Genomic DNA, 144,068 nt, shown 5'->3' with positions numbered 1-144,068 from the left:
TGCACTTTCAAAATCAGGCCAGCTGTTCTGTTGCCTCCCTCCTCCTTCCCTCCTCCTCTCCCTGCCCACGCTACACTGTGTTCGTGGCCCGGGTTCAAAGTGCTGTAACTAGGCAGCAGCAGGATTTTAGGAAAGGAGTAAAGACAATGCTGTATTCTTCAGACATTAGTGGTTCTCAGTAGGGGACCACGCCTGTGTTTCCCCCTAAGGAATGCATCGTGACTCAGCACTGCTTTACAGTACACTGACTATGCATCGTTCGCATCCCAAATGACACCCTATTTTATTTTTTGGTGCATTAGTTTTGACCAGAGCTCTATGGGCCCTGGTCAAAACTAATAGTTAGTGCACTACATAGGGAGTAGGATTCCATTTGGGACGCACACATTGTCACACAATTTCGTTGAACTATTCCTCCTACCAACAACCCGTCTATGCAAAAGGACATAACTGCCATAACCGCCACAATGTCACTCCAAACCACTCAGGGCTAAATGGCTAAAACAGTCCCACGCAGCACATACCATAAAATCCATAGGTAAATGTGTACATTTTCCTGTTTCAGAATACATTGTTTAAAACAAGATGTTCAGTTACTTACTGCTGTGCCCCTCAGTGACATCCAGCCGCAGCTCCACCTCCACGGGCACATAGACCGTGCGAACATTGCTTGGATTGTTTTTCCAGCTATTTGCTATGAGGGGGGAACTGTCTGACTGTCCTGGGGCACTCAAATGTGCGTGCAGTCAGAACTTCTGGGCCTGCTCTAGTCTCCCCCCAAATATGTCTCTCGTGCCAGATGGCTTACTTCTGCACATGAGACTAAATCTGCTCTATCAGGTACAGCAAAAAGCAAAAAGAGAATTGTAATTAACTTGTAAATAAATAATCATAACAGTCATGGGAGCCTGGGACCTGATAAACCAGACATCTACATCTAACAAGAGTCAAAGTAAAGAGGGATACACTAGCTAGAACCTTCTCATGGCTGATCTGATAGGACAAAAAAGCATGACGGTGAATTATTGTTTCCCCCCATGTTGTCCATCAGGTTATACTGTAGGTGACAGGGTGACATGTTGTGTGGACTAAAACAGCATTAAACCGGGTGTATCACAATTTTGAGAAACATTGAGAAATGAACCAGTTATCTACCTTTGATAAGAAGCTCGCTAGCTATAGATAGCTGGTAGCTTGCTAGCTAGTTAGCTCCCATGCTAATTTCAAGTCTTTCAAAACTAATATCTGACTAACTCAGAATTATTAGGTTATTTCAAAATGAAAGTTAACTGGCTAGCGCATCATGCTTTGTGACATGTTAGTTAGCTATCCCCAGTGCGATAATGTGTTTTCACTTATTGCATCTGCATGCTTGTTGAGTTCTCCCTGGAGCATGTGTTCGTGCGTGAGCTGGCTGCTCATTCTAAATAGTATAATCTAATCTGTTCATAACACCGGTAGTTCGAAAACTTGGCATCATATTTCTGTCTTGCTGCTTTGTAGACAACTCCAACCACTTCGCGCCACTGACACACACACACACACACACACACACACACACACACACACACACACACACACACACACACACACACACACACACACACACACACACACACACACACACACACACACACGCACACACTTGCATAGTACGGATTCCTCCCTCTGATCACTCTCCCCAGCTGTACTGTTAGATGTACAGTATGAGGTGAAGTCGACAGTGGAAAGTTCCATGGGGTATACTGTTGGTGTCCAGGGCAATGTTTTGGTCAGTTCAGGACAGGGCTGGGCTGCAACAGTCAGCACAGCACACCACACTGACAAGGCACAGGGTATATATATACTGTAGCCAGCCCAACTGTACCTCGCATGCTGCTGACCAGATCTCTTGGGTCCTGAATCCTCGCTAAGACATGCCAGTGAGCCTCTTAAAGATACACAACTTTGATTCAAGAGATTCTAAAAATACATGAATAATTCTAAGAATACAAATATCAGTAGTACAGTATAATGAATTGTAGTATAGCTGAAAAGCAATTGAACATTACTGGGGGGAAATTACCCTCTAGATTCCAAAATTATTCTAGAATGTTCTTTTTAAAATGATTTTTAAATTAATTTTAAATTTTACCCCCTTTTCGTGGTATCCAATTGTGTTAGTAATTACTATCTTGTCTCATCGCTACAACTCCCGTACGGGCTCAGGAGAGATGAAGGTCGAAAGCCATGCGACCTCCGAAACACAACCCAACCCAACCAAGCCGCACTGCTTCTTAATATAGCCAAACCCTCCCTAACCCGGACGACGCTAGGCCAATTGTGCGTTGCCCCACGGACCTCCCGGTCGCGGCCGGCGCGAACCCAGAATCTCTGGTGGCACAGCTAGCGCTGCGATGCAGTGCCCTAGACCACTGCGCCACCCGGGAGGCCCCCTTCTAGAATGTTCTTTAACTAATGTGATTCTGAAAATCTCACCAAAGCAAATGAGCCGTCTGTCCTGTTGTGACTTGTGATGACATTCATGTGTTTTTATAGATACGCTACTTCCATGTACTGTTCCGTATGTGTGAAACGTGTCTGGATAAGTGTGTCTGCTAAATGACTGCAATAATGTAAATATAGATGTGAAATGCATTGTACTGTAGATCGGAAGAGAGATTGCCAGGATACGTATTTTTGAGTCACGCTGCTTACAAGGCGAAGGAGGTTTTACATTGGTGACATGCAAAAATATTTAACCCTCACTAAGTCATTCTTCACACATGCGCACGCGCACTCCTCACGCACGCACACACACACACACATGCATGCATACACAATCATTTGGTCTTGCTTGACTTGTCCTTGGCTGAAGGGTAAAGGAGGGAAAAAGGTGTTTTTCTGTCAACTAATCACACTGTTGCAAAACATGTCAGACAAGGTTATTTTAGTGCTATGTGCAAATGAGCTCTAACAAATGAAGGCCAACATGACACATTCATTCTTGGAGGTATAGGTTGAATCAGCATTTGCATTACTTACTGTAACCCGTTGTTTTAATGACATAATTATGAACATCCCTCATAGTTACCAGTGCTGGATTAGGTAGGTTTCCGATTCATTGAATTCTGTGGACCCTGTAGGTCTATCCCATTGCATTCTACATGAACTGTAGCCTACTAGCTTTGCTGTTTCACACAGCCCTCCTCATCGAGGTTAACTGTTGACTGTGTGTAGACATAACAGCTATATTATGACTTGAACTTCGGTTTCTGACACTTTAAGAGATCTCAACTTCACCACTTTTCCTGGAGGAGCAATCCCATTTCCGTATCGATCTATGTGATCTGTGATCCCTCTCCTTCATTCCTTCTTTCTCTCTTTCTGTCCGGTCGGTGGTTTTGTGAGCGACACATCAAAGGTATGATGACGTCAACAACACCTGTTCATATAACTACAGAGGCATTATGAAATAAGGATAAGAGGATAGGCAGAGAAGACATTGAATGGAGTCAGTTCTATATTGGTGAAACAGTAACTTTAATTATTATAGCTAGGGCATTCATCAATGCCTTTCTCCGCACTGCTGAGCCTGACACAGACTGAAGCTTTCTCTGTAGCCCACATCTAGACACCATTTGGAGCATTTAAAGACCCACTCCAGTAAACAGTGAAAATATTTCCTAGAGAAACTTTAACTACTTAATCCTTATCTCCAGGAATCTAGGAATAAGTGAGAAACCTCTGGACTCATTTGACCCTACCATGTCACCAGTAGAGTGTCCGCAGGTCATAGATTTACTATTGCCTTGTATTACCACATCTGCCCTACTTCACGTTTCACCCCTCAACAATCTCCATAGCGAGCAGGGAACTCTGACCCTGTGCATGTGAACGCTATGCCTGCCTGCCCCAGGACCAGAGGCACCAGTCAGAGAAAAGTTTTAGAGTATTTATCTGCATTGCCACACGGAGGTAAGGCCAAGGCCTACTTACAGATATGATTAGCCTTGTACATGTAAAGGGAATACACTATCCTTGGACACTCTCTCTCTCTCTCTCTCTCTCTCTCACTCTCTATCTCTGTGTGTGTCTCTTCCTCCCATCTCCCTCTCTCTCTCTCTTTGTCTGTCTCTGTCTCTCAGTGTTTCAAATACCCTTATTTGTCTGCTTGTGGCTTGAACCAACAAGCCATCAATCAACTGTTTTGCAATGAAGGTCTCTAGTAGCCTCAACAGCACCCTATAGGGTAGCACCATGGTGTAGCCGGAGGACATCTATTTTCCATCCTCCTCTGGGTACATTGACTTAAATATAAAACCTAAGCGGCTCATGGAGCTCACCCCCTTCAATAGTTTTACACAGTAATTATGACGAATTCCGGAGGATGTCCTCCAACCTATCAGAGCTCTTGCAGTATGAACGGACATGTTGTCATCCAAAGGATCATAGAATGAATCTAGAACTGAAAGCATAAGCTACAGCTAGCTAGCACAGCAGTGTGGTGAGTAGTTTACTCAAGGAGAGAGAGAGACAATAGTTTAACTGTTTTGAACAAATGTATTTCTTCATAAATTAAGGAGAAGCAGCAGAGTAAGAGAGAAGAATTTCGTTATGTTTTTTTTCGTCTTACTAATCTTAGTTTACCGTTCACTTACTTAGCTAAAGCAGCTCATTTAGCCTACTCAACAACCGGATACAAACAAAGAGGAATGCAATTTATGTTAGCTATCTGGCTAACTCTTCCAAGTCAAGGTAAGCTTTAGTTTTTATGAATTTATTGCCACCGGGGCCCGCCGATGTAACTGCTAAACTGCTTGCTGTACACAGTACTGCGTGATTGTACACATGGATTGGATTGTGGGTTTACTTACACGTTAGTTCTAGTTTGTCGATTAGCTTTAACTTTAATATGGTGACAACGATGTAGGATGTGTAGCGGTAAGCGGTTATGGTACAAAGGATTGGCTTCTTGGAGAGGTTTTTGTACCTGGTCACAGACAGCTGTTGTGTTGTGCACTGAAGTCCACAAGCGAAGTGAAAAGTTGAGCACGTGTAGTTGGGAGAAGGAATTCTACAACAAGAAAAGTGACGATGCTGTATGTGGCTGTTATGAAATTGAACTGCGTGTGCAGGTGATCATGGGTGTATTCATTCCGCCGATTCTGTTGTAAAACGTTTCTTAAACAGAAGCAAACAAAACAAAACGGGGAGAGACCTACCTGAATTTGTCCAATAGGAACTCTCTGTTTGGACTAATGACTACACCCCAGATCAGCTAGATGCAGGCAAGTGTGCAAGGCGGTATTGAATGTCACTGTCTGTCACCTTGATTACTCCAGTTTGTCTCTCGACCTGTGCGCCTACGTTATAAACTTTCATTTGTAGGTTGTAGCAACCTCATGATGGGTATAGATAGGGCAAATTCGAGCATCATGTAGCAGCCTAAACCTATCGATGTTACATTGAGCTGGGTGAATGGAATATGAATGGCAGTCCTTCAATATGATGTAATAGAAATAAGGTCATGCTCATAAAAACTATTTTCCTCCCTAATATTAAACTGCACTGACCGCCACTGCTGTGGGTGGAGCAGCAGAATTGCATGGCTGCTGAAAACTATGACATCCCAAATTGGAGACTTTGGGAGTCGACGTGTCACTGACCTGAATATGCCCTATCTAGAATGACAGCTTACTCTCATGCACTCAGTGTTAACTCAGCGTTACTAGCGAGTCAGCCCTGTATTTTCAATCCATTAAGTTCACTGGAGATCTCTTCACCATTCAGAGTAATCATTGATTTTATCCTCCTAAAAATCGGCCTACTGTAGCACCCAGTGCGAATATTGATTGACCCTCATTTAAGAGAGTGATCAACCCTAAAGTAGATAGATTTCCCCAAAAAGATCAGGTGTATTATATAGGCCTCTTGGCCTTATAGCATTTTAATAACACGAATGGCTGAACAAACCAGTGCTAGCTGCTATCAGAATGCACCATTAGCACAGCACTTCTCAATCATAGGGCAGGCTGCTTTATATTTTGGACCCTGAGTCATAGTGACATATTGTGACACCTCTGCAGCAGCCAAATCACTGAACCACCCTCCACCCTCCCTCCGTCCATCAGTCCCTGTTCCCAGTCCCGGTGGTGTTTTTTTGTGTGCAGTACACTCTCTCTGATGGATCAATAACCGCTTATATAACGTGCCTCATTGGTGCCGGTTTGAGCTGGAGATGGGATTCCAGCTGACTGGGACACGTGATACAGATTTTGGGTGTGGATGATGACCCACATTCTCTCCCCCTTCCCCCCTCCAACATCACCCATTCCTCCCCCCAGTAACCACAACTCTCAACCCCCAGGAAAGCAAGCAGAGAGAGAGAGAGAGAGAGAGAGAGAGAGAGAGAGAGAGAGAGAGAGAGAGAGAGAGGCAGCTCCAAGCAGGGCAGTACTGTGAGAAGCCTGGTCAGGCTGCTGATATATCGATTTTTTTTGGCAGTTGCTCATGACATAACTGTTGGGACGTTCATGGAAAGAGCCAGGCTGGGCTGTCACCAGCCAGACAAGGCCCTAGCTGCCACAGACACGCACACAGCCACACACACACACTTAGCAATAGGTGAAAGGGCATATAATAGGAAACCACTAAGAGGCATCTATCCTTTTCTTAGGGTCTCTGGGTTTTGAATGGAGGGGAACTTTATTGAAAAAGGAGTCAGCCATGCAGCTGTACTATACTACTGAGAGGTGAGATGACCTTGGATAATGATGTCACCAAGCCAAATAACTAGTGTTTCTACTTTGTGCCTGCGGTGTATACACCTTCGTTTTGCCCTGCCCTGTGTGTCACACTGTTCCATTGGTGTTATAGAAACAGTCAGCCTTATCTTGAATAACTTCACACACCCCTGTTCAGCACCACCCAAATATTTTCAGAAAAATATGTTTTTCAAAACATAAAGACATTTCTCTGTCTTCCACTAACTCTAAGGACTCAAAACCTGCCAATGCAATCCAGAAAAAAATATGTTTCGCAATAGATAATAAAATGCTATTCTTGCATTACTGCTCTATTCCATAAATGTTTGTGCAGGAATAAAGCACGGGAGCATACTTTGTACAGACTTTTCCTTCTTTTAGAAAAACATGAACCAACCATCTACTCTTTGTGACGGTGACAGCATCATTGACGTGTCAGGGTTTTCCCTTGTGCTGTGACAATCCCCTGAGGTGAAGCTTATCTTGCGAGAATGTCACCTCGACCAGTCTGACCTGCAATTACTATAAGCTGATTTGGACCAGCAGCGCCACCCCATTATTATCCTGGGTGGCGCAGTGGTCTAGGGCACTGCATCGCAGTGCTAGCTGCGCCACCAGAGTCTCTGGGTTCACGCCCAGGCTCTGTCGCAGCCGGCCGCAACCGGGAGGTCCGTGGGGCGATGCACAATTGGCATAGCGTTGTCCGGGTTAGGGAGGATTTGGCCGGTAGGGATATCCTTGTCTCAGTATATAAAATGTATGCACTCTACTGTAAGTCGCTCTGGATAAGAGCGTCTGCTAAATGACTAAAATGTAAATTTAAAACATTCTTATTTTAACTAGGCAAGTCAGTTAAGAACACATTTTTATTTACAATGACAGCCTACCGGGGAACAGTGGGTTAACTGCCTTGTTCAGGGGTAGAATGACAGATTTTTACTTTGTCACCTCTGGGATTCGATCCAGCAACATTTCAGTTACTGGCCCAATGCTCTTACCACTAGGCTACCTGCTGCCCCATTAATTATAAGCCTTCATGAACGCTTTACAAAGCCAATAGATGTTTCTGAAATTGTTCATAAGTACTCTGCTCTTTCTGCAGCACCCCATTGAAATACATTGTGAAGAAAAGTCATCTTTAATCAAGGTCCTGTGGAAACTGAAGCACAAAGCCAGAAGACCTTATAGACAGCCATTTTGTTTTTAAGAGTGTTGTTTTTAAGAGTGAGTCCACAGCCAAGATAATACCGAACATGGAAAGTAACTAACCACCTCAGAAACCAGACAAGTACTCATTGGGTAATAATTATGACTCAACCTGAGAGGAACCCTGACGTGTTCAGAGGTGAGACAAATCCTGACTTGTGTCCTGTCCAGGTTCAGAGGTGAGACAAATCCTGACTTGTGTCCTGTCCAGGTTCAGAGGTGAAACGATTCCTGACTTGTGTCCTGTCTGGGTTCAAAGGTGAGAGGAGATAGGGAATCAAAGAAAGGGAATGGTTCTGTCATGACTACAACACAAAGCATATATATTTGAGGGAGATTTTTTGGTAACCACCTTTTCAAAGATGGGATGTTACCAAGAGCCAGACCCGTCGTCAGGCCGCTTGCTTGCCTCTGATACAGACTGTGGGCATGGCTTTTGTCGGATACTGTCTATAGCAGTGATCTTCAAGGCATTCCTAGTCGATCACCAAATATTTCTGTAGAAAAGCCAACGAACGATAAAGGCTTGCGCTCCTTTTTAAAAATTGTGTTGAGCTGTTGCCGGTAGGTGCACTTGATTCAAAAGTCCTGCGCACCGGGTAAGCAAAGTGTTCCCATGAGACAAACTCTGCCTACCCGGCGGACCGGCAAATCTGTGACTAAATCGAGTGCACCTACTTCGCTGCCCAATCGGATAGCTCAAATCACCGTGATTACAGAGCTTCCATGACCCTGGCCACATCCAAGTTTAATAGGCTAGTAGCCTACTTAAGATTTAATCACTTTTAAAACCATGACCACAGAGAGACTGTCAATGAATACAGCAAAGAGCTGCTGTTTTTATGAGTGAGTTCATGTTTAAGTTTATATTCAGCACTGTCACTGTTTTTATTCAACACTATTACAAAACACATTTGCAATGAATGAGTAGCCAAGTATCGATAGCCCTGCGTTTTATTATTATTAGCAGCTCGCCGTGTCGATTTTAATATGAAGGAATATTTAACTTTCTCTGGTCAACATGAATTTGTGCATGAGGCAGATGCGGTGCGACTCGAGTTTCGCCATCAGGTGGAAGACGGTGTCCCCTCTCTCTGGTCAGTCTCACAGGAGCAAAGGAAGGAGAGGGCAGGGACCGTGAGAGGCGGTTGGGATTTTTTTTGTTGAAAGGTCATCCAACTCGGAATTCCAAGTCGGAAATTCGGGCATCTTTCTAGAGCACCGACTTTTTGACGTGGTGATTTGACCTCGTTGACCATCAGATGCAGGTACCATCAGTCCAGTTAAATAAAAAAGCTAATTATTTCAATTCATCATAGAGCTCCACAGTGCCTCACAAGTGCTAAACCAACTGATATATTTTGTTATCAAAGCTCGAGTTTTGAAATATAATATGATCTGATTAACAATATTGGCAGGCCAATCATATAGCCAATATGCTGTGATAATGTATTAGGCCTACTGCCCAAACCTCATTCCTACTAAACTGTTTGCGTGGGTTAATGTAAAGAAAATGATCTGAGCAGTAGATCTCAGCTTGCTTTTTGACTGCGAAAGTGATCTTGACTCAGAAAAGGTTGGTGACCACTAGTCTATAGCATATAGAGGAACTGTATATGACTCAGTTCAACTGTGAGACTGTGGGGCTGGTCCTGCTGCTGCGTCAGTCAGCCGCCCACTAGCGACTAGCATAGCGGAACAGTATGACTCATCAGCATCTTGTGTTTCCTGCTGCTATAAATAGACAATCATTCATTCCTGGAACATACTGACGATAGGAACCCCTCATCCTATGTCTCACTGGGACCTCATTCAACTCTATGGCTTTCTAGGTACACTGCGATACCTTTTAAAGCCAACAGCTATGTTTGAAAAGTCACGTTATTGCACTATAATCCACTTTTGACTTTTTTGTTTGTTTCATATGCCCTCTATGCTACATGGTTGGTGTTACATTGAGCTATGTGCTCCATAGTAAGTGTTTCATTTAACTATGCACTTCTCCTCCACGGTTTTCAGCCAGTGAACTCTCCCCTGCCTACCTTGTCTGAAGGTCTGTCTGGTCTCTTTATCAATCTCTCTCTGATGCCCACAGCTGGAATCAACAGGCTGGAGGATAGAAGCAGACAGGAGGGAGAGATGGAATGAGAAAGAGGGGGAGAGGAGTACGACACGGAGGAGGGGACGGGGGGGACGGGCGGAATTGGATGTTGATGAGACACAACATATCCTAGGTTGGGGAGATAAGAGACACACACACAAACGCACACAAACGCACACAGCGACTCACATACCCTTGTGCCACCAATCCAGCCTGCTCTGCCCTGCCCTCTGCATTATTTTGGAAAGATGAGAGTGTAAATGTGAAGGCCTTTGAAGGTTGCGTTGGGACAAAGAGAAAGGCAGATGTCTGTCTGGATTCAAGGCATATTTCCCTCTCTCTTTCTTGCCCTCTATCTCTCATCCTCTCTTCCCTTCTATCTCCCTTTCTCTCTTTCTCACTCTCCCTTCCTCTCCCTGTATCGCTCCCCCCGCTTTCTCTCTTTCTCTGTCTCTGTCTATCTCCCTCTCTCTCTCTGCCCTCCCTTCCCTTCCAGCCTCCAGCTGAGAGTGAACACAGATCCAGGACAGCTCAGGACAGTTCAGGACAGGCAGGGAGACGGGGAGACAGGCGGGGAGGCAGGGAGACAGGGAGTCAGATGGGGAGGCAGGGAGACAGGTGGGGAGACAGGCGGGGAGGCAGGCGGGGAGACAGGCGGGGAGGCAGGCGGGGAGGCAGGCGGGGAGGCAGGGAGACAGGCGGGGAGGCGGGGAGGACAGGGAGACAGGCGGGGAGACAGAGAGACAGGCGGGGAAGCAGGGAGACAGGCAGGGAGGCAGGCGGGGAGGCGGGGAGGCAGGGAGACAGGCGGGGAGGCAGGGAGACAGGGAGTCAGATGGGGAGGCAGGGAGACAGGTGGGGAGACAGGCGGGGAGGCAGGCGGGGAGACAGGCGGGGAGGCAGGCGGGGAGGCAGGCGGGGAGGCAGGGAGACAGGCGGGGAGGCGGGGAGGACAGGGAGACAGGCGGGGAGACAGAGAGACAGGCGGGGAAGCAGGGAGACAGGCAGGGAGGCAGGCGGGGAGGCGGGGAGGCAGGGAGACAGGCGGGGAGGCAGGGAGACAGGTGGGGAGACAGGGAGACAGGCAGGGAGACAGGCGGGGAGGCAGGCGTGGAGGCAGGGAGACAGACGGGGAGACAGGGAGACAGGTGGGGAGGAAGGGAGACAGGGAGACAGGGAGACAGGGAGACAGGCGGGGAGACAGGGAGACAGGTGGGGAGGCAGGGAGACAGGCGGGGAGACAGGGAGGCAGGCGGAGAGACAGGGAGACAGGCGGGGAGGCAGGCGTGGAGACAGACAGACAGGCGGGGAGACAGACAGACAGACAGACAGGCGGGGAGACAGACAGACAGGCGGGGAGACAGACAGACAGGCGGGGAGGGCACTGTACCATCCTCTGGAGGTGACTGAGGATCCCACTGATACAGTATGACAGCCTGACTTGGCAACACTGTCTGGGGTGGTCGGGCATTTGAGTGTGAGTGTGAGTGTGAGTGAGTGAGTGAGTGAGTGAGTGAGTGAGTGAGTGAGTGAGTGAGTGAGTGAGTGAGTGAGTGAGTGAGTGAGTGAGTGAGTGAGTGAGAGAGTGAGAGAGTGAGAGAGTGAGAGAGTGAGAGAGTGAGTGAGTGAGTGAGTGAGTGAGTGAGTGAGTGAGTGAGTGAGTGAGTGAGTGAGTGAGTGAGTGAGTGAGTGAGTGAGTGAGACAGCTCCAAGCAGGGCAGTACTGTGAGAAGCCTGGTCGGGCTGCTGATATATCGATTTTTTTTGGCAGTTGCTCATGACATAACTGTTGGGACGTTCATGGAAAGAGCCAGGCTGGGCTGTCACCAGCCAGACAAGGCCCTAGCTGCCACAGACACGCACACAGCCACACACACACACTTAGCAATAGGTGAAAGGGCATATAATAGGAAACCACTAAGAGGCATCTATCCTTTTCTTAGGGTCTCTGGGTTTTGAATGGAGGGGAACTTTATTGAAAAAGGAGTCAGCCATGCAGCTGTACTATACTACTGAGAGGTGAGATGACCTTGGATAATGATGTCACCAAGCCAAATAACTAGTGTTTCTACTTTGTGCCTGCGGTGTATACACCTTCGTTTTGCCCTGCCCTGTGTGTCACACTGTTCCATTGGTGTTATAGAAACAGTCAGCCTTATCTTGAATAACTTCACACACCCCTGTTCAGCACCACCCAAATATTTTCAGAAAAATATGTTTTTCAAAACATAAAGACATTTCTCTGTCTTCCACTAACTCTAAGGACTCAAAACCTGCCAATGCAATCCAGAAAAAAATATGTTTCGCAATAGATAATAAAATGCTATTCTTGCATTACTGCTCTATTCCATAAATGTTTGTGCAGGAATAAAGCACGGGAGCATACTTTGTACAGACTTTTCCTTCTTTTAGAAAAACATGAACCAACCATCTACTCTTTGTGACGGTGACAGCATCATTGACGTGTCAGGGTTTTCCCTTGTGCTGTGACAATCCCCTGAGGTGAAGCTTATCTTGCGAGAATGTCACCTCGACCAGTCTGACCTGCAATTACTATAAGCTGATTTGGACCAGCAGCGCCACCCCATTATTATCCTGGGTGGCGCAGTGGTCTAGGGCACTGCATCGCAGTGCTAGCTGCGCCACCAGAGTCTCTGGGTTCACGCCCAGGCTCTGTCGCAGCCGGCCGCAACCGGGAGGTCCGTGGGGCGATGCACAATTGGCATAGCGTTGTCCGGGTTAGGGAGGATTTGGCCGGTAGGGATATCCTTGTCTCAGTATATAAAATGTATGCACTCTACTGTAAGTCGCTCTGGATAAGAGCGTCTGCTAAATGACTAAAATTTAAAACATTCTTATTTTAACTAGGCAAGTCAGTTAAGAACACATTTTTATTTACAATGACAGCCTACCGGGGAACAGTGGGTTAACTGCCTTGTTCAGGGGTAGAATGACAGATTTTTACTTTGTCACCTCTGGGATTCGATCCAGCAACATTTCAGTTACTGGCCCAATGCTCTTACCACTAGGCTACCTGCTGCCCCATTAATTATAAGCCTTCATGAACGCTTTACAAAGCCAATAGATGTTTCTGAAATTGTTCATAAGTACTCTGCTCTTTCTGCAGCACCCCATTGAAATACATTGTGAAGAAAAGTCATCTTTAATCAAGGTCCTGTGGAAACTGAAGCACAAAGCCAGAAGACCTTATAGACAGCCATTTTGTTTTTAAGAGTGTTGTTTTTAAGAGTGAGTCCACAGCCAAGATATATATACCACCTGTTTTCAAGTCCATTCGCTCATTTTTCATGTGGCTGACATTCGGTCATGATAAATAATGTTGTAAAAGTCTACAGTTTTCTTGACATTTTGTTTTAATTATTGTGATAGTCTCATGTTTTACCGGTACGGCATACCCCCACTATTTATTTTTCTGGGATGCCGTACCGTGCCGTACTGGACCGTACAGGCTTACTTTCACCCCTGGAGCTAAGAAACATATGGTTCTCAGAACATTATGTGCTAGCTGGGTACCTAGCTGTCACATGGCATTAGCTCTCTCCCATAGTGTCTGGGTACCCTCCCTTAGCTTCAGGCACGGGCGTTAACACACAAGTCCTTAAACCTTAGCTACACATGATACTACAAACAGGAATTCATGTACTAGCTAGCATAGAGAATAACAACGCTTTTCCTTGCAGATATCCCCACACCACACCCAATATGCACCATAGCCATTTAACCCTTTACACTCGTGGGAATTGGCCTATATGGATAGGGCTATGTTGAAATGTTTCTTACAGAAGAATTATGGAAAGCATTTACATAACCATGGTAGCAATTAAAAGGGAACAGTTTGGAGATTATGGTGAAATGATTAGACTAAAGGTGAGGACACAACAGTTCACCTGACACAAGGCTGAATCCAAACATTAAACTGTAGATACATTCAACAATATGATGAGAATATTCTTGGAAGATATGGGGTAGGTACAACATAAGACAAAAAAAATACAAGGGTTTGAGTGAGAGGTCAAACTGGTGTCTCCAAGTGGCCACACACCTCTCCAATTGTGCACAATTTAAACATTAGACAGTGTAACAGTTCCTAAGTAATTTTAATGCACTTTCATGACTCAAAGAAGAGCTTTTTGAGCTCTCCTAGCTGTGACGTTGAGGAACTAGAGAAAGCACATTTGTAGTTGTTTTGTTTGGAACACAGCCCTGCATCACACAATTGTTTACACAATCCAAAAGCGTTACATTATAAATCGCAGTCTGGGTCGGGGGGGATAATTTGAAAGCTTGTTCTATTGCCAACATGATTAGCTAAATGATGAAATATGATCTAAAGGTGTGAGGATTTCACAAGGTAATGCAGAGAAGCAGATCATTTTGGTGCGCATAGAACGGGGTCATGAGTGAATTCAGATGTGTGGTCCATGGCAAATTTTCTTCAAAATACAACAAACATAGGCTCATTCTGTTCAGGACAACCCAGGGTTTAATGCCATGTCATCTTCTAAGTGTACATCAAACATCGTGATAATAAACGTTGACACTGTATACTACATTAGGAGACCCAGCCTACAAAGGGAAACCCAGCCTCGAGCTGCCCAGTGACGCGAGCCTACCAGACGGGCTAAATATCTTTTGTGCTCGCTTCGAGGCAAGCAACACTGAAGCATGCATGAGAGCACCAGCTGTTCCATACGATTGTGTGATCACACTCTTTGTAGCCGATGTGAGCAAGAAGTTTAAACATGTCAACATTCACAAGGCTGCGGGGCCAGACGGATTACCAGGACGTGTACTCAGAGCATGCTCTGACCAACTGGCAAGTGTCTTCACTGACATTTTCAACCTCTCCCTGACCAAGTCTGTAATACCTACATGTTTCAAGCAGACCACCATAGTCCCGGTGCCATAGTCCCGCCTAAATGACTATCGCCCTATAGCACTCACGTCGGCACCTATGTGAGAATGCTGTTCATTGACTACAGCGCAGCGTTCAACACCATAGTGCCGACAAAGCTCATCACTAAGCTAAGTACCCTGGGAGTAAACACCTCCCTCTGCAAATGGATCCTGTACTTCATGACGGGCCCTCCACAGGTGGTAAGGGTAGGCAACAACACATCTGCCACGCTGATCCTCAACACAGGGGCCCCTCAGGGGTGCTTGCTAAGTCCCCACCTGTACTCCCTGTTCACCCATGACTGCATGGCAAAGCACAACTCCAACACCATCATTAAGTTTACTGACGACACAACGGGGGTAGGCCTGATCACCGACAACGATGAGTTAGATTATAGGGAGGAGGTCAGAGACCTGGCAGTGTGGTGCCAGGACAACAACTTCTCCCTCAACGTGAGCAAGACAAAGGAGCTGATCGTGGACTACAGGAAAAGGAGGCCCGAACTAGCCCCCATCGACGGGGCTGTAGTGGAGCGGGTCGAGAGTTTCAAGTTCCTTGGTGTCCACATCACCAACAATCTATCATGGTCCAAACACACCAAGAAAGTTGTGAAGAGGGCACGACCACGCCTTTTCCCCCTCAGGAGACTGAAAAGATTTGGCATGGGTCCCCAGATCCTCAAAAAGTTCTACAGCTGCACCTTCGAGAGCATCCTGACCAGTTGCATCACCGCCTGGTATGGCAACTGGTCGGCATCTGACTGTAGGGCGCTACAGAGAGTAGTGCGTACAGCCCAATACATCATTGGGGCCAAGCTTCCTGCCGTACAGGACCTACAGTTGAAGTCGGAAGTTTACATACACCTTAGCCAAATACATTTTAACTCAGTTTTTCACAATTTCTGACATTTAATCCTAGTAAAAATTCCCTGTCTTAGGTCAATTAGGATCACCACTATTTTAAGAATGTGAAATGTCAGAATAATAGTAGAAAGAATGACTTATTTCAACTTATTTCACATTCCCAGTGGGTCAGAAGTTTACATACACTCAATTAGTATTTGGTAGAATTGCCTTTAAATTGTTTAACTTGGGTCAAATGTTTTGGGTAGCCTTCCACAAGCTTCCCACAATACGTTGGGTGAATTTTGGCCCATTCCTCCTGACAGAGCTGGTGTAACTGAGTCAGGTTTGTAGGCCTCCTTGCTCACACATGCTTTTTCAGCACTGCCCACAAATTTTCTATAGGATTAAGGTCAGGGCTTTGTGATGGCCATTCCAATACCTTGACTTTGTTGTACTTAAGCCATTTTGCCACAACTTTGGAAGTATGCTTGGGGTCATTGTCAATTTGGAAGACCCATTTGCGACCAAGCTTTAACTTCCTGACTGATGTCTTGAGATGTTGCTTCAATATATCCACATCATTTTCCTCCCTCATGATGCCATCTATTTTGTGAAGTGCACCAGTCCCTCCTGCAGCAAAGCACCCCCACAACATGATGCTGCCACTCCCGTGCTTCACGGTTGGAATGGTGTTCTTCAGTTTGCAAGCCTCCCCCTTTTTCCTCCAAACATATCAATGATCATTATGGCCAACAGTTCTATTTTTGTTTCATCAGAACAGAGGACATTTCTCCAAAAAGTATGATCTTTGTCCCCATGTGCAGTTGCAAACTGTAGGCTTTTTTATGGCGGCTTTGGAGCAGAGGCTAAAGAGGGTCTTTAACACACACACAGGGCCTTTCAACCAGACTGCGCCTGTACAGATTAATTTTGTATCGCTCAGAAAGATGGCATGAATATGAGCATTTGTGATTTCAGACTTTTTTGTTATGATACTTACTGAGCGGCGTTTCGGGTTATGTCGATATAGGACTCGTTTTACTGTGGATATAGATACTTTTGTACCCGTTTCCTCCAACATCTTCACAAGGTCCTTTGCTATTGTTCTGGGATTGATTTGCACATTTCAAACCAAAGTACGTTCATCTCTAGGAGACAGAACGCGTCTCCTTCCTGAGCGGTATGACGGCTGCGTGGTCCCATGGTGTTTATACTTGCGTACTATTGTTTGTACAGATGAACGTGGTACCTTCAGGCATGTGGAAATTGCTCCCAAAGATGAACCAGACTTGTGGAGATCTACAATTTTTTTCTGAGATCTTGGCTGATTTCTTTTGATTTTCCCATGATGTCAAGCAAAGAGGCACTGAGTTTGAAGGTAGGCCTTGAAATACATCCACAGGTACACCTCCAATTGACTCAAATGATGTCAATTAGCCTATCAGAAGCTTCTAAAGCCATGATGGAATTTTCTGGAATTTTCCAAGTTGTTTAAAGGCACAATCAACTTAGTGTATGTAAACCTCTGACCCACTGGAATTGTAATACAGTTAATTATAAGTGAAATAATCTGTCTGTAAACAATTGTTGGAAAGATTACTTGTGTCATGCACAAAGTAGATGTCCTAACCGACTTGCCAAAACTATAGTTTGTTAACAAGAAATTTGTGAAGTGGTTGAAACACTAGTTTTAATAACTCCAACCAAAGTGTATGTAAACTTCCGACTTGAACTGTATATACTAGGCGGTGTCAGAGGAAGGCCCAAAAGACTCCAGCCACCCTAGTCATAGACTGTTCTCTCTGCTACCGCACGGCAAGCGGTACCGGAGCACCAAGTCTAGGTCCAAAAGGCTCCTTAACAGCTTCTACCCCAAAGCCATAAGACTCCTGAACAGTTAATCAATTGGACAACCGGACTATTACATTGACCCCCTTTGTTTTTACACTGCTGCTACTCGCTGTTTATTATCTATGCATAGTCACTTTACCACTACCTACTTGTACAAATTACCTCGACTAACCTGTACCCCCGCACATTGACTCGGTACCGTTACCCAATATATATGTTACTCTTTTATTTTTTATTTTTTTTATTTAGTAAATATTTTCTTAACTCTATTTTCTTCAAACTGCATTGTTGGTTAAGGGGCTTGTAAGTCATTATTTGACAGTAAGGTCTACACCCGCTGTATTCGGCGCATGTAACAAATAAAATTTGATTTACATGAGTTTTATGATATGGAAATGTGAAGTGCACATTTTGACTCATGGTTGTTTGGCTTTCTTGTATGACATCAAAGTGGTATTTATTATAATCCTCAACATCTTATCTTTCAAAATACATTGAGGACTCTTCATTTACAACTTTTCCCTTACTCAGACAACAAAACATTTGCTAAAGTTTCCCAATTAACAGGAGTTATGGGGCAACTTGTCATGCGCTGGGCAGTTCAGACCGTTTGTCAGTCAAAACCCATACAGAGCAGTGAATCGGAGACCCTGAGCTCTGATGTCATGTATAGCATGTTACTAGCTAGCAGTGAGGTATTTTCCTAGCAGATAACACTAAACCCACATTGAACCACAGAGGCTATACATACAGGATTTGATGTGTTAGCTAGCTATAAAGAATAATAGTGAGCCTTTCCTTAAGCAGATATCACCACTGACCCAGTATGAACCACAGTGCATAACATATAGGATTGAGGATTTGATGTTCTATCTACAGTACATAGAGAAGGCTTTCCTTAGCAGATATCACCACTGACCCAGTATGAACCACAGTGCATAACATATAGGATTGAGGATTTGATGTTCTATCTACAGTACATAGAGAAGGCTTTCCTTAGCAGATATCACAACACCCAAATCTAACACAGAACCATATAGAATTTGATGTAATAGCTAGCTAGGCCTTTCCTAGCAGATATCCCCACACCACACCCAATATGCCTATGGCATGTGTCTGCAGAGGAATGTGCTAAAGGCACCACAAATATTCTGCTTGAGATGGAGCTACTCACACATCACCATCACCAACCCAACTGAGGGTGAGGAGAGGAGGGGAGGAGAGGATTGGGTGGGGGGAGAGATAGGAGGAGGAGAGGAGGGAGGAAGGAGGTGGAAGAAGGTGAGAGGGGAGGGTGGAGAGAAGGAGTGGGGGGTGAGGGTGTTGGAGGAGAAGAGGAAGAGAGAAGAGGGGGAGTAGAAGGAGAGAGGAGGTGCAACAGGGTTGAAAAAGCTCCAGATGAGCAGATGTTTTTCCTGACGATCTGACATGTGAGATTCTTGTGTTTATTTATGTTTTTCAGAAATACTGCCTGGGCTGGAAGTCACAGATTCTTAGAAGTTTATGCAGCTGTACATATTAGCATGGAAGGGCAACATATTGAATAAGAGAAGAGACTTGGAATCCGAGCTACATCGGCTAGGCTAAGCTATACTTCATCACTGCAAATGAGAACAGTAAGACAGCGACCCAACGTGACTGGTGTCAAATTCACTGGTCCATGTGAAATAGCACACATTACACGCATTATTGATATATGACCTGAGGGTGGACATAGACTGAATACTGGATATACTGTAACTACAAGTCCATAATGTCTGCTCTGCACACATATTGTATGCATACTTGCATTTAAAAGTACAGTATATGAATTCATGACTTTATTGATTTGATTTAATACACATAATTCTGTGCATTTTTGGCACAAAATAAATGTATCACTTCCCTGATTAGATTTATTTGTGACTTGGCAGATATCTTTTTAAACCAAGGCTATATCTGGCCTCCATGTGCTGTGCTCCAGTTTCCCAGCCAAAAGCAGCAGATATAGCTGTGTCATTGTGTCTTTTAGGCAGTCTCTCAGAGAGAGAGAAACCATTCAGAAACCTAGCCAGTGCTGCCACCTTCTGGACACTAGAGGTTATTGGGATGTGGTCTTAATGACATCATTGTGATGGGTAAATAGATCAGACGATAACGCCAAAGTAAGAGTATCATTAGAAATGTAGGTCATCCATACAGTTCTTAGTAGAGCCATAAAGACTTTATATGGCTCTGCTCTGGTTGTTAGGCGATATACCCTTCACACAATATAACCTGTTCTCCTGTGCATAGGGTTGGAAACGTATGCTCTATTAATATTGCTGTTGTTTTATGTTCGTTATTTAGACTATTTTCTGTGAATTATATCACGGGTAGTCCTTGAATCATTACAATAATGTATGTTTTCATTGAGTGCATTATAAAATGTGTAAAAAGTGACTGCCGGCATTTTGCAACATTTCTTAAAACGGTCTCATGAAAATCAAGATAGATTCATCTGTAGCTGTGTTGAGTCCAGTATCCATTCGTCATAACGTTGTTTAAATTCAATGCTGTATTAGCGGCTGTGATTAGATACTAATGCTATCTATACCAGAGGCTTCAGCTTTTCAAAAACTTGTGGAATGTCACTTGCACCCAAACCACTAGATGGCCCTCCTTACTTTAGGGAAATATTACAGTACATCAACACAGAACTAGCCTACTTCACTTAGTCATCAAACAAATCCCATTATAATATCCTCTCTATTCCAAAGCAGGTTTTCTCACTGATCCATGCATATATCTTGATTATATCAATGGACTAGGTTATTATAAGCTATGTAAGCTAATGAAATATCAATCAATGCAAATTCAATTGGACAGACACAGACGTTGGGGCTGGAATTAAATAAGCAAAGTGTTAAAGGTCAATCCAATGTTAACAACTTAATTGGGCCGGGAGGCTGAGAGGCCTGGTGGTTAATGTTTCTGTCGCCCCTATGTCTATCTGCTCTAGTTGACATTTCACTAAATGAAAATGAACAACAAAAGAATGAGCATTCTGGGCAGGCTGCTTCGGCTCATAGTCATTTGTAGAATCAGAAAAACTGTTGTAACAAATAACAGTGGCTATGTTCTGTGCTGAAGTTGTCTGGGCACTGGGATCATATGTAATACCTGTATTTACATGGTAGTTACAGTGGCATTACAATGTAGGTGCACATTGTTACATTACAACCATAAGGCCTGTTTGCATACTGTGATGCAGAGGTTTGCAAAAGGGGAGAGAAAGTAGACTACATATACAGTTGAAGTTGGAAGTTTACATAAACCTTAGCCAAATATATTTAAACTCAGTTTTTCACAATTTCTGACATTTAATCCTAGTAAAAATTCCCTTTCTTAGGTCAGTTAGGATCACCACTTTATTTTATGAATGTGAAATGTCAGAATAATAGTAGAGAGAATTATTTATTTCAGCTTTTATTTATTTCATCACATTCCCAGTGGGTCAGAAGTTTACATACACTCAATTAGTATTTGGTAGCATTTCCTTTAAATTGTTTAACCTGGGTCAAACGTTTCGGGTAGCCTTCCACAAGCTTCCCACAATATTTGGGTGAATTTTGGCCAATTCCTCCTGACAGAGCTGGTGTAACTGAGTCAGGTTTGTAGGCCTCCTTGCTCTCACAAGCATTTTCAGCACTGCCCACAAATATTCTACAGGATTAAGGTCAGGGCTTTGTGATGGCCACTCTAATACCTTGACTTTGTTGTCCTTAAGCCATTTTGCCACAACTTTGGAGGTATGCTTGGGGTCATTGTCAATTTGGAAGACCCATTTGCGACCAAGCTTTAACTTCCTGACTGATGTCTTGAGATGTTGCTTCAATATATCCACATCATTTTCCTCCCTCATGATGCCATCTATTTTGTGAAGTGCACCAGTCCCTCCTGCAGCAAAGCACCCCCACAACATGATGCTGCCACCCCCGTGCTTCACGGTTGGAATGGTGTTCTTCAGTTTGCAAGCCTCCCCCTTTTTCCTCCAAACATAACAATGATCATTATGGCCAAACAGTTCTATTTTTGTTTCATCAGAACAGAGGACATTTCTCCAAAAAGTATGATCTTTGTCCCCATGTGCAGTTGCAAACCGTAGGCTTTTTTATGGCGGTTTTGGAGCAGTGGCATCTTCCTTACTGAGCGGCCTTTCAGGTTATGTCGATATAGGACTCGTTTTACTGTGGATATAGATACTTTTGTACCCGTTTCCTCCAACATCTTCACAAGGTCCTTTGCTATTGTTCTGGGATTGATTTGCACATTTCAAACCAAAGTACGTTCATCTCTAGGAGACAGAACGCGTTTCCTTCCTGAGCGGTATGACGGCTGCGTGGTCCCATGGTGTTGTACTTGCGTACTATTGTTTGTACAGATGAACGTGGTACCTTCAGGCATTTGGAAATTGCTCTCAAAGATGAACCAGACTTGTGGAGATCTACAATTTTTTTCTGAGGTCTTGGCTGATTTCTTTTGATTTTCCCATGATGTCAAGCAAAGAGGCACTGAGTTTGAAGGTAGGCCTTGAAATACATCCACAGGTACACCTCCAATTGACTCAAATGATGTCAATTAGCCTATCAGAAGCTTCTAAAGCCATGATGTAATTTTCTGGAATTTTCCAAGTTGTTTAAAGGCACAATCAACTTAGTGTATGTAAACTTCTGACCCACTGGAATTGTAATACAGTGAATTATTGTAACGGCAGATTTCCTCCTCTTCGTCTGAAGAGGAGGTGTAGCAGGGATCGGACCTGTCACGTTCCTGACCTTATTTCCTTTGTTTAGTCTTTGTTTAGTGGGTATATTCTATGTTTTGTGTCTCATTGGTTTAGGTGTGTCTGATTGGCCTGATATGGTTCTCAATCAGAGGCAGGTGTTTTACGTTGTCTCTGATTGGGAACCATATTTAGGTAGGCTGTGTTCACTGTTTGTTTGTGGGTGATTGTTCCTGTTCATTGCGTTCTTTGTTTTCACTAGGTTCACATGTTCAGGTCTGTAGTGTCGTTGGTTTCATTTCTGTTTATTGTTTTGTTCGTGTTTAATAAGTGTTCCAATAAATATGGAAACGTACCACGCTGCGATTTGGTCCTCCTCTCTTCCACCTAACGACGAGCGTTACAAGACCAAGACGCAGCGTAGTTAGTGTTCATCATGTTTAATAACGACAAAACCGTGAACACTACAAAATAACAAATGTGGCAAAACCGAAACAGTCCTATCTGGTGCATAGAACACAAAGACAGAAGACAACCACCCACAAACCCCAACACAAAACAGGGTACCTAAATATGGTTCCCAATCAGAGACAATGACTAACACCTGCCTCTGATTGAGAACCATATCAGGCCAAACATAGAAACGTGAAAACTAGACACACAACATAGAATGCCCACTCAGCTTACGTCCTGACCAACACTAAAACAAAGAAAACACAAAAGAACTATGGTCAGAACGTGACAATTATAAGTGAAATAATCTGTCTGTAAACAATTGTTGGAAAGATTACTTGTGTCATGCACAAAGTAGATGTCCTAACCGACTTGCCAAAACTATAGTTTGTTAACAAGAAATTTGTGAAGTGGTTGAAACACTAGTTTTAATAACTCCAACCAAAGTGTATGTAAACTTCCGACTTGAACTGTATATACTAGGCGGTGTCAGAGGAAGGCCCAAAAATTGTCAAAGACTCCAGTCACCCAATTCATAGACTGTTCTCTCTGCTACCGCATGGCAAGCGGTACCGGAGCGCCTAGTCTATGTCCAAAAGGCTCCTTAACAGCTTCTACCCCCAAGCCATAAGACTGCTGAACAATTAATCAAGTGGACAACCGGACTATTTGCATTGACCCCCTTTGTTTTTACATGAGGATTTGGATGAGGATCTGTAGGGACACACTGCGGAGAGATGTCTAATTAGACCACACAGACACACACGCTCACGCAGACCCCCACACACACACACACACACACACACACACACACACACACACACACACACACACACACACACACAAAGACACACACACACACAAAGACACACACACACACACACAAAGACACACACACACACACACACACACACACACACACACACACACACACACACACACACACACACACACACACACACACACACACACACACACACACACACACACACAAAGACACACACACACACACACACACACACACACAAAGACACACACACACAAAGACACACACACACACACACACACAAAGACACACACACACACACACACACACAGAGGCATCGCTCTGGGCACACAGCTATTTTAGGAGAGGTCTAAATGGAAAACTCTCCATGCGTTTTATGAATCCTCAGACAAACAGAACTCTGCTTTACATAGTCACAAAGTTCAAAGTATGACACGTACAGTATTGTACAGTACATAAAGTTCCACATACAGTAACTGAAGACTATTTAATTCATACAATGTTACTGTAATTATTTCTGGACAAAAAATAACATTATGTGACCAAAATGAAATGATTGCATGATACATGTTCCCTCATAGTTTTGTTTTTATTACATTGTTCCTTACCAATCATTCACATCATTTAACACATTTAACAGAAGTTTAACATTGTTGAGAAAACTACAGGAAAATCAACATGTCACTAACAGTGCCAATTCAAAGTCGCAGATTCCAGCTACATTCAACAAACCTCAGTCAGAGTTTGAATTACAACATGTGGGAAAACCCCAGTGGTGGGCCGTCAGGGCCAGCAAGGCCTTCTCTGCTGGCCTAAACATCATCAGAATATATATATTTTTTAAATATATTTTCCCACAAATATGTATTCAATTATTCCCCAGAGTAAGAATTATACTCTTCATTTCATAGCTTTCCTCTTGGTTGCACTGCTTCCAGCCCCAGGTTGAGATTTGGAGGGCTGGTCTTTATGTTAGATCTTTTATCCAATCATATTCAGCCATCATGTGTTGCCAGGGGTCTAAAATCTGCCCTCAGGCCTTCAGAATCAACAGTGCGGGCGCTTGTAGCTTAAAGTGAATGGAAATGAAAATTTAGTGTCAACCAATCAGCTTTAGAGTTGGCTATTGTACGCCTGCTGGCTGGCTCCAGTGTTACACAGGAGCCAGCTAGCAGGCGTAGTGCGTGCACGTCTTTTGATTGGATTACCAATATTGAGAAGCAGGTCCTATGGGCAGGTCTATGCAGATCCTCAGAACTAGGAAACTGAATTTGATAAACAAATTAATTTGCGTACGACTAAGCTGTTTTTTCAACCCACAATGGCGGAAGGAGGAGAAGATATCGATTTGGTCGAGGATATAATTATAACGCCATTCTCAAGACGAACTTTTCAAGAAAAGTTAGACATTGTAAGGAGAGGTCGCCCGACGCCGACGCTACAAAGCCTGTCACAGGCGGGAAAGGGGTTCGTTCGCCACTTTCAAAGTTCCAACTACGAGCGCTATCAATGGCTCACAGGCTCCGAGAAGCACTGCAAACTGTACTGCTGGGAATGCCTATTATTTGCAAGTGATCGATTTGGTGTTTGGAGCCACACTGGCTTTGCAAACTTGAGTTGTCTAACCAAGGCAGCAACGAGACACCAAAGTACGGCTGGGCACTTACAAGCAATGGTGCTTTTGAAAACTTTTGGGGACACCCGAGTGGATCTACAGCTCAATGAACAATCGCGCAGGGCAACGGAGCTGCACAATGAAAAGGTGAAGAAAAATAGGGAAATATTGAAAAGACTCATTGATTGTGTCATGTTTTTGGGTAAACAGGAACTTTCATTTAGGGGACACGATGAAAGTGCTGACTCCACAAACAAAGGGAACTACGTGGAGCTTCTTTCTTTTCTTCCTGAAAGCAACACAGATTTACAATACCACCTGTCCACTAACAAAGTGTTCATTGGGACGTCAGGCAAAATACAAAATGACCTAATTTATGCTATTGCTGAAGTGATGGGAGAAGAGATCAAAATGGAGATTTAAAAAAGCTCCCTTTGTTGCTGTTATGGTGGACGAGACAACAGATGTGGGAAATGCAGCACAGCTCTCACTCGTCCTGCGTTATGTGACGGACACAGGAGTCAAGGAGCGATTTATCCGATTTGAAGATGTGACAAGCGGCAAGCGAGCTGATGACATTGCCGCTCTTATTTTCCGTTTCTTGGAGGAAAATGAATGTAGTCTGGATAAAGTTGTGGCACAGTGTTTTGATGGCGCAGCAGTCATGGCATCTGGACTCAATGGGGTGCAGGCTAAAGTTAAGGAGAGGGCACCGATGGCCTTATTCATTCACTGCTATGCACATCGACTAAATTTAGTACTGACTCAAGGAGCCTCAAAGCTTAAAGAATGCAAGGTCTTCTTTGCCAACCTCAATGACCTTGCAGCATTTTTCTCACGATCCCCTAAGCGCACGCAACTGCTGGATGACATCTGCAAGCGTCGTCTTCCTAAGGTTGCACCAACGAGGTGGCAATATACATCTAGATTGGTCAATGCAGTCTTTGAAAAGAGAGTTGCCCTAAAGGAGCTGTTTAACCACTTACTGGAACATCATGATGACCATGACGGGGATACTGTGCTTATGGCTGATGGATTTAATGCACGTTTGGATGATTTTGAGTTTTGTTTTTTGCTTGAAACATTCAATGGGATTTTTAATTATTCGGATGTGCTTTTTGGAATTCTAAAGAAACAAACTTTGGATGTACAATTCTGCCTGACAAGGGTGAACGAGTTTTGTGACACAATTGAGCGAGAGAGGTGCAGGTTCAGTCAAATCTACGATGACACAGCGCGCATCTCAAGTTCACCCAGCGCACGCAGAGGCCCAGCACAAGGAGACCCTCGCACATACTATCAACAACTCCACAGCAATATTCTGGACAACATTCTTTGCCAGATACGAAACAGGTTTCAAGACCACGAAAAATTAATGTTTCTCTCCCTCCTGGACCCCCGGCACTTTCAGACCTACCGGAAAAAATTCCCGCAAACAGCCTTCTCCAGCTTAACAGAGAGTCACGGAACACTGTTCGACCTATCCAAGCTAAAAACAGAACTGACTGTAATGTATGCTCTGACTGATTTTGAAGGGAAAAGTCCCTCTGATCTCCTTGATTTCCTTAAGCAGAAAAATCTGAATGAGGACATGGGGCAACTTTACACATTGGCATGTGTGACAGTGACTATCCCTGTGTCCACGGCTTCTGTCGAGCGGTCATTCTCGGCCTTAAAGCGAATCAAAACGTATTCCAGAAATGCTACTGGACAGACTCGGCTTTCAGCATTAGCCTCCATGTCGATAGAAAAGGACTTATTGGTGGAACTAAAACGCACAGATAGACTGTACAACAGAGTCATTGAATTCTTCTTGAGGAAAGAAAGGGGGAAGGATTTTGTGTTCAAATAATCAGTCTTTGGTGAGTAGGCATACAATGCATGTTATTTTTTATTAAATGTGTATGTATGTTTCGCATTTTATTTCGTTAATATTAAATACCCTATATATTAACAAAATAAAATGGCAAATAGCCTATGTTGCAAATTATTTGTTTTCTTTCTTTTATTTTCAGTGAATAGTTATGTGTCTTTATCATCACGGTGAAACTGCTTTGGGTGCGACAATGCGCTGTTTAGTGAACACAGTGTATTTATTTTTTTGGGGACTTAAAGCTCAAAGTTTGTGGACCAGAAATGGATAGAAGAAGAATATTAATATAACTCTGTTGCACTCGACTATGTTCTTGCCTATTAGTTGAACTGTACTGTATTGTACTCTTCCCCTGCAATTCTCTGAATAAAAATGTCAATTTCAAGGTGACGCAACGCCTGGTTATACTGCGTTTCTGTCTAAATGTATAGTGTCTAGAGCCATGGCATCATAATGATGGTAATAAGAGGTGGATTAATTCGGGTGGGACTGTGTAGGACCTCACTGAAGGCCCAGGCCCCAGGCCCACGGCACGCTACTGGAAAACCCACAAACCCAACAGGTTCCACCCAGTTCAGCAAAACATCACAATATCATTACACAAATTTTCCTCTTGAATCTGATTGGCTCGTCAGAGAAATACTGGCAGTCCAGTGTCCAGACGGGCATTTTTGGACAGTCACCGGGCGGGGGCACACGCACACAAACACACACAAACAGGCTTTTCTGGTTACCCCTAGTGTGTTTTGAAGTGTTCATCCTCAATTTCTGAGAGTGTGTGTGTGTTGATGAAACCCTGTTCCATCAATTATCCAGGTGGCTGGTGCACACAGATTAATTTTCAGCCCCTAAATGCAAAGCTCTCTTGTTCTACAGATACAATCCCTTATCATCCATAATATCAATCCCTTATCATCCATAATATCAATCCCTTATCATCCATAATATCAATCCCTTATCATCCATAATATCCAATATCATCACCCCAGCTCATCGTGTATAAGACCTCTGCCAGTTGTAGATAGTGTGTATATTATGTGAGCATGCGGGCAGCCTCTTACAGGTACTGACACTACGATGTCTGAAGACTTTGCCCTGGCTGCTACCCCCTAGGCCCCTTCGTCTGACAGCCTGCTTAGCCCTCTCCTCTGCCGCAATGAAGTCCGTGGTGGCCCTGAAGAACTCCAGCAGGGCCTGGTGGCTCCAGCTAGTCCCAGGGGACCCTCCACCGGTCACTCCCCCAGAGAAAGCACTCCCTTCCTGGGTGTTAAAGCCACAGTGTCCCCCCCTGGTGGTCAGCAGCAGGAAGAAGTGGGGGTTGCTCTCGAAGAGTTCCAGGGGTAGGGTAGACTGGGGGTCTCCTCTGATAGGGTCATCCTGAGCACAGACACTCAGAACGGGGATGGCGACTTCGTCTACGTCCCGGAGGGGTTCATTGCGTTCCCAGTAGGCCTCCCAGGCTCCCCCACTGCTGCTGCTGGTGCCCGCTGCTAGGGCCAGGGCTCCTTTAGGGCCAGGCGGCTGGCAGAACAGCACCTCCTCCAGGCCACGCAGGGAACAGCTGGAGAAAAGGGTGTCGGTGTGCACTGTCTCACCCAGCACTGTCCTGTACCTAGATATACAGTATACAGACATGAACACACACACGCAAACAAAGAGACAGACCCACAACGCCCACACATACACACACACACACACACACACACACACACACACACACACACACACACACACACACACACACACACACACACACACACACAAACAAGTACAATCAGCAAATAAAGTACAATCAGTAAATAAATGTAGAAGAGCTGCAAGGCTCTGTAACATCCTTGTTAGCATTGATTGTGAAACCACAAGTTGGGTCCCGATACCCCGCTCGATCAATAGCACTGTGGGCAGGACACCGGTTGCCATGGTTATGGTATTGTATTTTAATAAAATCCTATAATATCAGGGTATTTGACATCGTTCCCTTTCTTCTCCTCTTCTCAATCAGGTTTCTCTCTCTCTCCACCATCCCCTCTCCCTCACCCCTCCCTTTCCATCCTTACCCTGTGTGTTTGTCCCCTTCTACCCTCTCCCTCCCTTCCTCCCCACTCCCTTCCTCCCCCCTTCCTCCATCCTTTACCTGCTGAGGCATATCCTCTGGTAAGTCACCAGAGCCCAGTGGAAGGGCCAGATGGGTCCGTTCTCAAACCAGCTCTGGCAGCGGAACACTGGCGAGAGGCAGGCGGCGGCCGTCACGTAGCTGGATGAACCACATTCTCCCAGGTAGGCGAGGAGGAGACCGGACCCGGTGCTCTCACTCACCGCGTACAGCCGGCTCACGGGCTGCCTGTAGCGCATGTAGCGCACGGCCTCGCGTAGGTCCCCTGGGTCGCCAAACTGCTGCAGCTTGACGGTGCTGAGGGGGGTGGCGTTGTGGCTGCGCCGGTTAAACACCACGGGTAGGTAGCCATGGGACAACGCCACCTCACAGAGCTGAAGGACAGAGAAACAGAACATAGTGTAATTCATAGTGCACTACATATGGAATAGGCACACTTGGGACGCACCTGCCATTCACCATCTGTTTCTAGACACTTTTATGGTGTGTGAGTTTGCTGTGATGGAATGTAGGCCCATACGCTACAGTATATGCCCAACTACTGTAACATAACATGGGGGAGGGGGTAAAACAAAGACAATCTCATTATGAAAAAGGATGACAAAGTCTCATCTAGAAAGGATGATGTCCAAACACACACTGATTTAGCTCTCTCAAAATACACGAATGTACTCTCTTTATCTCTCTCTTCCTCTCCCTGTCTCTTCTTATCTCATCTCTATCTTTCCCTCGCCTTCTCTCTCTCTCTCGTTCTTTCTTTCTGACTCCCTCTTTCTCTCTCACATATACACACACACACAATTGGAGCTGACCCAGAAAGACAAAAGAAAAAATAATCCAACATAATTTGCCCTTTCCCCTCTCTCTCTCTCTCTCTCTCTCTCTCTCTCTCTCTCTCTCTCTCTCTCTCTCGCTCTCGCGCTCTCGCGCTCTCTCGCTCTGATGCTCCCTCGATCTCCCAGCAAAAAGGAAAGTCAAATCTGACAGAATTCAATTTTAGTTAAATCTTTCTTCCCATATCCCTCTCTATCTCCCGCCTATCCCCCTCTCTCGTTCTTCCCCCGTCTCCCTAGGCTACAGACATAAAAAAATCATTAACTTTAACTTTTACTCCAAATTCCTTTTCTTCAGCTTTCCATCTCCCAAAAAACAGAAAAGTCACATTTGACACATCTGATAGAATACATTTTTCTCCAAATCTCCCTCTCGCATCTCTCATTCTTTCTATTTCCCTCTCCTCCCTCCATCTCTTTCTCCCACATCTCCCTAGGCTACAAACAAAATAATTCACTTAAATCTTAGTCTAAATTCCCATTCTTCTGCTGACTGCTGACAGGCTGTTGATAGTGAATCAGCGCCTATGAATGCTCCCATTGTTGACAGACTAGGCTAGTAGGGGGTGCTGGCGGTCAAGGTTGTGACTTTTTGTTACTCACAACAGTAACAGAGTACATAAATCAGGCTTGTAACAATGCAAGCCTGTCCAGATTGGACAGTTTTACACTCAATTGGGATACTTTATAGTGGATTGGGCAGATTTTTTGATCTAGTTGGGGTAGAAAGTGTCAGAAGAATCTAGCAATATTGCCTGGACCGCAGGGCACACTGACTCATTATAAGGCTAATGGGCATTGGAGTGTAGCCTGATCCCAGATCTGTTTGTGCTGTCTTGCTGATAATGGTATGAGTTGGCAAGACAGCACAAACTGATCTGGGACTAGACTATTGGGAGTACAACTGCAGTGATGTGATCCTTTCACTCACAACCTGTCCAGGCAGAGCAAAGCCTTGTAAAAGCGTTTCTCAATTACCACAATCACTGTATTGAACCCTGGTTTTACCGCATGGCACTGTGCTCGTTGTTCGCTTTCTTGCTCTCTTCCTCACCTTGCCAAGGCTGACTTGAATGAAGATGCCCCCCATGCGCAATGGAAATAGGCATTGGCACTGGTACTTTCTCATATCTCGCCCAACCTCCTTTTTTACACCAATGCAATGATGAATTAGACATAATTTTACTATTTATGTAATTTCACCATTACAAATAACTTCACAGATTGAACCTTCAACAATGAATGGTATAGCAGAGAATTGTATGACCATGAGATAGGCTTTGTTATGTGTATGCATATAATATATGATTACCAAATAAATCATAATAACTACACTGTAACGGAAAACAGTAAATTATACAGTAATTTGGGGTATTATCAACAGTAAAATACTATGAAACATTTTCCTGCAGCATACGGTAAATGATGGTGCATTGTGGTAAAATGTTGTGGGCGGGGAAATAATTGCTGTATTTCAAATGGTAATGTATTTCCACCCCACAGAATACAATACCGTAATGTATCTTTGGAGCACCAAAAACATTTTGACCACTAGTGGGTGCATGGTATTGTTGTTTCTGGCTCATTCACATATTTTGAGGCTGTATTTGTTGCACCTGTGAGTGAGAATGATGTAACAATTTAACTCCTTTCAGGTTATAGTGATCCATCAATTTGTATGGGGGACAGATTGGAGTGGCAGTAAGTCCTAAACCTTAAATGGTTGAGCATTTTGCCACTTCCTTTTGGTCTGTTTTGATCTGTAGTCGCTGCCAGTTTGGAAGCCTTTGTTATGGCCTCTAGAAGTGCAAGTGATATAAAACCCCACATATTCATTAATATGTTGTAATGTGTCAACACTTTCCCTTGCAGCCAACCTGCTTGCACTAACTAATCCCTTGTAATTACAGTAAAATACTGTGAAATACAAAACCCTCTCCTTAATTAATTTAATTAATTCATCCATCCATTCATACTGATTATGGTAGCATTTTACTTTTTTCCAGTATAATACAGTCAATTTTGCGGTATTGTACTGCATGTCATTATACAGTACTTGCATTGAGACTGTGTTATTACAGTAGATGTACTGTTATATGAAATACAGAATTGTACTTGCCACCAAGCTGCCTGTAAGTTACTGTATATTCACAGTAACCCCATTACAGTGTAGAGATGTCTAGAGTTTATGTAAATCTTATTTCTGCCCCGGAGACTGTCCACAACAGCCCCCAACAGACATCCATAGCACTGTAACACTGTAAGCTATGTTCTAAGTAACAGCTATGTTGTCAGAGCAGAAGTAAAAAAAGGAGCAAGACAATTAGTATAATTTTGCCCCCATTAAGACCATAAGGCAGCCTTAGCACATACTGTAGGCCTAATAACAGGTGTAGGTGGGCACTGGGCACACTATGGTTGAGGGTGTTTTCACATGATGAACAAGAATAAGCCTGGTTATGAGAAGGTATTGCATGATATTTCATCATTCATTAAATCATTAGGCTACCTTCAGCACATTTCTAGTGATTTTCCCGAAAGAGTTGGGTATGATGAGGAGGATAGGGCTCGTGGAATTACTCGAGGTTCTCCTCCGTTTCTGGTACAACGCACCGGCCACCGACACTGCCCAGTCCAGTGCCACGAGACCATCGTCACTCAACTGCAAGTAGTCCCGCACGAAATGCACCCGGCTCTTGTACGGCCAGCACGCGCCGTAGACGGTCTGAAGAAACGCACTCGCCCGCCATGTCCATCCGGTGCACGCCGTGAAATTGCTGAAAGTCCTGCAGTGTTTGAGGAGATAGTTGGCCAGCGCCGAGGGTTTGCATATCAGCGCAACAGCGGGGACTTTATTCTCACCTTCCAAGTCCGGTGTCTGGGCATTAGCCCAGTCCCCCGGGAACTCCCGGTCTGAGACGCACCTCTCCGAGACCCTCTCCTTCGTTTGCCGCCGTGAAATTCCGAGCCTCTGGAGGAGTGCGTCTGGCTCGCCCTGGGTACCAAAATATTTCGAAGCTGGCCAAATAACGGCCACCAGAATCAGAATAAACAAAACCACTAGCCATTCCAGCATTTGAACGGTGGGGAATAAACGGTCAATTCCACGGATGTTCTATAGGCCTACAGTTATTTTTTTAATTCAAGTCAGCCAAAGCTAATATTAAAGCACAAAGAACCATCTTCGGCTGGTTGATGTCTTGTTCTCACCAAGCACAACGTGCGCGTAACCATATAGACTACTTGCTTTCGTTGGGAGAAACCAGAATGCGCACAGCCACAGTCTCCACTTTATTTCCTACAGTAACATTTCCACTTTGATATCTCCAGCCTTGATTAGATTTCCTGTTCATCCTTATTGAAAACAGATTGTTGAAGCAGAAACTGACTGGAAAAGACCCACTGTTTCAAAATAAAGCGCCCCACTCCAGAATGGCTGCCTTCTTCAAGGTGCATTCCTGGATAAATTACGCAAAGTGTTTTCTCCGACTGCACATGAAAGGTATGGACACCCCCTCTCCAGGTCGTTCCAAATCGGGATGCATGGTGTTCTCGGCGCGCGCCTTTGAATTATCCGTAATTTCATGCAGAGCTGCGCAAGCTTCGCTCCTCAACCTCAACAGCTATGTGAGCGAGAGAAACGTCAGAATGCATTGCACTGTTCATGCTTCAAGTGCGAGGCAGGCAGGCGCCTCCCAGCTACCATGCAGAAACCCTCGGTGTCAGACTGTCAGAGGCGAAAACATCTCCTATAAAATTAACATAGGGATGTACAGCAACATTTTCTCTTTCAAAGTAGCCATTCTATGTGAAATAGTATGGCAAGATGTAGGGAATAGAGGGACATTAGGGAGGCAATATATGTTAGGTAGTGCTCGTAAACCGCTGCTTGTATGGGGTGATGATGATGCAGTTGTTGCTGTTTTGGACCTGTCTGAAAATGATGGCAGTCTGACGGCAGTCTGACAGAGTGCTGTAGCCTGCCAGGGAGGAATGATGGTGAGGACCAGACTGACAGAGAAATGTAGCCTGTCAGGGAGGATTGATGATGAGGACCTGTGGGGGATGAGTCAGTGGAATTAAAGTGTGTGTGTGTTGTATTGTGTTGTGTTGTGTGTGTATATGTGTGTGTGTTGTATTGTGTTGTGTTGTGTGTGTATATGTGTGTGTGCTTAGACATTAACCAGACTGCAGTCTGTTGTTGGTGCATGTGGTTCAACTGTTTATCTTTGAGCCTATGATGAGACGATTTCAGTTGGCGAGACACAAGAAGACAACAGCTAATGTTATTCATGAGGCTGAACCAAAGAAGATAAATTAAGAAATGAACGGAACAGAACTTTGACCTCACTCATCTTTTTAGTCATGAAAATAAATGATATTCTATGTCTGTGGAGCGAGGGATGCTGATTAGAAAGAAAGGGAAGAAAGTGAAAGGGAGGAAGAGACCAAGAGGAGTGACAGGGAGGATAGTGTATCTAGAGAGAGAGAGAGAGAGAGTTGACATGCAGTAAGGATAGGGGTTATGGCGCCTGGAGGTTTTTGTTATAGATTGTTCAACACACCTGCTTCTCAGGACATGTTATGGCCCTCATGGGACATCACACACCCTCGAGGGACGTCACAGGATATCTAAAAACAAGCACACACCCTTTATTGTTTTGTTTATGGACGATAAATTGTTCTGCATGATCCAAGGTTTTGGGAACACGCACAGACACAGTCACACAACCAGTTGTGGTTCAACTGTTTATCTTTGGTACACAGTCACACACACACACACACAGTCACACACACACACACACACACACACACACACACACACACACACACACACACACACACACACACACACACACACACACACACACACACACACACACACACACACACACACACACACACACACACAGTGTACCACGTGAACTCAGGAACTGGTGGCGAATGGTCCTTGAGAGGGGCTGTGGTCTTTGAGAGGTCTGGGAACATAAATACACACACACCAGAGGACACCAGAGGACACCGATAAGAGAAACGGTGCCATAGAGAATATGACACGAATTACTCTAACTGACATAAGAAGAGCCATGAAGGGCATAATCTAGCAGCTCTAGTGTCCTGTAATGGGGGGTGAACAACCTCCACCCTTCCCCATGAACATAGCCCTAAATGACCCTTCTCTGTATGTTCCTTGTCATGTGTTGTGTGCTGTTTTCATTCTCCTCTCATGATAGTTACAGCATAACATGTAAATAATTGCTGTAACAGAGTGGATGGTTATGTGTTACTGTTCTGTTGATCTTCTTGCATTAAGCAGAAGTCTCTTGTTCTCCATCCTATAGTAAAAGAGTGAATGTACTGTAGAAGAGATGTTCTCTATTAAAACAACCTTTCCAGACAAATGAGGTGTGTTGGCAGATGCATAAATGAATGAATAATTGCTCCCTGTCTGCCCTAGAGACAGGACACACCTGTCATGGCTTTGCCAAAGCATTGACCCTGCAGTTGACGAGGCATACAATGGTCTACACTGAAACACATATACGCACACGAACACACACATGGGTACGTACACACCCGACACATACACACACACTCACATACACAAACACCCGACACACACACACACATACACCCCTCCTCATCCATTACTGAACACTGATCCAGGGACGTGGTGCTAAATCTGGACTCCCTCCCCAGGAGTGCTGACTAAATGTAAAAAACACTGGCTGGAAATAACACCCAGGGTGCATCCCAAATGGCACACTATTGCCTATTTAGTGCACTACTTTTGAACAGGGCCCATAAGGCTATGGTCTAAAGTAGTGCGCTATATAAGGAATTTGGTTCCATTTAGAACACATCCCCAGTCTGCTCCTGCAGAACAGAATGTCTGAATTATACAACCAGTGTACAGTATGCATTATGAATGACATATCTCACAGCTGTAGCGTTGATCGTTCAGCGGAGGTCATACTAGTTTAATACAGGGTGTGTTTGAACTGGGAATGAGAAATCAAACACTATTAATAGATTTATAATAGATTCATGATTAAGTATTTAGCGTTTGATGATGGTGCACTAAACACAGATTTTGACAGCTGATCTCTAAATTCTACATGATACAATTGATATTAATCTTTTGATTGGTTTTCTGAAGGAAAACGCAAAACAGAAGTACATTAGCTCAATCTCCAGCCACATATACAGTATGATGTCACCAAGGAGATGGTGAAGTAGATAAAGAGGGGGAGAAGTGAAGTGAGGAGAGAGGAAACTGTGGGAGGCCTCATGTCTCATTCATAGTCATAGTTTATGTGTAGAGAACCGATTTGTGGGGCTTGGATAAACAAATGGCCCCCGCCCTCTAAATCTCATTGCCTCCCTGATGGGAATGGAAACCAGCTGTAGTGTGGAAGACTGAAATGATAGTAGTGTCAGAGGCTGTCCAACAGGACTGTGTGTTGTGTCCCCCTTGTGTGTTCTCCCTCCTGCATCTGGGAACTATCATCACAACACTGCCTGCCCCCTGTGTACGCCCCCCCCCCCCCAGCCCTCCCATCCTCTCCTCATTCCTACCAACATCTCCCCATCCTTCCCCTACCCTCACTTCCTCTCCTCACCCACCACGGTCACCATGGCACCACTGGCAGGAGTCACAACACTGCATGTGTGAGGGGGGGGGGAGTATACATTTAAACCCAGCCTACCACGACTTCAAAACAAACATTTCACACCATGACACAAGCTCACATAACCTTTTTGGTGTGGGATGAGATCACCTAAATGCTGATATAACGTCAGTTCTGCTTCTTTACCTCTGAATCGCTAAGGCTTGATCAGTGTGGAGTTAAATTATCCAAGACCTGTGTTAGAAGGCAAACACTACCTCAGTTTGCTTTTTTCAGATAGAGTATGAGCTCATCCACTCTGGTGTCAACCCCATCCCTGAACCCCACATCCAACAGGAGTACATCTATTCAACTTTTTAATGTACAATGATTCCAAATTCTGTTAGGCAACATCCACCACTGAGACCTTGACATAACATGGCTAACATGCAGTACATGTGTGAAGTCTATTGCTATCAGGATGCAGAGAAGCTCAAGAGCCCAATGAAAGTTTTGGCTTCAACATTTTTTTAAAGCTGCACTTCCTCCCTCTGTTGTTCTTCTAAACTGTCCCTCTCCTGAACCCCATCGTGACGTAGGTAGAATGCAGGGTGTAGTTGACTGACGTCTGTGACCACTGACCAGACAGACGCGTATTTAGGCGAAACCCACTTCAGCCTCAAATGTTATCCTCTAATGAATTAAAAGGCGTAAACAACTCAAATGTCATCTTAACACTTTTGTACTTTGACGCAGTTTGTTTTTTATGACATCAATAAATTCTGAGAATTCATCTAGCCAAATGCTAGCGGCAACAAGTCCTCTATTCACACTCCATTGGTCACACATACACGCACACGCACACGCACACGCACACACTGTGCAGTATGTCTAGCCAGATCTGCACAGACAGCACTCTGAAATGTCATAGACACCGTTTTTTTGGTAGATTGTTGTTGGGTAAGCAGTAAGCACTGGTTTGCTGGAAACCTGCTTGATGCACAGAGGTGGTACGCCGGCTTGGTTCAGTGCACACTGGTGGTACGCCACACCAGTGACTCGGAGATGTGGGGTGATGCGTCAAATCGTGCGACCTCATCCTCTGTGGCTCACTTCCTGTCCCTCTTACACTTCCTGTTTAAGGAGTAATGCTGAAAACAATCCCCAACCAAGAGACATAACACTAACAGTCAAAAGCATTAAGAGTAGACTACCTTAGCTAATTATCAGACAATCTCCCTCATGTCCTTCCAGACTGTATACTGTACCACAGCACTATAATCAGGAGTTCTTTACTCCACTGACTGACAGGCTCGATAGCAGTGTGACCTCAGCTGAAATGCTAAAGTACAGTACTATTGATTGACACGTTATTCGGTTATTCATTATTGGCAGGTTGAGGATAAGCTATAGAGTCAGTCAGTCAGGGAGTGTTTATAAAAGAGACAAATATTTTGAAAGAGACCAGTATCCCAGGACTGCACAACTTTCTGTTTGTAAAACGCATTTTGAAGCATACAAAAGAACAACAGCAGGGATGCTGTGCCATTATATTTTATTTGATACAAATAGTTGATAAAACAATGAGGCTGTTTGTCTTGTAACGTTAAGTACCACAGTATATTCCAAGTGTCACCAATGGGAATAAACTAGCTACCTCATAGTGTAGCTGTACTATGACAAAGCCTGCAGCTCTGTCTGTCCTGAATCCTCAACGCAGCCAGGAGAGGAGAAGCTAATCTGAGAGCTCAACGTTTATACATCCTGACTCCTCAACGCAGCCAGGAGAGGAGAAGCTAATCTGAGAGCTCAACGTTTATACATCCTGAATCCTCAACGCAGCCAGGAGAGGAGAAGCTAATCTGAGAGCTCAACGTTTATACATCCTGAATCCTCAACGCAGCCAGGAGAGGAGAAGCTAATCTGAGAGCTCAACGTTTATACATCCTGAATCCTCAACGCAGCCAGGAGAGGAGAAGCTAATCTGAGAGCTCAACGTTTATACATCCTGAATCCTCAACGCAGCCAGGAGAGGAGAAGCTAATCTGAGAGCTCAACGTTTATACATCCTGAATCCTCAACGCAGCCAGGAGAGGAGAAGCTAATCTGAGAGCTCAACGTTTATACATCCTGAATCCTCAACGCAGCCAGGAGAGGAGAAGCTAATCTGAGAGCTCAACGTTTATACATCCTGAATCCTCAACGCAGCCAGGAGAGGAGAAGCTAATCTGAGAGCTCAACGTTTATACATCCTGAATCCTCAACGCAGCCAGGAGAGGAGAAGCTAATCTGAGAGCTCAACGTTTATACATCCTGAATCCTCAACGCAGCCAGGAGAGGAGAAGCTAATCTGAGAGCTCAACGTTTATACATCCTGAATCCTCAACGCAGCCAGGAGAGGAGAAGCTAATCTGAGAGCTCAACGTTTATACATCCTGAATCCTCAACGCAGCCAGGAGAGGAGAAGCTCATCTGAGAGTTCAACGTTTATACATCCTGAATCCTCAACGCAGCCAGGAGAGGAGAAGCTAATCTGAGAGCTCAACGTTTATACATCCTGAATCCTCAACGCAGCCAGGAGAGGAGAAGCTAATCTGAGAGCTCAACGTTTATACATCCTGAATCCTCAACGCAGCCAGGAGAGGAGAAGCTAATCTGAGAGCTCAACGTTTATACATCCTGAATCCTCAACGCAGCCAGGAGAGGAGAAGCTAATCTGAGAGCTCAACGTTTATACATCCTGAATCCTCAAAGCAGCCAGGAGAGGAGAAGCTAATCTGAGAGCTCAACGTTTATACATCCTGAATCCTCAACGCAGCCAGGAGAGGAGAAGCTAATCTGAGAGCTCAACGTTTATACATCCTGACTCCTCAACGCAGCCAGGAGAGGAGAAGCTAATCTGAGAGCTCAACGTTTATACATCCTGAATCCTCAACGCAGCCAGGAGAGGAGAAGCTCATCTGAGAGCTCAACGTTTATACATCCTGACTCCTCAGGGAGAGTTTGGGTATGACATCAAAGGAGGAGAGAAAGGGAGGGAGAGAGAGAGGTATATAATGGTGGGAAGGAGAGAGAAATATTCAGTTTGTGAGTCAGGGGAAGGGAGAAGAGAAGTGAGGGGAGAGAGGTAGGAGGATAATGATAGAGAGGGGGAGGGAGTTAGAGAAAGAAGAGAGTGAGATAAAGTGAAAGAGTCAGGAAAAAAAGAGGGACAGAAATGCGGATGTTGTTCGACCTCCCGCCCTGCTCCTGGATGATCTGAATATAGATTAATGAGGTGCATTAGAAGTAGATTAGACAGAGATGAAGAGATCTTCAACCAGAGAGAGTATAGATTTTGACTGTTCAAACAGTATCTCTAGAGAGAGTGTTTATTCTATAGGATCTCTGGAGTGTCTTGTCATAACACTGTTATATAAATTACATAACTGATCATGACTGTTAAAGACAAACCAAACCAAGGCATTGTCATAGGGCATTATCGGACATCTTAAGTAGAGTAACAGTTTCTGTTAAGTTTTATTTTATCACTTGAATTCATCTCACTTGCTAGGCAGTGGTGGACTGAAGACAGAATGAAGACAAAGGGACTGAAGGGGGTGGGTGCAGCCCCGGTTCCCATGACAACCTGGGGATGAGTTGGTGAGAATGCAAGTATGTGTTTGTTTGTTAACGTTTCCATCACAAAGAGTGTGCCTGCCAACTGTTCACAACGCAAAACCCACAGCATGTCTGAACACCTGCAGACATAGAGATCAGTCAAATGGATCATTTAAAAATCCCATTGAAGCCACATAGATAGGCTACTGTAGAAGATGAACCATCTAGTTGAATATTCAGTCCCCTCTCCTCCATGGCAGCTACATAACAGTGACAGAGTAACTAACAAACAAAACTTATGTTCATAACGCGCTGCCATGTCTGCCTAAAGTTAATTGAAAGAATATTATGACTGTGTGTGTGTGTGTGTGTGTGTGTGTGTGTGTGTGTGTGTGTGTGTGTGTGTGTGTGTGTGTGTGTGCGTGTGCGTGTGCTTGTGCGTGTGCGCGTGTGTGGATCACACCTGTAAGACGTTTAGAGCACATTAGTGAACATTCACTTCAGAGAAAATGTCAAGCTAATTGAAAATACTATAAATATAATAGCAACCATTAGCTCTGTATTCTACCACTCTAGGGTTTAGATTTCCCTACCCCAATACTGAACCGCAGATAAACATCATTAACTGAACTATATCCTCAAATGACAAACCTTCCCGATATCAGTGCATGAAGCTAGCCGATCTGCTTCATTTCACACGGACGCACGCACACACACGAGCAAGCACGCACACACGCACACGCACACACCCTCTTTGTGTACGTTCCTCTCTGTTGACCACTCACTTACAGACAATGTAGCGGGTCACCATTGAGGGCATTATGTTCTGAAAATGTGTGTGTGTTCTGGCCCTGTCTGGGTGCTTTGTGTGTGTGTTGAATGTACGGTAAACAGAACATGGCCTTGTGGCCCTACACTCCTCAAAGAGAGGCCTGACTATCTGCAAGGCCATGGGGATAAAACTATGACGCCGTGAGGTGACAGTGACGGAGAGACCCTGGAGAGACAGAGAGAGAGAGAGAGAGAGAGAGAGAGAGTGAGATGGGTGAGTGGGTGGAAAGGGGGAGTGGGGGCTGAAAGCTAGAACTAAAATCAGAGGAGATAGATTAGTCAGTCAGATCACGGTTTAGCTAAATACATTTGGTCTATCCAAAGTGAGTTGAGAACCTGTTTTTGGTTCTGCTTATTCTATTTATATGATTCCTTTCTATGATGACCACTGAGAAGCAAGTCTCTCAGTGCTGATGACACAAGAAGATGGAAGGTTCCAGAGCTGACAATGCTCTAAACTCCATGTTCCCACGATGCACTTTGATTCTCATGCACCTTGCTTCTGTTAAAGTACTCTCTCTCCAACAGAGACACACACACACACTTTAGACTGTACATATTGTCACAGCAAAATAATCCTGCAGCAACAGGATTTGAACGTTTAGTCCATAATGTTGCTTGATTGGTGGTTAGGCTATTAGCTGGCCAAAGTAGGCTACTTGAAAAGTGCAGTACTGCTAACATAACCATGTGTTTTCAGTGAATTTATGTAAATCCCGAAAGTCATCTGCATTGCCTGCGGAGACGGACAATTTTCAGCACCAATAGTGTAATCAAATTAAGAATGGTGTCGCATCCCTCCAATAGAGTTCCAGACACTTGTAGAATCTATGCCAAGGTGCATTGAAGCTGTTCTGGCTCGTGGTGCCCCAACGCCCTATTAAGACACTTTATGTTGGTGTTTCCTTTATTTTGACAGTTACCTGTACATATGTACACTGCAGAGAGACAAATAGCACATGAAAAGTTGAACATGAAAGGCCCAACAGCTTGCTTTCCAGGCTCACTGGCTGTAGATAGGGTTGTGGTTGGGGGTGGGATGGGGCAGGTCTTTGTGCTAGCCCAGCAGGATGTTCTGCACATGCAGTGAGTAATTGCCAAGTGTCTGTGTGAAACAGAGTATTAACAAGCAGGTTACAGAGATAAGGACCGGCAGGAATGAACCATACACACATGCTCTGACACACTCTCAGTTTCTCTCTCTGACACAAATTAAAGGTACACTATTGTACGTGTGCAAAATCTAAACAAAAATCATATTTTACCTACCAATTAAGCATAGAGGAACTCACAGTTGGAATCTGTTAGTAGGAGATGTGGACTAATATGTTGATTAGAGATCAAAGTGTTCTTCAGTTCATCTGAGGATGAAAAGAGTTAGAGCTCATTAGGATACAGCTCTGCACACTGCAGTCTGATCAAACACCCTGCAACTGTTCTCTTTCTCTTCATTTACAGTATCATCAAAAATGAAAATAAAGACTTTTCAAGATGGAGATTTGGTTTTAGAAAATAACAGCCTTCTTTTATAGAGGGCTGGAGTAAGCCATTACATTTCACAGTGCCAATAGATTTCTTCAAGTATGCTAAAAACCTCAAATGCTCCCCAAAACAAAGTGATCGAAGCTAACCACTGGGCACAGACTTAATATTGACGTCTAGTTTTGATTTACATTTGACTGAGTTGTCAACTAATGTGAATGCAGCATGAAATCAACATAACTTGTCAACATGTCATTGGATTTAGGTTAAAAGTTGGCAGAAAAAAATACTAAATTCCCTTACGTTGATGGCTTATTGCAAATTTGTTTTCCACGTTGTTTTAACGTCATCACTTTGAATTGTTTTGTTGAAATGAAATGGTAGAATGTTGATTCAACCAGTTTTTGCAGAGTGGGTTCCGTAACAACCTTGAGTCTTTAACAAGGTCTACAGTTCACATGAGACCCACAAAATCAATAGATTTTAGTAAAAAAGAAAACAAGAAAAAGAAGCCTCCCTCTGCTTCTTTCTGTTTGGCCTTCTCTGTCTTTATTTGAAGAATAACAGCCTCCTTGAAAGTGTTTTATGTGATGTTCTTTTGAACATTACTGTCTTATTTAACACAGATATTAGAAATACCCCTATTAAAGACCTGCTATGCTCCACTGGGCTCAGAGGAAGAACATTCTGCGTTCTACACACTATCGTCAACCACAAGCTCCACTCTCCTCTTCAATATTTTAGAGGAATCCTCTGGTGTGAAACTGAGGAATGTTAAATACAGATATTACACTCCGTCATCATGGTTTCTACTCTTTACCTCAACCAACACACAGCATTGTATTAGCCTGTACTGTATGTACTTATGCTGTAACCAACTCTATCATTGCCCTGCAATACGTTTCAACTCTCCTCTCCCTCAACTCACACAGACAGCATTGTTGACCTCCTTTCCTGATAGTAAACTGAAAGAGAAGCTATCTCTCTCCCACTCTCCCTCCCTCTCTCCCACTCTCCCTCCCTCTCTCCCACTTTCCCTCCCTCTCTCCCACTCTCCCTCCCTCTCTCCCACTCTCCCTCCCTCTCCCTTTCTTTTTTTGTAATATTTTATTTTAGTTGACAATAAACCAAAACACACATAGACAAAAACAATAGACAACTTAACATTTACAAACATTAAGTACATCACACTTGCTCCGTGTGTGAAAAAAGAGAGTTCCATGCACTCATGGCTCTGTATAATACTATACGTTTCCTTGAATTTGTTCTGGACCTGGGGCCTGTGAGAAAAACACTGGTGGTATGTCTGGTGGGGTAAGTGTGTGTATCAGTTGACTATGCAAACAATTTGAAATTTCCAACACATGAATGTTTCTTGTAAAAACAAGAAGTCCATCTTTCCTCAACTTTCCTCAAGAGAGACTGGCATGCTTAGTATTCAAATTAGCCCTCTGATTACAATGAAGAGCAAGACGTACCACTCTGTTCTGGGCAAGGTGCAGCTTAACTATACTGAGCAAAAATATAAACGCAACATGCAACAATTTCAAACAATTTACGGAGTTACAGTTCATATAAGGAAATCAGTCAATTGAAATAAATAAATTAGGCCCTAATCTATGGATTTCACATGACTGGGCAGGGGCGCAGCCATGGGGGAGCCAGGCCCAGCCAATCAGAATTCATTTTCCCCCACAAATTGAATGTATTACAGACATAAATACTCCTCAGTTATATCAGCTGTCCGGGTGGCTGGTCTTAGATGATCCTGCAGGTGAAGAAGCCAGATGTGGAGGTCCTGGGCTGGTGTGGTTATACATGGTCTGTGCTTGTGAGGTCAGTTAGACGTAATGCCAAATTCTCTATAACAACGTTGGAGGCGGCTTATGGAAGAGAAATTAACATTCAATGATCTGGCAACAGCACTGGTGGACATTCCTGCAGTCAGCATGCCAATTGCACACTCTCTCAAAACTTGAGACATCTGTGGGATTGTGTTATGTGACAAATCTGCACATTTTAGAGTGGCCTTTTATTATCCCCATGCAAGGTGCACCTGTGTAATGATCATGTTGTTTAATTAGCTTCTTGATATGCCACACCTCTCAGGTGGATGGATTATCTTGGCAATTTGTGTACAACATTTTAGAGAAATAAGGTTTTTGTGCATCAAGAACATTTCTGGGATCTTTTTTTTCAGCACATGAAACATGGGACCAACACTTTACATGTTCAGTTTATATTTCTGTTCAGTGTAGGTCTTTCTTTGCAGCACTTCACCATATGACTGGACATGAATCAAGATAAGATACAACTAGAGCCTGCAGGACATGCTTTGTAGAGTGTGGTGTCAAAAAAGCAGAGCATCTCTTTAATATGGACATACCTCTCCCCATCTTTACAACCATTGAATCTATATGTTTTGACCATGAGAGTTTACATTCTAAGGTAACAAACAAATAATTTAGTCTCCTCAACTTGTTCAAAAAGCTCACCATTCATTACCAGATTCAGCTGAGGTCTAGAACTTAAGGAAAGATTTGTACCAAATACAGTGCTCTTAGTTTTAGAGATGTTCAGGACCAGTTTATTACTGGCCAACAAGTCCAAAACAGACTGCAACTCTTTGTTAAGGGTTTCAGTGACTTCATTAGCTTCATTATATGGTTGAATCAACAGCATACATGGACACACGTGCTTTGTTTAATGCCAGTGGCAGGTCATTGGTAAAAATAGAAAAGAGGGCCTAGAGAGCTGCCCTGCGGTACACCACACTTTACATGTTTGACATTAGAGAAACTTCCATTAAAGAAAACCCTTGGAGTTCAATTAGATAGATAGCTCTGAATCCACTATATGGCAGAGGTTGAAAAGCCATAACACATAAGTTCTCAACAGATTATGGTCAATAATATCAAAGGCTGCACTGAAACCGCACAGTACAGCACCCACAATCTTCTTCTTATCATTTTCTTTCAACCAATCATCAGTCATTTGTGTCAGTGCAGTACATGTTGAGTGCCCTTCTCTATAACCATGCTGAAAGTCTGTTGTTAATTTGGTTACAGAGAAATAGCATTGTATTTGGTCAAACATAATTTTTACAACAATTTGCTAAGAGCTGGAACGGAACGGAAATGGCGCCACACCAAACTGGAAGTCTTCCGACTAGCTTGGAAAGACAGTACCGTGCAGTATCGAAGAGCCCTCACTGCTGCTCGATCATCCTATTTTTCCAACTTAATTGAGGAAAATAAGAACAATCCGAAATTTCTTTTTGATACTGTCGCAAAGCTAACTAAAAAGCAGCATTCCCCAAGTGAGGATGGCTTTCACTTCAGCAGTAATAAATTCATGAACTTCTTTGAGGAAAAGATCATGATCATTAGAAAGCAAATTACGGACTCCTCTTTAAATCTGCGTATTCCTCCAAAGCTCGGCTGTCCTGAGTCTGCACAACTCTGCCAGGACCTAGGATCAAGAGACACTCAAGTGTTTTAGTACTATATCTCTTGACACAATGATGAAAATAATCATGGCCTCTAAACCTTCAAGCTGCATACTGGAACCTATTCCAACTAAACTACTGAAAGAGCTGCTTCCTGTGCTTGGCCCTCCTATGTTGAACATAATAAACGGCTCTCTATCAACCGGATGTGTACCAAACTCACTAAAAGTGGCAGTAATAAAGCCTCTCTTGAAAAAGCCAAACCTTGACCCAGAAAATATAAAAAACTATCGGCCTATATCGAATCTTCCATTCCTCTCAAAAAAAATTGAAAAAGCTGTTGCTTTTTCATTGCCTTCCTGAAGACAAACAATGTATACGAAATGCTTCAGTCTGGTTTTAGACCCCATCATAGCACTGAGACTGCACTTGTGAAGGTGGTAAATGACCTTTTAATGGCGTCAGACCGAGGCTCTGCATCTGTCCTCGTGCTCCTAGACCTTAGTGCTGCCTTTGATACCATCGATCACCACATTCTTTTGGAGAGATTGGAAACCCAAATTGGTCTACGCGGACAAGTTCTGGCCTGGTTTAGATCTTATCTCTCGGAAAGATATCAGTTTGTCTCTGTGAATAGTTTGTCCTCTGACAAATCAACTGTAAATTTCGGTGTTCCTCAAGGTTCCGTTTTAGGACCACTTGTTTTCACTATATATTTTACCTCTTGGGGATGTCATTCGAAAACATAATGTTAACTTTCACTGCTATGCGGATGACACCGGATGTACATTTCAATGGAACATGGTGAAGCCCCAAAATTGCCCTCGCTGGAAGCCTGTGTTTCAGACATAAGGAAGTGGATGGCTGCAGACTTGCTACTTTTAAACTCGGACAAAACAGAGATGCTTGTTCTAGGTCCCAAGAAACAAAGAGATCTTCTGTTGGATCTAACAATTAATCTTGATGGTTGTAAAGTCGTCTCAAATAAAACTGTGAAGGACCTCGGCGTTACTCTGGACCCTGATCTCTCTTTTGACGAACATATCAAGACTGTTTCAAGGACAGCTTTTTTCCATCTACGTAACACTGCAAAAATCAGAAACTTTTTGTCCAGAAATGATGCAGAAAAATTAATCCATGCTTTTGTTACTTCTAGGTTAGACTACTGCAATGTTCTACTTTCCGGCTACCCGGATAAAGCACTAAATAAACTTCAGTTAGTGCTAAATACGGCTGCTAGAATCCTGACTAGAACCAAAAAATTTGATCATATTACTCCAGTGCTAGCCTCCCTACACTGGCTTCCTGTTAAGGCAGGGCTGATTTCAAGGTTTTACTGCTAACCTACAAAGCATTACATGGGCTTGCTCCTACCTATCTTTCCGATTTGGTCCTGCCGTACATACCTACATGTACGCTACGGTCACAAGACGCAGGCCTCCTAATTGTCCCTAGAATTTCTAAGCAAACAGCTGAAGGCAGGGCTTTCTCCTATAGATCTCCATCTTTATGGAATGGTCTGCCTACCCATGTGAGAGACACAGACTCGGTCTCAACTTTTAAGTCTTTACTGAAGACTCATCTCTTCAGTGGGTCATATGATTGAGTGTAGTCTGGCCCAGGAGTGTGAAGGTGAACGGAAAGTCTCTGGAGCAACGAACCACCCTTGCTGTCTCTGCCTGGCCGGTTCCCCTCTCTCCACTGTGATTCTCTACCTCTAACCCTATTACAGGGGCTGAGTCACTGGCTTACTGGTGCTCTTTCATGCCGTCCCTAGGAGGGGTGCGTCACTTGAGTGGGTTGAGTCACTGACGTGATCTTCCTGTCTGGGTTAGCGCCCCCCCTTGGGTTGTGCCGTGGCAGAGATCTTTGTAGGCTATACTCGGCCTTGTCTCAGGATGGAAGTTGGTGGTTGAAGATATCCCTCTAGTGGTGTGGGGGCTGTGCTTTGGCATAGTGGGTGGGGTTATATCCGTCCTGTTTGGCCCTGTCCGGGGGTATCATCGGATGGGGCCACAGTGTCTCCTGACCCCTCCTGTCTCAGCCTCCAGTATTTATGCTGCATTAGTTTGTGTCGGGGGGCTAGGGTCAGTTTGTTATATCTGGAGTACTTCTCCTGTCTTATCCGGTGTCCTGTGTGAATTTAAGTATGGTCTCTCTAATTCTCTCTTTCTCTCTTTCTTTCTCTCTCTCGGAGGACCTGAGCCCTAGGACCATGCCTCAGGACTACCTGGCATGATGACTCCTTGCTGTCCCCAGTCCACCTGGCCGTGCTGCTGCTCCAGTTTCAACTGTTCTGCCTGCGGCTATGGAACCCTGACCTGTTCACCGGACGTGCTACCTGTCCCAGACCTGCTGTTTTCAACTCTCTAGAGACCGCAGGAGCGGTAGAGATACTCTTAATGATCGGCTATGAAAAGCCAACTGACATTTACTCCTGAGGTTACTCCTGAGGTGCTGACTCCTGAGGTGCTGCACCCTCGACAACTATTATTATTTGACCATGCTGGTCATTTATGAACATTTGAACATCTTGGCCATGTTCTGTTATAATCTCCACGCGGCACAGCCAGAAGAGGACTGGCCACCCCTCATAGCCTGGTTCCTCTCTAGGTTTCTTCCTAGGTTTTGGCCTTTCTAGGGAGTTTTTCCTAGCCACCATGCTTCTACACCTGCATTGCTTGCTGTTTGGGGTTTTAGGCTGGGTTTCTGTACAGCACTTTAAAATATCAGCTGATGTAAGAAGGGCTATATAAATACATTTGATTTGATTTGATTTGAGGAGCTGCCAGCAAGCTGATAGGTCTGCTGTTAGAACCAGAAAAGGCCACTTTACCACTCTTGGTTAGTGGAAAGACTTTGGCTTCCCTCCAGGCCTGAGGACAAAGACTTTCCTCTAGGCTCAAATTAAAGATATGACAGATAGGAGTGGCTATAGAGTCAACTACCATCCTCAGTAGCTTTCCATCTAAGTTGTCAATGCCAGGTTTGTCACTATTGATCGATAACAATACATTTTTCCACCCCTCCCACACTAACTTTACAAAATTCTAACTTACAATGCTTTTCTTTTTTTTATGCATGAATACATTGGTTCATTGTTTGTTGTTGGCATTTCCTGCCTAAATTTGCCCACTTTGCCAATTAAGTAATCATTAAAATAATTGGCTACATCAAATGGTTTTGTGATGAATAAGCCATCTGATTCGATGAAAGATGGAGTTGAATGTCTTTCTGCCCATAATTACATTTAAAGTGCTCCAAAGTTTTTGTTCCATCATGCTTTATATCATTGCTCTTGGCTTCATAATAAATTACTTCCGGTAAATGAGAGCAGGGCAGGGTAATATCTTACACAACCCCTGATTCTCATCTTTCAGTTTAAACTGAATGGTATAATGACAGCCCCTTATATGTCCCGCTACAGAATATGTTGTGTTCTGACCTCTTGGAGATCATCTAGGTTCTCTAGTTCTTCCATGAACAGAACCTATGATCCTGATGTGTTGCAGCTGACATGCTGATCCTGATGTGTTGCAGCTGACATGCTGATCCTGACGTGTTGTAAGAAGTGTCAGGCAGTCATGCTATGTACTGTACATTCGGAAAGAAGTCAGACCCCTTGGCTTTTTCCACATTTTGTTGCGTTACAGCCATATTCTAAAATTGATTAAATAGTTTTTCCCCCTCATAAATCTACACACAATACCCCATAATGACAAAGCAAAAACAGGCTTTTAGACATTTTTGCAAATGTATAAAAAATAAAAAATGAAATATAACATTTACACAAGTATTCCTCACATTCTTCTCTGCAGATTCTCTCAAGCTCTGTCAGGTTGGATGGGGGTGTTGCTGTACAGCTATTTTCAGATCTCTCCAGAGATGTTTGATCGGGTTCAAGTCCGGGCTCTGGCTGGTCCACTCATTCAGAGACTTGTCCCGAAGCCACTCCTGCGTTGTCTTGGCTGTGTGCTAAGGGTCATTTTCCTGTTGGAAGGTGAACCGTCGCCCCAATCTGAGGTCCTGAGCGCTCCGGGGCAAGTTTTCATCAAGAATCTCTCTATACTTTGCTCCGTTCATCTTTCCCTCGATCCTGACTAGTCTTCCAGTCCCTGCAGCTGAAAAACATTCCCACAGAATGATGCTGCCACCACCATGCTTCACCATAGGGATGGTGCCAGGTTTCCTCCAGATGTGACGCTTGGCATTCAGGCCAAAGAGTTCGATCTTGGTTTCATCAGACCAGGGAATCTTGTTTATCATGCTCTGAGAGACTTTAGGTGCCTTTTGGCAAACGCCAAGCGTGCTGTCATGTGCCTTTTACTGAGGAGTGGCTTTCGTCTGGACAGTATACCATAAAGGCTTGGGTTTACCATCGGGTTCTTGGTCACCTCCCTGACCAAGGCCCTTCTCTCCCGACTGCTCAATTTGGCCAAGCGGCCAGCTCTAGGAAGAGTCCTGGTGGTTCCAAACTTCTTCCATTTAAGAATGATGGAGGCCACTGTATTCTTAGGGACCTTCAACGCTGCAGAAATGTTTTGGTACCCTTCCCCAGATCTGTGCCTCAACACAATCCTGCCTCGGAGCTCTACGAACAATTCCTTCGCCCGGCTTTGTTTTTGCTCTGACATGCACTGTCAAATGTGGGACCTTATATAGACAGGTGTATGCCATTCCAAATCATATCCAATCAATTGAATTTACCACAGGTGGATTCCCATCAAGTTGTAGAAACATCTACACCTGAGCTCAATTTCGAGTCTCATAGCAAAGGGTCTGAACACTTATGTAAGTAAGGTATCTGTTTATTTACCATCACAATCAGATCCGGGCACTAAGACCACACTCAGTCAGCTGTATAAGGAAATAAGCAAACAGGAAACCACTAACCCAGAGGCGGCGCTCCTAGTGGCCGGAGACTTTAATGCAGGGAAACTTAAATAAGTTCTACCAAATCTCTATCAACATGTTAAATGTACAACCAGAGGGAAAAAAATTCTAGATCACCTGTACTCCACACACAGAGACGCGTACAAAGCTCTCCCTCGCCCACCATTTGGTAAATCAGACCACAACTCTATCCTCCTGATTCCTGCCTACAAGCAAAAATTAAAGCAGGAAGCACCAGTGGCTTGGTCTATAAAAAAAATGGTCAGATGAAGCAGATGCTAAACTACAGGACTGTTTTGCTATCACAGACTGGAACATGTTCCGGGATTCTTCTGATGACATTGAGGAATACACCACATCAGTCACTGGCTTTATCAATAAGTGCATTGAGGAATTTGTCCCCACAGTGACTGTACGTACATACCCCAACCAGAAGCCACGGATTACAGGCAACATTCGTACTGAGCTAAAGGGTAGAGCTGCCGCTTTCAAGGTGCGGGACTCTAACCCGGAAGCTTACAAGAAATCCCACTATGCCCTGCGACGAATCATCAAACAGGCAAAGCGTCAATACAGGGCTAAGATTGAATCATACTACACCGGCTCTGACGCTCGTCGGATGTGGCAGGGCTTGCAAACTATTACAGACTACAAAGGGAAGCACAGCCGCGAGCTGACCAGTGACACAAGCCTACCAGACGAGCTAAATCACTTCTATGCTCGCTTCGAGGCAAGCAACACGGAGGCATGCATGAGAGCATCAGCTGTTCCGGACTACTGTGTGATCACGCTCTCCGTAGCCGACGTGAGTAAGACGTTTAAACAGGTCAACATACACAAGGCTGCGGGGCCAGACGGATTACCAGGACGTGTGCTCCGGGCATGTGCTGACCAACTGGCAGGTGTCTTCACTGACATTTTCAACATTTTCAACATTGGTCCTGATTGAGTCTGTAATACCAACATGCTTCAAGCAGACCACCATAGTCCCTGTGCCCAAGAACACAAAGGCAACCTGCCTAAATGACTACATACCCGTAGCACTCACGTCTGTAGCCATGAAGTGCTTTGAAAGGCTGGTAATGGCTCACATCAACACCATTATCCCAGAAACCCTAGACCCACTCCAATTTGCATACCGCCCAAACAGATCCACAGATGATGCAATCTCTATTGGACTCCACACTGCCCTTTCCCCCCTGGACAAAAGGAACACCTATGTGAGAATGCTTTCATTGACTACACCTCAGCGTTCAACACCATAGTACCCTCAAAGCTCTTCACTAAGCTAAGGAACCTGGGACTAAACACCTCCCTCTGCAACTGGATCCTGGACTTCCTGACGGGTCGCCCCCAGGTGGTGAGGGTAGGTAGCAACACATCTGCCACACTGATTCTCAACACTGGAGCTCCCCAGGGGTGCGTGCTCAGTCCCCTCCTGTACTCCCTGTTCACCCACGACTGCATGGCCAGGCACGAGTTCAACACCATCATTAAGTTTGCAGACGACACAACAGTGGTAGGCCTGATCACCGACAACGACGAGACAGCCTATAGGGAGGAGGTCAGAGACCTGGCCGGGTGGTGCCAGAATAACAACCTATCCCTCAACGTAACCAAGACTAAGGAGATGATTGTGGACTACAGAAAAAGGAGCACCGAGCACGTCCCCATTCTCATCGAAGGGGCTGTAGTGGAGCAGGTTGAGAGCTTCAAATTCCTGTCCACATCCACAACAAACTAGAATGATCCAAACACACCAAGACAGTCATGAAGAGGGCACGACAAAGCCTCTTCCCCCTCAGGAAACTAAAAAGATTTGGCATGGGTCCTGAGATCCTCAAAAGGTTCTACAGCTGCAACATCGAGAGCATCCTGACCGGTTGCATCACTGCCTGGTACGGCAATTGCTCGGCCTCTGACCGCAAGGCACTTCAGAGAGTAGTGCGTACGGCCCAATACATCACTGGGGCAAAGCTGCCTGCCATCCAGGACCTCTACACCAGGCGGTGTCAGAGGAAGGCCCTAAAAATGGTCAAAGACCCCATCCACCTCAGTCATAGACTGTTCTCTCTACTACCGCATGGCAAGCGGTACCGGAGTGCCAAGTCTAGGACAAAAAGTCTTCTCAACAGTTTTTACCCCCAAGCCATAAGACTTCTGAGCAGGTAACCAATGGTTAACCGGACTATTTACATTGTGTGCCCCCCTCCAACCCCTCTTTTACGCTGCTGCTACTCTCTGTTTATCTTATATGCATAGTCACTTTAACCATACATCCATGTACATACTACCTCAATAGGCCCGACCAACCAGTGCTCCCGCACATTGGCTAACTGGGCTATCTGCATTGTGTCCCACCTCCCGCCAACCCCTCCTTTTACGCTACTGCTACTCTCTGTTCATCATATATGAATAGTCACTTTAACCATATCTACATGTACATACTACCTCAATAAGCCTGACTAACCGGTGTCTGTATATAGCCTTGCTACTCTTATTTTTAAATGTATTTTTACTGTTGTTTTATCTCTTTACTCACCTACACACATACCCTTTTTTCGCACTATTGGTTAGAGCCTATAAGTAAGCATTTCACTGTAAGGTCTACTACACCTGTTGTATTCGGCGCACGTGACAAATAAACTTTGATTTGATTTGATTGATCTGTTTTTTATTTTTTATAAATTTGCAAAAATTTCAAAAATAACTGTTTTTGTTTTTTCATTATGGGGTATTGTGTGTAGATTGCTGAGGAAAATGTTTTATTGAATCCATTTTAGAATAAGGCTGTAACGTAACAAAACGTGGAAAAAGTCAAGGGGTCTGAATACTTTCCGAAGGCACTGTTTGTGGAGGTTATGTACAAAGCCTGTTACAACACTATAGACCCTCTATCACATATGGTGTATTTCTGAGTGCAAACTACAATATGTGAACCTTGCATCTAGAGCTGTCCTTGTTCCTGTCTTGCTTTCTCCAGTCAGTTAAACAGTGATGACAAATCCATCCCCAAGAGCTTTAGTGCGTTCTCAAAATAAAGTGAATCACAACAGTGAATGACAGGAAGGAAGTTAGAGAAAAAAGGGAATTCATCCTCGATGCCCTTAACAGTCTCTCCCTTGAAAAGAATAGACCCACACAAGCCCATTCTACAGACACACAATGCATTAGATAACATCCATCCCACCAGAACAACAAAGGAACATGGCCACTGTTTTTACAGCAAAAATAATTGAACATTTACATTTCCCTAGGAACTTATTTTTTCAGTAAGTATTGAGATTTTGCCAGGAACTTAATTTTGTTGAACCTGTTTAACCTGGTTTGAACTGGATGGAGAGAATGAGCCTCTGAACCTTGAGGCTAAAGAGGAAAGAAATAGCTTCTCTCTCTGCAAGACTAAGTCGTTTCTTCTAAATGCACTTTTCTGTCAAAGCACTCTCATTCTATCCACCACGATGCCATGCTTCACTAGAGAGAAAAGACTCCATGACTGAGAAAGGGATCTAGTTTTAAACATCTGTATTTCCTTCTCTGCTTGAAGAGATTTTCCTAAACCATCTAGGTCTACTTGTTAGAGGTGACTGTAGTCTCACATTTTAGGACAAGGAGAGGTCACTTTAGGAGAAGCGGACCTGATTGAATAGAGCCCTTAATGTTTCATCCCTATCCAAAACCTTAACTTCGAAAGTTGAGGTTTGAATGAACAGAACGATGCTAAGCAGGAGTCAACCCAGGGTGTCAAAAGACAAGTTGGTAAAATGGTGAGATCTTGTTGGACTTCACACACAGTTAATGGGTGACCCACCCAGCATATAAGGTCAAAGGTTATTCCTTTTTCCATTTCCCATACTGCCCCTACATTTAATGGAATGACATCCTGTCCAACCTGAAGCATTTTTATGAAGGAGATAACTGTTGTGAAGATAACACAGATTGGCCACTGTGTAAAAAATATTTTGTCATTGGCTCTATCTATGTTCTATACAGGTCTCTCATGCAAATTAGATTTGATCTCAGTGAGTATAACCTGGATAAATGAAGGTTAATGAAAATGGGAAAGGAATCATGTCTCCTGTCTTAAGCATTTTCACACATGGTTTCACAGAACATCCGAGGTCTGAATGGGGACTCTCTGGTGGTGGCTATACACAGTGTGTGTGACGCACTGGAGGTTCTGCTTCTTGCCTCAGTGAACACCGCTTCCTGGGCTTTCACAAACAGACAAGCACGCACACGCACACACATACACAGATTCTTCCCTCTAGGAAATACTGTTACAGTATGAGGGTGTACCATATGGCACCCAGTTGAACCTTGTACATAAATATACAGAACTGTACAGAACTATATGCATTCAGACAGCTGCTCTCATTCGGGGGTTTGCTTAACTTAACAATAAAGGGTGGACTCCATGGAAAGATGTAAACACACACAACACACACGTCATCTGGTGTAGTTTCAGCCGATCTCGAGTCCATACAGTTCCCATAAAGTCCCTAGACCAGACAGGACAACAATAACAACTGTGTTCCTGCACAGAGGTGACTGAACTGCTCCAAAGGGCACAGGGCTTCCAGTGGGTTTCCCAATCTATCATCTCTCTGCCTTTCTGCCACCGCCCTGCTCCCTCATCATCCTAAAGACTGACTACTCAGAAGGTCTATAAATAAAGGTCTGTAGAGGAGCACCCCAGGTGTTTGTGTGTGTGTTTGTCTGTTCTGCTGTCCCTCCTAAAGCAGTAGCCACACAGCAACCATGACAACATGACTCCAACACCATTTGCATAATGGGTTATACATTATGGTTCATCAAATTCATACCCACACATGCGTACACACACAATAAGACAGTAGTTATCCTTAATAATCTCACAGTCACACACCTCTACAGGTGAACAACCCTGCTGCCCACCATGGTACACCATCAGCACAATACCTCTACGGATCCACCTGCCTTTGTCTACCTGTAAATGCCAACCTGCCACCCACCACCAACTCCTGCTGTGTCAGATTCCATTTCACTGGTATATGTGAGGTTGCCATGGACATCTGATCTTTATGAGCCTCATGTTATCTGGTTCACAATGTTCCTAGCTACATAAACAACGGAGACTGAGATGCAGCTACTGAACGTATACTGAGAAATTGAAGGCAAGGACCAGAAATTGTGATTCTTCAGAATGCACCAAATTGGTGATGCTATGGTTTGTTTTTTAATTGCAACATTGGAGGAAAGAACATTGGGTATAATGAGAATGACATGAGCCAGCCAACCAGCCAGCCAATGGCATCATCAAGAATAATGGTGATGATGAGATCAGAAAGCACCTCTGGTTGTTTTGTTCCCGTTAGTAAATTTTCCACAATCTCTTTCACTGTGAGGATGTGGAGAGGAGATAGTACTTGATTGGAACCATAGAATTAGGAATTTGAATACTAAATTAAAAGGCAAGTAATTTCATAGGATCTTTATGATTGGAAAATTCAAGCTTAGCAACAGTGGCCATTGTGACATCAAGCATAGAGCACCCTGAACGCTAACATACACACTGTGTAATGGATAGGGAATTGAGCCGCTCTCAATGTTCATATGACTCTCCCAAGGACAAGAACAGGCAGTGTGGAGGGAAGGATGGCGAGGGATGGAGAGAGAGATTAAGAGAAATAGAGACAGAAAGGGGAGAGATGAAGAGATAGAAGGAAACAGAGATGGGAGAAAGGGACACAGAGAAAGTGAAAGGATGACAGAAAAGGAAAGATATACAGCCGTATTTGGACTAGCGAGTCCTCGGTTCAGGTCAGGATCGCAAACCCAAAAATGTCCCATGTATCCTCTCGTTTATAAGTAGTGAGAACAGTCAGGATATTTGACAACTGTCATGAATAATGACAAGGTCCAGGCCACATTTTATTACTCTGTTTTATTCAAATATTCTGGCTTCCAGGATTCAAATATTATTTTAAATAATTTCAAATATGTTAGCTGGGCTTGATTGAGCTTGCCTGATGCAATGGAACCAATAAAAGTGGTCACAAATGTGCAAACTCCACCCCTCTGCCACTCCAGGTAGGCTAAAGCAAATACAAAAAGTATTTGAAAGATTTCAAATAGTATTTGACCTCAGGTCTGTTGGTCCTGACATTGAAGTCCTAATAAATAGTACCAGTGGTGGAAAAAGTACCGTATTGTCATACTTGAGTAAAAGTAAAGATACCTTAATAGAAAATGACTCAAGTAAAAGTGAAAGTCACTCAGTAAAATTCTAGAGTAAAAGTAAACAAGTATTTGGTTTTAAATATACTTAAGGATCAAAAGTAAATGTAATTGTTAAAATATACTTAAGTATCAAAAGTGAAAGTATGTGTTTAGTGAGTCCGCCATATCAGAGGCATTCGAGATTGGACCATTTTCCTTTCCTGCTAAGCATTCAAAATTTAACAAGTACTTTTGGGTGTCAGGGAAAATGTATGGAGTTAAAAGTACATAATTGTCTTTAGGAATGTAGTGAAGTAAAAGTAAAAGTTGTCAAAAATATAAACAGTAAAGTACAGTTACCCCCAAAAAACGACTTAAGTAGTACTTTAAAGTATTTTTATTTAAGTACTTTACACTATTGAACTGTACAAAGCCTGCAAGTCACTTGATCCACACACTACCATTAATTAATATACTAAAAACACTGTTGTCCAGGAAACAGACACTCTTTGGGTGTTGTTTTTGTGGTCAAAGCCTAGCTGTATTCTTAGAGTCTAGCAGCAGCCTAACCTGTGTTTGATAGGCATGAAATTAAGATAAAACCGGACGCTGAGATAAAATGGATAACATTTTCCAAAATTAAGAGAAAGGGAATAGTGTCACTAATAATTTTCTAATTAATTTGTGTACAAATAGCATACAGGGGGAAAGCACTGATTCACAAAAGATGAATCCCAGTTTAATGCCAAGCGTAATAGAGCTGTTTTTCATTGGATTTCTATCTGTCAGTGAATATGCAAGGAAAAGGTGATGGTCAGGGAAAATACACTGAAAAAAGGAAATGCAGGATGACCTTAATTAAATTACGTGTTTTGGTGATGAACACCAGAATTAGCACAAATAAAATGGAAAAAGACAGGAGGAAGAGACTGTCATCACAGAGGTAGACCTGTTCTGTTCCAACCATATTACAAAGGCTATGTATCCTGTTCAATCCATCATCCAATGACACGTGAACGGGCCTAAATGGCCTGGCTGGCAAGCTCAACTTTCCAAAAATAGCTAATTAATTCAGCCCTCTAGCTTCTGAGGGAATAAGTAAAACTGTACCAAGAGGCTCTGTGTGTGTGTGTGTGTGTGTGTGTGTGTGTGTGTGTGTGTGTGTGTGTGTGTGTGTGTGTGTGTGTGTGTGTGTGTGTGTGTGTGTGTGTGTGTGTGTGTGTGTGTGTGTGTGTGTGTGTGTGTGTGTGTGTGTGTGTGTGTGTGTGTGTGTGGAAGAGAGAGATGGGGGAGATATCATAGATACAGAATAGTCACAGATAGAAATCATAATGATTGTATGCCTCATTGTCGTTGACTCTTCAACAAATCAATGTTTGATAAATGAGGCTTTATTGATTTGTTGAGTACTGAAGTGAAGTCCATCAGAGTAGACTGAGATCATCCTTACATTGATAGCCACAAAACCTGTCATCTATTGATTGACAGGGAATCTGTCTCAATCGGCCCACCATAACATATCACATACCCTGTTGACACCACAGCTGAAAAGAACACACTTGGTACATGACGATTGTAGAACATCTATATAACAATCGACTTCATATTCACAGATCTGTGTTCCCTATTCACTGCTGGGAACAACACTAGTAGTTTTTACACAGCTAACTGCTGTTTGGGTGTAATTTTCCACACACAAGAGTGGTGTGAGAACTACTTAGGCATAACATAAACACGCGCACACACACCCTACCCTTTCCCACTTCAGTAAGCAGCCATGTAGCGTGACAGTCTCTCTCACTGCAGCCAGCCTAAAAGCCCATTCAAGGTTCTGGCAGGGTCCAAAATGTCACCCTATTCCCTGTAGTGCTAGGGAATAGGGTAGGGAGACATTTCAGATTTGACCTCTGTTTCACCCAAACATAGGACAAGATATTGGACACGACTATGATATCATAGAAGAGGAAGGAGACTTTCCATGGTATTTACCGTACTAGTGGAATCTTAAAGTGTATCGTTGTCCTAAACATAATTGTCCTATAATCTCTCCAACTCCTCATGTTAGATCTACAACCACAGCCCATGGATGAGTGAATGAGCACTGAAAAGATACCTGTAGCGGTAGTGACTAAATGGATTGTAGCTGATTGTAGAGTCTAGCAAATGGACTACTGTAAAAGACCTATCAGCCAGAGGCAATGGCCCAGACATCCTGACTATGTTCCGAGAAATACACCATAAGGGCATCCTCATTAGTAAGATAAACAGGTAGTCGACAGATGTTCTCTTCTTATGCTGACTGTAAATTCAAGCTAAACATGAGGCTCAAAGAGATAGGTCACATCAAAGTAAAACCTTAATTCACCCAATTTGTCTGGTCCTAAAAGCTTTTATTTCAGCCAGGGCTCTAAAGGGGAAATTTAATTTTTCACTTGAGACAAGAAAGAATGAAATTGGGCAACCTGGGATTTCCCAAGTGTTGCCTAGTTGGTATGGACAGCTCCACATTTGTTCCTAAGATTGGTTTCCAGCCTTTAGGGATTGCTGAGGCCAGGGAGGGACCGGAGATGGACAGAAGACAGAGGCAAGCAGCTGGGTAAATATGTTTTTACCATCTAGCTGACTCCACTGGCACACTCAGTCCCATACTGTGGTTCTTGGGTTCTGGAATGGCTGGCTGGCAGTGTCGGATATTGAACCGAGGAACTATCTATTCTCTCTCCCTCTCTCACCACTTCACATAGAACGAGCTAGAAATGCCTGCCTTGAGTTTAGTCACTCACACTCAGCTCAGCACTAGGTATCCCATGGGAATTGGAAAGAAAAGGAGAAAGAGAAGTAGAGGAGAGAGGGTTGGGCTGAGGGTGTACCTTCCTTACCCTTGTCACTCACTCCTAGAGTTCATTAGCTCTGGGTACCCCTGACAATTCAATGGGTTGGGCATAGAATATCATATAGAAGATTTACTTACAGTAGCCTTGTCAGCTTGCAAATAACTACAGTACTGTACGGTTTGAGATGCTGCAGGTGTTGTCGTCATGGTTTAAGGCTATGGATTATAATAATGAGAGCGACCACAAACATTTCTATGACTATTATTACATCCAGTGGAATGGCTAAGGAGACCTTCATAAATTATTTACAGTAGTCACCAAGGTAAAACCACATGAAAGTTTATGAGGCTAAACATTTGTGGTTTTTAAAATATTGTCCTCTGGGAATGTTACATAACAAAAAGTCATTAATCTCCTTCACGTTGCAGACATTACAGCCCTTTAAATTGCCAATTAGCTGACAAGTGGTGAATTTATGTCTGGGCATCTACTGAAAAGTATCCTGTTCTACTCGCCAGCTTTTCAATCAAATTTTCCAGGATACGGACTGCGATGCCTTACCTCCTTAGAGGAAAACAATACCATGCATAGAGAGAGAAGAGACTTATATTACTGCAAAGTTCTACAGCTGCACCATCGAGAGCATCCTGACCGGTTGCATCACCGCCTGGTATGGCAACTGCTCGGCATCCGACCGAAAGGCGCTACATAGGGTAGTACGTACAGCCCAGTACATCACTGGGGCCAAGCTTCCTGCCATCCACAACCTCTATACTAGGCGTGTCAGAGGAAGGCCCAAAAATTGTCAAAGACTCCAGTCCTCCAAGTCATAGACTGTTCTCTCCGCAACTGCACGGCAAACGGTATCAGAGCGCCAAGTCTAGGTCCAAAAGGCTCCTTAACAGCTTCGATTCGGCGCATGTGACAAATAAAATGTGATTTGATTTGATTTTAAAATGAGAGATTATGTTGCGTTATAAATGTATATTTCCATTAGATCTTACCAGGACGTGTCCCAAATGTCATCCTATTCCCTATAGTGCACTACTTCTGACCACAGCTCTATGGACTACAAAGGGAATAGGATGGTATTTGGGACGTAGCCCCAGAGTTGGTCCCCACTTCCTTATAGCAACATAGAGCTTATGTTGTTAATTTAGATATACTGTATTACTCCTTGGTTGCCAGTCAAGCAGTTTCTCCTTGTTAAATGGAGTTATTGCTAAAGGGACACAGAGGAGAAGGGAAGCGTGTAAAAGCTTACTGTATTTACAGTACAGGGATCCGTTTCAGGGTAGGGTGGGGTCATTGGGACAGGGGTGACTGGTGCGCAGGAACCACACAGGCATGCTATGGCCCTGAAATGTCGAGTCAGTGTAAATGTACACTTTCTCAAAATATTTTCGTGATACCCTCAGAATGAAAACACTCTGGTTTTCATTAAGGAAGCTAAGCAGAAATGTTGACTCTTTACTCCTCTCTCCATAGTGAACACAAACCTTTTCTCTCTCTCTTTAACTCTTTATAGACACATTTCAAAGTAAATGTGTTTAAACCATATTCCCACTCTGTTGATGGGCTTGTTTGTCACTTGCAGTGTAAGCAGCTGTCTCACCATGTCTCTTCACAAGGTTTATAATCAGACCGATGGACAGAGAGGATGAGAAGGGGAGAGAGAGAGGAGAGAGGGAGAGAGAAAACAGTATAGCGAGACAGACAGGGAAAGATAGTGAGACAGAGAGTAAAAGATAATGAGGGAGAAAAATAGAAAGAGTGACCAGAAGCCCCAGACAGAATTGGCACATTAGTGGCCAGACGAAGGGGTGTTTGCTCTGGTGAATGAGGGCAAAGGGTGAGTGGCAGGGAGCACTTTGCAGCGACAAGCACCATCATCTCAGGCTGCGGCAGGGACTTTAAGGGCCTCAATGACTGTCGTTAGGGCCTTGAGTAACTTCATTAGTGGCCTCTGGAGTGTCGTTAGGCCTGGAGTAACTTTATTAGTGGCCCCTGCCCTGGTGGGAAAGAGGGGGAGGTAAAAAAACAAACAAATAAAAGCATTTCACTGCACCTATTGTGCGTGACAATAAAACATATATATTTTTTATTAAACCACTGCATTTACTGCAGGGCAGACCAGTGGCAAGTGGGGGGTGGGGGAGAGGGGAGAGGGGAGGGAGAAGGGAAGTGGGGGGGGGGGGGGGGGGGGGGTGTAACCACCCCATTTACTGCAGAGAAAACATTTCACAGAGATGGCCATTAGCCGCTGCCCTTCCACCTGCTCTGGTGGTTATATAGGATCATAGAGTAGAGCAGACCTTCACTTGACTACTGCCTGGTAGGGCTTTCTGCCTTACAGTTGGATGGATGCATTAACCATTCCATTTGGAGTGAATGAGTGAGATACAGACAGAGAGACAGACAGACACACACACAGAGATAGTGTGTGTACTGTGTGTTTAATGTGGTCTTATTGTCGGCATAGTAAAGGACTGGCGCTAGACAGACAGACACACATCAAACTGTTGACTCTTCAGCTCCAAACAGTCAATATGGATGTAAATGAGGCCTCCATTGATCTACAGACAGAGTGCTTAAGTGGAGTCCATCAGAGAAACTAGAGGCCATGTATTCTGATGGGAGTCCATCAGAGAAACTAGAGGCCATGTATTCTGATGGGAGTTCATCAGAGAAACTAGAGGCCATGTATTCTGATGGAGTCCATCAGAGAAACTAGAGGCCATGTATTCTGATGGAGTCCATCAGAGAAACTAGAGGCCATGTATTCTGATGGAGTCCATCAGAGAACTAGAGGCCATGTATTCTGATGGAGTCCATCAGAGAAACTAGAGGCCATGTATTCTGATGGAGTCCATCAGAGAAACTAGAGGCCATGTATTCTGATGGGAGTCCATCAGAGATAGAGGCTACTCATGACATTATTTATTTTCCACAGGCAGCAATTGGTTTGGTAAAAATACCTTACAGATGGCTTCATACTAGGGCCTGTCCTTTCTGATCTGATTTAAGAGGGTATTTTGATTGACAGGGAAAGTCATTCTCTGGAGGTAAAGCATGAACATAAAGGGGTACTCTATTTTGTATGGAAGTGTTATGACGCTATACTAAAATCGTGCAGTGATTGCATTAGTAAAAAATATCTCACAAAATGGCGGACAGTCTTCATACCAGAGCATGCCCTTTCTCATCTAATAGATAATCAAAACAGACACCTAACCCCCCTCAGGCCTATGGCAGCCGTGTCTGTAAAAATCTCTCCTTTTTGAGAGATGAAGCAAACCTGAAAAGGCTTTTGGCAAAGTAACCATACAGTGAAATGTATTTTTGTAAACACACCATCTGGTCACAGAACAAAAAGAACAAAAAATGACTTGCAACAACTAGCTTACCAGCAGGAAGTGAGGAGAGGTCTTGTACAGAATAGAATAACTATATTCCTCCCTGAGGGGATATTACTAGTTTATACAAGTCATAGTAAAACTCAGGCTCTAATACCATTTGATGAAAGTCCTCAATACCAGGGACAATTCCTAAACACGTCAGCTTCTACGCATTTTGTTTGAGCTTGAGTAGATTGTTTTTGTGTCTCAAGGGAGTCATGGAGTCTCTGCTGTAGCTGTTTATGATGCCAGACGTGTGATGCATTAGACCGCTAATGTGTCATAGCCGACAGCGAGGATGCAGTCCAGACACCAGGTACCCTTGACTTTGTCCCAAATGGCACCCTATTCACTATACAGTATGGTGTACTACTTTTGACCAGGGCCCAATGCTCTGGTAAAAAGTAGTGCACTATATAGGGTATAGGCTGTGTCTCTGACAGCCAAATGAAAAAACAACCAACCCCACTGCCCAATCCTGATTCAATAACAATACACTGATAGGCGAATCTAGCCTGATCACAGATCTGTTTATGACATACAATTAGCCAACTCCTATGTTCACTGTGATGCACAAAAACAGATCTGGGACCAACTAAAATTAACCTGGACTGAACTCTGCACAGAATGCTGTGTTCTGACTGACAATAAGAGAGAAATAGGCCTTATTAGTTTATTAATTATTAATTTATTCATATTAAGATTCATTTTAGGAAACTTGCTTTCAGAATTTTAAAGAGTAGTGAATTGCATAGTACAGAACCAGGGAATATGGCAACCAAATCATAGGTGCCTTATAGATTATGAATAATGAAAACTGGCATACAAAATTACTGCTTGGGGACATTTCATTCATAATAAGGATCAGTTTAAAACATGTCTTACACACTAGCACCACCAGGTGGGAGAAATGACAGGGGTTGTGTTGCTACTTCACATGCAAGACTTCTGTGCTTTCTTCAATACCTCTAATATACACTGAACAAAAACAAAACGCAACATGTAAAGTGTTCGTCCCATGTTTCATGAGCTAAAATAAAAGATTCCAGAAATGTTCCATACACACAAAAATCTTATTTCTCTAAAATGTTGTGTAGATAGCATACAACGTGTATGGCATAGTATGAGCGAGCGGTTTGCTGATGTCAACGTTGTGAACAGAGTGCCCCATGGTAGTGGTGGGGTTATGGTATGGGCAGACATAAGCTACGGACAACAGAATTGCATTTTATCGACGGCAATTTGAATGCACAGATACCGTGACGAGATCCTGAGGCCCATTGTCATGCCATTCATCCACCGCCATCACCTCATGTTTCAGCATGATAATGCACGGCCTCATGTCACAAGGATCTGTACACAATTCCTGGAAGCTGAAAATGGCCCAGTTCTTCCTTGACCTGCATACTCACCAGACATGTCACCCACTGAGCATGTTTGGGATGCTCTGGATTGACGTGTACGACAGCATGTTCCAGTTCCCGCCAAAATCCATCAGCTTCGCACAGCCACTGAAGGGGAATTGGACAACATTCCACAGGCCACAATCAACAGCCTGATCAACTCTATGCGAAGGAGATGTGTTGCGCTGCATGAGGCAAATAGTGTTCACACCAGATACTGACTGGTTTTCTGATCCACGCCACTACCTTTTTTAAAAAGGTATCTGTGTCCAACAGATGCACATCTATATTCCCCCAGTCATGAAATCCAGAGATTAGGTCATAATGATTTTATTTAAATTGACTGATTTCCTCATATTTGAAATTGTTGCATGTTGCGTTTATAGTTTTGTTCAGTGTAATTGGAAGATACAAGCAAGCATTAGCCAATGAGTTGACATTGAACACCAAAAATTGGTCTGAGAATTATCTATATCAAAGGCAGATATTTAATTTACATTGTACAATGAATGGATTCACATACAAGGCAAAAAGCTTAAGTTACAAGCATTAACAAGCATTACAAGGCATTATTCCAAGTATATACAGTACCAGTCAAAAGTTTGGACACCTACTCATTCACACACACACACTCAGGGTTTTTCTATATTTTTACTATTTTCTACATTAAAGAAAAGTAATGAAGACATCAAAACTATGAAATAACACATATGGAATCATGTAGTAACCAAAAAAGTGTTAAACAAATAAAAATATATTTTATATTTGAGATTCTTCAAACTAGCCCCCCTTTGCCTTGATGACAGCTTTACACACTCTTGGAATTCTCTCACCCAGCTTCATGAGGTAGTCACCTGGAATGCATTTCAATTAACAGGTGTGCCTTGTTAAAAGTTAATTTGTGGAATTTATTTTCTTCTTAATGAGTTTGAGCCAATCAGTTCTGATGTGACAAGGTAGGCTTGGTATACAGAAGATAGCCTTACTTGGTGAAAGACCAAGTCCATATTATGGCAAGAACAGCTCAAATAAGCAAAGAGAAACAACAGTCCATCATTACTTAAAGACATTAATTATGGTCAGTCAATATGGAAAATTTCAATCACTTTGAAAGCTTCTTCAAGTGCAGTCGCAAAAACCCTCAAGTGCCAAAGGCTCTCATGAGAACTGGCTCTCATGAGGACCGCCACAGGAAAGGAAGACCCAGAGTTACCTCTGCTGCAGAGGAGAAGTTCATTCGAGTTTTAACTGCACCTCAGATTCAGCCCCCCAAAAAATGCTTCACAGAATTCAAGTAACAGACATCTCAACATTAACTGTTTAGAGGAGACTGCGTGAATCAGGCCTTCATGGTCGTATTGCTGCAAAGAAACCAATACTATTTTTTTTCACCTTTATTTAACCAGGTAGGCTAGTTGAGAACAAGTTCTCATTTACAACTGCAACCTGGCCATGATAAAGCAAAGCAGGTTGACACATACACAGAGTTACACATGGAATAAACAAACATACAATCAATAATACAGTAGAAAAATCTATATACAGCATGTGCAAATGAGGTAGGATAAGAGAGGTAAGGCAATACATAGGCCATGGTGGCAAAGTAATTACAAAATAGCAATTAAACACTGGAATCGTAGGATGTGCAGAAGATGAACGTGCAAGTAGAGATACTGGGGTGCAAAGGAGCAAGATAAATAAATAAATACAGTATTGGGATGAGGTAGATTGGATGGGCTATTTACAGGTGCAGTGATCTGTGAGCTGCTCTGACAGCTGGTGCTTAAAGCTAGTGAGGGAGGTAAGAGTCTCCAGCTTCAGGGATTTTTGCAGTTCGTTCCAGTCATTGGCAGCAGAGAACTGGGAGGAGAGGCGGCCAAAGGAAGAATTGGCTTTGGGGGTGACTAGTGAGATATACCTGCTGGAGCGCGTGCTACGGGTGGGTGCTGCTATGGTGACCAGTGAGCTGAGATAAGGCGGGGCTTTACCTAGCAGAGACTTGTAGATGACCTGGAGCCAGTGGGTTTGGCGATGAGTGTGAAGCGAGGCCCAGAGAACGAGAGCATACAGGTCGCAGTTGTGGGTAGTATATGGGGCTTTGGTGAAACGGATGGCACTGTGATAAACTGCATCCAATTTGTTGAGTAGAGTGTTGGAGGCTATTTTGTAAATGACGTCGCCAAAGTCGAGGATCGGTAGGATGGTCAGTTTTACGAGGGTATGTTTGGCATCATGAGTGAAGGAGGCTTTGTTGCGAAATAGGAAGCTGATTTCAGATTTAACTTGGATTGGAGATGCTTAATGTGAGTCTGGAAGGAGAGTTTACAGTCTAACCAGACACCTAGGTATTTGTAGTTGTCCACATATTCTAAGTCAGAACCGTCCAGAGTAGTGATGCTGGACGGGTGAGCAGGTGCGGGCAGCGATCGGTTGAAGAGCATGCATTTAGTTTTACTTGCATTTAAGAGCAGTTGGAGGCCACAGAAGGAGAGTTGTATGGCATTAAAGCTCATCTGGAGGTTAGTTTACACAGTGTCCAAAGAAGGGACAGAGGTATACAGAATGGTGTCGTCTGCATAGAGGTGGATCAAAGAATCACCAGCAGCGAGAGCGACATCATTGATGTATACAGAGAAGAGAGTCGGCCCGAGAATTGAACCCTATGGCACCCCCATAGAGACTGACAGAGGTCCGGAACAACAGGCCCTCCAATTTGACATACTGAACTCTATCGGAGAAGTAGTTGGTGAACCAGGCGAGGCAATCATTTGAGAAACAAAGGCTGTTGAGTCTGCCAATAAGAATAAAGGACACCAATAAGAAGATAAGACTTGCTTGGGCTAAGAAACACAAGCAATGGACATTAGACCGGTGGAAATCGATCCTTTGGTCAGATGAGTTCAAATTTGAGATTTTTGTTTCCAACCACCTCTGCCATTCAGAGGGTGAATGGCAGAGGTGGTTGGAAACAAAAATCTCAAATTTGCCAGAAATCTTGCTTGTTTGTAGGTGACCAAATACTTATTTTCCACCATAATTTGCAAATAACTTCATTAAAAATCCTACAATGTGATTTTCTGGATTTTTTTTCTCATTTTGTCTGTCATAGTTGAAGTGTACCTATAATGAAAATTACAGGCCTCTCTCATCTTTTTAAGTGGGAGAACTTGCACAATTGGTGGCTGACTAAATACTTTTTTGCCCCACTGTACATTGAGTACACCAAACATTAGGAACGCCTTAATATTGAGTTGTCGAAAGCATTCCACAGGGAGGATGGCCCATGTTGACTCCAAAGCATCCCACAGTTGTGTCAAGTTAGCTGGATGTCTTGAGTGGTGGAGCATTCTTTTAAAAACACACGTGAAACTATTGAGCCTGAAAAACCCAGCAGCGTTGCAGTTCTTGACACAAACCAGTGCGCTTGACACCTACTACCATACCCTGTTCAAAGGCTCTTAAATATTTTGTCTTGCCCATTCACCCTCTGAATGGCACAAACACAATCCATATCTCAATTTTCTCAAGGCTTAAAAAGCTATCTTTAACCTGTCTCCTCCCTTTCATCTACACTGATTGAAGTGGATTTAACAAGTGACATCTTAAGGGATCATAGCTTTCACCTGGATTCACCTGGTCTTTCCACCGGTCATGGAAAGAGGTTCTTAATGTTTTGTATACTCAGTATTCACACCCCTTGACTTGTTCCACATTTTGTTGTGCTACAAAGTGGGATTAAAATGGATTGAATTGTATTTTTTGTCAACGATCTACAAAAAACATTTGTAATGTCAAAGTGGAAGAAAAAATAAATAAATACAAAATAATAGACAATAAAAAAACGAATATATCTTAATTAGTATTCAACCCTGAGTCAATACATGTTAGAATCACCTTTGGCATTGATTACGGCTGTGAGTCTTTCTGGGTAAATCTCTAAGAGTTTTCAACACCTGGATTGTACAATATTTGCCCATTAATCTTTAAAAACTTTCTTCAAGCTCTGTCAAGTTGGTTGTTGATCATCGCTTGACAGCCATTTTTAAGTCTTGCCATAGATATTCGAGCCAATTTAAGTCAAAACTCTAACTAGGTCACTCAGGAACATTCAATGTCGTCTTGGTAAGCAACTCCAGTGTATATTTGTCCCACAAAGATGAAAATGTCTCCCAGTTTGTTGGAAAGCAGACAACCAGGTTTTTCTCAAGAATTTTGCCTGCGCTTAGATCTATTCTGTTTCTTTTTATCCTAAAAAACACCCTAGTCCTTGCCGATGACAAGCAAACCCATAACATGATGCAGCAACCCCATACTTGAAAATATGAAGAGTGGTACTCAGTGATGTGTTGTGTTGGCTTTGACTCAAACTTTGTATTTGGGACAAAAAGTTCATTTCTTTGAGTTTTAACTGAGTGCCTTATTGCAAACAGGATGCATGTTTTGGAATATTTTTATTCTAGACAGGCTTCCTTATTTTCACTGTAATTTAGGTCAGTATTGTGGAGTAACTGCAATGTTGTTGATCCATCCTCATTTATCTCTTATCACAGCCATTAAACTCTGTTTTAAAATCACCATTGGCCTCATGATAAAATCCCTGAGTGGTTCCTCTCCCGGCAACTGAATTAGGAAGGGCACCTGTATATTTGTAGTGACTGGGTGTATTGCTACACCATTCAAAGTGTAATTAATAACTGCACCCATCTACCAATAGGTGCCCTTCTTTACGAACCATAGGAAAACCTTTCTGGTCTTTGTGGTTGAATCTGTGCTTGAAATTCAAAGCTTGACTCAGGGACCTTACTGACAATTGTATGTGTGGGATTCAAAGACAAGGTTGTCATTTAACAATCATGTTAAACACTATTATTGCACACAGAGTGAGTACATGTAACTTATGACTTGTTAAGCAAAATAGTTTACTCCTGAACTTATTTAGGCTTGCCATAACAAAAGGAGGATTGACCACAAGTTCTCAATGGGATTAAGGTCTTAGGAGTTTCCTGGCTATGGACCCAAAATATCGATGTTTTGTTCCCCGAGCCACTTATCACATTTGCCTTATGGCAAGGTGCTCCATCATGCTGGAAAAGGCATTGTTCGTCACCAAACTGTTCCTGGGTGGTTGGGAGAAGTTGCTCTCGGAGGATGTGTTGGTACCATCCTTTATTCATGGCTGTGTTCTTAGGCAAAATTGTGAGTGAGCCCACTCCCTTGGCTGAGAAGCAACCCCACACATGAATGATCTCAGGATGCTTTACTGTTGGCATGACACAGGACTGATGGTACCTTGTCACCTTGTCTTCTCCGGACAAGCTTTTTTCCGGATGCCCCAAACAATCGGAAAGGGGATTCATCAGAGAAAATGACTTTACCCCAGTCCTCAGCAGTCCAATCCCTGTACCTTTTGCAGAATATCAGTCTGTCCTTGATGTTTTTCTTGGAGAGAAGTGGCTTCTTTGCTGCCCTTCTTGACACCAGGCCATCCTCCAAAAGTCTTCCCCTCACAGTGCGTGCAGATGCACACACCTGCCTGCTGCCATTCCTGAGCAAGCTCTGTACTGGTGGTGCCCCGATCCCGCAGCTGAATCAACTTTAGGAGACGGTCCTGGCGCTTGCTGGACTTTCTTGGGCGCCCTGAAGCCTTCTTCACAACAATTGAACCACTCTCCTTGAAGTTCTTGATGATCCGATAAATGGTTTATTTAGGTGCAATCTTACTGGCAGCAATATCCTTGCCTGTGAAGCCCTTTTGGTGCAAAGCAATGATGACGGCACGTGTTTTCTTGCAGGTAACCATGGTTGACAGAGGAAGAACAATGATTCCAAGCACCACCCTCCTTTTGAAGCTTCCAGTCTGTTATTCGAACTCAATCAGCATGACAGAGTGATCTCCAGCCTTGTCCTCGTCAACACTCACACCTGTGTTAACGAGAGAAACACTGACATGTCAGCTGGTCCTTTTGTGGCAGGCCTGAAATGCAGTGGAAATGTTTTTTGAGATTCAGTTAATTTGCATGGCAGAGGGACTTTGCAATTAATTGCAATTCATCTGATCACTCTCCATAACATTCTGGAGTTTATGCAAATTGCCATCATACAAACTGAGGCAGCAGACTTTGTGAAAATTAATATTTGTGTCATTCTCAACTTTTGGCCACGACTGTACAATGGATTTTTTGCCCAGACTTGTCAGAGTAAAGTCACTCCCCATATGACGTCAGAATAGTTTTGATCGTGTCTCATTGGTTCGTGTCTGTGAAAGATCACGTGGGTAACTAGTGTTGTTAAAATGTTGCTACAGTAATCAATCGCTGCAACACTAGTTCCTCACGTGATCCCCCACAGACACGTCATATGGGGTCTTGTTTTATACTTTGTATCACGCGCGAGTTTTACTGTACTACTCATAGAAATCATTCTAGAATAGGTCAGACGAACGCGAGGAATTTGGGAATGGTGATCCTTCGGTTTCCATGGAGAAGTTCCATGTGAGAAGAGTGAATCGGAGTGCACACCTTAAAAGTATCTGATTAAGTTCTCGTTTTTCAATTCATCACGCCGGTGTAACCGTTTTATAAAGTGTAGGCCTATGTATCCTTCGATATAAAGCAGTTGACACAATGTATCAACTATCAATAATTTGATGGTGTATCGCGTTAGCCCAAGCATCGGTAGAGAATGAACCACAGCAGAAACGTTGATACGGCGGTATGGAGCCAGGATGCTCTGATGTCTACCAACGTGAGCGTTACAAATGACAGCAAGCGAAAGAAAAAGAAGAGAGGATCGACGAGAAGAGGACCGAGCTCGCCTTCAAACTCCGATGATGCAGCAGGTTGGTTTGTTTTGGTGATGCTCACAAAATCTAGTTTTAAATGCCTAGTGTAGGACTATAGTCCTACCCATAACGGTTTTACCACATAACGTTATCATAGTAACCCCAACATGGATCATTTATGTTTTTGTCATAGATTTTGTTATATGTAGCTGCAATATGTAACTTTTTGGGTGACCCGACCAAATTCGCATAGAAATGTTATAGATCTGTCATACTCATTGAAAGCAAGTCTGACTCCCTGATAAAATAAAAGGTAAAAAAAGAAAGCGGTAGATATGTTCTATGTGCACCATTTCTGTTTCCTGTTCTGAAGTTTCGTTTGTGTGTTTTACTTTCGGTTTTGTACACTAGCTTCAAACACAATATTTTTGGTTATTGATATTTTACAGCGGTTTAGATGGTACAATGATTTTCAACACTATACATTTCTTGTGTTGTCAAAAACGGAAATTAGGGGAACTATTAGAATTTAAGTAAAAAGGAAATGGCAGAGTTATTTCTGCATGTTGCACCTTTAATAAACAATGAATAGTTTATAGCGTTATATATATATTTTTTTAAACACTGCCTGCCCTGTCGCTAAAAAGGCACTAAATGTGAGAGACAGTCTAAAGTGACCTGCAAGGGGAGAATGTGTTGAGTGAGTGTTGTGAAATCAAAACACTTTGGTATCAAATTAAGATTAACCTGCACTTTGCCGGCCTGCACTCACAGCAGATAAACTCACCAATACTGAGCAGCAACAGGTCGTCAAAGGCTCCTCCACACGGTCCAAACCCACCCTGAAGGGCTCCAACAGCAAAAAGACCAAGGCCAGAAGTCTGACCAGCCTCCGCAACAATAAATCCCAGCGAGAGGCAATGAAACACGAGGAAACGTTGACAGGGCCAGACGCTGGTACCCACCAAGCCCCACTGTCATGGGACCAGGCTGGCCAGAACGACCCAGCCACGGAGAGCCTGAGGTGGGATGGAGTTCTGGAGGATCCGGTGGCCGAGGCAGAGAGGATAGAGGTGTACAAGGCCAACCGGAGGAAACGGTACCTGGCCTCACAGCAGGGGGTGATAGACTACTTGGGCTTGTTCAAGGGACACTTGGAGAGCAGTGGTGCCATTACACACAATATCTAGGTGGGGCTGTTTTCACATGAATAAATCTATAGGTTTTATGTGCAGTTAAATAGTATGTGCAGCACCTTCTCTATCCTGCAGATGGCATAGCGGTCTCAATCTGAGACGGTGGAACATTGTAATTGCATCTTTACTCAACTAGTGGCAATTTAAAAAAAGGCATATCCCTAGTTGATAACCAAAAGATACAATTCTGATAAGACTATTTTGAATTTGCTTATGGCATTGGAGTACATATCAAATAATTGTTACACTTCTCAAATCTGATATAAAACAGTTGGTCTTTATTTCAAACAAACGCTATAAAAACAGAGCTTTAAAAGCAATATCATTTTACTTCAATGAGGCCCTTTGGGTATCTCAAGACAGTTCAGGTTCTCTAGATGTGTATCCTTGTAGGACCTTGAGGGAAGTTACCTGTGTTTGGTAGCCTAATAGTAATCTATTAGGCTACCAAAAGGAGTTTATTAGCATCAAATAAATGCATAACTAAATTAAACCTCTGGAAGCAACCAGAAGAGGATAGGCAAAGATTATGAACAGTCCATAAGGTGTTAGTAAGAACAAGACTTCACTATTAGTAAAATACTAAAACGTTATAACTGAAAACAATAATGACACATTGGATAATCTCTCGCTACTTATTACAAACTAATACAAACTTCTTCAATTTGCAGTGGTCTGTGGGAAAAAAAATGTCCCAACTTTCAACACAGAACTTGCTGTAATTTGCAACTCTTTTACACAATATGAAAAAAGCTGTGGCTTTCTGCTCCATGACCATACTTACAGTAGACAATGTTGGTTTAGGCAAGACTAAGATGGGGTTTGGTGTTACACCAGGATCATACATCTCTATACATGGCTCGGTGTTACACTATCCAGGAATATATATTCTGCTTGTGGTAAGTAACATTGTGCAACAAATACACCATAATACCATGATTTGACAAGACATCTTGAAGCCCAGTCATAGACAGTAATTTGACAACTCCCCATGTCTACAAATGTAAATGCTTACAAAAATCACATGGAAACTCCACTATTGCCTTAGAATCTAATATTGTTGGATCATTGTTCATTGAGCTCCACTGCAATGGTTAGGCCTAAACACAGAATGTTGACAGTGATGGTCCAGACTACACTTCCCTAACAATCCTTCACTTCCAAATCTGGTTTATAAGTTCCTCCATGGTGATAGTATACAGTACACCATCACCTGTCTGTCCACAGTTCAACACTTGGTTAAAATGAATCCAACTTTGACATACCAGAGAACTCTTTACTAGCTACTAATGGATCAACACTTTGGTAGATGGCAGCCTCACTCAGATGTCCCTGCTATTTGTTTGATACTCCAGATCTAGAGATATGGCTTCCATCTTCTGCCCTCCTCTTGAGACTGGAAAGCATCGTAGCCCACATTTGAGTACCAATCTAAACTAATAGACTGTGTAACCTGTGTCCATGTGGTGGTTGGGCCCCACAGGGCCCAGGGACCTCTCCCTCAGGCCGTGCCCAGCCTTCCCCTAACCTCAATGGGGTAGCCTTCTCCGGTCAGCAGCCTCCAGCTCCACGCTCGACAAGAATCTCCTGGCTAGCCGGCGGCTGTCGTAGCTCAGCTCTGTGGTGTAGATGGTGTGAGCGTGCTTGGGGTAGACGATGGTGGTGCTCTGGAAATGCTGGCCCCGCTGGCGAGGCTGGAGGTCTAGCTGGGTCTTGTAGTGTCTCCAGGTGCTGTGAGGGACAGCCAGGAACGTCTGGCTGCAGTTCTCCAGACCCAGGCCTCTGGGCTGCATGGCCACGTCGTGGATAAAGTGACGCTCTGAATCATAGTGGACAGACGATGTGTATCTAGGAATGACAACGTTTGGGCAAGTGTCATTTCACTGTATGTTCAGCTAGATATCGTTTTAGAACTGGAATGCGGCAAGTTTTCAAGCACTGCAAACCTCCAAGAAATAGACACTTGGCTACAGGAGGCCTACACAGTCTGACAGAAGTAAAAAAAAAAAAATGCAACATTTGATCTGTGTTCCACCACATTTCTTAAAAAAAAGGTATTTATACCAATAGCGAGGCATATGCAGCACACAGTGCTAAGCCAATTTCAAACCACACACACACAAACATTCATAGCCTACATGCAGTCATTTAAAACAGCATACCGTATTTCCTTGGACGGTAGTGGATCAAGTTCTATGCCCTCCCCGTAGGACAACGTGTGCCGCTGAGGAACAGATCCAATCGATAAAATAGGGACCTGCAAGCAGAGTCAGCCAACAGTCAGCACTCGCATAAGGAGAAAATATTTGGTGGAGGTGGCAAATGTGATTGGCTTAGGCTACTGACACAATTTACTATTGACATGACCCAGATTCACTATGGGCCATGCAGGGAAACGTATTCAGAGGCAAACTATTTCAGAAACAATGTTTTAACAATGCAACAACTTTGTCTTACAATTTCATAGCGGGATTTTATCAGTTACTGTAACAATTGTAGTAAAACGTGCGACAGCCTACGTACCAAGGATGACCCTGTCCTCTCGTCTTCAGACACGGGGCTTATGACACCTTTATCCCCGCAATCAGGCAGCAGCCAGTGGCTCGGACTGGGGCTGGGGGGTAGTCCGGAGTCCGGGCTGTCAAGTCCCCGCTCGGCTTTGCAACTCATGTCCAGTGGCTCGTCGTCACATACATTCAGCAAGTTTAGTCCGCCCACCATTGTTTTACAAAAAGAGTCAAAAAATAACGACCCCTACTGCGCGACGAGTTTGCAGAACTGTAACGTTAGGTAAAATTGATTTCCAATTCGTAGAAGCGACTTTCCTTGAATGCAATTGATCCTTCCCAATGATCAAGCAAGTTGGCAATTGGCTTGCATCAACTTCTCTTGCTTCGCAATAGGCTAAGGTCTAGACAAATTGTACTGCATGCTATTTAAATCCTCCATAAATCAACGAACATTTCTCCCCCCAATATGTTTTTGCCCTTCGAAATAAAGAGATTCAACATAAATCGTTGGCCTTGAAGTTAATAAAATAGTGAAATCAAGCTATGTGTCACGGGCACTGAAGTATAAAAGAACACATGAGAAGACACTGAAGATTGTCCCCGCCTGCCTGTCTTCAAACTTCTCTCCCTTCAAAACGGTTTCAGTTTTTTTTGCAGTAAACTAGAGAAAAGGAAACGCCTTTCAAACGCACCCTGACCTCTGATTGGAGGAAAAATGAAAGGCTACAAAACGAAACATGGGAACTCCTTTTGCCCTCTCCCCCTGATAAAAATACCCTGGTAAAAGTTCAAACTGAACTGGACCTATTCATTTGGCCGATTCTGTTGCAAAACATTTCTTAAACGGGAGAGAACTGAACGAAACGGGTAGGGACCTACCTGAATTTGTCCAATTATATATATATATATATAAATAAATAAAACAATGTTTGGACTAATGATTACATCTATGGACTCGGATAGAGAGCGGTGTGTGTGTGTGTGAGATACAACATTCCGACAAGGAAAACATGGCACACTTGTAGTATTCATGTTTTTGACCAGTTGCCACTAGAGTAGCCTATTTTTTAAATTGAACCTTTAACTAGGCAAGTCAGTTAAGAACAAATTCTTATTTACAATGATGGCCTACCCCTACTGACAATACAAAGTAACATGTTTTTCTTCTTATGAACTAAAGGCATGAATGTGTACATGAAAAGCATTAATATATTAATACATACATTTATCTCTTGGGGAGAATAAGGATTTCCAAGGATGAAATCCAAAAACAATCGTTCATGCCTCAACCACAATGATTTAGAATAGATACTTGACGATAGACACATTCTTCAGACCCCATCCTTATCTTGTGCTACACCACCAAATAATATATGTTCCTGTATGTATGAACCACTTCAAAGGATCATTGATCCAGAGTATTTGCTGTTACATGCAATAAGTACTTTATCTGAAGCAAGTAACAGTAGAAATAATTAGCTCAATGACAGTATGAAAAGCAACTATGTGTTCAATAATATATTCTTCTGCACTAGCATCATTGTGCTAACTCCTCAGTTCCCTGTCTAACAGACAAACTCATGTTCACTGTTGTACAAAATTGTGTTTTTTTGTTGAAGATTTGTCTAAACCTTTTTCTTTTCTGTTGTTATTCCGGGCCTCTGTTTGACACTGACAGGCCTAGATTACCTGTCAATCATAATGAAAACTTGCCAGAAGATACCAACCCTACCGTTACGCTTGAGCTGTACTGGGGTCAGATCACAATCATGGTTACACACACTGTGGAGCCAGCGCGAGATATGGGTTGGAAAACATACCTCAATGCAGAGATATGACACTGTACTCCAGATTTTACCTTTATCCACACTGCTCTATCAAAAAACTGCTAGTTTTCCCAGAAAACGTCCCTTTCCATCCTCATGCTAGCTAGCAGTAGCCACCATAGCCATTTTGGAATGGCACGTCACGTTGAACAATAAAGGAGCTGATTGGCTGACACTGTCATTCCAAACTGGGCGCAGTGGCTACTGCTAGCTAGCATGAGAACGAAAAGGGATGTTTTCCGGGAAAACTAGCGGTATTTCAATTTTACTGTGTTTTAATGTAACCATGATTGCGTTCCGACCCCAGTGCAGCTCAGTGTAAACAAGCATAATGGTAGTGTCGGTAAGTTTTCATTCTTATTGACAGGTAATCTAGGCCTGTCAGTGTCAAACAGAGGCCCGGAATAACAGAAAATAAAAAAAGGTTTAGACAATAAATCTTAAACAGAAATCAATATAATGTTGTACAATGCATCCTTGTACAACAGTGAACATGAGTTCCTCTGTTATAAAGTACTGCGACTCTCCCTCACTAATATATATACACATACATACACTTCAGATTGACATTTATAAAACGCTCAGAGAACTCTACAGCAAGGAATTACATAGGGAAATAGAGCTTAAATAAATGAACATGCTTAACATCTCACACGTGTACACAGTTCCTGGCGAAGGGCCAGAGTTAAAAGGTTTGACTGGTTCTCATTTCATGGGGGATTTTCAAAAAGCACAGAAACTGTCTCATGTCTAATTGAGGAGATAGGAAATCCCAAGATCCTCTCTGTCCTGGACCTGGGGGCTTAACCACTGAACATGGAGACATCAATGCATGGTGGGATGCGGTCCATCCACCTGGAGGGTGTTCCTGTTGTGAAGGGACACTGGAAACATACAAACTCCTAACTAACTGCATCCTCCCCTTGAACAGGGAACCAAGAGAAACACACAAAGGCACAGGACTGGAGAAGTGGAGAACATTTTGAAAGAGTTAGAACATTCTGAAAACGTTAGCTTCAAACGCATTGAAGTTCCTTGTTCTCAGTCTGGGACTGGGAGGATAGGTGCCAAAGCGGCAACAAATTGCTCCTAAAACCATTTTTAGTTAATAGCTCAGTCTTTAAGTGCAAACACATTTTGTTAAAATGCATAGTGTGTGTGTATGATATAGTCTACATTTAACATTTACAAAGCTTGGGTATTTAGTGTCATAAAAAGAGAAGCAGAAAAGAAATACAGAAGTAAATGAGTAATACGTGCCAACAGCTCTGCAGCTGAGGAAATTTCTTCATAATTCGACAGTTGACTTTGAAATCATTAGGGTCATTAATGCTCCTAACAAAAATCAGACAATCATGTCTTTTCTCTGCCTGCAATTCTCTGTTATAATTGAACAGAGCAAGAAAAAAAAGTATTTGAGATGAATTACTGGAATATTTTGTGTGGTATAGGGATGTGTGTGTGCACGCTCATAGTCTCTTTTTGATGAGCTTCTCCAGTTTGCGTATGCGCGAGTTCTCCTGCTCGGGGGTGGGGGTGCTGAAGGAGAGAGAGGGGCCTCCGTCGGCCCCTGAGGGTGGAGTGGGTAACCTCTGTCTGAAGAGCTCCAACATGCTGCTCTGCTCACTGCGCTTCAACCCCTACACACACACACACGTTATTGCAAGAGGAAAAAACAAGAGAGAACAAGACAACAGAGTCAGAGGAAGTAGGCGATAACTGTTGAAAACAGGTCATTGAGAAAGACAAAACAAGTGGACCCAACCAAAGTGGCCCTTACCTTCATATCCAGAGTTTTCTGGAAGGTCTCTGGGTTTCCATCAGCGAGGAGCTTGATGTAGTTATCCACAAACACCACGGAGGGTTCATGGGGGGCCATGACCACCTGGGTGGGGTGGGTAGTAGACATCAGTGTTGCGCATACATTCACATCTCAATACTGAAGCACAGCATGGGGTTTTTAGACCCCCCCCGTTCCCAAGAGCCATGATGGGACGACCAAGATTCATAAACTGTGTGTGCACGGTAAGTGTGTGTGGCCCGTAAGAACAAACAGGACCCAGAGTCAGTCAACTATCAGACCAGACAGTGTGCAAGTGGTTAAAGCTGCAAACAAAGCCCAAACATAACACTGACTGCTTCCAAAACAACATTCTATTCCCTATATACTGCACTACTTTTGACAAGAGCCCTATGGGATTTTTATAGGGAATAGGGTGCCATTATAGAAGCACACACTGACTGCACTGTTGGGCTATATTACTGAAAGGCTATATTTAGGAGACCTGACCCCTCTTCTTTTTACACACCAACTACTCCACGCATGAGTGGATGGGAATTCGCCTCACCGGTCATTATTTGGGGCTATAATGAGAGATTGAGTGTTGGGCAAATCGCAATGGAGATTAGTAAAAATAATAAGGTGAAATACTGAAGGTTGGATTTATTTTTTGCTTTCAAGAGAGATCGGGAGAAGGAGAGAAAAGGGAGAGGAACAGCTGGATCAGATAGCATTGAGACTGATTGTAGTGGCTTGCTACAGAGCGGGCAGACAAACATGGTTGACTTTTTTTTTTTTTATACATAAAAAAACTAAAATAAATACATATTTTTTAGATTTTTTATATATATTTTTTAAATAAAAAATTGTGAATTGCACCCCCTCCACCCCTCCTTTTCTCTACCCAAAACATTTCTCACTCACCAACCGCTCTCGTCCCCTCTCTGTGCCTAAGGGGTGTGGGCCAGAATATATAAAAGAGCGAAACCAAAGAGAGACAGAACATAGAACACTGTGGATTGTCTGGAATTCTTGAGGTTCCTTCCCCTCTGGACTGAGTGATTTACTTAGCAACTGTCCTGGAGGGAGGCCCAGGGAAAGCCTGGAGGGACTGTTGTAGTTAGCTCGTAAAATCAGAAAAAAATGAGGGAGAGCGAGCGAGAACGAAAAAAAACCCACACAGGCTAGAAGTAGGTGGGGTGGAGGGGTGTTGTAGCATTTCCACTACCCAGAAGAGAACTCTGGTGGTGGGGGAGAGGGATGGGGTGGGGTTGGTGGATAGAGGGCTGGAGAGCGTGGAAAACAGCCACGTCTCATGGGCCAAGGAGGGCTGCCTGAGCCTGAGAGACAGACACAACCTACAGACAGACTCACCAGAACAGGTCTAAACTTGGAGACTATTATACTCAAACAGCCGAAACTACTTTATCACAGTCATCATCACCATAACCTTTACTTTGATCATCCATGGACATCCTACAAACATTCGACCAGGAATAGTCCGTGTTTGGATTGATAAGGACTAGGGCTCTGGTCAAAAGTAGTGCACTACATAGGAAATATGGTAACATGTGTGACAGAGCCTATGCATTTCTCTAGACTTTCAGCATCTATAGGCCCTGCCTGGCCCAACATAAAACAATTGCCTAAGAGGCACATAGGTACCACAACTTCCAGGGCTGAACTGCTCACCAGATCGAAGAGAACAACTCTATACGCCTTGTATGTCGGTTCAAGGCCTTACACACACACACACACACACACACACACACACACACACACACACACACACACACACACAGAGTAATGGGCGGCAGACAAAGGGGAATGTACAGTACCAGTCAAAAGTTGACACACCTACCCATTCAAGGGTTTTTCTTCATTTTTCCTATTTTCTACATTGTAGAATAGTGAAGACATCAAAACTAATATAGACAGGTGTGTACCAAATCATGTCCAATCAATTGAATTTACCACAGGTGGACTCCAATCAAGTTGTAGAAACATCTCAAGGATGATCATTGGAAACCGGATGCACCTGAGCTGAATTTCAAGTCTCATAGAAAAAGGTTTAAATACTTATGTAAATAAGGTATGTTTATTATTTTGTATAAATGTGCTAAAATTGGCCAAAACCTGTTTTCACTGTCATTATGGGGTATTGTGTATAGATGAGGATTTTTATTTAATCAATTTTAGAATAAGGCTGTATTGTTATACTTTGAAGGCACTGTATGTGGGAACTCCTTCAAAACGGTTGGAAAAGCATTCCAGGTGACTATCTTATGAAGCTGGTTGAGAGAATGTCAAGAGTGAGCAAAGCTGTCATCAAGGCAAAGGGTGGCTATTTGAAGAATCTTAAATATATTTTGATTTGTTTAACACGTTTTTGGTTACTACATGATTCCATATGTATTATTTCATAGTTCTGATGTCTTCACTATTATTCTACAATGTAGAAATAGTAAAAAATTAAGAAAAACCCTAGAATGAGTAGGTGTGTCCCAACTTTTGACGGGTACTGTAATGTATGTAAACACATTCAAGGCATTCCTCTATGGACTAACGGCCTTGTGTGCTTCACATGTGGAATCATCCATACACGTCCCAGGTGTCGACACTGAGGAGAGGCCGCTAAACCATTTTGAATGTAGGGCCACATATCCTGAATATCTGGTAACTAGAAGTCCCTTGGTATAAAAGCATCTGATACATGATCTTGACAAGAAACACAGAAAGGGAGACGAGGCTATGCTTATATCTTCAGTAGTCCTAATGATTGTGGTCAGAATAGATGACATCCTGATGGCTCTGATGGCTGTGGCTGATGTAGCATTTTTTATTTATTTCACCTTTATTTAACCAGGTAGGCCAGTTGAGAACAAGTTCTCATTTACAACTGCAACCTGGCCAAGATAAAGCAAAGCAGTGCGACAAAAAAACAACAAGAGTTACACATGGGATAAACAAAAGTACAGTCAATAACAATAGAAAAATCTATATACAGTGTGTGCAAATGAAGTAAGGAGGTAAAGCAATAAATAGGCCATATTAGCAAAGTAATTACAATTTAGCAAATTAACTCTGGAGTGATATATGTGCAGATGATGATGTGCAAGTAGAAATACTGGTGTGCAAAAGAGCAAAAAAAGTAAATAAAAACAATATGGTGATGAGGTAGGTAGTTGGATGGGCTATTTACAGATGGGCTGTGTACAGCTGCAGCGATTGGTGAGCTGCTCAAATAGCTGATGCTTAAAGTTAGTGAGGGAGATATAAGTCTCCAACTTCAGCGATTTTTGCAATTCTTTCCAGTCATTGGCAGCAGAGAACTGGCAAAGGAGGTGTTGGCTTTGGGGATGACCAGTGAGATATACCTGCTGGAGCGCATGCTACAGGTGGGTGTTGTTATGGTGACCAGTGAACTGAGATAAGGCGGAGCTTTACCTAGCAAAGACTTATAGATGACCTGGACCCAGTGGGTCTGGTGACGAATATGTAGCGAGGGCCAGCCGACGAGAGCATACAGGTCGCAGTAGTGGGTGGTATATGGGGCTTTGGTGACAAAATGGATGGCACTGTGATAGACTGCATCCAGTTTGCCGAGTAGAGTGTTGGAGGCTATTTTGTAAATGACGTCGCCGAAGTCGAGGATCGGTATGATAGTCAGTTTTACGAGGGTATGTTTGGCAGCATGAGTGAAGGAGGCTTTGTTGCGAAATAGGAAGCTGATTCTAGATTTAATTTTGAATTGGAGATGCTTAATATGAGTCTAGAAGGAGAGTTTACAGTCTAGCCAGACACCTAGGTATTTGTAGTTGTCCACATATTCTAAGTCAGAACCGTCCAGAGTAGTGATGCTAGTCGGGCGGGCAGGTGCGGGCAGCGATTGGTTGAAGAGCATGCATTTAGTTTTACTAGCGTTTAAGAGCAGTTGGAGGCCACCGAAGGAGTGTTGTATGCCATTGAAGCCTGTTTGGAGGTTTGTTAACACAATGTCCAAAGAAGGGATGGATATAGGTCTGTAACAGTTTGGGTCTAGAGTGTCACCCCCTTTGAAGAGGGGGTTGACCGCGGCAGCTTTCCAATCTTTGGGAATCTTGGACGATACGAAATAGACGTTTAACAGACTAGTACTAGGGGTTGCAATATAATTTTAGAAAGACAGGGTCCAGATTGTCTAGCCCAGCTGATTTGTACGGGTCCAGGTTTTGCAGCTCTTTCAGAACATCTGCTATCTGCATTTGGGTGAAGGAGAAGCTGGGGAGGCTTGGGCAAGTAGCTGTGGGGGGGTGTTGAGCTGTTGGCCGGGGTTTGGGTAGCCAGGAGGAAAGCATGGCCGGTCGTAGAGAAATGCATATTGAAATTCTCGATTATCGTGGATTTAATTGGTGGTGACAGTGTTTCCTAGCCTCGGTGCAGTGGGCAGCTGGGAGGAGGTGCTCTTATTCTCCATGGACTTTAGTGTCCCAGAACTTTTTGGAGTTAGAGCTGCAGGATACACATTTGTTTGAAAAAGCTAGCCTTTGCTTTCCTAACTGACTGTATTGGTTCCTGACTTCCCTGAAAAGTTGCATATCGCGGGGACTATTCGATGCTAGTGCAGTATGCCACAGGATGTTTTTGTGCTGGTCGAGGGCAGTCAGGTCTGGAGTGAACCAGGGGCTATATCTGTTCTTAGTTCAACATTTTTTGAAAGGGGCATGCTTATTTAAGATGGTGAGGAAATTACTTTTAAAGAACAACCATGCATCCTCTACTGACGAATGAGGTCAATATCATTCCAGGATACCCAGGCCAGGTCGATTAGAAAGGCCTGTTCGCAGAAGTGTTTTAGGGAGCGTTTGACAGTGATGAGGGGTGGTCGTTGGACCGCGAACCAATAACGGATGCAGGCAATGAGGCAGTGATCGCTGAGATCACTGAGGTGGTGTATTTGTAGGGCAAGTTGGTCAGGAAAATATCTATGAGGGTGCCCATGTTTACAGATTTAGGGTTGTACCTGGTGGGTTCCTTGATAATTTGTGTGAGATTGAGGGCATCTAGCTTAGATTGTAGGACGGCCGGGATGTTAAGCATATCCCAGTTTAGGTCACCTAACAGTACAAGATCTGAAGATAGATGGGGGGCAATCAATTCACATATGGTGTCCAGGGCACAGCTGGGAGCTGAGGGGGGTCTATAACAGGCGGAAACAATGAGAGCAAGATAGAGCAGGTCCCAGGCTGACCATTAGAGCAGTTCTCAGGCTGACCATTAAGACAGATCAGCCTGGCCATTAGAGCAGGTCCCAGGCTGACCATTAAGACAGATCAGCCTGGCCATTAGAGCAGGTCCCAAGCTGACCATTAAGACAGATCAGCCTGGCCATTAGAGCAGTTCCCAGGCTGACCATTAATACAGATCAGCCTGGCCATTAGAGCAGGTCCCAAGCTGACCATTAAGACAGATCAGCCTGGCCATTAGAGCAGGTCCCAGGCTGACCATTAAGACAGATCAGCCTGGCCATTAGAGCAGGTCCCAAGCTGACCATTAAGACAGATCAGCCTGGCCATTAGAGCAGGTCCCAGGCTGACCATTAAGACAGATCAGCCTGGCCATTAGAGCAGGTCCCAAGCTGACCATTAAGACAGATCAGCCTGGCCATTAGAGCAGGTCCGAAGCTGACCATTAATACAGATCAGCCTGGCCATTAGAGCAGGTCCCAAGCTGACCAGTAAAACAGACCATTAAGCCCATTAGACAGACATCAAGGCTGCCTTCCTTCGTGTGTGTGAGGGAAACAAGGGGGTGAGGAAAATTTCCTCTGGGATCGGGTCACAAGCCTTGGGGGCAGGGTAACTGGACTAGGGTAGGGTGAGGGGATAGGCTCTAGGGATGGGTGGGTTTTGGCTGAGAAGACAGGTGCATGCCATTGTCTTTCTGCATTCTATTGGCCAACCCTGGGGCAAGGTCAACCAATCACAGACTGTGTTTACTCTGTAGAAGAGACAAGACAAGGATACATATGTCTGACGTATGTGAGCTTGCGTGAGTATACGCATGGATGCCTGCATTCCCTAACCACTCACACCTCTTGGCTCCAGCAGGTTGACACACTGTGCATGAGCACGTCCATGTGTGTTTAAAGCCTGCCTTCTTCTCCGGTCTCTCTCATTAAAACCCAGGGGCACAGCTCAGCTCCTATTCCTTAGCTACTTAATGGGAACTTGGTCATAAAACCCTTTCCTTAGTGGGGTTAAAGAGAAATAATTAACCTGTAGACAAGCAGTTATTCAATTAAAATAAAACATAAGTTGATAATCTGGTCAAGTCAGACAATGTTCATACTTGGCTCGGCAGTCAAACAGCACACATTTAGACAAAAGCCAGTATTTAGTCTTATTGTTACCTATTGTTAAAGGCCAAAACACAGGAATGAACAGTGGTTATAATCATGTTTAGCCAAGCCAGTGTATTTAAAGGGTAGAGGTTAATGGTTAGGATTACCCTTGAGGCGTGGGTTAAGGTTAGGTTTTAGGGTCAATTAAGTGGTAGGATTAGGTAGAAGTGGCTGTAGTGAAACTTTGTTTTGTGGTTGTACAGAAACGGTGTAGCATGGTCAAAGATAAACATTGTCGCATGGTTGTAGTGTAACATGGTTGTAGTGTAACATTGTTGCATGGTTGTAGTGTAACATTGTAGCATGGTTGTAGTGTAACATTGTAGTGTAATATTGTAGTGTAACATTGTAGCATGGTTGTAGTGTAACATTGTAGTGTAATATTGTAGTGTAACATTGTTGCATGGTTGTAGTGTAACATCGTAGCATGGTTGTAGTGTAACATTGTAGTGTAATATTGTAGTGTAACATTGTAGCATGGTTGTAGTGTAACATCGTAACATGGTTGTAGTGTAACATTGTAGTGTAACATTGTTGCATGGTTGTAGTGTAACATTGTAGCATGGTTGTAGTGTAACATTGTAGTGTAATATTGTAGTGTAACATTGTAGCATGGTTGTAGTGTAACATTGTTGCATGGTTGTAGTGTAACATTGTTGCATGGTTGTAGTGTAACATTGTTGTAGTGTAACATTGCTGCATGGTTGTAGTGTAACATTGCTGCATGGTTGTAGTGTAACATTGCTGCATGGTTGTAGTGTAACATTGCTGCATGGTTGTAGTGTAACATTGTTGCATGGTTGTAGTGTAACATTGTTGCATGGTTGTAGTGTAACATTGTTGCATGGTTGTAGTGTAACATTGTTGCATGGTTGTAGTGTAACATTGTAGCATGGTTGTAGTGTAACATTGTAGCATGGTTGTGTGAAGTGCCTATCAGAGTCCAAAACATGTAGATGTACGCACAGCAGTGTTCTAGAATATTGGACTGTTGCCTTTCATACTTTTCGAATTCTCAGTGCGGCTTATGCAATTTCTCCAACTTAACACATTCAAATGAATAGAGGATTTGTATGCGGAGCTGCGTTGGTTGGGGATGTGCACAGTCGGGCTGTGCATCCCCTGTGGATGGTGACCATGTCTGTGTCACAATGGAATGCCGGACTATTGCGTCTCGGCATCTGTGGACTCAATTACGTTTTAGCGTCACAGGGCTCACCTTGAGGATCATCTCAGCGCGAGTCATCCCCTTCACGACTATCTTGGTGTAGCTGGCAGGGGCCTTGCGGACCACCTGAGACCCTATAGAGGGCAGATCCAACAACACTGTCTTCAGGGAGTGGGTGTCCAGGAGGAGCTGAAGAACAAAGCAGAAAAAGAAAAAAAAAAGTTACCAATAAAACTAGCTGAATTATTAGCTACAGGAGCAAACGAACAAATGTCAAAACGTTTGTATTGTTACGGAGACCGTAAGCGTAATTCTACTTAGATAAAGGCTAATTAAATAAAAGGGTTAGTATGTTTACCTGTTCAGCCCCCACCATGCTGATAGGCTTACACCTGAACAAGTGGTTGATGAATTTAGGAATAAAAGAGCTGAGGGGGGAAAAAAAGACAAGAAAGAATATCAATTCAGTTTATTTCTGAACACTGACAATTTCTTCTAAAATTTCTAAATCAATTGTCTTGTCAATGGGAGTACCATGTCTTCGTCACACATATTGACGAACAGTGAAGAGGGTAGTAACTCACTTGGTGAACTTGATGCAGAACTGGGTGAAGTATTTTCGTGTGGAGGCCAGGTTCTCTCTGATGATGGGGACGTTCTGTTTGATGTGCATGATGACTGACGTCACGTAGGGACTTTGGTCACCTACATGCTCTACACTCTGCCATGGCATCTAGAGGGAGGGAGACCAAGAGAGAATGGTTGAAAGTGATAATATAATATGACAGCATGAGGAGAAGAGGGAGGGAGGAATGCAGTGGGTGTCCCACCTTGCTCATGGCAGTGAGAGCAGGGTCACAGGCAGCGTCCAGGTCCTGAACAAGCAACTGGATACTGTTGGAAATCACACTGATCGACGCAGAGAGTTTACAGTCATGGACTTCACATCCAATTACTCCACTTTATCTCCTAAACTGTTGTTCATTTTGAGTTGGCAGAAGTTGCCCCTATAGTGAAGGTTAGGATTTGGTGCATACTTGCTGAAGGTGTCCATCTCTCCAGTCAGGTTGATTCTCTCCACCAGAGTCTTATCCACCTTCTCCTTCAGCTTCTCCTCCAACTGACACAGAATAAGTTTAACGTTAAGTCTAGACCCGTTTGAGTGAGTGTGTGTGTGTGTGTGTTTGTGTTCTAACCTGCTGTGTGGTGGCTAGACAGTACTCTGCAGTACTGAGGATGCTACAGATGAGACACAGCTCCTCTACACTGAATTTAGCAGCCTCCGAACCCTCCTTCTCCTGCAGTAGACTCTTGATGGTCAGTCCTCCACTGTTACTGCTAGTCCTGAGAGACCGAGAGAGGCAAAGCGTCTAAATAGTTTTAACTAGCTTCCTTTTCTCATGAATTAAAGACAGAAGTCTGCACACATGAGCTCTAAAGGGAAAACACTGGGACCTAGTGTGAACTGACAAGGAGAAACTCCTGGACCTAGTTATAGGTTATTATTCAAAGCAAGTTTTGGATAACTGAGGACACAGCCAGAGACATACAGACAGACAGGGGGGACAGTGTTACCATGGCTAAACCGCCTCCCTCTCATTAATAAAACGCCACAACCGAAACTTCTGGGAAAACCACAACACAGCTCCAACCCCCCAGAAGGGCCAACATTAAAACTCCACAAGACAATACATACACTACGCCACACAAGAGGTCTGTGGGTGTGTGTGTGTGTGTGTGTGTGTACCAACCACAGTGAATAATAGGGCTTATGTGGCCATCGAGCCAAAGATGTTTTCGCTCATGAAGTATTAGGCCTCACCGCGATGTAAACACCTCCAGCACCATATGACATGCAAACACAGACGATCAAAACAGTGACGACTAAACACAATTATCAAACAAACCCCTAAGAATGATGGATCACTCTTCTGAATTAACAAACTTTGGCAGATTGCTTCATCAAAAAGGGAATTGAAGCAGATGACAGCATATATCATCCATAAGAATTTGAATCTTGCTTTGACAGAAGTATTTGTCCCAGTCCAGCTCCTAGTAGGCCACAGTTTATACTGGTTGTCATAGTGCCACCTGTGTCAGAATATTTTCCTAACAAAACCAGAAACCATCCAGAAAATGGTTTGAATGAAAACCAGTGTCCTTCCGGAACCCGTACTGGGAAGTACTGCAACTTGCCATCCTGGTTCTAGGGCCCAACACAGTATGCGAGCAGCATGAATAAAAAGCACTTACTAAATAATCACTAAACCTACATCATCACAAATACATCTGATCATCCTATCATTATATAGGCTGTAGTAAATTACTTGGGCAGGTTTCCAGACAGCATCTTCCAGGCATACTCTCTGAGGTACTTCTGGAAGATGGTGGTGAGGGCGATCATAGGTTCCCCTGTGCTGAGCTGGGAGCACTGCACCATGCACTTCTTATAGTAGACAAACAGGTCAGCACAGCTGGGCAGCACCGCTCCCCCGTCCTCCGTGCCCTCCTTGGGGGGGCCCTGTGCCCGGAAGTCTGACACAAAACGGTTAATCATCTCCCCCAGGTTCCTGAGAATAGTAACACACACAGCTCAGTGATGACACCTAGATACCAGCACACACACGCAGGTTGACGTTTATTGCCATGAATCTTGCCCTGGAGGCAGAACTGAGCGATTTACACTAGATGGCCCAGCTGCAAAGTCAAAATTGGCTTTATCGTAAAAATTTCTGAAAACAAAAAATGAGCTTTTTGGTCTTAATTGAAGGTTTGGCATGAGGGTTAGCAGTGTGGTTAGGTATAAAATCCGATATTTATGGCTTTGTGGCTGTGCCAGCTAGCAACCACTCTGCAGAGCTGCTTCCAGAGCAAGATTCATGACAAATGCCAACCTGCCACACACATCAGTGATGATAAAATGGAAGAGACAGACAGGGTAGGAGATTCTCCCTCTATTGCAGCTGTCTTCACTGTCCTTTGATTTCAATGTCTACGTGGCTGTTAATGTCTAGTACTTTACCCCCTGCCCATCCACTGTTACTGTAAAATGAAGCCAAGGACAGAAAACAACATCTACTTTGTATGAACAATCAGGTCACTATTCACTCTCCTGTTGTATCCATTGAGACAAGCTGCTTTGGAAATCTCTGTTGTAGAATTGACTGGCCCTGTCTGTTGTGACAGGAAACCAGATCATGAAAGGCCCAGTCAGCACTAAACACCCCAGATATCCAATACTAGGGGCCACCACGAGACAGACAAGCCCCAGAACATAACCATGTTCCTGGAGAGACCCCACGTCTGTGGTGGAGGGAGGGAGAGGAAAAAGTGTGAGAGAGAGAGAAATAGAGTGGGAGAGAGAAACAAAGAGGAGAAAAAGTGGAGAAGGAGTAAAGAGAGAAGAAGAAGAACAAACTGCTGCAGCAGCACTTTTCAATCCATCTTTCTCAGCATCTGTGGTCATGCAGCTAATAGGAACCATTTCTGCCTCAGCAGAGAGACAAAGAAACAGGGAACGAAAGAGAGTGAAATGGGGGGGGGCTGATGAGGTAGAAAGGAAACGTTCTGGGCAAACAAATCTGTGCCAGATCTCCAAGCGCGCGCACGCACACACACAACTCACTTGTCCTGAGACTCGATGTAGACATAGAGGTGAGGCTCAAAGCACTTGGAAATGATGCCATGGAAGGGGTTGTCAGGAGCCTTGTGCTTCTTGGGCTGGGGAGCGGAAAATGGTCAACAATGTAGGATGTAGTTAATACTCATGATTTCTCTCTTTGGTGATGAGTATATTTTTTCAAAGTCATCCCTTAAAAAGGTCCCATCGAGATCCTCCAATAGATATTCCCATCATGAGTCACCATGACACGGGAAATAACCGCAGGTCAGCCTATGCCTATCAAGGTCGAAGTTCAGACCGGGTCAAAGGGTCATCTCAAATGTCTTACCCTATCCAGATCCTCCATCTCTGAACCATCATCTCCAACCTCGTCCTCCAGGAAAGGGTTGGTGGACTCCAGTGGTGGCTCAGGCTTCTTCACCTGAAAACAACACTACAGTCAACAATGATGGCCCAATGGTGTGTGTATATGCAGTGCATTCGGAAAGTATTCAGACCCCTTGACTTTCCATTTTGTTATGCTACAGCCTTATTCTAAAATGGATTAAATAAAACATTTTCCTCATCAATCTAAACACGATACCCCATAATGACAAAGTGAAAACAGGTTTAGAAACTTTTGCAAATGTATTAAAAATAAAAAACAGAAATACCTTATTTACATATGTATTCAGACCCTTTGCTATGAGACTTGAAATTCAGCTCAGGTGTATCCTGTTTCAAATGATCATCCTTGAGATGTTTCTACAACTTGATTGGAGTCCACCTGGGGTAAATTCAATTGATTGGACATGATTTGGAAAGGCATACACCTGTCTATATAAGGTCCCACAGTTGACAGTACATGTCAGAGCAAAAACCAAGCCATGAGGTCGAATTAATTGTCCGTAGAGCTCCGAGACAGGATTGTGTCAAGTTTGGAACCACCAAGACTCTTCCTAGAGCTGGCCGCCCGGCCAAACTGGGGAGAAGGGCTTTGGTCAGGGAAGTGACCAAGACCCCGATGGTCACTCTGAAAGAGCTCCAGAGTTCCTCAGAGATGGGAGAAACTTCCAGAAGGACAACCATCTCTGCAGTTCTCCACCAATCAGGCCTTTATGGTAGAGTGAGTAGATGAAAGCCACTCCTCAGTAAAAAGCACATGAAAGCCCGTTTGGAGTTTGCCAGAAGGCACCTTAAAGGACTCTCAAACCATGAGAAACAAGATGCTCTGGTCTGATGAAACCAAGATTGAACTCTTTGGCCTGAATGGCAAGCTTCACGTCTGGATGAAACCTGGCACCATCCTTACGGTGAAGCATGGTGGTGGCAGCATCATGCTGTCGGGATGTTTTTCAGCGGCAGGGACTGGGAGACTAGTCAGGATCGAGGGAACGATGAACGGAGTAAAGTACAGAGAGATTCTTGATGAAAACCTGCTCCCGAGCGCTCAGGACCTCAGACTGGGGGCGAAGGTTCACCTTCCAACAGGACAACGACCCTAAGCACACAGCCAAGACAACGCAGGATTGGCTTCAGGACAAGTCTCTGAATGTCCTTGATTGGCCCAGCTAGAGCCCGGACTTGAACCCAATCAAACATCTCTGGAGACCTGAAAATAGCTGTACAGCAACGCTCCCCATCCAACCTGACAGAGTTTGAGAGGATCTGTAGAGAAGAATGGGAGAAACTCCCCAAATACAGGTGTAACAAACTTGAAGCGTCATACCCAAGAAGACTCAAGGCTGTAATCACTGCCAAATGTGCTTCAACAAAGTACTGAGTAAAGGGTCTGAATACTTATGTAAAATGTGATATTTTTTATAAATGTACAACATTTTTTAAAGAAAACTGTATTTACTTTGTCATTTTGGGTATTGTGTGTAGTTTGATGAAGGAAAAAACAATTTAATCCATTTTAGAATAAGGCTGTAATGTAACAACATTTTGAAAAAATCAAAGGGTATGAAAACTTTCCGAATGCACTGTGTGTGTGTGTGTGTGTGTGTGTGTCTAACCCCGGGCCCGTCGGTGAGGGTGCACCCATAGAAGCGCTTGGCGAGCAGCCCCTCGAAGTTGGTGGTCCTTTGAATGGCAAACAGAAGCAGCTTGACCTCAATCTCTTTGGCCCGCGTCCGCATTACTTTGGCCAGCTCTGTCCTGGATGAGACAGAGACACATAGGGTCGTCAACACGTCACATTGCAGCATGAATGATTGTGATAGCAGGTCAGTGCTCATGTAGGCTAACAAAGACTAAATCAACTGTCTACTGAATAGTGTTGGGATGATAGAGGAGCTATCTAAATAAATAAAGAGAGTCGCACACATATATATATAAATAACTGGGTAAAACTCTCTAGGTATAGAGAGAGTGTGCAACTATATTTATTTGTATACAGTAGCTTACAGTTTATTTGCCGTTAGTCAGCACCTCCACACAGAATAATTCTCTGTGCTCCAGCTCATACATTTTATTAGGGGATGATAGAGCACAACTATTACAACAGTTGATAGATGTGTTGACAGTGAGGCACTGGCTGTCTCAACAGTTTCCAGCACAGGGTGTGTGTGTGGGTACCTGGTGATGTGGCAGAACTCCACAGCGATGCGTTCGGTCATACACCACTCTTCAGGGAACATGCGTCCGTACTTCTCCTCATAGTCCACCAGCTGACGCTTAATCCAGGCGTAGCGCCGGTCGATCTTATCCAGCCAAGCTACCTGGGTCAGTGAACAAACACACTTTCAGGTGGAGGGTCCACAGACATACTGTCACAACACTAGCACTATTAAAGATCAGTCAATGTACATCTCAATTATGATTCACATGATCTACAAAGGAAGAAATACTGGGATGTAAAAAAACAAACATAGTAGTCACTTATCCCCATTTGTACCTACCCAAAATCCCTCGTGTAGTGGGCCCAAAATGGACGCCTTAGATTAAAGTGTAACTGGAAAAATATCAAATTCCAAGTTCATGCTTCAAACCAACTTTAAGAGGTTTTAAAGATATGGAATTTTGAGTAAAATATAACCTGATGTACAGTGAGGCATTGTTGGCAGAATAGATGGATGCAGTTCAATGCATGATTAATATAATTCACCAATACATTTCTTGGTAGTCCAAAAAAATATTGCTATCAGGTTTTAAATCACAGCTGACCTGGTATATGGTTTGCTGCCGCCACCCATTCAGGACACACCGTTTCAATGACTCAATATTTTGAACAAAAACGAACGACTAACTAAGGCTGGGAATGTCAATACAATCAAACTAGCAAGGGCAATGACCACAAGTCAGTCATTATGTGGCTAATAGGCTAGGGCACATGTCAAACAAGGCCCACGGTCCTGTAAATGAGTCAAACGTTGAGTCATCGACAGTGCATTCGGAAAGTATTCAGACCAATACTTTTTCCACCTTTTGTCACATTACAGCCTTATTCAAAAAGTTATAAAATAGTTTCCCCCCCTCAAACTACACACAATACCCCATAAGGACAAAGCAAACTGTTTTTTGTTTTAGTTTTTTTGGCAGCGATTAGATCCTCGAGTCTTCTTGTGTATGACGCTACAAGCTTGGCACACCTGTATTTGGTGAGTTTCTCACATTCTTCTGTGGAGATCCTCTCAAGCTCTGTCAGGTTGGATGGGGAGCGTCGCTGCACAGCTATTTTCAGGTCTCTCCAGAGATGTTCGATCTAGTTCAAGTCCCGACTCTGGTTGTGCAAATCAAGGACATTCAGAGACTTGTCCCGAAGCCAGTCCTGCATTGTCTTGGCTGTGTGCTTAGGGTCTTTGTCCTGTTTGAAGGTCCCGAGCGCTCTGGACCAGGTTTTCATCAAGGATCTCTCAAGTTCCCAATCAGTTGTCAAAACGTGAGTTGGAAAAAGCATGCAATAGCAGGCAAGCTGCAGAACACTGAGCAGGGTACTATTCCCCATCGCTTATCAGTGCAATTTTGACAGCCAACTAGCTAAAATGTTTGAAAGGGTTTACCTAATGTTCCATCATTAGATTTTAGCTCTTCTCCCTCTGGCTAGCGTTAGTTGTTGATCTTGTTGATGTGCATAGGCAACTGAGAGAGCCTACCTTTTCATGGTTGTTTGATCAATAGGACTGTAGTTCCCTAATGTAAGAGGACTCCCGTGGTATTTACATATTTGCAGAAATCCATTCAGGTGTATTTTGTGGCTTTTGGCGAATGCATTCTAATGATCTAAAGCTGTGCTGTTGCTACACCCTGTAAACACAGTCCAGTTCAAAGTGAATGGTGGCAGGCCCATGTGGCAAATGGCTTGTTAACACATAGGCCTACTGTAGCTCTGATTGGCTATGCATAGGCTCCGGTCATGGACAAGACAGATGTTTTTATTAGGTATTATTTACTGCAGTGTCTATTAATTTTCCAAACGCATGGCGACATTTTCACAAATGCCTTACTGGACGTCATTCCCAAACATTCTATGAATTTATGAAAACGGGAAAATGACCATATCTAAGTGCTTGCTTGTCAGAAAATGTTATTCTTCCTGGGGGTGTTTATGAACAGATTATGTTGCTAAAACGCTGTCAGTTCCACTTTAATGCTTAGCAGTACAATAAACTGAAACTCACGTCCTGGTTCTCCTGGAAGAGCACCATGTACTCAGAGAGGTGCTGTCTGATGAACTTCTTGATGATCTCCTGTTTGATGCGAGGGTCCAAGACGTTGGCCACCAGACAGGCATCCCTCAGAACGTTACTGGGTCCCCCTGCTCTCTGGGGATATAGAGTACACACACAAAATACCTTGGGGTAACACACACACAATTATAATATACATTAAATACATTATATAATGTATAGTCATACATATACACACATACAATTGTTTAATGAAGCACATGTGATAACACACAAGGCATTCATAGCACAAAAATATTCACCTTTGACCCCTGAGCAGGGAAGGCCTCTTCGAAGTCCGCCAGGATCTGAGTCCCCAGCTCGCTTTGGGCCGCTTTCACCCTGTGGATGACATAAACAGTGGAGAAACATTGAGAAAACATTGCCATCGTGAAAGCTGGAACTGGGTATAGAGCTGGTGTAGCATAACTGTAGATATTTTCATAATGCAACGGTTTCCCAAATGGTAGCTAGGTTGAGAGGGACCCACTGGTAAGTCGTGACTGACTGGTTTCAGGCCGTGGCAAAACTGGCATGACTTGGGCCAGTGGTTTTGTTTACTCATTGGGTCAGAGATATTCCAGAAGTGTTTATTGGGTCACACAGTACAGCACATAGTCCCATGGTGGGAACCAGAACCACTGGCTTAAGAAGAGAGGACACACAGACACATACCCATGGTGAGAACTAGAACCACTGGCCTAATGTGATGAGTGAATTTGGTAGGGCATTTTGAGTCCAATCCTAGAGCAACAAGAAGAACCTTCCAGAATAAACAAGATGGATGCCATGCCACAGAGCAGGCAGTGCCCTGCAGATGCCCCTGACAATCAGTCAGACCCACGCTACAGCTGTCCTTCTGTCTGGTCATCCCTCCATAAATGTTTGTCAATTTCTTCTGAAGACTGTTTATTTTTTTCTCCCATTTACCCTTTTCAGATAACAAAGCAGTGGTGGTCAGAGAGTGTGTGGGTGGCTTTGAATGATATTGGACACACAGACACAAGCCTGGATAAACATAAAAGTTTATGGAAGAAAAAAAACATTAAAATTACCCCTCCCACACACACACAAACACACTTCCTTACTCTCCTAAATTCATGGTTTTATCATCCACTCCAAGGCAAACAGAGCAGATAGCCTAGCTAGCTCTCCCGGCCAGAGAGACACAGGGACTAGCTGGGTTGAGGGCTGAACACAGACCGTACTCTGGTATGGGGTCTGGACTAGTGCTTAACACAACCCACAACTGTTCCTGTGAAGGGGAAAGAAGAGGGAGAACAAAGGCCTACTTTTCAATCACACACACACACAAAGAAACACTCTTTCTCTCTCAAACACAATTTTCCTATCTGGCACGCACACACACACACACAAAGACACTCTCTCACACACACCAAGCAGGAGGAAAGCCCGAGCCCTCAGTGGAAGAAAATGTCTGCATAAAAGAGTTCCTATTCAGTACATTCCTTCCTGTGTATTTCAGCAGCCTGCAGCCTCCTCTCCTCAGTGAATATTAAACCGGATCTGATTCAGATGAGCACAACAGAATATCTCTGGGATCTACAGGCTTGGCCTGGCTGCAGTCTAAATTATTGATTGAGGACCTCTTTGTAGTTGAATGTGATTGCTTTTATTAAATATGTTTATTTTTGTTTATTGTGCTGAATTATATTGTTTTATACACATATGTGTATGTAGTTTAAATATTCTGTTTTTCTTGTAATGTGTACAGGGCTCTCTTGTAAAATAGATTTTTAATCTCAATGTGACTCCCTGTTTAAATAAAATAACACTACAGTTCCGGAGAGCACCAATAATAAAAAAAACTGTGGCGTTAGGAATGAATACAATAATGACAGGAAAATTGAGGTGACTGGGAAATACAGTATGATGCATGCATGCAGTGGTTGGTTTGCAAGATTGAGCTGTGTTTGTTTGAAATACTGAGTGTTTCCCTACAGTATTAGTGGTACAGTGTTATGGTCAGTTCAGGAAGGGAATGTGTTTGAGCATGGCGTGTGTGGTTACCTCTCTGAGAGCTGTCTGATCTGAGGGATGCCCATGTATTTGTGGAAGTGTTCCAGCACGTTGACCACCCCCTGTAGCAGGTTAGCCACCTCGCCATACTGCCTCCTCCTCGTCATGGCCCTGGGACACACACAGAACATATCACCTGCAGATCTAGCTTAGAGTCCTGTCTAGTGGCTACGCATTTTTATTTTATTTAACCAGGTAGGCTAGTTGAGAACAAGTTCTCAAGCAGCCACTTCAACATGTAGTCAATGGTATATGTGCCAAACTAAGACAGACCCAGCACCTTGGCTTGAGGCAGTAACAGTACACAATGGTTTCCAATGATCTTTAGTATTCCTTTCTATGTGCCAACTGCTAACTCGAGATGCACATACAGAAGTACGTTTTCACACAAATCTTCCATTGATAACAACGCATGTATTACAAGAAAGTCTGAGTTGCCCACAAATATTTAACTTAGGAGTCATCCCTGTGTAACTTCAAGATGGATGCTTTTCAAACAGTTGGCCCTTTCCTCCATGCCCATAGGTGGCACTGTGAGTACCCACTCTAGAGAGTCAACGCCCCCGGCCAGCATGTGCAGGTGGTTGAGGGTGGTGATGGAGGTGGTCAGGTGACGCTTAGCATGGTCCAGCTGTTTGATGTCCCGCGTTATCTCTTTGACCTGAGAGAGGGGGGTGGAGAGAGAGAATGAAGGGAAAGAGAAAGGAGATAGAAGGGGCGAAAGAGGAGACGAATGAGAGAGAACGAGAGGGAGACGAGGGGTGAGAAAGAGGGGGGAGGTGAGGGTGAGAGAGAGAGTGGAAGGGAGATGGAAGAGTAAGACATACCTGTTTGAGTTGAGACATAATTGCTACAACATACCCAGGGGGTTCCCCTCTCCCTGTTTACCTACCCAATCCAGCGTCCTTCCTGCGACCCCCCACATAATGTTCTTCTATCCTTCTGGGGACCTAAAATACATTTCAATTCAAAATCCTAACCCGTAAACCTAATCCTAAATGTAACCCTAGCCCTAAACCTAACCCCTAAGCTTAAAATAGCCTTCGTCCTCCTGGGGACGTGGGAAATGTCCCCACGAGGGAGAATTTTCCTTGTTTTACTGTCCTTGTGGGGAATTTGGGGGATTTTAGGTCCAACCCACACACAGCAGGATAATTACCTCCACTCATAACAACACTACAGTGTATGTCCCTAGAGGATGTCAGAGTCCCCAGGGGGCACCCTCAGTCACACACACACACACACCCTGAAGCTATAGACATGGTAGACAAGATGGCTCCTGTGAGGGAGTCTGGCTGTGTTTTGTTTGTTTGCTCACCATTTGCTCAGATTTCTCAGCCTTGTCCTTAATGTCTTTGATTTTGCCAAAGAGCTGGCCGATGGCTACCTGGGCCTCTGCCAGTGCCTGGGAGAGAGAGAGAAAGAAATAAAAAGAGAGAGAGACAGGTTTGAAAGATGTCATTTAGGTACCAGCACTCTCTAAAGAAGTTTACTTTCTGGCAGACATCTCTTCAGACACAGTGGGATGAAGCTGACATCTAGCATTAAGGCAAAGAGGGATTCTTTTCAACTTCTTTATCATCTTCTAGCCTGGTACCAGATCTGTTTGTTTGGCGTGATAATGGCCATAGGAGTTGGCAAGACAGCAAAATAGACCTGGGACCAGGCTATTTAGTCTCTCCTTACAGCAGGCCAATAGCAAGTGTTCACGCAAGAATTTGGCTCTGGGTTTGGAGATTACAGGCTAATCAAACCAATCACTATATCTTGTTTAGTAGGAAAACCCATGGACATTCTGGAGTCATGCTATTCTCCTCTCTTCCTCGTCAGGTCGTATTTATAGGCGCCTCACCAGGGGGATGGAAAACCAAACAAAATGGCGTGATTTGAAACCAGAAGGAATGGCGTGGGGATGAGAAACCTCTCCCACAGTTTGCTCTCACATTCCAGTTGGTAAGAAGAGCGGTCTCTCCCTACTGCCAACCGATGCACAGAGAGAGAGAGAGAGAGAGATGTCCAACTACTCCTTCCCAACCCAATAGCCATGTATTTGAACCCCAACAACCCATGTTATAGACTGACTGACTAATGGAATAGCCAGTGGACCTGCTCATGACATGCGTTATAACATTGCTTATAGAGAGAGGTGTCAAGCAAAATGTCAAATAAAGTGCAACTCTGATCAAAAGATGAATCTCCAATCCTCTCAAAATGTAGGCCTAGTAACTAGTGGTTGGCCACAAATTCTTGAAACAATCAGAGTGGAGGAGAACAGAGTGGTGCTTCTTTCACAGAGAAGTAAACTAATTGCTATGTTTCCCTTTTAGGCCACACAGCTGGGCTTTGATAGTCTGAGCTGGGCTTTGGCACTGCCATCCAATGCCAGGGTAATTGGGGGTAGCTGGTCCCAACACTGGTCCAGCGTGGGGTGTCTGTGTGTGGGGGGGCTCTCCTCTCCTTCTCACACAGATGGAATCCTAACAGCCGGCACCAGCTGCCCAAGGAATGTACCACTTTTACAAGGCTCTTCAAAAATGCAAGTGGACGGACGGGGCAAATGCAAACACACACAATCTGCGTTGTTGACAGCGGTGGATTCCTTTTTGGCTCTGCAGGAAGCAGCATCTATTCTGTTTAGAGGCCTAGCATGATGACAGGGTCACAGAGCCAGACACAAGGTCACAGGCAGACTCCCTGGGTGTCGACACACACACACACACACACACACACACTGGTAGACCTTTCAGTTAAACCAGCAGGCATGGAGGGCAGGCTCTGATAGTAACCATGTAGTCCATCTGTTACCAGGAAAAAGTTAGGAAAGTCAGGGGCAGGAAGCTGAGAACCTTGGTCGGTCATGACCTGTTGAGGGTTGCCACTAGCCAGGACCATCAACATACTTTGAATACTTTACAAAATGCCTCCTTACTTCCTTGAGCTTACCATTGACTGATCTATACCTGATTAAATAAGTGAAAGCAAGGTCTCAACCGTAACTGCTTCCACCAATCCAACCCTCTCAGATCTTTGAATACCTCAGGGAGGGAGGAAGGATGTTATTTTGATTCAAACAGGCCCCTAGAGACAAACTACCTCTAACCACCTTAAGAACCCACCAGAATACTAATTCCAAAGCCCCTCATTCACAACAACCTGAGGCCCAATCAAACAACCAATACCAAGAACACACACAGACACCAAGTAGACCCCATAGTCTGAAGACCTTGATAAAGAATTAGACTGGAGAAGCTGATCAGTGAGCCAGCCTGTCTGGCCTCTGAACGTTAATTTCCTACATTTAGCCTAATCGCCAAAGCGTCTGAGCATCGGGAAAGTGGGGAGACCACAGCCCAGCACACTTCTGCCTGGCTGACCCAGTCCCAGACGGGGAGAGGCCATATTTCAACCCTGCAGAAATAGAGCACTGTCTGCCACACATGTGGACTCTATTTGGGGATTTTTGGAGGAGGAGGGGAAGGCAGGGGGCGGTTAGAGGGGGGTTTCTTCACTGACAGATATGAAGAGATGTGGATGTATCCCACAATGACAAGTCACGCATTCCTCCTATCCACAGACCCTGTAGTTTATGGGGTAAGCCTAGGTTGTACATTTATTATTTATTTATTTATTGAACTAAGCAAAGTGAGTTAGAACAAATTCTTATTTACAATGACGGTCTACCCCGGCCAAACCCGGACGATGCTGGGCTAATTGTGCACCGCCCTATGGGACTCCAAATAACGGCCGGTTGTGATACAGCCCGGAATCGAACCCGGGTCTGTAGTGGCGCCTCTAGCACTGCAATGCAGTGCCTTAGACCGCAGTGCCACTCGGTCCCCCTGAAATAGTGAATGAAGACATATTGAACATGCAATAAACAGTATACAAGGCATTCTTCATATGTACCAAGCTGAACAATCACACACATTTGTTTAGAAAGCAAACAGGCGAGGCAACAATAAGTAGCCAATTGTCTGAACTAAGTACTCCATGACAACAAGGACAGAAATATGTTCTGGTTTATTACAGGATAGGGCAAAGCCATTGAGAATCCAGTGTAAACAGCTGGATGCTTGGTCCATAGAAATAGAATGAGCATTGGTTTGTATGGGCATGTCCATTCTAGTCAATCTATTTCTGTGGTTGGGTGGGCCACACGTGTGTCCAAATTACATGGTAACCATCACATTAACCCAGTGTTAAAGGATATGTTCATATTGTTTTGGGGAACAGGCAACAGCAACACATCAACATCAAACAGAGAATGAGAAAGAGAAAGCAAGAGGGTAATCGAGAGTTTTCCGTACTGCATGTAATATATTGTGTTTTGTATACTTAGGTCACAAAATGAATTTCCATGTAAGTGGACAATAAAGGGGCCTCCCGGGTGGCGCAGTGGTCTAGGGCACTGCATCGCAGCGCTAGCTGTGCCACCAGAGACTCTGGGTTCGCGCCCAGGCTCTGTCGCAGCCGGCCGCGACCGGGAGGTCCGTGGGGCGACACACAATTGGCCTAGTGTCGTCCGGGTTAGGGAGGGTTTGGCCGGTAGGGATATCCTTGTCTCATCGCGCACCAGCGACTCCTGTGGCGGACCGGGCGCAGTGCGCGCTAACCAAGGTAGCCAGGTGCACGGTGTTTCCTCCGACACATTGGTGCGGCTGGCTTCCAGGTTGGAGGCGCGCTGTGTTAAGAAGCAGTGCGGCTTGGTTGGGTTGTGTTTCGGAGGACGCATGGCTTTCGACCTTCGTCTCTCCCGAGCCTGTACGGGAGTTGTAGCGATGAGACAAGATTGTTAGTAATTACTATTTGGATACCACGAAATTGGGGAGAAAAGGGGGTAAAAAAAAAAAATCAGAAAAAAAAGTGGACAATATTGTATGAAAAACCGAGAAACAAAGAAAAGACAGGAAGGGATACACAGCAGATGAAAGAGCAGAGAACCCAACTTGAAGCAGTAAACTTCCCTTCCTGAGTTTAGATTAAATATTTATGTTATGTTTTCTTCTCAAGGAGGTTCCCATTCCGTCTCAGTGTTCCTAATAAGTACATCCAGATGCTAGGAGCTACAGTAACACATCTGCAACACACACACACACGTAAGACATTTGCATGGACACATACACACACACACAATAGCCATAACCCATCCACATGACGGCCGGCCGGATCCCCACCCGCTGCCTCGTTGACGACCATAAAGCCCCACAGCTGACCTGACCATGTGGGGACATCAAGCTGCACATGGGAAAAGTTTGGTGCATAGCTGAATAATGGCTATGGTGACTGAGCTATGCAAGCTCAATGCTGTTAACATTTTCTGGCATGAATGGCTAGGCTACGTGTAATTGATAACAAATGTTTGGTTTGTGAATGGGCCTCTCTAGCCTAGTGACTAGAACGTTGGGCCAGTAACCAGAAGGTTGCTGGATCGAATCCCAGAGCTGACAAGGTAAAAATCTGTCGTTCTGCCCCTGCCTGAGCAAGGAAGTTTAACTCTGTTCCCCGGGCGTCGAAGACGTGGATGTCCCTGGGCGCCACTCAGGATGGGGCTCCCGAGTGGCGCAGTGGTCTAAGGCACTGCATCTAAGTGCAAGAGGTGTCACTGCAGTCCCTGATTCGAATCCAGGCTGCATCACATCTGGCCATGATTGGGCGGCGCACAATTGGCCCAGCATCGTCAGGGTTCGGCCGGGGAAGGCCGTCATTGTAAATAAGAATTTGTTCTTAACTGACTTGCCTAGTTAAATAAAAAAATAAAAAAAGTCAATTAAGGCAGCCCCCCGCACCTCTCTGATTCAGAGGGGTTGGGTTAAATGCAGAAGACACATTTCAGTTGAATACATTCAGTTGGACAACTGACTAGGTATCCTCCTTTCCCCACCCTCCCCAAAACCGAGCCTCCGCAACTCACTCTCCCATACTGACTCCATGCACCCACAATAAGCTTGTCGAGAACAATTCATCAATTTCCTCAGGGACTTCCCCTTTAGTTTTGGCTGCAAAGTATCATACGCAGGAGAACAACAGTAAGTCTGAGAGCAAATTATGAATCACTTATAAATTGTTCACTCTGAGATTGTAAAGACTAAAGAGAATGGCGAGGAATGGAAACAACCAGAGTTGACTTGGGATTCAGGCAGTTTAAACTGCAGTGAGCCAGAGTGAGACATGTTTGGCCTTCTGGTCCATGTTACCATGACGATAGGCTGGACAGACAAACCACTTGTAGCTGCTTTTGACAGCTGCTTAGTAGAAGAGCTGGCGAACAACAACAAACCAGTCAGAACTGTTTATACAAGGAAGAGAAGACTGAATGGAATGTGTGTGTGCATGTAATTCATTCCATCAATCAACAACATCAAAGAGCCCCCTCCTAGTTCTAAGACTCTGATATGCACCTACACCAACATACCCAATATCCCTGACATTCTGATTCCATCTACCCCTTGCCTGGGGATTGGGCATCTGAAGCAGACACCTCCATCCCCACCCTGCTGATCACTGCCAGTCTGCCGCCCCTACAGACTAAATACAAGGGAAATATTAACAGTCCTTCTCCACCTCAGTTATTTTTCTGTTCCCTTTCTTTGTCATTAGGAGCGCTCAATTAAGTAGGTGTATTTGGCACCTTCGGACACACTCTGCCAAACTAGAGCCCCAGGCGAGCTAAATCAAATCCCGCTCTCCTCTTCTCTGTCTCCATCTCTGGCTGTAATGAACACCTCTCCACATTTCTGTCTGCAAATAGGATTTTCCCTCAGCTCTTTGGGAGATGTGGATGGTTCAGTGGGCCTCGGCTACGAGACCACAAGACCAGAAACCCAACGGTACAGTACAGTGTCATGCTTGCCGTGCCTACCAACCTCATGGGTTAATGGATTCTGTCCAGAACACTTCTGATAATCCAGTGGAAACACAGCAGGACGGGACCACCATCCCAGAAACACGCAACACATGCAACACACAACACACACACAGAAACTGCTCCCCCATCAGGTGTCACGCCTCAAAACCACAGTTCCCTGACAGAGCGAGGGTCTGCGTTAAATCAATGGTTTTTCCTGACTTTCTGGCGGGACACCAAACCACAGGTCCAAATGTAAACCCTGAATAATGAAGGGTAATCTTTTCCTTTAAGACAGCAGTAGTTCTAATAGTAGGGATTGAGATGGTTCTGACTCATCCTGTCCTTTTCCATGGTATTAGTGAGGACAGAGAAACAGAAAAAGGAGCACCAACATATTTGTCTGGGTTACAAGGACTAATCCTGGGGAAAAGGTTGTAAAACATCATCTCAACCAGTCTGTTGGAGGGGTGATGTGTGTGTGTGTGTGTGTATAGTCAGTGTGAGACTGAAGCAGCAGCAACATGCTAGTCTTGTAGCCCCAAAGTCAACCCTCTGTGGGGGCCCGCCAGTGTAGACTGACTGGCCTGTCTCTCTCGTCACCAAAAGGCCCTACTGTGTCTCACAGTAAACTGCTACTGCTATTCATCTGTCAAAACATGCTGTCGCTGAGCCCAGTGCTTAAAGCCAAGCATAACAAAACTGCCTGCCTGCCTGCCACACACACACACACACACATTACCCTCCCTTCCAAACACGAGTTTACACATGCACACAGCTTAGTCCTTAATTAGCTCATTAATAACAACCAACCAACAACCAAAGTATTTACACACAGTCAGGGGCAGTTTCTAGGAAAATTAACCAATAACAACACACTGAAAAGTAATCCCAGACGGTCCCCTCACTCACCTGTCTGCCGTCCTGGCCCACGTTGGTCTGACCTCTCACCACCGTCCTGATGTTGTCACCCAGACGCCTGAAACACACACAAAATCAATAATATTGTCAAACTCATCTTTAAAAAAACTTCAACCAAAACAACACAATGAGGTCACTCACCGAATCTTCAGACGGATCTTGTTGACCACATCGTCTATATTAGCCAGTGACTGTGAGGAAACAGGGGTATCATGATTATCAATTGACCAAAATCTACTCCCCCACATAACACCAAGTTGCATGGACCAATTAGAATGATGAAGGATCCTTTTCTAATGTTACAAAGGTACGCAGGCAGCGCCACCTACTGGGCATGTCTACATGATTATTACTTTCGACTAGGTCAATCAGACCTTTGTTTTGCTAGGCCATATACATTTCACAAAATGTTTAATGAATTTCATTTTTTGAAAGGTGAAGGTGAGCAAGCGACAAAAGAAAAATAAGTAGACACTTTTTAAAATACTATAGGATCTTTATTTCGACACCGAATCAAGAGATTTTAGCATCGTGGGGAGGCTAAAAGAGAAAGTTCAGCCATAATCCGAGAGGAAGTTGTGCATCTCTTTACTGGCAGCTTGAGGACAATATTTTTGCTATGATTGTAAAAATTTGTATGGCCTTACTTTTTTCCCCTGGCTGACGAGACTCACGTAGTACACAGCGAGGGAGAGCTGTGACTCTGGTCTGTTCACAGAAGTCAGTTGGTTGGTGCCATATTCACACAAAAATTTACATGAGCTTTGATTGGTTCTCTCAAAAGCAATTGATTTTGATAAAAATACTTGATCTGCCTTACCAATGAAAAATTGTTTGAAAATGTGAACCATATTGTATGGAAACGATGCATCATGCTGCCTTGTTGACAACATGACAAATGTTCACTTGTTTGCCTCACTTTTCAAAAAATGTAATCTGGAAACATTTAATAAAATGTGTATGGCCTAGCAAAACAAAGGTCTGTTTGATACGAGCAGGGCGCGCCTCGCTCAGCCGCTTTGCACAGTCACGTGGCAGGCCATAGCCAGGTTCAACACAGGGCAGCTTAATCGAATCCCCTTAATCAGTATATCGACAGAGCGTGCCTACAACATCAAGGAGCCTTTCCAGGCGAGATTCCCTATAAACACGCCACTTCGATACAACTATGACCGTAAGTGACTTTTTCATAGCAGGTTAGGAGAACTTACGCAGCAGGTTAGGATAATTCGGTTAAGGTTAGGAAAGGGGGCCTCCCGAGTGGCGCAGTGGTCTAAGGCTGTGCCACTAGAGATTCTGGGTTCAAGTCCAGGCTCTGTCACAGCCGGCCGCGACCGGGAGACCCATGGAGCGGCACAATTGGCCCAGCGTCGTCTGGGTTAGGGGAGGATTTGGCCAGCAGGGATGTCCTTGTCCCATCGCGTACCAGCAACTCCTGTGGCGGCGCCAGGTATACGGTGTTTCCTCCGACACATTGGTGCAGCTGGCTTATGGGTTAAGTGGGCATTGTGTCAAGAAGCAGTGCGGCTTGGTTGGGTTGTGTTTCGAAAGACACACAGCTCTTTACCTCTCCCGAGTCCGTATGGGAGTTGCAGCGATGAGTGTAACTACCTACCAATTGGATACCACGAAATTGGGGAGAAAAAGGGGTAAAAATTCAAATTAAAAATACATTTATTTAAAAATAATAATAATAAAAAAATATAATAAAAAAAAAGGTTAGGAAATGGGTTAGGGAAAATGCTCGCCTAACCTGCTAAGAAAAGTAACTTCCGGTCGTAACTGTATTTAAGTGCCGTGTTTTTAGGGAGTCCCTTTCCAGACTGAAGTCAGGAAGACTTCAAGTTTGGTGTCAGCCAGGTGCTAGACTATAACTTTTTATTATCATGTAACAACATAGGTATGAAATCATATAGCTTAGGATCACAGAAGAAGTATCCAAGACTAGAGCCTTGGTGTAACATAAAATGACTTTAGTTTCTGTGAAGTGATGGACTCTAGTCTTACCTGCTCAGTGGGAAACAATGTATTGATGTATTCCACAGCATTAAAATCTGCTCTGTCCAATGGGTCTTGACTGGGGAAAACCTAAGGCATAAAAAATATGACTCAATGAATACGTTGTTGGTTCTTCATTGCTTAACAGCTAGCCTATACAGTGGTTAATAGCTAGCTAACGTTACTATCTATGTAGCTAACCTAACAAACAGTTTACCGAATTAATTAGAATCAACAACCATGCAATTCGTAAAGAAGGCTGATTTCATGCATTTCACTAATGACATTTTCAGATAATTATCTTACGTTACACTGTAATTAGCTAGCTAGCTACAGTAACGTTAAGTGTCAGTTTCGATGACAGGCAAGGTGGTGGCAACCTGTCTTTCTTTTACTAAGGGTAGGGTGATGTTGTTGTACAAAGCTAGCTAGTCTGCTAACTAAGTTAGCTAGAAATACAAAACTATACACTGACAATATGATGACTGTTGACGTGTATTAAAAATAGCTAACGTTAGTAGCTAACTAGGATAGCAGCACAGCTAACGTTAGGTAAGCTATCTAGCTCATGCCTGAATACAGACTACCATTTTCATTGTAGATTAGAAACGTATCCTTCTTAGCACATGATTACCTGCTCGATGGCCAACTGCACCTCTGGAGTAAGGTGCAAAATAGCCTCCAAATCCTCCGCAAATTCCAATTCTTCCTCCTCCATCATCATGCACAGCTAGCAAACTACCGCAGAAAGCCGAGGCAGGTCACTTCCTTCACCTTCTTCTTCTTCTGTGGATTTTAAGTGGCGTTTGGCAATTAAGGTGTATTACCGTCACTAACTGGATTGGAGCGTCGACCAAAGACAGGGAAGGTCTACATCCTACCCAATATTATCGTCTTCCTAAGGAAACTAAATACATAATTAAATGCTACATCCCCTGAAGATTTCCCCACAGTGCACTTAATCTTGGCTCTTCAACCCCATTACACCTCAAATCTAATAACAATCGCTCTCTTTCCCTCCCATATTTCTGGCACTGAATTAGAACGTGTTTCACTGTCTCTTCTCCTCCTGACACTGATCGCGCCTCCCAGTCAGATGTTTCCCCGTCAATTTCAATGTACTATTGAGCCTCTGTGTCCCAATCTCAGAATTGTTATTACACTTTCCTCCCTTCTCCCTCCGCCTGAGGACCCTCCCTGCCCCCACCTTTTCCTGACTCTAATACCGGGCGCAGATGACGTGGATGTCGATTAAGGCAATCAACAACCATGCATTGCTCACCTCTCTGATTCAGAGGAGTTGGGTTAAATGTGGAAGTAACATTTCAATTGAATACATTCAGTTGTACAACTGACTAGGTATCCCCCTTTCCCTTTCCCTTTTTTTTTTGTCTTCACTTTCCCTTCCTTTTCCACAACTCTTGCCATTTGTTTTTAACCACTGTTTTTATCAACCCCTTAGCTTCTGTTTTACTGATTGACAATTCCATCTCAACATTAGGATGTTTAACTTAAGAGCCTGCTTGGCGATAACATCCACCTCCTCATTCACCTCTACTCCCACATGAGCTGGTATGAAGAGGAACATCACAAATATCCCCATCTGTCTCACCCTATACAAGCACAGCAAAACCTCAAACAATACATCCAGTCTGCTCCGAAACACAAATTAATTTAATCTCATCAGCGCTGCACGGGAGTCAGAGCAGATGACTACCCTGTCTGGCCTCACGTCTTCCAGCCACTCTGCAGCCAAGAGTATGGCCATTGATGGGTTCTGACTTCTAAACCTGAAATATGAAATATCCTTGTTCATGGTACTGAGGGAGAGAGGGGAATGCATGTTATTGTTATACATCAGGTATCATGTAGAAGAGAGAAGGGCCACGTTCTGGTACAAGTCAACAGGACAGCCGTGAGTTAGGGAGGTGTGAGGAATTTGGGCCGAGGTCAGGTCAGATGAAGTGAGAAAGAACAGACATCACTAAAGTCTTGTCTAGCAACAGAGATGTATTGGCTGTCTAGATGTGTAAGCAGGAGACTCAGCATAGGAGGAAGGTTTAAATGACACTGCTTCTGTGGGTGAATAAACTTGTTTTGAGCTTTTCTTAGTTAGTTTATACTCAGTTTTTTTTTTTACTTAACACCATCAACTCCAATGGGTAAACAGATAAATTATCCGTTGCTCTTTTTGTCACTTCCACCTTAAACCCGGGAACACGAAAAGCTGCACCTGTCCTCCCTGTTTTAGGGTCCTTAGATCCATCTGTTAATATAGTCAAGAAAGCATAGTATTGTGTTCTTAAATGTTAACTTACAACTGAATCTACTCCTTCCTCAACAGCTCAAGCAACTCTAGACCTATCACTGGCTGAGGGAGCAACCAAGGTGGGAAGGTCCCCAAGAACACAGCGGCCTCCATCATTCTTAAATGGAAGAAGTTTGGAACCACCAGGACTCTTCCTAGAGCTGGCCGCCCTGCCAAACTGAGCAAATGGGGGGAGAAGGACTTTGGTCAGTGAGGTGACCAAGACCCCGATGGTCTCTCTGAAAGAGCTCTAGAGTTCCTCTGTGAAGATGGGAGAACCTTCCAGAAGGACAACCATCTCTGCAGCACTCCACCAATCAGGCCTTTATGGTAGAGTGGCCAGACGGAAGCTACTCCATAGTAAAAAGCACATGTCAGCCAGCTTGGAGTTTGCCAAAGGGCACCTAAACGACTCTCAGACCATGAGAAACAAGATTCTCTGGTCTGATGAAACCAAGATTGAAAGATTTGGCCTGGATGCCAAGCGTCCCATCTGGAGGACACCTGGCACCATCCCTATGGGGAAGCATGGTGGTGGCAGCATCATGCTGTGGGGATGTTTTTCAGCGGCAGGGACTGGGAGAATAGTCAGGATTGAGGGAAATATGAACGGAGCAAAGTACAGAGAGATCCTTGATGAAAACCTGCTCCAGAGCGCTCAGGACCTCAGAATGTGTCGAAGGTTCACCTTCCAACATGACAACGACCCTCAGCACACAACCAAGACAACGCAGGAATGGCTTCGGGACAAGTCTCTAAATGTCCTTGAGTGGCACAGCCAGAGCCCGGACTTAAACCAGATCAAACATCTCTGGAGAGACCTGAAAATGGCTGTGCAGCGACGCTCCCCAGACAACTTGACAGAGTTTGAGAGGATCTGCAGAGAAGAATGGGAGAAACTCCCCAAATACAGGTGTGCCAAGCTTGTAGCATCATACTCAAGGAGAATCAATCCTGTAATCTCTGCCAAAGGTGCTTCAACAAAGTACCGAGTAAAGGGTCTGAATACATATTTCAGTGTTGTTGTTTTTTATGAGAAAACAAATCTAAAAAACTGTTTTTGCTTTTTCATCATGGGGTATTGAGTGTTGATTGATGAGGGGGAAAAAAATATGTATTCAATTTTAGAATAAGGCTGTAACGTAACAAAATGTGGAAAAAGTCAAGGGGTCTGAATACTTTCTGAAGGCACTGTGTGTACAGTACATAGCTACCTCGATTACGTACCCCTGCACACCGACTAGGTACTGGTACTCCCTGTATATAGCCATGTTATTTTGTCCTCCCTATATATATCCATGTCATTTTTACTCTTTATTTCTATTCATTATTCACTGGGCATTTATTCCTCATGTCACTATTTATATTTTTTATTTGATCTTATCTTTAACTCTGCATTGTTGGAAAAGGACCTGTAAGTAAGCATTTCACTGTTAGTCTACACCTTTTGTCTATGAAGCATGTGACATATAAAATTTGATTTTACCGTGAGCTGATGCCAGCTGCCAATGTCCAATGTTGATCCTCTGGTCTTTCCGTATGGTGAGAGGAAAGGACGTCATGTCTCCATGTCTCCAAAAACATCTGGAATGTTGGTCCTCATGAACTGTATGGAAGCAGCAATGTGTTGGGTAGTGTAAACCATTAGTACCACAGTTATTACATCAACATAACTATAGTTTGTTAATGATAACCATCTCCATAGTTACCTATCAATGATGACAGCCTTTCTAGAATCCACCTCCACCTGGCTTTCCTTCAGGAAGTCAGAGTTAGGGATGACATCTAAGGAGAGATCATGATGGTTACTTCAATAACTACAACAGTGTGTACGTTTGAGACATTGTGAAACCCCATCTATCAGACCTGGGTTCAAATAGTATTTATTTTCTTTAAAGTATTTCAGCTCTGGTTGATTGAGCTTGCCTGACACTGAATACTATTTGAACCCAGGTCTGGTTAATTCAAACAAATGGTAGAAATAGGATAGGAAAGTTCCACAGAGACCATGTAGAGAGATTTAACAGTGAAAGTGTGAGCTGATGGAAACTCTAATAGATAATTGATGTATATTTGAGGATATGTAGAAGTATCAGATTACCTACCAATCCCTGCTATCACCAAATCCATTTCCACGACTGCATCGCTGTTCAGAACAACCTCTTTCACCTACACAAACAACTATTTTCCATTTAATCATCACTATGGGTCTTGAGAGAATGTTGATTACGTGTATTACAGTGATATAACACTCCCTAAGTGAGGAGGTTGTAATGATGTTTGCTGATGGGTGAATATTGGTTTACTTTACCTTACCATTCTCCCCTCTGATCTCCACCACTCTGTCGTTCATGTAGAACTTGATTTTGCTCTCCTCCAACATTTTTGACGGAAGAGAAACACACACTCATGTTGATATTTGTACTATCAAAACTTGGGATTTACATATTCATAAACGTTTGTAGCCTAGTGGTGGGTGTTGTATCAGGTAGAGTACATTACATATGATAACCATTGTCTCAGGCCTGCATTGTCATCTTCCCAATCTCTGGGCCCAGGCACCTCTCAAAGGGATATGAGCAGTTACCAACCATCACCACACTGGCAGCTTTATCTGCCAAGTAGGATGCTACTTCCATATTTATGACTTAAAAATGGAGGAGGGAAAACCTGGTTTTGAGGCACACAAATCAAATGAAAGTCTTACTTACCAAATTCAACAAACTTACCTTACTGTAACCAACCAAGTCACAAACCTATAGTATATAAACTATTTACACATTTCATTTATAAATAAAATAAAAAATAGGACTTCTCTTCAGTGTACAGTATGAAGTGATCTCTTTATGGTTAACCTATGAAGGAGGCTCCAATGACCACAGCTTTCTTTCCCACACAGAATTGGTGGATCTCCTTCTCGTCCTCGTAGCTCTGCAGTATCCTCACTCCCTCCAGCTCAGAGCCAGGACAGCTCAGAGGCCTCACCTTTAGGGAGGCAGGAATAGAGGGAGACGTGGGTAAAACGACAGCTAACATGCTAATATGCTAGCATGGGACAGAGCAGTAGATAGGCATACAGATTCAGTAGTTTGACATTTAGAATTCAAATGGTCAACAATTCAAATTAGAATGTGATTGTCATGGAAAATATGGTGACAAACGCTGTAGGCCTACAGCTATTGGTGTCCTTTAGGAGTGGTTTCTTTGCAGCAATTCGACCATGAAGGCCTGATTCACACAGTCTCCTCTGAACAGTTGATGTTGAGATGTTTCTGTTACTTGAACTCTGTGAAGCATTTATTTGGACTGCAATTTCTGAGGCTGGTAACTCTAATGAACTTATCCTCTGCGGCAGAGGTAACTCTGGGTGTTCCATTCCTGTGGAGGTCCTCATGAGAGCCAGTTTCATCATAGCGTTTGATGGTTTTTGCGATTGCACTTGAAGAAACTTTAAAAGTTCTTGAAATGTTCCGTATTGACTGACCTTCATGTCTTAAAGTAATGATGGACAGTTGTTTCTCTTTGCTTATTTGAGCTTTTTCTTGCCATAATATGGACTTGGTCTTTTACCAAATAGGGCTATCTTCTGTATACCCCCCTACCTTGTCACAACACAAATGATTGGCTCAAACGCATTAAGGAAAGAAATTCAACAAATTAACTTTTAAGAAGGCACACCTGTTAATTGAAATGCATTCCAGGTGACTACCTCATGAAGCTGGTTGAGAGAATGCCACGAGTGTGCAAAGCTGACATCAAGGCAAATGGGTGGCTATTTGAAGAATCTCAAATATAAAATATATTTGGATTTGTTTACCACTTTTTGGTTACTACATGATTTCATATGTGTTATTTCATAGTTTTGATGAATTCCCTATTATTCTATAATGTAGAAAATAGTAAAAGTAAAGAAAAACTCTTGAATGAGTAGGTGTTCTAAAACTTTTGACCAATAGTGTACATCCTTTTTATTAAAAAAAAAAACATTTTCTAAACGTATTTACCTACTTGAATAGGTTCTCTCAGCCATGTGGATGATTGGAAACAAAGCAGCAAAGTTTGTTTGTCACCAGAGCGTTATAGAGCATATTACTGTATACCTGTGAATAAATTCATGAAATGGAGAATGGATTAAACTAATTACCCATTTATAACCAGACCTTCATACAAACTTGCTATCCTGAATTCTTGACGCACAGTCGAAGGTGCTGCTATATGCTGCCAGCATGCCCAAAAGCGAGCCACTCTGGGCGCCTAAGCAGCACGCGGCAATTTACCGTGTGCTAGTGTACATGAGCCGCAGGCCTACAATGGAATAATATATGTTGTATCTTGCAGTTGCAGCAAAAGTACTATAATATTAATAATCTATCCGATTGTGTGATGGGTGTGTGATAAGATCTTAATGTCCATCTTGCAGGTCAGACTCCAGACACACCATCCCAGTGACCTGTAGGAGCTTGACCCTGGCATTGACTCATATCTGCAATGGGGGAAAAAATCATATTCCGCAGGGAAAATGTAAAAGGAAGGTTATCTCTGTAGTTTTCCCCCACAAATAAGATAATGCAAAGAGGATGGGTTAAAGAAGCCTTTATTTTTTAAAGAAAAAGCAAATGCTGTCAAATGGGAAATCCATTCTCTCCAAACACTTTTGTGTTTTCCAACCGATGGCGATGAGATTGCGTGCGCTGTCAAAATTGCGAACATAGTTTCCTAGAACAGGCCATGCATTTTCTAAATAACAAACTTTGCTCACCTGTTGTCCTACCAGGCAATGCACTGGTCCCGAGAAAATGAAACATTGAACGTATCTCTCTGTACAATACCGTTGGTCACCTCTGAACATGGGGCCTTTTAGTTTTTTAACCAAAGAGTCTTTCGCGCGTGCATCCCAGTCTGTCACCGCGCAGATGGTCGGGAGACGTCGGAGACCTTTTCTACCCACTGCAGCACCAAGAACCAAACCAAGCTGAACTCATTTTATCCAAGGGTGTAGGCGGGTTGCAATAAAATAACATAGCTATATAATCCATACAGTCATACCCCACACCTGCTCGGGGCTTATTGCTGAAGTATAACACATGGTAACTGATGCCTGTGACGGGCCTGTCGGTCAGCATGATGTTACTTGAACATGAATGAAAATGAGGTGTGCTCTTCGGTAGCCTACTAGGGCAGGGTTTCCCAAACTCGATATGCCTAACAGATTAGGAAAATAAGGAGTCAATATGGATGGAAAGCAATTATAACTACTACACAAGATACATATGTCATATTCTGAGTAGTAGCCTAATTAGCGGTCATGTATGCAATGACCACTAATCACATACCGTATATAGGAGTTACAAAATCAATTGTGTGGCCTAATATCTACCATGACCACAAGAAGTCGCACTTTTCAACACAAAATCAACGTGCGTCTATTTTGTCTGGTACATTTCATGAAAAAAACTATTCCCATAACGCTTTATGAATGAACAGAGGCGCGGTGATAAATTCATGACGCATACTTCAGTGAGTGTAGCTGCGCCCGCTTTGACAGCGTAAATATTAGTCCCGAGCAGAGAGAGCGAGCGCGTCAGATCTTTAACAACTACAGCGCGCGAATTTTCAGACGTTGAATTCTTCAAGTGGAGAAACACACAGACAGGAGTTGGTCGTGGCCATGGAGTTGAATTCAGTGATTTTGACGGCGGGTGGCTCTATTGGATTTTTTAAACTTGTCAATTGTGGTGTCAGTAAACTCCCTATACCTGAGTCTGCTTGCAGAAACGCCTGGAAATGGAGAAATGTATGCACATCTTTCACACACAGTCTGATAACTGGGATATGGGCTGTACTGTGGTGAGTCGTTTTCCACTGCCATGATGCTTAAAATGTAAAGATACATTGTTTTCAATTAGCCCACTGAAAGCTTATACGTTACAGACTAGTAACTGATATAATAGGTTTTATAATACATTTTCATATGTTGATTTTTGTCGGATAAGGTAACGGAATAATGTGGACAATGTTTTGTTCTGGACTGAATTGTGAAATGTTAAATCAATGAATCTATGGTCATATAAAATGCTTCAGATTCTACTTTTATCTAGCCTACACATATTTTCACTATTCTAATTCTGTCAATTTCTCTCCCAATAATAATAAAAAAATATTTCATTGTTTTGAATAAAATATCAATTTGAATTGCTTTCTGCTTATTATCGCAAATGAATTTGTCTATTCTTCCCCTACAGTTTTTTCGTACACCCACAGATGGCCGAAGATTTGATAGGAACCCATTCTGTGTTCTCGCATGCGTTGGTTTCTGTATCAATCGGTGAGTGTGTGTGGATGGGCAGAGGTAAAGGGAAGCGGTGTGTGAGCTGTCCACGCATAGCCACAGGAAGTAGGGGTGCTGGAGGTGCTGCAGCTCCCCCTGATAATTTAAAATAATTTCCCCAAAATTAGGTTATAACAAATAATTTCCCCCAAAATGATATTACTCCTGTCTAAACAGACATGAATCAAATTATTCAAAATACTACACCAGAGAGCTTAATTTAGCTACAGGGGGTCAATAGCTTCTAAAAAAATAGCAGTGGATTAAGTTTTATCACAGGCATTTACAGTTGGGAAGGCTGCAATTTGACCAATACACCCGCCAAATATATAACCGCTTGTTCCGTTGTAGCCAACGCGGACTGATTGAGACAAACACACGCAGGCACTCACACACACTAGCACACACACTATACACACACGTATATTTTTATATTGTTATATGGTGGTATTATACATTTTGTTGTAAATATGTAGTGGGTGTCACGACTCACGCCGAGGGTGGCTCCCCTGCCTGTTCGGGCGGCGCTCGGCGGTCGTCGTCACCGGCCTACTAGCCGCCACGATCCCTTTTTCCCTTGTCTGTTGGTTTAGTCTTATTAGTTGCACCTGTTTCTTTTGTGTTTCTTGATTTCTGGTCTATGTAAACCTGTTAGGCCCGTTTGGGGTTGTGCGGGATTATTTTGTGTTCACTGTCGGTGTTGGATTATTTTCTCTCCGGATCGTTTTGCCCTGTGTGTTTGGGCGGGTCAGTGTTGCTGTGTTTGACGTAACTGTTTTTTTTGACGAAGAGAATAAATCGTCTATTATTGAACCCTCTGCTCTCTGTGCCTGACTCCTACCTTCCACACCTAGTAACTCGTGACAGTGGGTTAATGATGTTATTTGATGTACTTTTATTAAGAAAAGTGTTTGTTAATTGTGTGATGTGTCTGGACCCCAGGAAGAGTAGCTGGCAGCAGCTAATGGGGAGTTTATTTATAGAGTGTGCGACTATTTTTATAGCAGCTAATGGGGAACCATAATAAATACAAATAGATATAATCCATAGAAGGATTTTGGAACTGACTGTTAAACTCATGGCTACACTAGCAATTGCTGTCAGTCCTGACTTGAATGGGAACTGCCATCTATTAATTCTATTTCTGTGGTTGGTTACGGCTGTCAGTAAGCATTTCACAAATTTCAAAATACATTCACGAGAAAAACGTAGCCCTACCTTTTGGAAAGCAAATGCCTACTGGTGAAAAGAGAATACTAATCTGTCTGTAGAAGTTAACTTTATTTCTCAACTTTTGAGCGATTCTGAGCGAACAGCACTACTTTTCAAAGTAGCATAATCTTGAGATATTGGCACAAGCACATCGGCCATCACCGGTGAGTAACCTATGCTCCATCTTCATAATTGAGTCAGTTACTGGAAAGTTAATTTTGTACCCTACTGTAGCCTTGTAACGGTTTTCCTCCTCCTCTTCATCCGAAGAGGAGGAGCAGGGATTGAACCAAAATGCAGCGTTGTGATAAGACATGATTTATTAAAGTAAAGACGAAAAAACACGAAAACACTTTAACAAACTACAAAACAACAAACGACGTAGACGCACCTGAACATATGAACTTACATGACACGAAGAACGCATGAAACAGGAACAGACTACATAAACCGAACAAACAAACAAACCGAAACAGTCCCATGTGGCGTAACGTACATAGACACTGACACAGGAGACAACCACCCACAACAAACAATGTGAAAACACCTACCTTAATATGACTCTCAATCAGAGGAAATGAAAACCACCTGCCTCTAATTGAGAGCCATATCAGGTCACCCTTAAACAAACATAGAAACACATAACATAGACTACCCACCCAAACTCACGCCCTGACCGTCAAACACATACAAAATAACAGAAAACCGGTCAGGAACGTGACAAGCCTATACTATATATCAGGGTTTCCGTTATGAAGATTCGGTGCCGGACAAGTGACTAGGAAGATTTTAATGTATCGAACATTTGAGAAATTTACCGGTCATCCATATGCACTGGGTTCATAACCTAATAGGATGCCCACCCACGCAGCCAGCAAAATCAATATATATTTTTTATTTTATTTAACTAGGCAAGTCAGTTAAGAATAAATTCTTAATTACAATGATGGCCTACCCCGGGCCAAACCCAGACGACGCTGGGCCAATTGTGCGCCGCTCTATGGGACTCCCAATAACGGCCGGATGTGATGCAGCGTGAATTCAAACCAGGTACTGCAGTGACGCCTCTTGCACTGAGATGCAGTGCCTTTGACCGCTGCGCCACTCAGGAGCCCTAAATGAGGGACATTAGCCAAATAAGCCACATTTACATGTCGTTAAAAACAGCCTATAACAACTTACAAAAACACTATTCCTTGTGTTTCGTTGTGGGTTTTTACTTTCCTAAAGCAACAATTGTCCCCCTCACGGTTCAGCTGTCAGAGGCCTATAGGCTTAGGCATCTACTGTGATATAAATATTTAAAAAATAAATAAAAATGAAGAGAAACTTAGCCCTAGCCCCAGAGAAAGAGAGAGGTATGCCGGCGGCATGCTATGACCAACATGCAGGTCTTTATCCTTGTCAGATAAGCTACTGCGTCTGCTATACAGAAGGAGGATAATTCATTATTTTTCGATCAGAATATGTTCTACAAAGATAAACATTATATTGTTAGATTACAGGAGTAACTCTGGTAGGTATAAAACATTCTTCCGCACCTCAAATTCAACTGTCAGAGTCAGTTGGAGCGCCAGTGCGCACTGCCTTCATATCATAGGACTGCAGTATAATAGGCTAATAGCCACACAAAACCTTCACAAGTTTCTGAACTTTATCAAGGTAATGTAAAAAGTAAAGCCATTGTTTATAGGGAAAATACAAGCAGGATATTAATACATTTTAGCAGACGCTCTTATCCAGAGCAATTGGGATTAAGTTTCTTGCTCAAGGGCACACAGTCAGATTTTTCATCAAGTCGTTTAGGGGTTTTGAACCATTGACCTTCAGTTAATGGCCCAATGCTCTTAACCACTAGGCTACCTGCTGCCTATCAGATCTTGGCAAACAACATTGCAGTTGGAAATTAATTTGTCCAAAGAAAATGGCTCAACAGAATCAAACAGAACACTTGCAAACTGGTTTAAACCTTCACAAAAGTTTGAACATGCTATATTGCAGCAATTACCAAGAAAGGCTAGTGCTTACCAAATAACAGCAATAGTCTAATTATATTTATTTTACAACAGGCCTACTTATAACCTATCTTAAACTAAATACGGAGCACACAATTAAAGACAGATTGAACTTAATTTAGCCAACAAATGTCTTAACAGAATAAAACAAAACACACTTTGCATATTTAAAGATGCACTATGCAAAAATCCGCCATTTCCTGGTTGCTAAAATTCTAATAGTTTGCCTAATTTCAGTTTATGTGATAAAACAAGCAAGTATAGTGTAGAGAATCAAGGTCCCATCTAAACCACTGTGAAATATATTTCTCATAAACAAAAATATTGTATTTTAAGCTGTTTTGAAGCTGGTGTACAAAACCGAAAGTAAAAGAAGCAAAAACTAAATGTAAGAATTGGAAGCATAGAAATAGCGCCCATAGAGCAGATCTACCGTGTTTTAGGCTTGCTTTCAATGAGATCTATAACTCTCACATTTATATGCGAATTTGGTTGGGTCGCCAAAAAGTTACATATTGCAGGATTGAAGAATTAGATTGATTAGATTTATTAGATTGATAAATAGGTCTACAATAATAACAATGATAAACAATAATAATGATAAAACAAATTATACTGATACTTTTGGAAGGGCTGGTGAAGCGGTACCGGAGCGCCAAGTCTAGGTCCAAGAGGCTTCTAAACAGCTTCTACCCCCAAGCCATAAGACTCCTCAACATCTAATCAAGTGGCTACCCAGACTATTTGCACGCCCACCCCCTCTTTTATACCGCTGCTACTATCTGTTATTATCTATGCATAGTCACTTTAATAACTCTACCTAGTTGTACATATTACCTCAATTACCTTGACTAACCGGTGTCCCCGCACATTGACTCTGTACCAGTACTCCCTGCATATAGTCTCGTTATTGTTATTTTACTGCTGCTCTTTAACTACTTGTTACTTTTATTTCTTATTGTTATTCGTATATTTTTTTAACTGCATTGATGGTTAGGGGCTTGTATGTAAGCATTTCACTGTAAGGTCTACCGTCACCTGTTGTATTCGGCGCATGTGACTAATACAATTTGATTTGATTTGAAGCAGTGTGGGACTCAGACTATACAAACTCATGTTTGTAATGTGACACAATGAGGGGAAAAAAGCTGAAAAGTTTTTGCCTATATTCTGACCTGCAACACCAGGCCCTGTATTCATAAAGTCTCAAGGTAGGGGTGCTGGTCTCGTATCAGTTTTGCCTTAATTTAGATCATAATGAATAATATTATATAAACAGGGGTGACCTGATCCGATATCAGCACTATGACACACTAGGCTTAGTGAAGCTGGCTGGATCAACAGATTAGACCATCAACAACAGTGGCACTGCGATATGGAACACACACCACCTTCCACGACATGTATATCCTCTATAGATGGTCATGGATTGATCCTGACATGTTCTGCCACACCAATTCACTGAGGAGCTGGACTCCCTTAATTGTGGCTAAATTGTTTCGTAACTGTTGCTTGTGGTTACTGATGCATTCATATGGCAATTTTCTATTATTTGTATGGTTATCTGTCACAATGATCTGTGAGGATCATTATAAGGCAACTATGAAATTGTGTGGATGGACACACTGGACTGACATACCACCTGACCATGTCTATCTCTCAGGTGATTTCGAACAATACTGTGTGTGTGTGTCAGGCAGCCTATACCCTTCCACTGATCTCTCCCCCAATCTCCCCAACACGCTTCACGTGTCTGACAGCAAAAAGTGCTCTGTAGATTGAGAATTAAGCCTGCAGCACAAGTCAAACACCAGACCATAGCTTTCACATTTTTAGGAGTCTCGGCTAGATGGACAAAATCTTTACGCCAAGCTTAGTGTAAACCCCAGCAGTACAGCTCCTTTAAATATAACTTCCTCTATTTTGACTTTGACTCTAATTGGCTAGTGTATTGTTTCCCCCAATGGCATGAGCCCATTTAAATGACCGCATGCCACGCTATAAACTGCTAATTTATTGGATATGTGCCTGGCTAACAAGGGCTCCAACAAGGGCTCCCTTAGAATTCCAAGGATTGTTAGCATTCTCCCAGAGAATCCCACCCACCCCTGAATGCTGCCTGCCAGTGTTGTTAGTTTTGCCAGAGTTCTAGAATCAATGGTGGGGCATTATGTTGCTTCGTCCCAGGCACCGCTTCGGACCTACCCCCGTAGATCACGTGACCCTAGAATGGGCCGTAGCGCCTGAGAAGAAGGCTGTTGATTTATGCCACAGCAGCCTGCCCGGGTCAAAGGCCATCTGTAACAGAGAAGGGAGTCAGGGTGAGGAAGGTAAGGATGGTGCGTCCTCTGGGCCCTGCCTAAAACAATGTGGCGTGACCATGACACTGAGCCTATAGTATTGTTGTCTCTATCAGGCCACAATGCAAAGCCGGAAAGAGAAAGTAATTTCACTATAGGCAATTTCAACATGGCAGTTTGGCCACATAGTGAAAACCCACTATATGTTCGGAGGCCATATTGACAATGTTTGTTTGTTTTTTTGCTCTGATTGACCAAACAACACTAGCCTGGGACTCTGTTTGTGGGCCAAGTTGATGATGTCAGGCCAAGGCAAAGGTGTTGACATTTTGGAATGCAGAACAGTTACATTAGGTACCCTCCCAGGCTGACCAAAGGTAAACGCAGTGTTAGGCACCAAACATGACACTCATGAAGTGCCCCTCTCCTATTGGGTGTGTCATTCTTTTCATTCAAAAATATTTTTGTTTTGAGAATCTGTGATCGTTCACAAAGATTTTCTGATAATAACTATTTCAGTAGACTTCTGTATTATTAGTTACCATCTCAAGAACCAAACATTCCAGGGTTTGGCTGTCAGCCAGTATAAAGACAAGTTGTGTTTGATCTCCATGTCGTTGGACGGTCACTGCCCAAAACCCACAGAACGGAAGAGTTTGGCTCCAGTCCCCATTGTGACAACATATAGAGCTATGCTGCTGTCGTATTTAAACACTACTCAAATAATACAACTTTTTCAGCCACGTGTGGTGTTAGACAGGTTGGAGACTGGGGCAGAAGGACAGGGGCAGGGGGAGAGAGAGATAGAAAGGGGGAAAGAGAGAGACACACAGAGGGAGAGGCAGAGAGAGACAGAACCAATGAATCCTTATGAAACACTGTCAGTGTCATAATGATAAGAGAGCCTGTTGGAAGGCCAACTGACAGAGTGTTGGTCACATGTTACCATGGTTTGATAATGTGAACGCTTGACCTAGGTTGCCTGTCTTCACTGGTTGTAAAATGGCTTTTCTTTATACACCTCTAGGAATGATAAAATATGAATGGATGACACTTTTTAAAAATCTAATATTATGGCTCCTATTTAGTCAAAATCGATTCCCAATGCACGGTGAGAATTATCTTTGGGATTCAATTTGGATGATTTGGTTAAGTAAACATCAGTTGTTTCTTCAGCGTGTGTTTGTCATATACTGTAGCAACTGAGGATGCTCTCAAGGTGCACATCTCATCACTATATTTACAGAAGCTTTTTGCTGTTGTCAAATGGAATATGTAGTAGGAACACAGACTGGGGTTAATTCTAGTCTGCCCTAGTGGAGGACCTCCTCCCCTACACACACACGCATGCGCACGCACACACGCCAGACTATCTTTAACTCTTCATTATTTTTACACCATTCTGAAAAGCCATCTCCATGGTTACACCCATAGCGGAGGACTGATATAAATAGTGTTCTCTAACTGACATCTTGGTTACCATCCTTGGTTTCGTCATGGAAGCGACTGGCAAGAGGGGTCCCCACTAAATATACTTGATATGCCAAATGGTCCTCTACTGAAAAAGCCTTTGTTCTATCGATCTCCATTCCTTTGTTTTGGTTCTAAGCTAGAATATGCCTTTTCTATGTTTTGTTCAACAGGTTACTTCATCTATGACTTCCTTGATATGGTGCTTAACCAGAAGATGATCCTGTCATGGGAGCTCCTATTCCATCACACAGTGGTAAGTGGTCCTCCTGGTAGCATCTAGGAGGTTTGAGGTACACATTGTGTACAACCACAGATCTAGGATCAGGTTACCTTACCTCACTCACCATAACCTTGATCATTAGGGGGATGGTGAATATCTGACCCTGTATCAGCGGTTAGGTAAAACCTAGCCTAGAATCTCCTGTCTCAACCTTATTATCTAGCTAACACACCCACCAGAGAATACTGAAACAGTGCACACACATTTTACACATAAAACCACCACAGTCATTGGACCCTGTTAGCATACAGCACAGATCAAATCACATTTCAGTTTTGCAGATGGCATCACAGGTGCAGCAAAATGCTTATCTCTCTAGCTCCGACAATGCAGCAATATATAGCAATACAATAACAATAATCACATAATCAAAAATAAAAAAATAAAAAGAAGAACAAGAAATGAAGACGTATCAGAACCTGACTGTTAACCTTGTCCAGCTAGCATTCCTCATCAGGCTCCTGACCTGTCAGACATCCCCTTGAGGATGTCAACCCCCAGGCACTCCAGTGTAACAGAGGTCTTTGGACAACCACCCTCGCATGATGAGTAAATTTGCCAGAGACCTGATGAGTTGCATTGGCTCCCTAAGTCAATGCCTAGACGTTAGCTTAGCAGGCTAATGTGCTCTTCTGTCCCTCAGAAAATTGAGTTCTAACCCCATCGGTCACAGTAGCTAGGAACTACCCCTCATTATCGTTCTCTTTCCCATCAAAGCTAGACAGCTCCAGTACTACGTAATAGGCCTCAAATGAGAGCACCTGGTGAAGAGAAATGCTCATTGTTCATCATTGTCCTTTGAGAAAAGTGTTCATTGTTTACCAGCGTTCTTGAGAAAGACCTGATGGTCTTGTTCTCATTCCCTTGAGAATGAATGTCTCATCTTTGTAGAATGCATGGCATGCGCCAATGGTCGTCTGCCTGACCCATTTCCATGGCAATGCTGAGCTTTTGAAGACCTTTTTGTTTGAGGACCTGTTTGGGATGTTGATGTACATTTTTAGATGAGTGGATAGAAGATGATTTGTGTAGGTTTGCACCTGCCTTTCAAGGATTTTGTTGTGTCGGTCTCTGTCTGCCTGTCTCATAGATTTCTTACTTATATACTTAATGTTTGTATATACCCGTCTGAAATTGAGCCAATGTATGTGGGTACATGCCTGTTTATATGTGTGAGCCTCTATAAGTGTGTGTCTCAGTATCTCTCGCACACATGCTGGTGAGTAGTACAGTATTCACACTCAGCCTCTCATGTGTATGTATGACTCACAGCTGGCTGTTCCTCGTCAATGTATCAACACTGTCCAGGGCAAGTCCTGCATATCTAAACTGACTGAATGACTGGACTCATCCTGCCAGGCAGCTCCATATCTAAACTGACTGACTGGCTGACTGACTGGATTCAGCTCAGCTTGTCAGGCAGCTCCATCTGCTTCTGGCCCTGGAAGGTTAGTGAACCAGTGTATTTTGGCTCAGTCTCTCCCTGGACTCCCAGCTCCCCTGATGTCTCCCTATGGTTCTCATCCTCTCCTATCCCAGGGCCAGCAGCCAGCCAGCCAGCCAGCCAGCCAGCCAGCCAGCCAGCCAGCCAGCCAGCCAGCCAGCCAGCCAGCCAGTCCCCCATTCTGAGGTTTTGTTGTTGTTGCTCTTTGCTCCTTTTATTTGCTGGAAGCTCCATTCAGGACAGGAGAAGGAGGAGGTATGGATGAGTGTTGACAGACATGGCTGTAGCCTGGGAGGAACTATGACTTCCACTTTTCCTCTCCTTCTCTCACATCCTCCTTTTTCTCTGTGTTGTGATCCCTTTCTTTTCCCCGCTCCCATCCTCTCTTTTTCTTTATCTCCTTATCAGTCTTTCTTTATTCTCTCTCTCCTTCTCTCCTTGCTCTCACTCTCTCTTTTCCTCCTTCCACCTGGTGTTTACTGCTGGGGTCTGGGCCTGGCAGTAATGATAAATAAGAACATTGCTTTGTGATTTTGGGGAGAAGTAAAGGGAGAGAAACTCTCTTTCTGAATCTGAGATCTCAATGGAGCATTTCGTTGGTCTTTGCTATTGTCTTGTTGACAATTTCTATGGTTTGCGGCAAAAACCGCCTTCGTTTGGCATACCCCATCCTCATCCTCTGAAAGTAATGTTGGTTACAGTCACTCACTTTGTAATCCTGTAGAGGGGTTTCTCTGAAATGCAGACTTAACAACACTAAAGACTCAAGCTAAGGACCGACGCTAAAGAGTTAACAAGGAAAAGCTGTAGTAGTATTTCCAGTAGTCGTCGACCAGGGTTCGTATTCATCAGGGCATATCGTAGCAAAATGGGTCAAAACGATGTGCAACGCAAAACATAAACTAGGGTTTCTTATTGGACAAGTTCAGATAGAAGGCTACCTCCCAGTTTCAGCCCGTTTTCTACCATTTCATGTCTAGTGAACATGACCCAGTCTTAATAACTGGGGGTGGATAAGCTGTCAAACGTTCCATGGAAACTTGGGGATTTTTTCCACATAAGTGGAGCTTGCTGGGTAAGAAAGGTGGGAGTTCTCTTACAATGACATATGGGTACACCACTGGCAGTTTGACACAGAGCAACACAGAGTCCCCTAGTATAGCCAAACAACCACTGACCCCTCCCTTCCTTTGGGAAACTGTCTGTGCCAGAAATAGGGCACCCGTAACAACACAGCACTGCCCCACTCAGATCTGACTGAGAAGATACTGTAAAATATGTATGAAAAAGCATAATGAAGATTCATAACAGAAGATAAGGGCTTTATAAGTGTCTGGAAACAGAACGAAATGCACAGACATTCTGACAAATCCTAGATTTGCATTTGCAGAACTGTAGAAGTTGTCAGGTACGCTTTTTGTTTCAAGGGGTTTTTCTCCTGTAGTTTCAGTAACATTTTTGGAGCTGCCACTGCCCTCGACTGGGTTCATGGAAAAACAAGGAATCATTTACCATAAAACACTCCCCTCTCCTCCTCGTGTGCTGCCACAGTTGGCCATGATATTTGGAAATATTAAGGTTGCTATGAACGAGGGTGAGTAGATGCTAGAGAACTGCTGCAGAAGTTCATGAAAAAAGCATTTTGAGGGCCTCCCGGGTGGCGCAGTGGTCTAGGGCACTGCATCGCAGCGCTAGCTGCGCCACCAGAGACTCTGGGTTCGCGCCCAGGCTCTGTCGCAGCCGGCCGTGACCGGGAGGTCCGTGGGGCGACGCACAATTGGCCTAGCGTCGTCCGGGTTAGGGAGGGTTTGGCCGGTAGGGATATCCTTGTCTCATCTCGCACCAGCGACTCCTGTGGCGGGCCGGGCGCAGTGCGCGCTAACCAAGGGAGCCAGGTGCACGGTGTTTCCTCCGACACATTGGTGCGGCTGGCTTCCGGGTTGGAGGCGCGCTGTGTTAAGAAGCAGTGCGGCTTGGTTGGGTTGGGTTGCGTTTCGGGGGACGCATGGCTTTCGACCTTCGTCTCTCCCGAGCCCGTACGGGAGTTGTAGCGATGAGACAAGATAGTAATTACTAGCAATTGGATACCACGAAAATTGGGGAGAAAAGGGGGTAAAAAAAATTTTTTTTTAAAAGCATTTTGAAAATGGCATTGCATCTAATACAGTTCATTTAAGATATGTAGATCAGCAGGGAAGATGTCATTTGACTCTAGTTGCTTTTACAATTGAACTCTCTATAGCTACGCTCTCAGTTCAAACATTCTCTCACTGTCAGATGTTTTTGAAGGTTTCCACAGTGTGTTTGCCATTTCCCTCATCCCTGTCTCGTTACGCATAATTGAGTTCGCTTATTTGTAGTGCTTAGTGCTGGTAGGGAAGCGAGTGTCATGCGCTACCCTCTAACTGATATTTGGACTGCTGTGTTCCATCTTTGAGATCTACTATCTTATCCGTTCCCCTACATTCTGTATGTGCCCTGTCTACTACTGCTGCCATATTGGGAACCCAGTCTACCCTCCTTGATCCTCCCTCAGGTTCTCTCACCCCATCTCCATGCTTAGTCTATTCTCCACTTGAAGGGTCATAAAACACCAGCCTAAAGATATGAATGGAACTCTGTTCAGTTTACTACGGTGATGATTGATATAAGCAGGCAGTATTGGAGAAGCTGGAAGTTTCCACTTGCTCCCTGTGAGAATGTCATGCGATTGGATCCATGACTTAGGCCTAACTTGGAGACTCAGTGTTCTACAAGAACTTCCGCATGGCCGTATTTGGCCGTCACCGGTGGCTGTGTCACTGTGGTGTGGTGTGACACTTATGGAATGTCATGCCTGCCAGCTTCTCTTCTCCTCCTTTCCTCTCCTGTCCTCTCATTTCTTCTCCCCCAAGCTTCTTCTCTACAGACCCTGATAGTCCTACTCCTGCAGAACAGTCTTTCTCCATGTCCCCTCGTTCTGTCAGATTCCACTGACTCGCAGTCTAATATGGCCGCAGTACAGCAGCCGCCAAAGCTGTGGTACATGCCATGCATTCTGCTTCGTCATTCCAACATTTTTGAACATTCTCAACCCCCTGCTCTCTCTTATGTGTACTCTAAAAGCAAAACAGCAAGTTAAGTTTTAATATCTAATTTGCTTCGGAAGTAAATTCCTTAACATACATTTCCGTAACATGTGGTTTGTATGGTTTGTTAAATTGTGGTTTACTTTTCACAAACCACTAAAATGTCCCTGGACTTGAAGAAGCAATGCCAGCAGGAGCAATTTCATTTGTATAGTAGGCTGCTGAATGTATTTGCAAAATAAATATTCCAAAGAACTTCATGTGTTTCACACAGACACTCCCATTTTGGCCAGGGTTCTATTCTGTGGGTTGAGGAGCCAGAAGGAATACTGCTTGCCGTTTATTTTTGCGCAATTCTCATCTCTTTTAACATGTCGCCTTAACCTAGAGCTATGAGCTATAACCTCATGTGGTGTTTTAGCCCTGTCACTGCATGAATATTATTAGAACTTATAATAGCCAAAGTGAGAACACCAGTTTTCAGTTGGGCTGCCATTCTACCAAGCATCCACCCACCTACTGTGTAGTACAATAGAGAAGGATAATGGGATTCAGAGTGAGATTGAGTGTGAAGGGTAGGAAAGTGGGGTGAGGGAGAGAACGTGTCTATAGATTCTTGGCAGGAGAGTCGGGGTGTTTTTTGCGGCCACATCTCTTTGGAGCAGGGAAACACTCCAAAGAGCACCTGGTGTGTTTCCAGACAGGAGACATCTGGTCTCCACATGAACCCCCTCTCACACACACTCAGCCCAGCTGTCCACCCCCATATCCCCTACACCCACACAGTCAAAACATCACCCCATCCCCCACGAATCCACACACTCAAGACAGCCTCCGCCCCTTTCATCATTTAGCTTTCCATTCCTCAGTGTTGTTCTATACAGTAAACCACTCACCCAATGATACCATCCTATCTAAGGCCCCTCTCATCCAATATCCATACATAGAGTGAACCAGTCACTTGACTATAAGCCAGTCAACCATAAAACATGCAGGGCAGATGAGTAAAGTTCTCAAAAATGCAAGTAAATACATTTTCTTGGAATTCTAATAACTCAGGGAACTGTAAACATTTCGTTGTACGCTGGTATTGCACAGAAACATATTTCTTGTGCCTAGGGCCTGACAATAAGAATGCCAACAACGTCCCCTAGAGAAAAAGTCCTTGCGAAGTCATGATGTCCATACATTGTTATGAAGTGTCCACATTGTCAGAAAAACCCCACATTGTCCCCATGGTCCCCTCATTGTCATGACAACACCTTCAGTTCCAAAGGTTGGGCAGGAAATCCAGATGTGCTTAAACAGAGCGACTGTTGTGAGACGTTGACATGGCAACCAGGAATGCGGTTCTTCGAGGAATCTGCCGCGTTTAGAAACCGTAGAGACAGGCTCAGGGGGAGGAGAATGAGGGAGTTGGCCTTTACTGACTTGAGGAGGAACGGTCTCTATTTGTTTTGTGTGTGTGTCCCACAGAGAGAGATCCCTCCCTGACTTAGCTGCCAGCTAGAAGGATACCTGGGAATTCCAAAGCATGCACGTCTGTGGTTTTCCAGCAACTATGGAATGTGTGTAGTCTTGGGAGGAGAGGATGTACTCAAAAGATATCCCAGATTCCAACATGTGTGTAAGGGAATTCCTATATTTAGCTCACTTACACTTGTTCGGATTACACACCATTAACTGTACGCTGGGTAGTTATGGAAACATTTTCATTTGCTCAACACGTAATGCACAAGTATCCATAGGATAAGTGTATTGTTTCACTGCTAGTAGTGTACATATACAGCCAAGGGGTCACTGAATAGTGTAGGTACATTGTTTTTAAAGTAGCTTCTGTACTAATCAACATCTAGAAGAAACAGTTAGGTGAGAAATAGTGAGGTGAGTCACTGCAAAAACACACCAAAACCCATTCACCCTTCCACACCTATTGCCTGGCAACCACTAGTGAGGACTAGTGACTTGATTATGAATAATGTCACAGCAACCTCTAAACATATTCCATAATGAACTTTGTTTTTCTTTTACCATTACTAACCATGGATACACACCATACACATAATGTTTTGGGTTTTCTTAAATCTATGGTCATCTGTTTAACTTTAGTCTTGTGACATTGACCCTGGTCAGCCCTAGAAGCGTCATCATAGTATCTACTACTGCGGATGCGTGTTATTTTATGTAATGTGGATGTGTGTGTTTATGTAAGCTTGTATGTACAGTGGGGCAAAAAAGTATTTAGTCAGCCACCAATTGTGCAAGTTCTCCCACTTAAAAAGATGAGAGAGGCCTGTAATTTTCATCATAGGTACACTTCAACTATGACAGATAAAATGAGAAAGAAAATCCAGAAAATCACATTGTAGGATTTTTAATGAATTTATTTGCAAATTATGGTGGAAAATAAGTATTTGGTCACCTACAAACAAGCAAGATTTCTGGCTCTCACAGACCTGTAACTTCTTCTTTAAGAGGCTCCTCTGTCCTCCACTCGTTACCTGTATTAATGGCACCTGTTTGAACTTGTTATCAGTATAAAAGACACCTGTCCACAACCTCAAACAGTCACACTCCAAACTCCACTATGGCCAAGACCAAAGAGCTGTCAAAGGACACCAGAAACAAAATTGTAGACCTGCACCAGGCTGGGAAGACTGAATCTGCAATAGGTAAGCAGTTTGGTTTGAAGAAATCAACTGTGGGAGCAATTATTAGGAAATGGAAGACATACAAGACCACTGATAATCTCCCTCGATCTGGGGCTCCACGCAAGATCTCACCCCGTGGGGTCAAAATGATCACAAGAACGGTGAGCAAAAATCCCAGAACCACACGGGGGGACCTAGTGAATGACCTGCAGAGAGCTGGGACCAAAGTAACAAAGCCTACCATCAGTAACACACTATGCCGCCAGGGACTCAAATCCTGCAGTGCCAGACGTGTCCCCCTGCTTAAGCCAGTACATGTCCAGGCCCGTCTGAAGTTTGCTAGAGAGCATTTGGATGATCCAGAAGAAGATTGGGAGAATGTCATATGGTCAGATGAAACCAAAATAGAACTTTTTGGTAAAAACTCAACTCGTTGTGTTTGGAGGACAAAGAATGCTGAGTTGCATCCAAAGAACACCATACCTACTGTGAAGCATGAGGGTGGAAACATCATGCTTTGGGGCTGTTTTTCTGCAAAGGGACCAGGACGACTGATCCGTGTAAAGGAAAGAATGAATGGGGCCATGTATCGTGAGATTTTGAGTGAAAACCTCCTTCCATCAGCAAGGGCATTGAAGATGAAACGTGGCTGGGTCTTTCAGCATGACAATGATCCCAAACACACCGCCCGGGCAACGAAGGAGTGGCTTCGTAAGAAGCATTTCAAGGTCCTGGAGTGGCCTAGCCAGTCTCCAGATCTCAACCCCATAGAAAATCTTTGGAGGGAGTTGAAAGTCCGTGTTTCCCAGCAACAGCCCCAAAACATCACTGCTCTAGAGGAGATCTGCATGGAGGAATGGGCCAAAATACCAGCAACAGTGTGTGAAAACCTTGTGAAGACTTACAGAAAATGTTTGACAACTGTCATTGCCAACAAAAGGTATATAACAAAGTATTGAGATAAACGTTTGTTATTGACCAAATACTTATTTTCCACCATAATTTGCAAATAAATTCATTAAGAATCCTACAATGTGATTTTCTGGATTTTTTTTTCTCATTTTGTCTGTCATAGTTGAAGTGTACCTATGATGAAAATTACAGGCCTCTCTCATCTTTTTAAGTGGGAGAACTTGCACAATTGGTGGCTGACTAATTACTTTTTTGCCCCACTGTATGTGTCACGACCGTCGTATGAATAATTGGACCAAGGCGCAGCGTGAGTAGAGTTCCACATTTTAATGATAGTGAAACTTCAAAACAACAAAGATATAACGATCGTGAAATACGCAGCGCACATAGGCACTCATACACAACAATATCCCCCATAGCAGGTGGGAAAAAGGACATACTAAGTATGATCCCCAATTAGAGGTAACGATTATCAGCTGCTTCCAATTGGGAACCATACACACACCAACATAGAAATATAATACCTAGAAACCACCCTAGTCACGCCCTGACCTATTACACCATAGAGAACCCAGAGGGCTCTCTATGGTCAGGGCATGACAGTATGTGTATATGTGTGAACATGATGGTTCATACACGTATCTTTTACGTGTAGACTTTGACCCCTCGCTACACTCCCGTACTGTACATAACTTCCTCTCCTGAACCATACCCTGGCCCTGCTTTATACAAGGCTTTCCCATTAGTTCCTTACCATAGACTTGCCAAGCCCATTTTCACTTCCCTTACACTAAGGGAAGGGGAAATGGCTCCATCTGTCTACTCGAGTCCAGTATTGACCCGTTGCTATCAGTGTAAATGTTTGAGTGTGATGGTCGCTATGGAGCATGGCGTTATTAGTCAGTAAACTGCTCTCTGGGACCAGCCTATGGGGTGGGGGTGGGGGGGGCTGGTGAGTGTTGTAACGAGTGTTGAATGCAGTGGTGGTTATGGGGTTGTGTGTGTGAGCTTACAAGACTGGTTGTGCAACCCAACTTTACAGTAAACGCCTTGTGTGGGTTTTTCTTCATGAAAAACATTTTGTTAGGAATACCTGTTACCGTTTTGATTCTTAGAATCATGACTAGTCAAGATGACACAGAACTCCTGCTGTTGCTATGTTCTTCATAGTTAGAGGCCACTATATTAGGCAACCCACTCTCTGATGTCATCCCACTCAACCCACTCTCTTTAATCTTTAGCCTTGTGATAAAATCACAAAAGCATCAAACACGTAACACCCCATTTTGGGTTTGGCATGCTTATTGAGTGTGTGTGTGTGAAGTTTGTGTGCATGTGCGTGATAGTATATTGTACAGGGAGTTAGGGTCTGAGTGTTGTTTATGCCTTCCTGTTATATTTAGGCCCTGTGAGGAATTTGTGGGATGCAGTGATACTACCTGACTGCCTGGTCCCTGTCCCCATGTTTACATTACCCATACTGCACTGCCCTGAGGAGTGGCCATCACAAAGGCTGTTAACCTTCACCTTTGACGCTGTGATGAGACACATTAAGATTTGGTGTGAGGGGGTGCTCGTCAAATCAAATCTAAATGTATTGGTTGCGTACACAGTTTTGCAGATGTCATCGCAGGTGCAGCGGAATGCTTATGTCTATAGCTCCAACAAAGCAGCAATATCTCGCAATACAACAACAATACACACATAATCCAAAAGTAAAAATAAATAAATACAAGAAAGGAAGACATATCAGAACGAGCAATATCAAAGTCCGGATATGAATAAATATATGTATGTGAATGGTATGTATAGACCAGGGTTAGGCAACTATATTCAGCCGCGGGCCGTTTTTTGTCCGAGCAAATGGTCTGGGGGCCAGAAGATTATAATTTAAGCCCAACAAATTGACCACAACTAAACCCCAAAAAGAGATATATTATTTTTCAAACAATCTTTTCATACCTTACATTCTCATACCTTACATTTTTATTTGTGGGAATAATTGGAAACAGATTTACTAAATAAAACTACATTTCAGCTGGTAATTTAGTCTTTTGTGACCAAAAACTAAACTTTTTTATTTTTTACAAATATAGTCACTCGCAGCCGGTTTTGGGCCTCCTGTTACCGACCCCTGATATAGACAGTATGGACAGTGTATGAATAGAAAAGGTATGTACAGCAGTAGTTATATAGGATTGGCCATGACTAGAGTACAGTATATACATATAAAGTGGGTAAAAAGTTATGTAAACATTATTAAAGTGCCCATCGTGATTCCATTTTTTGTTATGTTTTTTTAAAGGGCAGCAGTCTCTACGGTGCAGTGTAGAATACCTGGTGGTAGTCGGCTAGTGACCGTGTCAAAGGTGTAGGGCAGGGTACTGGGCAGAGGCTGGCTAGTGATGACTGTTTAACAGTCTGATGGCCTGGAGATGAAAGCTGTTTATCAGTCTCTCGGTCCATGCTTTGATGCACCTGTACTGTTTCCACCTTCTAGATGGTAGCGGTGTGTGTGTGTGTGTGTAGCGTGTCTTCATTTCATCATTCTGATTATCCTGCAGAACAGGCTGCTCAGGCTGCCAATATTCACTCCGGAAGCCTTTTTTTGTCCTGAGGTTTCATTTAATCTGTAACCAGGGGAACAGGTTTGGTTCCAGGTGTGTCTCTACCACTCAGAGAGGTAGGTGCTCTGAAGATGGACTGACTCTGTTCCATTCACACCTGGCTGACATTTTGGTTTCTCTGCTGCCTTATCTTTGTCTGCCATCTTGGCCATGACCCTACAAATCTTAGGAGGAAGTTGCATCTAAAGGCTTTTCTACATCAAAGTCCATTCTATGTTATTCCTACAAATGGAGTATCTATGCCACGTTTTTATCCTCCGCCTTCGTAGGTCTGCCACTGCTGTGTGTCACCTTGGCTCTTCCTGAACAACATCGGCCATCTTGGCTCTATCTGTCCCTTATCTGCCATTCTTTACTGTGGTTAAGGAAATACATACACACACACATACTGTTTTCACCCTTTCTCCTTTATCCCCAACCTGTTCAATATACACAAAACGAGATAATTATTTTGAAACGAGGGTTCCGCTGCTGATTTTTGCTTTCCGTTTCAAAACGTATTGCTACGTTGTACCCTACTGAACACGACACAGCAGCACATACTGTAGGGACAAGGTTAACCTCACCGTGCCCACAGACTGGGTCCCCTGCCAGCAGTCTCATCACCCTGGCCCTGTGTGTATCCACTATGTGTCTGTCTGTGGCACTGTTAATAAGCTACCAGCAGCTAGATGTCCAGGTTTACCTTGGCTTAGCAGGGGATAGCCTGCTAAAATTTGATTTGATTTGATTTAATGCTGAATCATTCTAATGGTCCAGGGGGCTGTCTTATCTGTGTTGACCCAGGGAAGGGGGCATTACAGTAGCTTCAACCCCAGCCAGTGGGGCTCACGGTCGGGCACGGTTTGGGGATTCATCCCCTCTCATGGTTTGATTTGATTTAATTAGGTTGACTGACAAGTCCCAGCCAGGACCCAGGCTATGGTCTCTGGTCCTAATCCTACCCCACAAAGAGCCACATGCCTGAGCTCGGGCCTAGTGATGACCCACTGTCTCTCTCAGGATGAGTTCAGATGGGTCAGTTGGGACATACTCGGTGCTTTGCGACTACCATCTCCAGATGATGGCCTGACTGATTCGCTGGGTCATAGTAAGGCATAAAGGTTTTGTAACCACTGGCTGCTGTATTAAATGGCTGGCTGCTGTATAAGAGATGTACAGTTCATCTCACGTGTTTTATAGTAGTAGGGTGTGTGTAGCTTGTGTAAGGTGATAGTGTGTAGCTTGTGTAAGGTGATAGTGTGTGGCTTGTGTAAGGTGATAGTGTGTGGCTTGTGTAAGGTGGTATAGTGTGGAGATTGTGTAAGGTGATATATTGTGGAGATTGTGTAAGGGGTTATTGAGTGCCTTCTCACCCACTTATATCAATGATTACAGTCAGTTATTATATACATGGCTCTGATTACCCCCTACCTTCCCAAGAACAGGGAGGAAACTACAATCAGTGGCTCTACTGAAGATCCCGCTCACTAACAACACTCCTCAAACATCATAAAGGAAGCCATGGACATACAAGCAGGCATAAACACACATACTAGGATCTCCAATGAGTCTGATAAGTCTATTGTCCCAGGAATCATTATTTTTAACTAGGCAAGTCAGTTAAGAACAAATTCTTATTTGCAATGACGGTCTAGGGACAGTGGGTTAACTGCCTTTTTCAGGGCAGAACAACAGATTTTTACCTTGTCAGATCAGGGATTCAATCTAGCAACCTTTCAATTACTTGCCCAATGCTCTAACCACTAGGCTACCTGCCTTATGCAGGCTTTTTATTTCAACCAGTAATCCATGGTCAAATTCTACTATTTGAAGTATCACATATAGGTAACCAAAATAGTGTCTGAACATCTAACAGTATTCATGAAATAGGTGATTCAAAAATGTGTGTTCTAATTAACCAAGCAGTTGTTCTTAATACATACAGCAAGTGTCTGTCTTGATGTTCAGCTGAAGTGAGAACCAGTCTACACAGTGAGTGCCAACGATCAACGTTGAGAGACCATACAAGACGTCACAGAGAGAGCTGCTAGGTGATAGATAACTACAGTATGTAAACAGAATCCTGGCCATGAGGTCTCTTATCAGGGCATGAGGTCTCTTATCAGGGCATTATATAAGGCTATTATTTGACCTCCACAGTTCCTGTTTGAGTGTCCCTGGGGAGATGTCTGTGTGTGTGTGACCAGGAGGAATGATAAGACAGCTTGAGGTTTAGTGTGAGTGTGTATATATAAGAGACTGGGGTGTTTACCTGGGGCTTCTCTCTGGGGAGAGAGTCACACACACCTTATTGACTAAGAGCAGCATGTGATTAGGGCCTCTATATTAGAAAATAGGGGAAGATAGGACATAATACATGTCAGTGCTGGCCTACTGGTAGTCTGGCTAAATAGGTGTTATTATTCAGACATGCTTGGACTTGAGTTGCTACATGTAAGCGTCTCATTCTGTCTTTTTATTCCTGTTGAGGGGGTAGCCACTAGCTGGTGTGTGTGCTGACCTTTAGACTAGACCCCAGTGTGTGTGTGGTGCTGTATATCACATGACCATTTGTTAGTTTAGGGACGGCACCTCCTCCGTTGATTTCAGCCTCCCCCCTGGGGCCACACACACACACTTAAAGCCTCCCATTGGGTCCTGCCTAATTGTTAAGCTCAGTCTCACAACCAAGCCATTGAGGATGTTTGAACCTTTGTGCTTTACATTGCTACATTGGTGTGCCAGTAACTGCTTTGTAACATGGTCTACAGTTAGTTCTGGGGGGCTAAGGTTGCGTTTCAATTGGCACCCTATTCCCTAAGTAGTTTGCTACTTTTGTGCACACGCATGTAGTGCACTAAATTGAGAATAGGGTTCCATTTGGGAGACAGACTGAGTAATCCAGTGGTTTGAATGGAGAGTAGTGACAGTGTGGAGAAGGTTAGGGTTAGTAACAGTGTGGAGAAGGTTAGGGTTAGTAACAGTGTGGAGAAGGTTAGGGTTAGTAACAGTGTGGAGAAGGTTAGGGTTAGTAACAGTGTGGAGAAGGTTAGGGTTAGTAACAGTGTGGAGAAGGTTAGGGTTAGTAACAGTGTGGAGAAGGTTAGGGTTAGTAACAGTGTGGAGAAGGTTAGGGTTAGTAACAGTGTGGAGAAGGTTAGGGTTAGTAACAGTGTGGAGAAGGTTAGGGTTAGTAACAGTGTGAACAGGGTGAGGTCATTGTACTACTAGGGTGTTGTTCTTTCGGAATGGGATATTTTAGGAAAACATAAATCTGCCCTCCAGTCTGCTACAGTAACTAAGTTGGATGTGAGATTTACTGATCAAACTCTGACACACAATACAATACAGACCTTGTAAAGGCAGCTGCAGTCTAATAACATATTTTTCAAAAGATTTCCCTGAAGTTGTTGTATACAGAGCAGAACATACATTCATGGTGTCTCTATTGTAGACTGGCACTGGGTGCCACCTATTGGTTCTGGTACACTACTACAACATCACCCCCTGTTACCAAAGACTCTCTCACAGATAGAACAATGAGACAGATATTTCACAGGATGTATATGTGAAGCATCTGCGTGGCGTTTCTACTCACTACCAAATATGGTAGTGAGAGGAAGCCCAGTGGCCGGCAGTGGGAGAAGATGGAACAAGATGGATTTTGGCCGACCTTCTGCAAATGTTCTCATCGATGAAACATTTGATCTCAATACAGTTTTCTGTTTCCAAAACTATAATCTGTTAAGAACAGAGTGGACTACATTTTATAGACTTTAATCTTTGCCAAAGTTGTAAAAAATTGAGTTGTTTAGGAGTGCACGCCAACTTCACAGAGTAGGCGTTCCCTAACGGAAATATGCAGAGGTATGCTAGAACGGGCTAATAAGATCTCGCTAGCTCGTGCTTGGCTCTGCCCACCTCCTTGCTTGTTCTGCCCACTATAACTCATTTGTTCACATTGAAAACGACATGCTGTAGTCTATCTTGGTTTGGTTATAAAATCTTAGACCATCTGATATGCTGTAACCTCACTGACTTTAATTTCATAACCATGACCTTGCAGATGTTTGATAAGCATGTTGACATTCCTCAATGTAATTATATAGTGTTTGACATTCAGAGGCATGTATCAAATAAAGGAAAAACAATTGCTTGTTATGAGAATCTAACTATGACATTTTCCTGGAAATAATACAATATTTATCATAAAAATAAAGGCTGTAGTGTTGTGAGTCAGACAGAGATGGTCACAGGATGTGGTGCGTTTTGCACCGTTGTTAATATGGTAGACATGACCTAAGTCATGAGATCCCAGTCATCCCACTACTACCTCATGAGATGATGGTTAACCATGTGACTTCTGGGTAGAGGAGTTAGTTGTTTTTTTGTTATGTTAGGACTCGTGAGTTGACTTGGACTCGAAAGCTGGGACTTAGGACTTGAGTCAAACTCTCGATTTAGGAACCTGAATACATCACTGCCACTAAGTGACTAACTTTCTCTCATTCTCTCTCCCTCTTCTTCCTCCAAGGTGATCAGCTGTTTCGGCATCGCCGTCCTGACCGGTCGCTATGTTGGATTTGCTGTGGTCGCCCTCCTGGTTGAGATCAACTCTGTGTTCCTCCACCTGCGGCAGATCTTACGCATGGCCAGCCTAGCAGCGGGCGACCTCTACCGCATCAACAGCATGGTCAACCTAGGTACTGTCATGTTCATAAGGTTTCAATGATGAAAGCATATTTTTAATGAACAGCTGGCTTGTGCTAGTCATTATCTATAACTTCACATCATGAGTTGCCATGAAGGGGTTTGTCTACATGACGTTTCAACTGTCGTAAAGCACTGTTGTGAGTAGATTATACAAATGTTAGCACCATAGAATTACATACAGAATTACATACACACTGAACAAAAATATAAACGCAACATGTAGTGTTGGTCCTATATTTTATGAAATTCTGAGTACAAATTTGTTTACATCCCTATTAGTAAGCATTTCTCCTTTGCCAAGATAATCTACCTGACTAATGTGGCATATAAAGAAGCTGATTAAACATACTGATCATTACACAGGTGCCCTTTGTTCTGAGGACATTAAAAGGCCAATCTAATATGTGCAGTTTTGTCACACAACACAATGCCACAGATGTCTCAAGTTTTGAGGGAGCATGCAATTGGCATGCTGACTTCAGGAATGTTCACCAGAGCTGTTGCCAGAGAATTGAATGTTAGTTTCTCTACCATAAGCCGCCTCCAACGTTGTTTTAGAGAATTTGGCAGTATGTTCAACCAGCCTCACAACCGCAGAGCACGTGTATGGCGTCATGTGGGCAGGTGGTTTGCTGATGTGAACAGAGTGCCCCATGGTGCCGGTAGGGTTATGGTATGGGCAGGCATAATGTCACGTTCCTGACCTGTTTTCTGTTGTTTTGTATGTGTTTAGTCGGTCAGGGCGTGAGTTGGGGTGGGCATTCTATGTTATGTGTATCTATGTTGGTTAATGGGTTACCTGATATGGTTCTCAATTAGAGGCAGGTGGTTTACGTTTCCTCTGATTGAGAGCCATATTAAGGTAGGTTGTTTCACATTGTTTGTTGTGGGTGGTTGTCTTCCGTGTCTGTGTCTATGCACCACACGGGACTGTTTCGGTTTGTTCGTTCATTTTATGTAGTCTGTTCCTGTTCATGCGTTCTTCGTGTATATGTAAGTTCGTTAGTTCAGGTCTGTCTACGTGCGTTTGTTATTTTGTAATTATATAGTGTATTTCGTGTCAGTGTTCGTCTTGTCAAATAAATCATTATGTCATCATACCTCGCTGCACATTGGTCTTCCGATCCCTCTCTCCTCTCCTCGTCCGAGGAGGAGGAAGAGCTAGAGTTACGTTACACATAAGCTACGGACAACGAACGCAATTGCATTTTATCGATGGCAATTTCAATGCACAGAAATACCAGCGGGCAATTTCAATGCACAGAAATACCTGTTATCATGACGAGATCTTGAGGCCCATTGTAAAGGCCCATTTTTTAAAAATGTATCTGTGACCAACAGTCATGGGAAATCCATAGATCAGGCCCTAATGAATTTATTTAAATTGACTGATTTCCTCAATTGAACTGTAACTCAGTAAAATCTTTGAAATTGTTGAATGTTGCGTTTATATTTTTGTTCAGTATAGAAATACATATCATTTAATAAGATATATGTTCTTGCCACTAAGACGTTATACTGAAAGTAACAACCTGCATATCATTCCAGGTACCTACGTGGTGTTCCGGATCAACACCCTGGCCTGGATGACCCGCTGGCTGGTCCTGAACCGGGAAAACGTCCCCCTGTTCAGCTACACAGCTGGGAGTGTAGGGCTTGCCATCATGACCGCCATGAATATAGTCCTGTTCTACCGCCTGCTGAGGTCTGACTTCCTCAAGAGTAGTGCACCCATGCCCACAGAGGTTAAAGAGAGTAGAGGGCAAGGAGAGGGAAAGAAGGAGATGTAGTGTGGGATAATCTCTCTCCTGTTTTGGGGTACAGGCATTTACAATTTACACACACAAAGTCTATTGAATGATAGCCAAAAATACACGTATGTATAAAATATACAATTCTACTATTCATTACATTTTTTCCTCATCAATCTACACACAATACCCCATATGACAAAGCCAAAACAGGTTTAGTCATTTTTGCAAATTAATTTGAAAAAACCCCCCGGAAATATCACATTCACATAAGTATTCAGACCTTTGGCAGCGATAACAACCTTGAGTCTTCTTGGGTATGACGCTGCAAGCTTGGCACACTTATATTTGGGGAGTTTATCCCATTCTTCTCTGCAGATCCTCTCAAGCTCTGTCAGGTTGGATGGGGAGCATTGCTGCACAGCTATTTTCAGGTCTCTCCAGAGATGTTCGATTGGGTTCTAGTCCGGGCTTTAGCTGGGCCACTCAAGGACATTCAGTGACTTGTCCCGATGCCACTCTTGGCTGTGTGCTTAGGGTTTTTGTCCTGTTTTCATCTTTGTCAGGTTGTCATCAAGGATCTCTTTGTACTTTACTCCATTCATCTTTCCCTCGAGGAGGGAAAAAAAAGGGTCTATTTCAGTTTTTTGTTTTGAATACACTTCTAAAACCCTGTTTTTGCTTTATCATTATGAGTTATTGTGTGTAGATTAATGAGGGGAAAAAATAATTTAATCAATTTTAGAATACGGCTGTAACCTAACAAAATGTGGAAAAAGTCAAGGCATTTGAAATTATACATATGAAATGTCTTACAGGTTGAGGTGCAAATCCCATAGCACTGACAAAGAAAAAATCTATATATAAAAATATACATACTACAGGGAATCATTGAATCCAAACCTGTGTCTTCTTGAACATGTTGTAAACATGCTGAGTAACACTAGCACTAAGAATTTAAGACGTTTATTGGCCAATTCTTATATAAACTAAACACTTACTACCTCGAAAGTCTGTAGCAGCTGCATCTGTTCCTAACATGAGCTTTGCTATCTATGTTGTAAGGGTTTAGCTGTCTTGTTGCCAATTGCAAACCGGTAAAAATGAAATTGGCCTTTTTATTTGAAGGTTGATGTACTTGACTAGTTGTTCGGTGGTTGAAATCTTTAATGTTTCAACCAGAAGAAAAATAAATCATCCAAATTAAGAATAGAAGTGGCATGTTGGTATTGATCAAAACTGTTTGGTTGCTAACCAAACAACAAGGTTGACTTTAGATTGAGGTCAGGTTGGGTTTCTCTCACACACACACACACACACACACACACACACACACACACACACACACACACACACACAACAGCTGCTATGTTAGTCCATTTGGAGATTGCTCTTTAAGTCAAGAGTGTACCTGTCAATTCTAGGTCCACACAGTCACCTTGACAACCTGAGAGAGAAAGCTCTTCCCACGCCCACCAGCTAATGACATCACTAATGACATCCAGCCCCACGGGCCATAAGGCTGGTGTCTGATGACTCACATGGGGTGGTGGTCATTGAAGTGGCATTACAGATTTGGCCTGAAGGAGGCAGCACACTCCTTAGACTCATAATCTAGGCCAGGGGTTGGGTTCCTTATAGGATATGGGACAGGTGAACTAATCCTGGATTTGTGCCTAAAAGGGCAACTTCTACCTAGAGCTCCAGTCCTGATTGATGTCACACTTTTGCCCCAGCTAACACACCTGACTCCAGTAGTCACCTAATCATGGGCCTCCCGAGTGGCGCAGTGGTCTAAGGCACTGCATTGCAGTGCTAGCTGTGCCACTAGAGATCCTGGTTTGAGTCCAGGATCTGTCGCAGCCGGCTGCGCCCGGGAGACCCATGGGGCGGCGCACAATTGACCCAGTGTCGTCCGGGTTAGGGGAGGGTTTGGCCGGCAGGGATGTCCTTGTCCCATTGCGCTGTAGCGACTTCTGTGCCGGGCACATGCATGCTGAAACAGTCGCCAGGTGTACGGTGTTTCCTCCGACACATTTGTGTGACTGGCTTCCGGGTTAAGCGGGCATTGTGTCAAGAAGCAGTGCGACTTGGTTGGGTTCTGTTTCGGAGGATGCACGCCTCTCCCGAGTCCATACGGGAGTTGCAGTGATGGGACAAGACTCTACCAATTGGATACCATGAAATTGGGGAGAAAAAGGCAACAAAAAAAAAAATATATATATATACAAAATAATAATTGTAATCACCTAATCATGATCTTCAGTTTAGAATGAAATGAGTTTCATCAGCTGTGTTTGTTAGGGGGGAAAGTGTGGCACCACTCTGGCACTATTGCGCTGAAGATTTTATAACAAGATGTATTTCTGTTTTGTTCCAGTTTTTATTTAATTTAATTTTTTTATATTTGTAATTTATTTGTACTCTAAAGAAATTGTGGATTAATTGTCAAGGATGAATAAAATTATAAATATGGTTAATGAACACAGTTATCCCTTTGAATAATATTGTATATACCTTCAGAAGAATTGTTGGTTATATTGGAGATATATAGATTGCTAGCTACAGTATATGGTGTATAAGCTGTTGGGCATTGTGGTGTTTCTATAACCAGTGAGGTGTTCTGCCTATTTCCCTGAGTCTTGAACATCCATGAGGGTCTTTTGAAAAGAGAGTTTATTCTTTTTTGCTTTTTGCTTATTTTGCTCTCTGACTAAATACATCCACTATTGCAGGGGTGGGCAGTCTTACCCTGCAAGGGCTGATGTGGGTGCAAGTTTTGGTTTCATCCACGCAGTCATTCTATTTGACCAATTCTTGATGGAATACTATGATGAGAAAAGCAAAATTAGATGACCCTACCAATGGCAACACACTGCTATACTGTACCGCTATCGACAATGAAAAGACACCAATGATGTTTGATATGAAGCTAATTAACAAAGAATAATTAACAAGCTTGCTTCAGCTGCTTGAATAGACCTCCCTAACAGCAGAGAGTCAATGAAGGGCTGAAGATTTGTCTATAAAAACAGTAATTTGTTTCCATTCAAAAGTTGCCTTTATTGCGAAAAGACTCGAATGAACTTCACTTGCTCGCCACGTGTATGTATGTACTATATTTGTTTATTTTCTAGCAGCGGCTCATAACAATGGCTGGAACGGAGCAAATGGAATGGCATCAAACACACGAATATCAACCTATTCCACTCCAGCCGTTACCACAAGCCCGTCCTCCACAATTAAGGTGCCACCAACCTCCTGGGAGGCCTGTACAAAGCAACTCAGAGTAGGAGTGCTGATCTAGGATCAGTTTTGCATTTACATTATAATGAATAGACGGGGGGACCTGATCGCAGATCAGCGCTCCTACTTTGAAACGCTTTATGAATGGCCTTGATTACCCAACACCAAATCCTAGCCTTAACCATTATGTGGATGGTAAAATATCTGACCTTGGGCCAATCGTTAGGGGCAACTTCTACCCAGCACCACAGTCCACAGATGTCCCAATAATCTTGAAACGCCTCCTTGCCTTATCTTCTTTCCTTCATTATTACTGATAGATGATAGGACTAGATTGATTTCTTCAACTTGAATATCAGTGGCGCTGTAAAAAGAGACAAGGGCTATTTGAACACCGTGCAGAGCCTGAGATTACTTACACTCTTCCTTCAGACAAATACAGTATCTTGCTCATGATTTGATCTATAACATGTACACTACCGGTCAAAAGTTTTAGAACACCTACTCATTCAAGGGTTTTTCTTTATTTTTTACTATTTTCTACATTGTAGAATAGTAATGAAGACATCAAAACTATGAAATAACACATATGGAATCATGTAGTAACTAAAAAAAGTGTTAAACAAATTAAAATATATTTTATATTTGAGATTCTTTAAATAGCCACCCTTTGAATGCTTTTCCAAGGAGTTCCCACATATGCTGAGCACCTGTTGGCTGCTTTTCCTTCACTCTGCGGTCCGACTCATCCTAAACCATCTCAATTTGGTTGAGGTCGGGGGATTGTGGAGGCCAGGTCATCTGATGCAGCACTCCGTCACTCTCCTTCTTGGTAAAATAGCCCTTACACAGCCTGGAGGTGTGTTGGGTCATTGTCCTGTTGAAAAATACATGATAGTCCCACTAAGCCCAAACCAGATGGGATGGCGTATCGCTGCAGAATTCTGTGGTAGTGATGCTAGTTAAGTGTGCCTTGAATTCAAAATAAATCACAGACAGTGTCAACAGCAAAGCACCCTCACACCATAAGACCTCCTACTCCATGCTTTACGGTGGGAAATATACATGCAGAGATCATCCGTTCACCCACACTGCGTCTCACAAAGACACGGCGGTTGGAACCAAAAATCTCCAATTTGGACTCCAGGCCGAAGGACAAATTTCCACTGATCTGATGTCCATTACTCGTGTTTCTTGGCACAAGCAAGTCTTTTCTTATTATAGGTTTTGTTGCAGAAATTCAACCATGAAGGCC

At 43.5% G+C, this 144,068-nt stretch overlaps 5 protein-coding genes across 6 annotated transcripts; 2 read left to right on the top strand and 3 right to left on the bottom strand.

Moving 5' to 3' along the window:
* Positions 1-27,589: 27,589 nt before the first annotated feature.
* Positions 27,590-33,695, bottom strand: LOC120028858 (protein ABHD15-like). The gene is made up of 3 exons (XM_038974107.1): positions 32,595-33,695; positions 29,274-29,626; positions 27,590-28,751 (listed from the first exon to the last, which is right to left on the bottom strand). The coding sequence occupies exons 1-3, from the start codon at positions 33,159-33,161 to the stop codon at positions 28,130-28,132; spliced, it is 1,542 nt and encodes a 513-aa protein (XP_038830035.1). The 5' UTR covers positions 33,162-33,695; the 3' UTR covers positions 27,590-28,129.
* Positions 33,696-71,117: 37,422 nt separating this feature from the next.
* Positions 71,118-76,122, top strand: c34h17orf97 (chromosome 34 C17orf97 homolog). Of its 2 annotated transcripts, none has more exons than XM_038973463.1 (2): positions 71,118-71,624; positions 72,345-76,122. In XM_038973463.1, exons 1-2 carry the CDS (start codon positions 71,468-71,470, stop codon positions 72,755-72,757), a joined length of 570 nt encoding a protein of 189 aa, XP_038829391.1. In that variant the 5' UTR covers positions 71,118-71,467; the 3' UTR covers positions 72,758-76,122. The 2 variants fall into 2 exon arrangements, with proteins under 2 accessions (XP_038829391.1, XP_038829390.1); XM_038973462.1 differs by having other exon boundaries at positions 72,342-76,122.
* Positions 73,022-75,931, bottom strand: LOC120028281 (refilin-B-like). The gene is made up of 3 exons (XM_038973460.1): positions 75,287-75,931; positions 74,926-75,020; positions 73,022-74,611 (listed from the first exon to the last, which is right to left on the bottom strand). Exons 1-3 carry the CDS (start codon positions 75,482-75,484, stop codon positions 74,293-74,295), a joined length of 612 nt encoding a protein of 203 aa, XP_038829388.1. The 5' UTR covers positions 75,485-75,931; the 3' UTR covers positions 73,022-74,292.
* A 1,534-nt stretch (positions 76,123-77,656) lies between the features above and the next one.
* On the bottom strand, positions 77,657-107,259 carry LOC120028280 (vacuolar protein sorting-associated protein 53 homolog). The gene is made up of 22 exons (XM_038973459.1): positions 107,138-107,259; positions 106,513-106,593; positions 104,647-104,696; positions 104,497-104,563; positions 98,059-98,145; positions 97,286-97,401; positions 96,732-96,851; positions 94,964-95,042; positions 94,653-94,796; positions 92,611-92,753; positions 92,049-92,190; positions 90,380-90,472; positions 90,055-90,149; positions 88,757-88,999; positions 87,626-87,773; positions 87,467-87,549; positions 87,260-87,338; positions 87,014-87,162; positions 86,788-86,857; positions 86,481-86,618; positions 78,880-78,984; positions 77,657-78,739 (listed from the first exon to the last, which is right to left on the bottom strand). The coding sequence occupies exons 1-22, from the start codon at positions 107,225-107,227 to the stop codon at positions 78,569-78,571; spliced, it is 2,493 nt and encodes an 830-aa protein (XP_038829387.1). The 5' UTR covers positions 107,228-107,259; the 3' UTR covers positions 77,657-78,568.
* A 7,220-nt stretch (positions 107,260-114,479) lies between these two features.
* LOC120028417 (TLC domain-containing protein 2-like) lies at positions 114,480-139,606 on the top strand. Its single transcript, XM_038973641.1, has 5 exons — positions 114,480-114,658; positions 115,054-115,136; positions 122,310-122,392; positions 137,638-137,806; positions 139,365-139,606. The coding sequence occupies exons 1-5, from the start codon at positions 114,480-114,482 to the stop codon at positions 139,604-139,606; spliced, it is 756 nt and encodes a 251-aa protein (XP_038829569.1).
* The last annotated feature ends 4,462 nt before the right edge of the window (positions 139,607-144,068 follow it).

The sequence above is a fragment of the Salvelinus namaycush genome, chromosome 34, assembly GCF_016432855.1.
Source record: "Salvelinus namaycush isolate Seneca chromosome 34, SaNama_1.0, whole genome shotgun sequence".
In the NCBI taxonomy this organism is placed as follows: domain Eukaryota; kingdom Metazoa; phylum Chordata; class Actinopteri; order Salmoniformes; family Salmonidae; genus Salvelinus; species Salvelinus namaycush.
This window is presented reverse-complemented; position numbering and strand designations above follow the sequence as displayed.

Bases quoted from the DNA above. Each gene is read 5' to 3' on its own strand.
- c34h17orf97 (XM_038973462.1), top strand. From the start codon at position 71,468: ATGAACCACAGCAGAAACGTTGATACGGCGGTATGGAGCCAGGATGCT. The intron at 71,625-72,341 runs GTTGGTTTGTTT...CTGCACTCACAG, and splicing joins AAACTCCGATGATGCAGCAG to CAGATAAACTCACCAATACT.
- LOC120028280 (XM_038973459.1), bottom strand. From the start codon at position 107,227: ATGATGATGGAGGAGGAAGAATTGGAATTTGCGGAGGATTTGGAGGCT. The intron at 87,339-87,466 runs GTATGCACCAAA...TGCGTCGATCAG, and splicing joins GAGATGGACACCTTCAGCAA to TGTGATTTCCAACAGTATCC. The intron at 78,985-86,480 runs GTGAGCCCTGTG...CACCCCACCCAG, and splicing joins GCGCTGAGATGATCCTCAAG to GTGGTCATGGCCCCCCATGA.
- LOC120028281 (XM_038973460.1), bottom strand. From the start codon at position 75,484: ATGGTGGGCGGACTAAACTTGCTGAATGTATGTGACGACGAGCCACTG. The intron at 75,021-75,286 runs GTACGTAGGCTG...CTCTGCTTGCAG, and splicing joins AGAGGACAGGGTCATCCTTG to GTCCCTATTTTATCGATTGG. The intron at 74,612-74,925 runs GTATGCTGTTTT...TGTCATTCCTAG, and splicing joins CTACCGTCCAAGGAAATACG to ATACACATCGTCTGTCCACT.
- LOC120028858 (XM_038974107.1), bottom strand. From the start codon at position 33,161: ATGCTGGAATGGCTAGTGGTTTTGTTTATTCTGATTCTGGTGGCCGTT. The intron at 29,627-32,594 runs GTAGCCTAATGA...TCTGTCCTTCAG, and splicing joins TCACTAGAAATGTGCTGAAG to CTCTGTGAGGTGGCGTTGTC. The intron at 28,752-29,273 runs GTAAAGGATGGA...CTGTATATCTAG, and splicing joins CAGAGGATATGCCTCAGCAG to GTACAGGACAGTGCTGGGTG.
- LOC120028417 (XM_038973641.1), top strand. From the start codon at position 114,480: ATGGAGTTGAATTCAGTGATTTTGACGGCGGGTGGCTCTATTGGATTT. The intron at 114,659-115,053 runs GTGAGTCGTTTT...CTTCCCCTACAG, and splicing joins GGGATATGGGCTGTACTGTG to TTTTTTCGTACACCCACAGA. The intron at 115,137-122,309 runs GTGAGTGTGTGT...TTTGTTCAACAG, and splicing joins GTTGGTTTCTGTATCAATCG to GTTACTTCATCTATGACTTC.